Source organism: Dermacentor andersoni, chromosome 6 (assembly GCF_023375885.2).
Source record: "Dermacentor andersoni chromosome 6, qqDerAnde1_hic_scaffold, whole genome shotgun sequence".
In the NCBI taxonomy this organism is placed as follows: domain Eukaryota; kingdom Metazoa; phylum Arthropoda; class Arachnida; order Ixodida; family Ixodidae; genus Dermacentor; species Dermacentor andersoni.
In genome coordinates, this window is record NC_092819.1 from 160,197,265 (window position 1) to 160,341,443 (window position 144,179).

Genomic DNA, 144,179 nt, shown 5'->3' on the forward strand with positions numbered 1-144,179 from the left:
AATATATGCACATGTGAATACGGTATGTGCATGCATTAAAATAACCTTCACCAGTCATATTATGTCAGCAAGACAGCAAGGTGGGCGAATTGGTTAGGATTTATCTTAGTTTTGGTAACAGCTAGCGCAAAGGTACCACGACTAGAAAACGTTATTAAATACACGAGCAGGGCTGTTAATGGTTTGTGAACACTTTTCTGTAACGCTATGTGTTATATCCGCGTCCACAACGACCAGGCCGGCATGGATAAGCGTAGATTATGATCGAGCTCTTCCTTGTCATTTCAGGCGCTGATAACCACGACTTATTACAACATGGCGGTTTCTTAACGTTTGCTAATGCGGCTTGGGCAAAGCTCCCGTCGTTGTGTGCCACCTCACGTCCGCCGTACGCGATACCGGCCGGGCAATAATAGATTGACTTTTGGATGGTACGCTCGTTGCGTGAGGGAACCCCGCAGGTGAAGGGCATGGGAAAATAGCCCATTCTTACGACGCGAGGTTCGATATATGACCTGTGATTAGCCCGGGGGTTCTTGTATTCACTGCGCAGCAGTTGCGCAGCCCAATGCTCCGCGCTGCCCGATTGTAGACGGTGGATATTGTACAACATGTGTAACTTTCCACGAATCGCTGACTTCCTGTCTGTCACCAATGAATGTTCCCCGGCAAGACGCTCCTCAAGCCCGGCCCGGGCCCGATCAAGTCAGCAATTACTTGCCCGCCCCGAGCGTCCTTGGACCGAGTTTAGCATATGCGGCCGACACCGCTTTCTGTCTGGCCAGCGCTAGTAGTAAAATCATGTTTTGTCAACAACTAAGTTAGCGTGTTGACGGTACATGAAACGTCGGTCGCTTCCGTATCGCAGCTCTGTTGGTATTCGCTTTTTTTTCTTCTTATTGTGTTACACAGTAGGTGCGATTGCGATCACTTTATTCCGACGGTTATGCTATGTTATGATAGAGCAGGCAGGCCGGATTGAGGTGCGCGTACACTATCACCGATAGGTCGTTTATATGGACGGTAGGTAATAATAATAACGGTAACCCCGAGAAAGGAATCCATGTGACATACTGGCCCTGAAGATAGGTTCATGTTTGCCGAATCGCACCGTATGTTTGTATGACTCGTTCGAATTGGCACGTACAGTTGAGAGGCTCTCATGAGATATGCTCGCCGACGACATGCCGATGAAGTGCTGTTTAGTATTTTTCTCGAACACAACTATATAAAAGAACTTCCTATTAGCGTGTAGACGAATGATGAGGGTGGCATATAGGTAGAGTACCGTACATATTCGCCTGAAGAGGAACATTACAAATGTGCACATGGCATTCACATATTATTTATTTAATGATGATATATGTGGGCTGTGTGGACCTTTAGGGTGTAGTGTAATATGCAATGTAGGAATGAAGTATTAACAACACAACAACCAAATTTCTTGTCATATGACCAACTGAGTAAAATCTGCTTTTCAACTGAACAAACATACCGCACAGGAATGCCACTTATAGCTTTTTCAACTGAGCTACCACATTTTTAGTCACATATACAGCTAGGGTATGTAATCCAATTTTAGAACATGGCTTAATTAGCAAAGAGCTTGCATAATCTTGAATACAGTTGATGCATTAGAGGTGCAGCCTTAGTTACTGTACACATTGCATAATCTGCACACTGCAGAGCATTTACATAATCTGTTTTGTACTTTCTTCATGCATTTGGCTGCAAGCCTTTGTTTTCAAGAGTGGACCTTAGAAGAAAAGTGTTTGTATTCGGTTTGGATGATGCGCTTCGGTGGCCAAGAGAAGAAACATGCAAATTATAATACTTTTTATTAAGATAGCTGTATTGGACCAGCAGGAACTACCTTTCATACCATAATTAGGGCAAGGCAGATGGCACCTGACAAAATCCAGAAAATGTATCATCCACTCTAAGTAATTGGTGAGCAAGCTTCAATACCATGAGGGGCCAGTGAGCCTTGGCTTTGGTATGACAGGAACAGTCTTGAAAATGCCGAAACATATGTGCGTAAAAAACAGGACTTGACTCTGTCTGAAACCCACTGGTGACTCCATTATAAACGTAAGTAGCAGTGCTTGTGTCATGCCCTGCTGCTTAATTAAAGAGAGACCAAGAGATGAATGAAAGGCATAGATAGAAACATTGAGAGGAGCATTATTTATGTTCTTTTGCAGTATCATGCTGCACTTGCCACAAGTTATAAACACTGCAATAGTTGTCTCTAGCTTGCTCATCTTAATAATGTTTCCATTCACAGTCTCAACTTGACAGCATAACGCAACATATGAACTTATTGTGCTAACGTCTGAGAGTGTGTTGGTTACATATACTACATTTGCTTACATTTACGTATACTGGATGAGTGAGGGGCATATGAACACACTTAGTGCTGCTTTCCAACTGAGATTATTCAGTCCATTGAGCAACCTGACTTTAAGCCTTCACAGGTGACTGTTCAAGTCAATGCACATACATTTGCCCACATCTACTGTTTGTTCTATATTGATTTCTCTTTTACGAGTAATCATGGTGGATTATATGGGGTATTACAATTAAACATTGAAGGCCATAATAATTAAAATAATATGGCATTTGAAAACAAAAAGCATAGAAAGGCCATCAAAATGACAGCAAAAATAAAGAATAAATTAATTCTTTGTTTTAAATGAGAGCCTAATAAACTTATTAAATCACCATGACCTGCCTCTTAATTGGCTCTTGAAAGTTGAGCTCCAAGATTGGTATGCTGTGTATATCACTGACAGTAAGCGCCAGACTAGCAACACCAGAGTAACAGGGGAATCACCCATTGCAATCACCTCTGAAAATTTAGTCAATGGAGTTAGAGAGCCCTTCTGAATCACCTTTCTAATAGCAGAGTAACACTGTACCATTTTGGAACAATACATTTGTGTTTCTCTGACATGACCCAAATACCTCAAATGGATCCCGGCACATATGGGAGAAGTAACCATGAATGGCCCTCCCAACCTCAACGAGAAGGCCCACCGAGCTGCGCGAGAACTAACCCACCGCGACTCGGACAGTGACGGCCCAACACCCTGCAACCCCCGGGGAAAGGGGAAGAACTGCGGGGAGGCTACGACGACAATGAAGTAGCGATACGAGCCAACAGGGACGGACTGGTCACGTACCATGACATACTGACACACTATACGAAACAAAGAGAAACATACCCACAACCCCGCAAACAACTCGACAGGTTTCAAGAAACAGAGTGGAGAAGGTTGCAAACCAGAACGTTCCGAAACCCAGTACATTTAAACAGAGTAAATTCAACACAATACCCAGACGCGAGCTGCAAGCTCTGCAAGCACGAACACGCAGACAGGGCACACATCTTATGGAAGTGCACACAGATCAGATCAGTATGTGTAGGGGACAACATAGAACCGGACCTTATCGAGGAGCGATGGCCAAGCGCTCTGACTAGCTCGGAACTACAGGACCAACTATGGGCTATCCAGTGGGCCCGGGCAGTGGTGGAAAGCTATTCCTCACCGCACATGATGTCCAGGTGGCTTGAGCTCGGGCTGGAAACCTTGCAGATGCTTTTCTCTTGAAAGTTATTTCTGTACGTCCCTACCTGGTTCAAAAAAATTTACTTTCCTAAATGCCATGTGCATCTTTAGAGGCATCACTTATAGAGATACACTGGCAATTTAATCTCTCCACCATCGATGCTAAAAAGTCTCAAAAGGCTAAATGCTACTCGCTGATAGATGCTTCATATCACAGAACATTTGCCCTTTTTACACACAATGCTTTGTTGAAGGTCACATTCAGAGCAAGTGAAAAGCACAATTAGGCCTATAATTGCCTGCCTGCAATGATACTTTGTACAAACTTGCTGTGAAACAGTATAGCATGAAGCTACACTGACTCTCTACAACTGCAGAAGATTACTCTTTTCATTCAGGCAGCAGTGAAATTTTTTTCCATTCATAATAAGTGAGTCAAGATGCCTGTGCTCACATTATTAAAATTACGTATTTCCTGATTATAAACTGCACTTAAGAATACTGCGTCCTTGACAGTGCTTGCAAAATTGACGCAGCAATGGCTGTCGAATTCGAGCGTAAAAGCATGTGTCGCATCAGAGCAAACTTTTCGGGGTAGAAAGACTGTAAGTGATCCTGGCACCAGAGGTGCGGGTAGATACATGTTCTTGATGTTATTGTGTTCTTTGTTATCTGCCATGGCATTGAAAAGGCCAGAGATGTGTCCCTGTACCTAAAGTAAGCAAGCATTAAAAGTGAGTAGTTGCGAAGCTTGTGTATCTTCTGACAAAGCTATGTGGCTTTACTGTATTGCTTCAACTGTTAAATGACACTCAAAGAATTGGTGTGTGTCTGTATTTGGGCCATGTTTGATAAAAAAGAGGCAGCCTCATTGGTGTCATGTGTGAATTTACCATTTACCAGCGCTGTTCTGCAGACTCTTGTCATGTATGGTATGAAGCTCAAGTAGAGTTGCAGACATCCATTGTATATTCCTTATTTTTATAAAGAGGGAAGTACTTAAGGCTGACTCATACTAGGCTTCCATCTCCTGTAATAGCAGCGTCTGTACAAAATACATTGGTCCAAAGGAACATCAGTGTACAGCCGTGCCATGGCCTTAAGTCTGTTCTTGCACCGAAGCAATCAGAAGCGACAGCAACTTGCAACCTCTTTAATTCACATGCTCATTCATGTTGAATTAGCAATGCTGCCATGGTGTTCACCTGGGCGTGTTCTTGAGCAAACAGAGGGAGAGCAGCTATTGCCCTCATCACGTTCTGAATAATGATCTCAATCTGGTCCTTCTGCTTTGGTGAGGGCCAGTAAAACTGAGCCTGCTAAATAATACGTGGCTGGAGTACAGACCAAACAACATTACTGGCTATTTCGGCACAATCTTCTCCACATTTAGAAGTAATCCTCCATATCAGGTGGAAGGTTGACATTGGTGACAGTGACAAGAACTTTATTGAGAGTGTCCTGAGGAACTTGATTGGGGGAACCGAAGGTTCCCCGATCAAGTTGGTGGCTCCGCCCACGACGGGACAGGGAGATGGTGACTCTCCGCGACGTCGCGGGCCCTCTGGACGGCCTGTAGTTGGATTGGGAAATCCGAGCTCTTCAGCAAGGCGTCCCACTTGGACTGGTTATGAAAGTCGGAGCCCGCGTTGTACGGGCACAGCCAGAGCATGTGGTCGAAGGAGCAGCACGCGTGACCGCATTTGGAGCACGATTGCGGAAAGTTCGGGTCTATCCAACTAAGCGCTCTCGGGGTGAGGTACGACCTCGTCTGTAAAAGCCTGAAAGTAACAGCCTGAGCCCTGTTCAGTTTCGGGCTGGGGGGAGGGAATGTTCTCCTGCTGTGTCTATAATGTGACGTAATTTCGTGAAAGGTTGTAAGTTTATCTTTGAAGGGGCAATCCTGCGGGAGAGCCGGACCGCTAGCTCGGGCGCGGTTCGTGAATTCACGCGCCAGGCAGTTGGCCCGCTCGTTAGGGTTGCAACCCGCTCGGTTAGTTACATCGTCCATGTGGGCCGGGAACCATGCTATAGTATGACCTGCGGTTTCTTCTCGCGTATTAATACGAAAGCATCTGTTAACGATATCGGCTGCCTGTTTACAAACTAGAGCGGACGAGAAAGCCCTGACCGCCGTGCGCGAGTCGGAGAAAATGGACGCCGGGCCTTTTGCGGCTTGAAGAGCCAAGGCTATCGCGGTTTCCTCCGCCTCGTTGGCGTGTTTAGCGTAGATTGATGCGGCGCTGATAAGTGTTCCGCGCGCGTCAACGACCGTGATTGCAAACCTGTCTTCGCTGCCATATTTGGCGGCGTCAACGAAGAATGCATCTGCCCCGTAAGGATCGATTCGTCGAAGGATGGCTCTAGCCCGCGCTCTTCTGCGACCTTCGTTATATATTGGGTGGATGTTCCTCGGCACGGGCTCAACCTTTATACCTTCACGAGCTAATTTAGAGAGGGGGTGTCGGTTGAGCGGTGCCTGTATAGGGAGCTGACCAGCTTCATCAAGAATCTTGATTCCCGGCTTAGTTGACGAAAGCCTGGAGATCTGTGCAATAAACTGTGCTTCAATTAATTCGTCTGTGGTATTGTGAATTCCGAGTTCAAGTAGTTTTAATGTGCTAGCGGATTGTGGAATACCGAGTATTCTTTTGACGCCGGACCTGATGAGCGTGTCGAGTTTGTTCTTTTCAATTTTGCTCCATTTGAGGTATGGTGCCGTGTAAGTAATGTGACTGATGAAGAAAGCTTGGAAGACCCTGAGTAGGTTGTCCTCCTTGAGTCCCCCCCTTTTGCTTGCTATTCTAGTTATGAGTCTTAGTATATTTTTCGCCTGCGCGCCCAGCTTGTTTAAAGCTTCTGCATTACAGCCTTTGGCGTTGATTAAAAGTCCTAAAATTTTGATGGAGTTCACCCTCGGAATGGGGTGCCCTTCTCGTGTTGTAATTTCGACTGGCAGCGTTTCCAGAGGCTCGAGGTTCCTAACGCCCTGCCTCGACTGTCTGTAGAGGAGGAGTTCGGATTTGGTCGGTGACAACTTGAGACCCGTGCATGTAAGAAATTCTTCCGTTACATCTATGGCCGCCTGGAGAGATTGCTCTAGATCAGCCAAAGATCCCCCCGGGGACCAGATTGTGATATCGTCTGCATAGATTGCGTGGCCTATTTTTGGGAGTGCGGCCAGCCTTTCCGAGAGTTTATGCATGGCGATATTAAATAGTAGCGGGGATAGGACCGAGCCCTGAGGGGTTCCGCAGTTTCCAAGTTCGTACGGACCGCCCGAGATCGTGCCCAGTCGAAGGAACGCTTTCCTTTCCGATAAGAACGAGAGAGTGAAATTAAAGAATTTCCGCCCTAGGTTGAGATGGGAAATTTCGTTCAAGATGTGTTCGTGAGCCACCTTGTCAAAGGCCTTAGCGAGGTCGAGTGCAACGATACCTCGTACGTCCCGCGTCTCGTTATCGAATATAGATCTTTTCAGGAGGAGCATTGCGTCCTGTGTGGAGAGTCCCTTTCTAAAGCCTATTAGATTATGCCTAAATAGTTCGTGGTTTTCTACGTGTTCGACGATTCTATTGTGTATTGCATGTTCTGCCACTTTGCAAATGCACGATGTTAGAGAGATGGGCCGCAGGTTATTTATGTGCGGAGGTTTCCCCGGTTTGGGGATGAGCACCACCTTGGCGGTGCGCCATTCCGACGGGACCTGCCCCGAGCTCCACACCTCGTTTATCTCTGCCGTTAGGATTTCGATGGCCTTGTCGTCCAGGTTCCGGAGGAGCTTGTTGGTGACCCCGTCTGGCCCCGGGGCCGATCTTCCATTTAGGTTGAAGAGTACGTCTCTGATTTCTGAAATCGTAAAAGGTTCGTCTAATTCTGGCCTGTCCAGCCCCGTGTAAGGCGCTCTCGCGCTTATGCCTTGCGAATGTCCTTCCTTGACGGGTAGGTAAGTTCGCGCCAGGTCGTTGACAATTACATCGTTTGTGAGGCCCGAGGTGACCTGCTTATGTATGAGCCTATCAACGGCGAGATTTAGCGCATTCCGGGACTGTTTATCGTTTAGGACATTGTTGTTTATCGTTGACATTGGTGTCTTCTTTATTTTGCCTAGCCAATTTGATCTTGTTCTGGATTGGCGAACATCGAGACCAAGGGTCCGTACTTCTATTTCTTGTAACAAGGACCAGTGCCGGTAGCCAGAAATATCTTGGTGCGTGTGTTGGGGGGGGGGGGGGGTTAAGGAGGGCTGGGGGCAGGTGAGCATTGTCTGCACATCGTCTTATGCCAGGTAAACAGAAATATTGTGTTCGAGGACAAGGAGTTACGTTCCCGGTGTAGAGCATGCTGCAAGGCAATGCCGGTCTAGCCTGGTGTGGTTGGAAACGCCTCTCTCAAACTAATTGCCAAGAATTGTTCGAAAGCTATATTGTGGCTCTTTTTCCTTGCAGCAAGGTGTGTATTGTCCAAAATGAGTGATGCACGAATGATGGATTTCGCTGCACCTATTGCTGCCTGCAAATGGGAGCCACCATTCAGGAGCACAGCAGTACTGGGCGGTAGTGCTAGTAAATTGACATAATTAGCAAGGCTTCATTATGCGTACACTGGAGTTAAATGTCATTTTTAATTAAAATGGCTGTGACATATGAGCAGGCTTCGTTTTTTGTGGCCATTATCTGGCTTTTGTACACCGCCTGGATGGGCTGTATTATTCTTGCATCCCCTGACAACAAACATTTGCTTGTGAGTACTTCTTGCTACCTTTATCATTGATTTTTTTTCTTGATACTCAGATCCCCGTCTTTGCAATGTGGCCTCTGGCTGTTTATGTTCTTAGGAATGCATACTTGTATGATGTTAACATATCTTAAAAGAAGCAGTATACACAATGAATACTAGAATTATAGAAAGCCACTGCTGTAAAATTAATGGTGAATCTCGGAAAGGGTCAGCTGAATTGGCCACAATGAATAATTTACTGAAGCTATAAAAGCTGCTGTTCTGAATAAATTTTCCAGACAAATAAAGCAATCTGCGTGTCATGTTTGACGAGAATTCACAATTACTTGAAACATATTCGCTTTGAAGATTAGTCCCAGGTGCCACAAGCACACTTAATGCAGAAACTTGAAAGCAATACAGTGACAGCCACACACCTCTACCACGTGGAATAAAAAAAATCCCAGACGGTAGCACAATACTCACCCAGTTAAAAAAACAAACACATGTTGTCATTTATTGAAATTACTCTTTATTTTTAAAAGTTCATTCAGAACACCATACTGTAGAGTGTATTAATGTTTATGTCGGTGTCCATATTACATGCCCCTCTGTGGCAACAAAATGCTGCACATATGCAATCAGTCATGCATGCCTTCCAACAAAGAGTGCATTTTCTGAATGGAAATTGAGTGAGTCAAGTGACATGTGGCTCATTTGTAGTTGCAGATAAACTGGATGGCTGACAGCACTAAGGGCAAGTAATAGTAGTATAAACTTTATTTCTCTTAGTGGTTTGGGCGGTCGGTGTGTCCCTCAGTTCAGGGCTCCACTGATCTCTGTGGTTTGCTGGGCTTGATCGAGCAGAGCTCTCTGGCTCCCGCATCTTCACTAGCAAGCCAAACATCCCAGTGCCTATTACTTGGCACTTGCGCCGTAAGGGGTGAATTGGAATTTGCAGGCTGTAGTTTATACTCTCATGTTACGTGGGCAAGAGTTGGCAGCTCCCCACACGAAGAACATATACTTTCATAGAATTCAGGGTGTATCTTAATCTGAGTATTTGTAGGTGTAGATAAGTGTTAGTCTGTGCAAAGCACCAATCCCTGGCCTGTTCTTCGATAAGGTTGGAGTGCGGGCGGCTGTATTTTTGTCTCTCTTTTTCCTGGTTTTCGAAGGTGTCGTGTGGGTCAATGGGTGTTCCTTGAAAGGACTGACTGGTGCTCGGATGCTTATTGCTCGAGCAGTTCGGTCTGCCCTCTGTTTTTCCTCGAGTCCAGAGTGTACCGGGCACCAAATTACCACCTGGTGCAATTCTGTGACTATTGTGTGGGACGGTACCCGTCATGCACGAACAGCATGCTGCCTTAGAGTCCACCATGGCCAATGCAGATTTTTCTTTTGCTTCTGCATCTCGAAAGGCCAGCGCTATGGCTGCTACCTACACGGTGCAGGTTAAAGGGTTCAGAATGGAGGTTGTTATCCCTGTGGACCGATTGAAGGCCACTATTGTGAATTTGTCTGTTGCCACTCTACACGCATCTGTGTAGTATATGTCTGGATTTCTTTTGTAAAGCCTTTGACTGCACTTTTCCTCTGTTTTGGTGGTGTTCTGTGCTCATATTCTTTGGGATTCGTGAAACTAGAATTTTCTCTCTTCTTTGTCTGGGTAGCAAAACTGTTTTTTCTCAGCCATACAGATATCCATCAGGGGATATCCCACCTCCCACCTTCAGATGTTCTCTCTGAGGCATGACCACATGCCGTGTCATGTTCTTCATATGTGTTGTGTATACCAAGAGCCTCCAGCTTTTTGGCACTTGTGCTTTTGGGAGCCCAAGCTGTCCTGATGATGGAGCTCACTTAAGACATATCAGCCTTACTTAGTTTTTGAAAGGGGAGGCTAGGTCACCCTGCTAATAATTAATGCTTGCACAAGTCTGACTGCCTCCGCTTCTTTGAAGCCTCTTTGTTGTTTTGTGACTCCATGGATCATTTGTGCCACATTACTTGTTCTTTGTTTTAATGTTTTTAGCATGTGTGATGCCCTGCTGTTGTCTTGGTACAAAAACTCAGAATACATTCAGGTATGTAGACACGAAGGGCAAGAAACAAGAAAAAAAATTCAGATTGGCTAGGTGGTTTCTTTTGATGCAGTGAAACGTAACTCAAGTCCAAGTATTCATTCACACGACATCTGCACATGAACACGTTACTAAAATACATTAAAGCCTGACCAAGCAAACAAATTCGCAGGCCTCTTTGAATTTATTCCATTTATCCTTTTCAGCACTGGTCAAACGTGCAATACATGACTATGAAAACGCAGTTAGTGTCTGTATACAGAAAAAAAATTGCAGGCTGTAACTGCCTGAAACTGTGATTTCTAATGCACAAACTTTTGTGCATAGACAATTTGGCACAAGGAAGTGCTGGTACAGATTTCCCAGGGAAAATGCATGCAGTTTGCAGCTTATTTCACAAAGCTGATAAAATGAACATAATTGTGTGCACATACACACTGCGTGCCTCGATTTAACATAGAAACAGGCTGGCTGTTCGCATTGTTAATGCTGCATAGCAGTAATTTGCCGCCTTAAAGATAATGTTGCTGTGACACAAATCACTCCCAGTTGAAAAAGACAACATGAATTCCTGTCGCAACAACAGAAATTTCTGTTGTACGACAGAAGTTCCTGATGTTTCTGTAGTTGCGACAGACATTTCTGACATTACGACAGAAATTCTGATGTCCCAAAAGAATCATCCTGTCGCGAAGACCAAGAGTTCTGAAGTCGCAACAGAAATGTTCTGTCGAGCAACAGCTTTCTATCGCGACAACGATTCTGACGTCGCAACAGGAACTCTATGTGGGGACTACACATTTCGGTCGTGGCGTTAGAAATGTGCCACTTTCTGTCGCAGCGACATAAGTTCTGACGCCGCGACAGAAGCGCTTCCAGTCGCGACGCTTTAAAATTGTATGTCAATTTCGCATCGGTGGTGTACCCTGTACTTTTCTCTTGCGCGGTATTCAATCGTGCTTCTCTGAAGCACGATTGCTGATATGCGGCAATGCTGATAGCACCGACACCGGTATTAAAGCCGATGTGGCCAATTGTTATAATTGTGGCGTGACGACGAAGCACCATAAACGCCCTGCCGGCCTCCTCACAATCGGCCGCTGATGAAAATCATACCATCTGCGGGAATGGCTGCGTATCCGTTTTGTGTTATTTGGTAAGATGTGGCACACAGGCCTGTGGACTTACATGTACCGTTACACTGATACAGTTAGTTTCCCAGAAATATTGCATAAGCTTTTACGAAGCGAAAGAGAAGTTTTGGGTTGTTCCACAAAGTTACGTGAAAAGCTGTCTCACTCGGATCTCATTATTCTGGTACAGCGCTGCCGAGAGAAGCCAGTATGCTGTCAGAATGAACAATCATCCACTAATGTTTATGTAGCTATTTTGCATTGAACACAGAATTATATGCGCGCTCAAAAGTCTAGAGCGAGAGACAACTGGTCGAAATTAGCAGTAACAACCTAACAGTGTCCCCGGTCACCATTGTCTATTTCTATATTTCTTATTTAATATGAATATCCTACAGCAAAATCGACGTTCCAGCACTACACAATGTACCTGTCGATGGTAAGAACACTTTTAGTTTTCTAGAGATGCGGCAGTTGACGCGGTGGAGTGAAAGCGCGTGTTAGCTCTCAAAATGCAAATGCAAACATAAACGCACAGTGTTTATATAGCTGAAATATATCCCCACTCAGCATGTTTGGCCTAGTACAGGGGTAAGATGCTGGGCTGGCGATCCTTACGTGTGAAGTTCAAATCCCCTGAGGGAGGAACTTTTTCCCTTTTCTTTTTTTTCCTACCAATAAACTTACATAGCCTTAAAGAGATCTCTGTCAATTTTTAAATAAATATTGATCAAGAACTACAGGACGTCACACTACAGACAGCAGAACGGCAGAATAAAATTTCCTGTTGTGTTTTTCGAGTGGGCTGTCACAACCTATATTGACACTTAGGGCGAAATGGTTATCAAACACACCTGATGGTGAAACTCCAACACTCTTTGACCCGCCGTGGTGGCTATAAGCGTCCTTGGAGTTGTGCTTAGTATTAAGCACGAGGTCGCAGGATCAGATCATGGTTCTGACACGTAAAACACGACAAATTGAAAAAAAAGAAAGAAAGTCAAACGTCTCCTTTTTGTGCGGCACTAGATTCCTGAGTTTTCTTTAGAGGACCGATGGGTCTCAAAACCGCGACGTAAAAGGTGTGAGCATTATGCGCATAGCGCAATGGGTCCGCGCCGTACTCACCACCGCAGCTTGAAAAGGCCGCGTGAAACATGAGGCAACTGGGCAAGCGGTAATTCGAAACGCGCCGTTTCCAAAGCAGTCGACACTGTACGCGATCCGATGTTGTGAGGACTGTGGGTGAGGTTTCACTAGCCGCTGTCATATCGTGACGCAGTAGGGAATGCCCGAGCACGGCCGCGCGAACCACAAAAGTGTATTGTAGTACACAGATCAAGTCAAAGCGATGGGTAAGCGGTGGTCGATCACCGCCGTGCTGCGCAGTGGGGCAGGTAGCTTTCTTGTGAGGTTCCACACTACAAGAAACACTCTCCGACGGCAGCCAAAGTTACCTCGTAAGCACGCATATAGACACACACGCAGAACTACGATGAGCAAAACAGGTGCCGTCACCGGCGCCGACGACAGTGGCGCTTTGCGGGCTTTGCCTTCAGTTTCACTTTTAGTTGATGGGAAAACGAACAGAAGCGAGGACATTCTGCGGCCGAAGCCGTCGAAGTTTTGCATGGTCTCGCTTGCGAAGACAGCTCGTCAGATGCCGACCGGGGGTTCTGGCAGCGCAACAGGACATTGTGGTCGACGAGACAAACAAATCGTCTATTATATCGCCCAAAATAAGTTGGCTTGCACTGCGGAAATGTATAAATTTGCAGAAAGATAAAAGAGAAAAAGAACCACTTGGACAATCTATCTCTTCTTTCTCGTTTCCTTCTCACAGATGTGTAAAAGAAAAGAAAATAACGCATAAAATAAGAAACAGAACTCCGTTTACGCTAAAGGAAGGCCTCTATCTTCTAAACTCCCTCTTAAAAAGGATGTAGAATTGAGGTTCATTCTCCTTCTTTTTTCATCCCCATATTGCGAGGGAGAGAAATGGAGGACGCTGAACATTTCTGCACCACTCTAAGGGAGCACGGTTTTCAGGCACGTAGTGTCAAGGGAGGTCACATCCCTTAATATGCCTTTTTCGGCTCATTTCGGTTTACAGTGTACCTACAAGACCTGGCGTGCCCGCACAAGGGTTTGGACACAAAGACCGTGCTAGACTGGCTGCACGGAATGGCAGTGCACCTTGAGTACTCGGATGACCGTAAGTGGCCCCTTTTACTGAAATTTTAAAAAGAAAGCGTTTACTTTGGTTAGTAGCTTTTGGGTGCTTGGGAACATGTCCTGCTGCAAATTCCATTTCATTAAGCTTCACAGGAAACAATTCAAAACCACAAAGTACACTCAAAGAAGACGGCATGATATGGGTTATGTGTAGACAGAATTCAAAGCGGCTAGGTTAATTACGACCTGTGCATTAAATTGCCCATTGAAGTGCTCGAGAGCATACATGAATTAATTTCGCGTACTGTTTCAAGTAAACCAGTTATGTGCGGGAAATATTTTAATTCCATATAAATTATGCGCCACTGAAGTTCTTCTTAGAACTGCTCGAACGAAACACCTTCACTGGAAATTTGGTTGTCATTCTGGAAGGTCACATAAGTCTGCTGTTATTTTTTTGTCACGGTTGTAGTTGTCATCCCTGCCATACTGCTGTACACCTTAGGAGTGAAATTGCAGGTCAGCAGTGTTGCGTGGTCAAACAGTTGTCTTTTTCTTCCTACTCCTAGTATCGGCATACATTGACTTCATTCAGGCACAAATGACAGAAAACACTGTTGTTATACCAACTGCTGCATATTATGCTAAACATTATATGATGTGCAGGGTTCGTACATCTCTTTGAAATTCTTGAAAACCCTTGAACTTGTAAAAAAGAAGTATATATACAGTCGAACTCGACTATATCGAACCCGTTTACATCGAATTATTCTGTATAATGAACAATTTCTGGGCGCGGTATAGTTGCAATGAGTATATATAGCAAAAATTACGTTTACATCGAACAAAAATAGCAGCTACTACCGATACATCGAACGTCGAGCGGCGGCAAAGTGCCCCCAGAAGTTTGCTTTCCCTCGCTGTTGCAGGGAAACCCAACGGCGCGGCTCAATCCAACCGCTCTCCCTACCGGGACCGCGCTGCTTCGGACGAGCCGTCAACACCCCCCTGCAAAGAATGATCCTGGCCCGCCCGCAGCGCTTGCTCAGACAGCCAGTCAGGGGCTCTTCTGTCATGCTTGCGCCCTCGTCATGCAAAATGGCGAAAGTGTGAGTTGTCTCGGTGCTTTTCTGGTCCATTGTGTGTTTGCCTTGTGGGCCTTCTCCCGCAGTGTTGCCGTGATGAAGCGGCCGAATTTCCCTTTTGTCGTGAAGCTGGAAATCAAAAATCGGGTCGATAGCGGTGAGAAGTCGGATGTGACCCCGCAGCGTGAATGATTCCGAGGAACACTCTCAGAACGATCTTGAAGAATAAGGGGGAAATTAGTGCTAAAGTGGCCACTCTCTCGCCCCGGTACCCATGGCGCCTGACGCGTACGCACGGCAGTGTACGAGTGGTTCATCCGAAATTGCTTCAGCCGTGCCGGCTACCGCGTGCTCAGTGATGACTGCAAATTCTGATGAATGCGACGCAGCCGTTGCCGGTGTTGCCGAAACTGGGAGCGAGGTGTCAGAATTTCCGGAAGCTATTGACGAATCAACAGTGGACGAGTTTGTGAGTACAAATGATGGTGTCGCGACCACGGGAGAGCCTCAAAACGAAGACTCCATTGCCGACGTCGTACCAAGCGCAAGTGAAAGTGGGCACAACGAGGAAAGCAACGACTGTCCTTTGCCTACATCCTCCGAAGTGATTGGTGCGCTCGCATTAGTCCGGTGCTTCTGCGCGAATTGTGGAAGGTTGCGGCCTCAGCTGCTCCCGACTCCTTAGACAATGTGGAGAAATGCGTGCGTCGCAGGCAGCGAAATTGCCCAAGCAGAAAGAAATGCAGGACTATTTCATGCAAAACTAAGCTAGTTTTATCAATAAAGTGATTTTATAAATGGTATGTGCTTTTAAGACATCCAATTATTCAGCAGGCTTATATCGAATTATGCTCTATATCGAACTGATAGGCGTTTTTCTTGCGAGTTCGATATAACCGGGTTCGACTGTATATATATATATAAGAGCCCTTCTAGCTCCTTGAAAATAAATTTTCTTCTTGAATTCCTTGAAAACTGATTGGAGGCAACCCTTGAACCTTCAAAGTAACAACAAACTCCACGTTGGAGCTACGCCATGGACACTTTCTGTCGGGAATCGATCCCAGATGTCTTCTTTTTAGGATTTCGCTAAGTGATGGAATGGAGTGCTTTAGTTTGGCATTTTTATACTCCACTCAGCAGCCGAGCAGAGCAGAAACGCGAATGCTCAAGCGCCCTCCAATTAGCCACAAGCGAGCTAGCGGAGCGAGAAACACGGTCCGCTTACAAGCTACCCAAGCAGAGCGTCACTGCTGTCTTTCGCTAGCGAGGGTGGTCGCTGCGCGCCCCCTCTCGCGCTTGCATTGGGGCACCTCGCTTGCCTCGTTCTTTCCAATGTGGCTGCCTCCAGTGACATGTTCTCGACCATGCCGTGCGCTTCAACACCACCTTTATGTTCGTATTGCGCAGCGCAAGCCACAATAGCGATTTTGCATAAACGAAGACTTCTATTTGCTAAATGAAGTTTCAAGTGCTGACCCATTTGAAAACCTCACAGTCTGGGGGATGTGGTGTGCGCTTTGCAGTGTGTTAGCGTCAGAAAGGATTGAATTGGATTCGGAATGCAAGCTCTCTGGCTATCTCGTGGCGCTCACTAAGATGGCACTATTCTTTCCATTGGATAGTATGGACCGGTAACGCATTGCATGCACACTTCATGGCCAAATAAGTTATATATATTTGTTTTACTTTATAGAAGCGATCTACAGGTTTTTTCATTTCATTACCCTGAATTTGGCCAGAGGGCGCTGCAACTCCAAAAGGTCCGCTCCACTACGCTTAACGTGTAACTAAAATGTGAAAATCACCCACCGCTCCACTATGGCTTACCCGGGCAACTTAGAGCAGAGCGGACCGTAAACACGCTCAACTAAGACACTCTAATGAGGGATGTCCACAGCCACCAATGACAGGCTTGTTTAAATTACCATTGTTGTCATGGAACCTGACAAAGCCACATCAAGTGACAAAGTTGTACCACTATTGTTCTTTTGCTAGTTCATTCGCACTACAGCCATCATGGCTTGATTTTTGAGCCCTAGGTTCTAGCAATGCCTGGCGGAAAGCAAGTTCCAGCCATCTGGCTTTAAGACGAAGCTTTAGCTCGGGCCCAACTCCGATGCACCCATTCAAATACCTGTAAAATTTAGAAACGTTTTTCTGAGATAACCACTGGGTTGATTTTAATGAAATCTGTTGCATTTGAGAGAGAAAGTGATATTCGAGTCATTGTTGAAAGTGGCATTTTGATTTAGGATCTGAATTTTTAACAGCAATATTCAAAAATCTGTAAGCGCCAAGAAGACAGAAGCACGAAGTCTACAAATACAGTCGAATCTCAGTAATTCGAGCTCAAAAGGACCAGAAAATTTGTTCGAATTAAAAGGAGGACTTGTTCTTCGAATACTCGTACATCCTAGCACAATGCAGGAATGGTGCGAGTCGTGAAATATCATGGCGCACAAGCACACAGCGTGCGAGGACCCTGAAACTGCTTGCGCCGGGCAACGCTCACTTCCCGGTAACGGTGGAAAACAAAACTTCAGGGAGCGGGCTAAGCTGGCGCCAAGCCACATGGAAGCGGGCACGTGTGGAGACCATCGAAAGTGAGGGAGTTACGAGGGAGTTGAGAGGCAGGGTGAGGGGAGTGCAGTTGCGAGGAGGGGCAGGAGGGAAGCGGATTTGCTTTCCCACCAGCTTGACGGATGGCGCTAATTACCTCTGCCACCTAAGCCCCCTTACTGCCACCCAGGTCAGCCACGGCAGAGTTGCCAAGGCGGGACTGGGCCTCTGTCGCTGCTTCCCACTGCGTGTTCGCATGCTTTTTCCTTCATTTGCTGACCGATCTGCGCTGTGTTTACATTATTTGTCCTGTGTTCTGAACACGTCATGTCTTATGAAGATGACGAAGTTGTTGCCACTGGTCATAATCACGTTGGTGTGCTCCCTTCTGTTGTGGCGTCGCCACGTGCACAAGATGAGGAGGATGAGGTACTCGGTGTCGCTTTCATGTCCTTGTATTCAGGGTCCGTTTAGTACAGAATCGGATGTGGCACACTGTCTCCGACAACCTTTCCGTTGGGACGTCTCGGTTTAGACTCGTCATTGTAAAAAAAAGTCGGTTTCGCCCGAAAGGCAAAGCATTGATTGCGATAGCAAATTAGTGGACACGCAAGGATAGTAGTTTTACAGGCCATATAAACTCGTAGATATACCGTATCTACACGATTGTAAGTCGACCTATATTTTAAAATTTGAAGTTCTGAAGTAGGGGGGGGGGGGGTCGATTTACGTTCCAAACCAAAACATTGTACCGAAAAAAAAAATGAGACCAACGGGATATCAGGGGAGCTGCAAGATAGTTCCAATTTTATGTTTGCTTTATGGCCCCACCCGTCTCTTTCTGCTATCCCGGGCATTTGTTCGCTTTTTGGAAGGGTTTTTCAACATTTTTTAGAGTTTTACAGCGCACACAGCACTCATGTGGGGATGTCGATAGTTCATTGAAGAACAGACACCGCTTGCGGCTCGCGTGTTTTTCTTTCCCTGTAGCTCTTTAGTTTCATGCGTTTGATTTGACTGCCGGCCACGTGCTACTTCCGTGCTTCCTCAGTCATTAATGCTCCGAGTCCACTAAACATTCGGCACTCGTTCACAGCGGCGCTGAAAAGGGCTGCCATCCTTTACGCTGAAGAAACGAATAACTGTGCAGCGGGCCGCAAGTTTGATGTTTCTTAATGGGTGGTGCGAGAGTGGCGACGGCAGTGAAGCAAAATTTTCACCTGCGATGGCAAGCAAAGAGGTTTTCGCAGGCCGAAGTCGGGACACTTTTCGGAGCTGAAAACCAAGCTTGCGGCGTACGTCGCCAAAATGCGTGATTGGTCCCTGCCAGTGACGTGCGACATGATCATGAGACAAGCCTGTATCTTTGCCTTTTAAGGACCTGCTCCGCTGTGAGTACGAGTGGCTGACGGCAGAAGACCGCGAACTTACGTCAACCGGACATGTCAAAAGAGCCTCCGTGATGGCTCTGTGTGGTTGGGTGCTTTCGGCATGCACTTATGTATGTATGCAAATGCACTTATGCACTTATGTAATTTCGCTGGACGGCGACGTGCTGTGGGACCGTAGCAGCAACGACAATGGCAGCACTAATGCAGAGAAGTAGTCCAGTGACTACACCAGCTACTAATAAATTTTCGTTATGGAATGCGCCCGAGGGTATGCTCTTTTTTTCTTCCCTGTCACACGCGATATGGGGGGTTGACTTACATTCGAGTTGAATTACAATCGTGCAAATACGGTAGGCGTACTAACTAAATTAACAAGCATGGCGTCACGCGCGCATAACCAAACATGAACACATTTCACTCGATGAGCGCGGAAACTCGCTGTCAAAACGCTGGCATGAGGAAACACGGCAGCAGCAGTGAGCGAAGTGACATTCGTGCTGTCAATCTCTTCGACGAAAAGTGAGTGCCGAGAACACACTGCCTGCACAGGGCTACGAGGCGTTGACACACCTAGACTCTGCCCCTAGTGCAGATCGATCTCAAGACACGGCCGCGCACCCGTGCACTGCCGCCACATGCGCAGTTGCCGCCGGAGTAGAACCCCCCCCCCCCCCCCCCCAGTGCCTTGCGCACAACGGTAGAGGGCGCGCTTCCTCACTGAGTCTCTTTTGCGTTGTCCGCGATTGAGATTGAGCCGCGATCGTAGGCTCCCCTCGTACGCCTTCACTCGCACATACAGCATAGGGTGCGCGGCAATGGTGTTATCGCCCTTGGACTTTATACGGAACTTCACACGCGGCGTTGAGGAGTTTCTCTTAAGTTTTTCCTCTGTGGTGAGGTCAAAGCAATGCTGGTCAGATTGCGGTATGTTCGAATTAACCTCCACAAATGTTTATGCATTCGAATTATCTGGCGTTTTCACCCCTTGGAATACATATAACTTTGACGGGACCACAGCGTCAGTTCGAATGAACCTAAAGTTCGAATTAAGCATGTTTGAATTAACAAGATTTGACTGTATATAGCTCTGCACCATTAAGAGATATCGCAGCTCTGTAAATTGCATCTGTTAGAGCTTCCAAAGTGTGACAAATTTGTTATAATAGATTGTATCTTACATGAATTTGTTATTGTTTACAAGCATTTTGCAAAAGTTGTACTCACATATTAGTGGCGTGTGTAAGAGCCATGTATAATACGAGGGTGAATCAGAAAGTCTTCGTTCCTATTCTTGTTTAACCAAATTATGGTTGTAAATGCGAAGTGAACATATCCATTCCTAGCGGTGGACCTTCCTTGGACTGACCTGGCCTTATCTGCGGGTAGCTCCATGCCACGACGCTGCTGTCAGTTGTTGAAGATGGCAGTTGTGCTTCACACGTCCATGGCGTACAAGCAACGAAGTGTGCTTCATTTCTATAGAATGAGGGACGAACGGCCATTGAAATCCACAGGGAAATGCAGCCTATGTATGGGGAAGGTGTCTCGCTTTCATAAGTGTGAGGTGGTGGTGTTGTGAGTTCGCAAAAGCTCGACAGTATTTCCGCAGTCCAACAGTGGTTCCACACACAGCCGGAAGAATTCTACCACAGGGACATCTCAAATTTTAGTGCTGCGATGAGACAAACGTCTGAACCGGTGTGGGGACTACGTGGAAAAATAGTGTAAGGTACGTAGAATAGTGCGTATACTTGTAATTACTTGTATGGACCTTCATTTGGCTAATAAAAAATCGGGGCAAAAACTTTCTGATTTGCCCTCAGATATCAATTTTGTCCACTTTAAATGTACAGTAAAACCTCGTTAAACCATAGCCACTTAAACGGTAGTCTCGTTTTAAAAGTAGTAAAGTCAAATACCCAACTCAGCAGCCATTGAACACAGTACGTTTTGTATCCACATAAGCTGCACCAGCTTATTGTGCACATATCAGTTAACATGTAGTGCTTCCACTTTTCGTTGTGCAATCACGGCGGTGCATCGTCCCCGTCGGGTGTTCCGGCAGAACAACAAGCCTCAGAGATCGGAACAGCGGCCTCCAAGTGCCGTTGGAGAGGGCGTTGGGGCATGATGCAAGCAAGAACTCGCGCCATGCCGAAGCACAGATAAAAAACACCGGGTGCTCAGCGCAGAAGAAAAATTTGTCATCGTTCGTGCTATTTAATGTGGCACGTAGTCGACGCTGGCACACGGCAGGGATCTACCACTGACTGCGGTGTGTGGCATTTGGAATGCGAAGAGGTTGCTCGGCAATGCTGCTGCGACCGTAAAAAGAGGTCGGCTACGAGGTTCGACTTTTCGTCGCGTTGCCTCTGTTGTTGTCGAAGTGTCGCCTAACCGCACAGAAAGCGACAGCACGGGTGATTCAGGCCCAACAGTGACAGAAAAAAACTGCACGTTACGTCAGGCTCATGAATGCAATCGTCACGACGAGAACAGCACTCTGCAGTGAAAAAGGCACCCCACGACTTCTGCAGCGCTACCACGCCTGTGCATGGAGAATATGCAATGCCAACGAGGAATTTGCCATGCGAGTGTTTGCCGAGAAGAGGGGGCTGGCTGAAAAGCTGGCTAGCAGCCTCAGTAAGTTTGAGGCCGCTGTCGTTGCTGCTGGGCCGCCGCACCATCAAATGAAAATAAGACTTTTGTTGGGGGAAGTGAATAAATACTGCAGGTTTTTTACCCTTTCATGACACTGTCCCTGAGTTTTGTTTTTGACAGATAAGTGGGGGATCTCCTGCTATTTCAGTTAAACAGTACTACGATTTAGTACACACTTTTCTTTGGCTCTGGCCAACTGTGGTTTAATGAGGTTTCACTGTAGTATTAGATACAGTTTACATATTTGTGATATCGTTTTTTATTGTTTGGTTAGAGAAGTTGTAAACTTGGTAGTGTTGTTTTCTGAAAATTTGTCTGAAAAACATTGACAACCTAAATCGAAAATTTCTTTCCAGCAGTCGCTAGATTTTAACATTTTCTTTTAAATGCGACAAGCTTCATCAAATTTGGTGCGGTGGTTTCTCATGCACGTATTTAGATAGGAGTCCCCGAGCTGCAAAAGCTGCCTCTTAACGCACTGAGTATCTTTGACTGAAGTATGACACGACTAATCATGCTGCTAGAAGGCAGTTGACATCATTACAATGGAGTAGTCTACTTTGATAAGCCACCTGAAAAACTCCTAAAAGGCCCCTAAACCACCCAGAGGTCGAAATATAGTTGTGGTGTTGCAATTCAGCATGAGTCTGCACAAACACATAGCCGCGAGAATTTTTCGAGACGGTGCCGTAAAAGCGGAGTTACATGCGTTTGATGATTGAAATGCGGCCTTCACTTGCTTCGCTCTTTCCTTCGCTACGCTCCTTTCGTCGGCTAGTCTCTCCTCTCCGAATGTTCCTCCAAATGTCACGTGACATACGTCACCGCCAACATGCTTGTCAAAATACTGTCCACTTCTGGTTACCGCGACTCCGCTCTTCTCGGCTACCTGCAGCTGCTGCCGTAATGGCCCGTGCTCCTGTGAAGTGTGCCGCTGTGGACCCTGTGTCGCGTGCACGTCTCGAAAAGCTTGCCAATATAATGGATCCGTACGGTGACACGCCCTGCTAAAGTACCTCTGCTGGAGATGAACAGACACTGTCGCCACCTTCCTCAGATCGTGGCGATGATACGGTTTGGTAGGTCCTGCTGTTTTCGCCCACTGGCTGTTGGCTCGTTCCGCGCTAATAGCATCATCACTGCGGGTGCGTGTGCGGTCTATGCGGGGCGAGTACAAATGCCGAGTAGAATGTTTGTTGCAGGGAGGTGACAGAAGTCTTTGCTAAGGGCCGATTTACGCTCAAACCGCCCATGGCCGCACGCCACACCGCAAGCGAGCGGTTAGCCAGTAATGGCCGACGTGACGTCACGACGGGCGGTCGTGAACTTTCGCCTCCATGCGGCGACCACATAAACATGGCGCTGGTTCGAAGCGAAGCGGAGCGCGAGGCCTAGACCGCTAGGCTGCAGCGGCAGTTTGTTTTTTGTGTGGTTTATTGTGATCATTGCAAGACCTATTCAGCACCTGCAAAGCTATTTGTCCAACGCAACAAGCAGCTGTACTCTTCCTGGCCTCTTCAGTCCGTGCGATCGCCAAAGGAAACAGACGGAGGTGTGTTGTGTTTACGTGATGGTCGGAAGGAATGAAGCTGGTGATTTCGTGTGTTCTGCCGTTTTTTGCATGTGCATTACAAACGCGAAGGCCATCGCATACACCTGAATTCTAAGCATGACACTAGTTCGGTACGCGGCAAAATGAAGATTGCGATCGCCCTCCTCAGCACATGGTGTTCGTAGGTGTTGTGTGTGCGCGCTTCATCGATACCAAGATTGCAAGTTTGTGCAGTGTTCAGAAGTGATGGCACGATGTGTAGCGATGAGCTTAATTGTCATGTCATCGCAGTCATTCGTAATGTGCTGTTTGTGTCTTGCTTGGTGTGAGCTGTTTTGTGGGCTGAGATGCGCATTGGTGACCGTGAACAGGTACAGACCGTTCGAGCGCTAGGGTTCTTACTTTTACGAAGCGTAAGTGTACTGTGATGCGTACGTCCAATGTGTCGCAGTGGTGCTAGGCGTATAAGTGTTCGTTCCATGCAATATGCATATGTTCTGAAGTGAACCGTGCATAAGCGTTGCGGGCGAGTTTTGGTTCCGGCCCTTTCTGCCTCGTTCATGTATCTTGTGAGTTTTTCAGAAGTTATTTCTGTGCTATGAAGGTGTTTATAATCGATGAGGGCAATATAAGGAACAGCTTAAAAGTTACAAAAGTACATGCGCGCTGTCGTGAAATATGGGCGCGCTTATGCACTGTTGTCACGAACGCAAATTTCGGGCACTCCTAATTTTTGTCATGTCGACATTGGTGTGAAAAGCAGAAATCCTGAGGCGTATCTCTAGATTAAGCAAATTATACAGTCTTATACTGAGGGATGTGAGCTCCTTGCATGTGCAAGAAATTCAGCTGCTTGTTTCTTGTTAGTATATGAGTACACACTGTTAGTGCCAACACCAGTGGCACAGCATGATAAGCATATAATGTGTTAAAATTACATACTTCCTTTTGATTCTTGACAATTTGCATTTTTTTATTCAAAGCCATATGCATGTAACAAAGCATGAAGTGACAACACAATTGGTATGGTCAATATATGATTCGAGGATTGTAGCAGCAGAACATAAGGAACATGGACACAGAATGCACAACTAGACAAGGATGCAGCTGCACTGTGAACTGATTTCTTAATTGAAATTACCAGTCCCATTTACTTCGTCGCTATATTTCTTATCTGTCTGAGGCGGTCTCAAAAAGGTGACTTCCTTTCTTGTCAAGGCGAGTGCCGGCGTGCTTACGCATTGCGTTCCTGTTTTACTTATCTCAAATGCCTCAAGAATCTCCCGAGTTAGCCTATGTTGTTCTTTGTCAGGACTTGCACTTCATGAAATTTGGAGGTGCACGTGCTTACTTAGCTATCTTGTCCCTTCTTGTTCATTTCGCAACGTTTGCAGTGCAAGGCCAGATTGCTGCCAGGGGCCCCTGAAAGTGATGATGCATGCTCTCTCGTTATCATTAAGGCATCTTCCTGTTTGCCCTATGTATTGTTTTCCACAGGACAGGATGATGGCGTACACTACTGATTTGACACAATCGCAGTATCTGCTTTGGTGCGTGATGTAGCATTGTGGTTCCTTTTTTTCTGGTTCACTCATGAGCACATACTTCTTCCCTTGTTTGGTGCTGAGTACACTACTCGGACGCCATGTCTTTTACCAATCTTGATGAGATTGTGGGTCAGTCCGTGCACATATGTAATTTTTGCAGAATTGTTTTTGGCATCCACAACTTCAGATCCGCTTTTGCTTTCTTGTTTTCTTTTAGTCTTCTCTACGAGACCTTCAACGATGCTGCATAGCATTGACATGGCATGTTTTTCCCTGCATTTTTCAGCCTACTCAACTGCCGCTGAAAACTTTGTTCATTTTGATGCTGGCATGATTTCTTTAGTGCTGAACTAAACGCTGCACTCGCTATTGGCGTTTTTGCAGTCTTGAAATGGCTTCACGTGAAGGTAAGAAATTGTCTCTATGCTCTGGGCTCGTACCCCCAGTGTAGATGTCCTGCTTGGAAGTCTAGTAAAATATGGAGGAACTGCAGGGAATTGTGGTTCGGACGCTCATAAGGGAAGTTCAGCTCTGGGCACGTTGATCGAAAGGACTCCAGTACGGTGTCCTCAAGTTGTTGGTAATCGGTTGCATTCTCTTTCGATAGATGAAGCGCCAATAGTGATGGCGCACTAGGAAGGAACAAAGACAGCACAAGGCACTACTTGCTACTGTTTATTGAAGTCAAAGGTGGCTGATTAATAGCCATGGGGAGAGGGGGGCGAAAAAAGAGGAACACTGATTATGTGAATGCGAACGTGCGAGAACACTGAAGATATATATGAAGGGAATCGCATTTAATCTAAATCTAAAACTTATCTGTGAACATGCTTTCATTTGTGTAAATATTCAGAGACGGGTTGCTGACACAGGCGTCCCCTCTTTTCTTAATCTGGTTGGCCTCGAACAATTCATGCGCCACAGAATCTTTACTTTTAAACATGATTGTTGTATCATGAAGCCTTGCTTCACATACTTGTTTCTTCTCATTCCCGCAGGCCTTGCAATGAAGCGGCAAGTTTGAACCTTATTCATTTTTCAATGAAAGCTTATGTTCCCGCAGGCATTCATTAATACATCGGCCAGTTTGGCCAATAGACTCTTTCCCACACTTCAGTGGTATACGACCCCTCATTCACACTTAACAAAAGGGTTCGTATGTTTCATAGAACACCCGACTTGCTTAGAGTCATCCGAACCAATCGGGCGGCACAAAGTAGCAAGTTTTCGGGGTGCAGAAAAAAACCACAGGAATTTGGTATGTCACGGCGATGTGTTTAAGATTATGCGCCACATTATAATATTATGGTATCACCACTGGTTTAGCTTTCTTTTCGAATCTTTGACCTTCACTTCTTTTTCTTTCTTTTTTCACCTTTTTCAATAAAGCCCCCGAAACTGCGCTTAAAACCAAGGAATCAAAGCCAACCTTCCTCATATTCAAAATCTGTTTGTCAAAGCTTGCTTGTGCCTTATGACAGCACGATTTTTTCAGGGCGGATTCAAGGCACATACTGGCAGTCGCACGCTTAAGAGTCTTGGAGTGTGTAGACTCACACGGCAACAATTCCTTGCGGGCACGGAGTCAGTACATTAGGCAGGAACCTTCGTCAGTAAGGTTTATGTCAAGATCTAAAAACTGCAAGCTGTTATCCTTGGCTAGTTCAGAAGTAAAATCTAAGCCTTTGCCTTGCTGTTTAAAATCAGATAAAATGCCCTGCACAGTATGCGAGTAAGTCACAGGAGATCATTCCGTCAGTAAAATTAAAAATCGTCAACATACCTAAAAACCTTGAGCACTTTGCTTCCGTCAAACACCTTGGACAGCACTCTGTCGATGACCGCAAGGAAAATGTTGCAAAGTACGGGAGCCACGCATGAGCCAATACAAGTTCCTTTCCTTTGCACATAAAACTGGCCTTGAAAACAAACAGCTGTTGAGCACAAATAAAACTCAATTAAACATACGAACCCTTTTGTTAAGTGTGAAGAAGGGATCGTATACCGCTGAAGTGTGGGAAAGAGCATATCGGCCAAACTGGCCGATGTATTAATGAATACCTGCGGGAACATCAGCTTTCATTGAAAAATGGATAAGGTTCAAACTTGCCGCTTCATTGCAAGGCCTGCGGGAATGAGAAGAAACAAGTATGTGAAGCAAGGCTTCATGATACAACAATCATGTTTAAAAGTAAAGATTCTGCGGCACATGAATTGTTGGAGGCCAACCAGATTAAGAAAAGAGGGGACGCCTGTGTTAGCAACCCGTCTCTGAATATTTACACAAATGAAAGCATGTTCACAGATAAGTTTTAGATTTAGATTCTACGCGATTCCCTTCATATATATCTTCAGTGTTCTCGCACGTTCGCATTCACATAATCAGTGTTCCTCTTTTTTTGTCCCCCTCTTCCTGTGGCTATATAATCAGCCACCTTTGACTTCAATAAACAGTTGAAAGTAGCGCCTTGTCCTGTCTTTGTTGCTTCCTAGTGTGCCATCACTATTGGCACTTCATCTATTAAAAGCTATGCACCAACTAGCCCCACAACGTGTTTTATTGCACTCTCTGTTTGGCACTGTATTAAGAAGTCGTCCACATATCGATAGATCCGTGTGACACGCCTTTCCTTGATGGATCCTTGAATTTTCTTGTCGCATGCTGGCAAGTACAAGTCACTCAGGATTGGTGCTATTTTTGATCCAATGCAGACCCCTTTGTTTTGGACAAACAAGGTACCATCATGTACAGTGATTGTGGCAGCGAAATAGGCGCTCAACAGCTCCAAGAAGGTCTCCACAGGCATTACTATTGAGTGACTCCTTGCTCCATGATGGTCTCTCTCAGTACATTCATCAAATCGGCATGCCGTATTGAATAATACATATCTTCGATGTCAATCGAGAACCCGTACCAATCATTCATTTCGTACATTCTTATATCGAAGGTTAGTTCTTCAGAGTTCCTAATCATGAACTGATCTTGTACCTTAACTTGAGAAAGTTGCGTGAAAAGGTGTGCTGAAAGCAGCAATTGCCACGTGTGTGCGTCCGATAACATTGCCTAGAAGGGGGTACCAATTTTATGGCTTTTTCCACTGAAGAACACCGATAGCATTGTGGTTTTTGCTCCTTTAACCTTGTTGCACAGCTGGCTACCATTAGTTGTTTCTCCCAGAAGCATCTTGACCTTTCTTTTCGCTTTTTTTAGGTCTTTATTTTCTACCTTGCAGAAGTTCTTGTTGACGGCTTCTAATGCTTTTGTATTGTAGCTGCTGGCATCAAATACTACAAGTCCCCCTTTGTCTGAAAGGCACAGTATGAAGTTTTCTTTTTTAAGGTCCTTTACAGTTTTAACAAAACTGTGCACATGGCGTTTGCATCCTTTTGAACGAGCCAGTGCATCTACTCCATCAGCCACAACTCTGCTAGCATCCTCTTCATTTGCTTTTGCTGCGACTTGTCTGATGATGGCATGCTTTACTGCTGCATCTAGTCTCGGGGGAAGCGCAAATTTTGGACTGAGTTCCAATACTTCGTTAGAAGGTTGTGAGAGCTGCACCTGTCCTACTGTGACCACTGGGTTCTTGCTTATCTTCTCGTACTCATTTTGACCTTGTATTGTTGACTTCAAAATTGGCAGGAACCACTTATTCCACATGTGTTCAGTGTTAAAACTGCCGCTGGCCAAGTGAAGGCGATAGTATTTTTTGCCAGAGGATCTCACCTTGAGGAAGTCGGTGAGTAGGCGAATCTGTTTCCATATTTCAGCCCGCAGTATCTTCATAATTCTTCTTGCGTGTCCTTGGCAAGGCGACAACATCCCGAGTAGCAACCTAACGTCTTCCACCGAAACATTCTTCTTGATGCAACATGAGGATAAGCAGGCCCAGCAAGTGAAGAAGGCAATGTGAAGACATATTTGTAGTGAGTCAAGCAGATGCAGGAAACAAGTAGGAACGCTCAAGAGTGCTGAAAATTTATATGAAAAGGTTGTTTAACGGGGCCAGTTGTTTCATTCTTCGAGGATAGTAGCAGCAGAACTTGAGGAACACGGACACAGAAAGAACTACTAGATAAGGACGCAGCTGCACTGTCAACTGATTGCTTTATTGAAATTTCTTCTCACTTTTTTCATTGCCACATCTCTTCTCTTATATATCTGAGGCTGTCTCAAAAAGGTGACTTCCTTCCTTGTCAAGGCCACTGACGGTGTGCTTACACATTGCGCTCCTGTTTTACTTACCTCAAATGCCTTAAGAATCTCCCGAGTTAGCCTACATCGTTCCTTTTCAGGACTTGCATTTCATAAAATTAAGGGATGCACATACTTACTTGGCTATCTTGTCCCTTGTTCATTTCGATTCGACTGCGATTGCGTCAAAGGAGTAGTGTACGCCATCTCCCTGTCCTGTGGAGAACAATACATAGAGCAAACAGGAAGATGCCTTAATGATCGAACAAGAAAGCACGCATCATCACTTTCAGGGACCCTTGGCAGCAATCTGGCCTTCCACGGCAAACATTGCGAAATACGCAAGAAGGGACAAGATAGCAAAGTAAGCACGTGCACGCCCAAATTTCATGAAGTCCAAGTCCTGAAAAGGAACAACAATAGGCAAACTCGGGAGATTCTTGAGGCATTTGAGGTAAGTAAAACAGGAGCACAATGTGTAAGCACACCATCAGTGGTCTTGACAAGAAAGAGAGTCACCGTTTTGCGACAGCCTCAGATAGATAAGAGAAGAGATATGGTGACGAAATAAGTAACAGTGGGAAATTCAATAAAGAAATCAGTTGACAGTGCAGCTGCGTACTCGTCTAGTCGCTCCTTCTGTGTTCATGTTCTTTAGGTTCTGCTGCTGCAATCCTCGAAGAATGAACCAACTAGCCCCATTAAACACCCTTTTGTCAATATATGATGTTCTGTTGTCTGCTGGAGCATGTAGTGTTTATGTAAGTGTCGAAACCATTATTTGAAGCTGTTGGTATTGCATAGGGATTTGTGAATATTTGCAACTTTGTAGTTATGCACCGAATAGTGCCCTATTCGATTTGGTGGTCACTTTTTGTAATTGTGAATATTTTTTCCTACCTTTCGGGCATTTCAAAATGCCAACCGCACCCACATAAACATTAAATTAGAGAAAAGTATGGTAAATTTTCACCACGACAGGCATACCATAGCCATAAAACATGAGAACTTGCGTAGTGGAGCAGGCTAGGTCACTCAGGTAGCCACACTTTACAGGCTCTACAGTGGTCATTTGCATCCTCTGAAGAACCCTGTGCATGTGAATAAAGTACTTGTTTGCTTGTAATGCTCAATTTGTGTTTTTCAAATACAATAGTTAATAAGGTACTATATGATAAAAACTTTCCAACTTCAAAAATACTGGGATGTAAACATCAGTTTGTATTAATTATAGTAATGGCTATTCGCTTTTATAAAAGTATTCGATTCAATTTGCTTTGGCACTATTCTATTCGGTCCCAAAAATCTGTTTGCTAACCTCTAATATTGCATATTTTTTGTGCTGTCTTTCACATGTGCATTGCAAACAAGACACATAAATGTGCACTCAGAGCATATAACATATAATTAAAGAAAATTTCCTAGTGGGCTAGTTGGTTCGACATAACACTGTTGAGCAAAGTTACGAAGGGACAGGACTTAAGAAAAACAATGCACTGCACCCGAGTGCAAAGTAACAACTGTTTTATTTTTTTGGAAAATGAGACCTTCGTATAGCCTACTCGCATGTGTAGGGATGCTCTTCCCAGTCGAGCCATGGCATCTATTGTCAGTCATTAAGCTAATCCCTTTGCCGAGTGATATAGATGGCACATGGGGTCATCTTGATGTTGCAGGCTTCCATGACTTCTTTTTCTTTAGTTACTGCATTTCATCAAGATCAGATCCCCATCCTCTGGCAGATATGGCATGAAGCGCAATATATTACAAGGTCTCTGGGTGCTTGTATCAGAATGCAGTTGTGTCGATGTTCGCACAGTCAATCATTTATGCACCTGTCTGTTTGACCCACATAATCAGCCCCATGTGTCAAAGGTATATTGTAGACAACGTCTATCGTGCATTCAATCAATCATTTAAATGGTTTATAGTGCATGCATTCAGGGTATTCCTATCGCTGGTTTCCCTTTAGCTTTTGTCGTGCTGTGAGGACCACTCTTTCGCTCATTTAACCGAGCGAAAGAGTTCAGCAAATGGTGAGAGCGAACACAGCATGCAGTGGGAGATAAAAAAAGTGGCAAGTGAGAAGAGGCACGAGGAGGAAAGTGGAGAGGAAGGTGCAGCAGAACGATGAGGCAGTAAGCAGAGGAGTGTATGTTGAAAGCATGCGAATAAAAGTGAAGTGCAGTGATGGTAGCTACGAGATGGTGCCAGAGTAGCACGAAGTGTCTGGGAGGTTTGTTTGTGGTGGCTTTTGTGAATCACGCCCACGCATCACCCATGCGCTGCAAGATTAGCATCTCCAGATTAGCAAGGCAGTGGCGCCACACTTCGCTCCGTTTGCAACATGCCACACGAGACTGATTGTCCACACCAGCGAAATGACAACACGTGTAGAGCTGCACTCAAATTTCATATTAGGGAGTATCGTAATCGTCTGTCAATTTTTTCTGTCAGTTGCATGTGCTCTGAAGTAATAAACATTGCAGAGGCATCGCTGGTCGCTTATGCTCTTATGGATCTCAATATAGGTATTGTATCAAAGCACATTCCTTGCTTTGTACACATTTGTTTCCAGAGCTGTCTCTGCACATATTACACTTTATGAAGAGGGGAGGCTAGGGAACAGCTTAGAAGTCGTATCACTGCAGACACCGAGCAGACGGCGCAGCGCGATGAACCCATCTTGAGGGGCATTCAGCCTTCCCATTAGCTAAGGAGCCCAGCAGCTTCTCCACTGCTGCAAGGAACTACTGAGATGGAGTACAGCTCACAGAATACATTGTATTGCAATTATTTATTTTGTGCTAGGTGTCATCTGCTGTAATGTAAGCTATGCAAATGCTCCCTATGCAATTTTTTGCACGTGTGACGATACAGCAAAGCACCTTCTCTGCCACTGCCCAACTGTCGCATATCTGTACATGTGTGATAGCGTTTCCCTTTCTGTCACGCGGGTCATACTGCAATCACATCACCCTTGCCCACTATGTGTATATAATCGCTGGCCGCCAAGCTGTGGTGTGCTTATTGTCATTATATTCCTCGGCTGTCATTCTGCCACGTTAAGTTGCTGCGATGCAATAAAACATGTTTCAAGTTCAGTCTGCCTCCTCGTTCACGGAAGCCCTGGAACACGACACCAGCCTTTCGCGCTAACAATGTGTTCTGTGAGCTTTACTCCATCTCAGTAGTTCCTTGGAGCACTGGAGAAGCTGCTGGCATCCTTAACTAATAGGAAGGCTGAATGCCCCTTAAGATGTGTTGGTCGTGCTGCGCTGTCTGCTCGGTGTCTGCTTTCCATCCTGTCAGTACATGCTCCATGGTTGGAGGATTGATGCAAAAAAGTTTCGATGCCATAACCATAACCATTGTTTACGTGCATGCGACAGCGGAGCTTTGCTTCACCTGTACACTTTCCCTCCATTTACCTTGCAGCCACCTTAATAAACAGCAAGGATGAATGCCCTTATAAATGTTCACTTGTGGCACAGTATCTGCTCGGCGTCTACTTGCTGGAATGAAAGCAGTTTAGGAAATAATCTAAAGCTCCATTTTACTGACTGCAGTGTTTATTGTGGGTGCAAAGAGGGTGTTGCGACAGAAAGCCTGTGTGCAAATACAAAGAAATGTACTAGGATGCTGATCAAAAGTTTTATAGGTGTATTGTGTAAAACCACAATTACATACAGGAACGAGATGACACTGGTCATAACTTAAAGCAATAGTTCATGGGATACACATATACGGGCACATAAACATGATGCTCTATGCAACTTTTACTTGAAATGATAGTCACTTTTCAGATAGAGGTGACATGATGACATACTGGTAGTTAATGCCTGTTATTTCTTTATTCCCAGAATGATCAATTGTATAATACTTGTACCCAGATACAATAACGCATCTCCGAATCACAGATGTCACATACCATCTGCCCTATGCAACTTTGCCACATGAAATGGGAAACTCATTGACATAATCAGTTAGGGATTATGCCAGTGTTATGCTGTTTCTTGCAGTTTTGTCTTTCACGAGTATTTGTGTAATGTGAAAAATAGTACCCTGATGTTCTAAATGTTATGTATACTATATGACAATTCTATTCTTTTTCCGGGATCAGAGGAAGCTTTTGTGTCAATATATAATTGGAAGTTTTTTGACAACGAGTATGTGACAAGCCTACCAAAGGCTAGCAGGCTAGCAAGGTGACGAAAGTATCTTTTAGCCATATTGGCACAAAACTTTCCCATAGGCTTTTTTTTTCATAAAAGCCAACCACACATCTCTTGATCTAGTAGATTTATCTTTTATGCGACAAGTCTGTGTTGTTTTCCTTGCCACAAGTCCTTTTACATGTGTCCGCAAAACATTGGCCCTTCATTAAGGTTATTTTTTCTACAACTTTCATGTTTTTTGGTAACAATTTATTGTGCATTTTTGGAAGCTCTTCATACAGCAGCCATTATTTCTTGGAAAGCTTCGTTACAATGAGGCTCTAAAGTTGTTGATAGACTATTGAAGTAGTTTTTTTTAATATGCCAATTAGTAGCCTTGCATTTAAAACTTATCCTTTGTCCCCAATAGTTAGCTATCTTTTGCATTAGTTGGTTAAGAGGTAGTACCTAAATCTATGGAAATAAATATTGCTACTACAAGTACTAACGGCATCGTGTCACTATTCAATATTTGATGCTTACTATTTTTGTTCAATTTGTATTTGAAAAAAATTAACATTCGCCCACCTCTACTTCTTATACAATGCACGAAGATGCGCCCAAGCCATATTTGTGCTTTCTGAAGTCTTACCTTGCTGCATATAATAGTGGCAAAAAGCAGCTTTTCAGAGAGAACTTGATTTTGTTGTTTTGTGTATTCTGTTCTGCTGCCATAAGTGTAGTGAATCGATAACTATATCGCACACAAGTACACAGCCTCTCAATGGAACAGATATTTATTTGATACACATGAATTCGCACCCTGTTCATCTAGATTTAAAAATTATGCTGATTATGGCCAGCCTCTAGTATGCATAGAAGCATGTCTACGATGTAGTGTGAGGGGACATGTGCAGTGCTACTGTGAAGCTAGTTATAGTTCTCACAGCAACGCACCAAGTAAGGTTGTTGCTTAATTGTTATAAGGAAAGACAGCATCAGCTGGGCTGTAAGGGCGACAAGAATGATTTGTGCGATTCACCAAACATACAAACAGAATATAATATGACTACATTCCATGTGCTAGTTAGTATTTCAAGTGATTAAGAGAATGATATAAGGGCTGATGGGTTTATCTGGCCTATTTGTCGTGTTAAAACGTAGGCTGTGAAGTTAACTTCAACATGCCTAGGTTGTCAACATGTCTCAGTATTTACGAAATTGGGGAGGTGGTAGTGAGACTCCCTGGGGAAGCAATATGTCAGTTGTACTAATGGTACGACTTGACTATATAATTTCATCCTTGTTTAGAAATATGATGGTGGGTTAGAACCTATGAAATGCCACAACAGCAAGGCTGAAAATCCCCCCTTACTTCTGAGACGCTTAAAGAATGATAAATAGTTATGCTTTAAAGCATATTTTCGTAACAAATATATGCCACGTTCGTTTCAGTGGAATGGAAAGAGGTGATTGAGCACAGCCATGCTATGGTAGCATGCGTGAAGGTATACAGGAGAGCCTGGGGGCTAATATATATTAATAGAGTGAACAAGTAGCTGTGACTTGCAAGATTATTTTACTCCACAGTGGATGCTGCAGTAAAGTTTGTGCAACTGTAAGCACTACGAGAACGAGTGAAAGATCCTTTGTAATATATGGATTTGTATGACAGATGAGAATGTGCACCCAATTTGCCACTATGCATTTTTTTCTATTTTATGTTCAGCACAGAGTGCGAGTCACTATGGCTTCTTAACTGCAAATTTCTGCATTCCGTTTCACAGTGTTTATGGGGCTATCTGCATTCTTTTGACTACTTATGAAGTGATTGGATAATAGAAAATGCCCACATTGCAGATTTACACAGACCATATTATGAATTCTTCATAAAGCTCCACCCAAGAAACTGTCTGTTGGTTATGAAAATAAAAAATGGCAACCAACATTCCCTTACCTTCTTGTGCCGCCCCGCACATGCTGCTAATTAACTAATGTCTACAATGCAGACATTATGTGCTTTTATTAGAGGTAGGTGCAAGTTGCACTGACACAATGAACATGCATTCATTGCCTACAAGCTACCGCATGTTGGAATTGGTGTTACAGCATGCATGGCAAATGTTCTCCCCTACTTGTGTCTTGTGCACCATATGAGCCAGCATTTCATTTCATTGTCATGTACCTGTTTAAGCAGTGACTGATTAAGAAAGGCACATATAAAGTGACTTAATATGTCAACCATTTCACATGCAAGATCACTGCACTCATTGCAAAGCTTATTAGAGAGTTTCAGATCAGGGGGATGCAATCGTTGAGGCTCCAAGTACTAGGGGGCCTCAATGCTTGCGTCCCCTTAATCTAGATCTCTACAGTCGCTTGATAATCTTGCTTTGCTTTGAGATGAAGTACACGTACTGTGCACCTCTTTGTTAGCCTATGCACTTCTCTTTCTTTTTAATGTGGCTGTGCATTAGCTAGCTAGGTTGTCACTACGTACATGAATGACATGTGTGGCATGCCCAACGCAATCAAATAACATTACTTTGCTATAGCTCACTGACTGTGCAACTTCTTCTTTATCTAGGGAAAAGAATAAGAAGAGAATGCATGCATAAATGATGTTGACGGCAGCAAACAGTCTCAAGGCAATTATCCTTGATTGTCGCCATTGCTGAGAGAGCAAGCATGCCTGTATTCACTTTGACCACAGGCTGTGCATTGTTTAAATGTTGCTAGAGGTATGGATAAATAATGAAGGGGCAGCAGATTGGCCAGCCAGGCCTTTATGCATGGGCATTGCTGCCTTGTGTGCCCCGTAGACCTCTGTCATCTCTTAAGGCATGAATTACATAACACTACTTCTATTGGCAGGGACATTTTTAGCAGCAACAAGAAAGGTAAACATTACGTGAACTCACGCCTATATGGGGTGTCTTTTCAGCCATGTGAATTAATATTTGTTTTCATGCGAACATTCTTCTCTAAAAAACATATCTGACAAGCATCTCTGCCTGAAGAAACAACTGTGATATGTACATATCACTTTTGTGTATGTCATAATTGTAATCAATTGCTCAAGACTTACTGATGGCTAGTTGTTTAGTTATGACTTAACATGACAGTGCACTTTGAAATAATGACGTCACATAGAATGAAAAAATGCTAGCTCTGTGCGCTCCTGCACATTCATTCAGTGTTACATCATTGTTCAGAAGTGCGATCCCATATTACATCATGTAAGCAATTGTAGGCTCACTATTAACTTGAACGCTACTAAAGAGACCTCAGCAGCAAAGTGCAACTAAAGCAACAAGCCACTGTTGATGATTCACATGCGTGCTCGGTGATGAAGTGACTTGTCAATCAACACAGCTGTATTCCGTGATAATAGAACCATCTGTATAGGAGTATGTTAATAGATAATGCTGCGGCGCTTCAGCGTGCTACACTGTTGCTGCGACAGATCCCTTGCTCATTGGCTTAGATACACCCGTGTGTTCGTATATGCGCGTTCTTCCAAGCTGTTACGTATAGGGTCTGGCCTCATTCGTGAAAGGAATGCGCATTGGTTGGTGGCAGAAAACAGAGTTTATTTTCTACAAGAGACGCAGACGAGAGCCGCATGTGTTCGAGGGGGCAAACTCTCGGTCCCTGTCCAGTGGCCGAGACGCTGGGGGGTGATAGAGAATTCTTGGAACTCGTCTTGGGGTGGGTTCGCTTCCTGTTTAGTCTGCACTGGTGCCTTGTCCAGCCGAGAAGTGGTGGCGCGTCGCTTGTACACAACACTTGCCTCCCTTCTCAGATGGAGTCGCCGTAGTGACCCGGAGGGCATCGCTCCCGCTGCGGGCAAGACTCTGCAGTTGTGTTTGGCACGGTCTCAGGGGCAATGCCAATCTCTGGTTTGGTCACCGATGATTGCGAAGGCTCCAGCATTCCCGAGAGAGTGGCCTCTGACGACGTGGAGTTATCTGTTTTATCCCAAGCATAAATGGGAGCGGGACACTGCTTGCGGTTAGCGCACAGCCCTTATCCTGTGTCACCGAATCTTCTGTGGGGTGTCTCAAAATATTAGGCTTGATGTGGTCACATTATCATCACACAACTGGTTAGGGCCTTTAATGAGCCACGATCTGTGGCCTAGCTTTTCCAAAACCGTTCCCTCTGAAGTTTCGAAAGAAAACTGCTTGTCCGACAGCGAGTACTCTCGACTTGTTGTCTCCCTGTTGCAATTGGTATGAATTTTGTTCGCTTTTGCTTGGGGATTACTGCACATGAGAGCCGTATCCAGCTCACGCCCGAACACAAGTGCACCTGGCATTTCACCCATTGATGTGCAGATGGTGATGTGTTGCTTTAGAAAAACTGGGCCTGCCTACACGCGAATGTTCCATCCTTGTTTTTGGCTAATGCTCGTTTTGTTTCAAAAGCCATCCTTTCTGCTTGGCCATTTGTTGTGGGATGGTACGGTGTGCTTGTTACATGGCTCACCCCATTCTTCTTTAGGAAGCTCTCAACTTCCACTGAAACGAAGGATGGCCCGTTATCAGTCACAAGCTTTTTGGGGAGCTCAAAAGCTGCGAAAACGTTCTGGAGTTCCTCAATCAATGTGGCAGACTGTGTATTATGCATGGAGCACACTTCCAACCATTTGCTGTATGTGTCCACAACAATTAGCCAGCATTCTTCCTTCTACGGGACCAACGTGAACTGTGTCCCAAGGCGTTCTTGGGCATTCCCATTTGGGCACTGGTGCCCTGGCTGGTGCCCTTTGGTGTTGACAACAAGTTGCACAGTTTCTAGCGAGCCATTCGATATCTGCGTCAATGCCTGGCCAACAAAAGTACCTTCGTGCACATGCCTTCATGACCACAATTATATGGTGGTTTGCAGGTGCGAGTTTAAGAAGGTAGTTTCTTGCCTTTTTTGGAGTTACCATCCGGGAACCTCTAACAAGGCACCCTTCCTGCGCTGAAAGCTGTCTCCAGCTTCCGGCACGATGAAAACTGTTCTTTTGGCAGTTTATGAACTTCACCGTTTGAAACAGCCTCCAGCACTTGGGACAGAACTGAGTCCTCTCGAGTCATTCGTGCTAGTTGACGCGGTGAAAGCTCGAAGCTGGGTATGGTAGCCAACTTGAGCACGTCTCTTGGGGGATAAGGTTCATCAACTTGTGCTGGCAGTGGAAGTCAGCTTAGAGTGTCCGCATTTTGGTGCAGTAGGCCAGGCCTGTACAACAACTTGTAATCGTACGTTGCTAGTTTAAGGCACCATCGCGTCATCCTTGATGAAAAACCCGGGGTACTTACTTTGTTTCACTCAAGATTTCAGTCAATGCCTGGCGATCTGTTAGGGTCACATGCCGGCCAGCTATGTACTTATGAAAATGGCTGATGCCGTAGATTACTGCTACACTTTCTTTGTTGAGCTGGAAGTAGTTCTTTTCGGCACTTCCCAGTGTTCATGAACTGAATGCAATGGGCGCCTCTCGGCAAATAGCATCTTCCCGAGCGAGGACGGCATCAACGCCGTATGGCGATGCGTGCACGGACAAAAGAAGGGGCTTCGTCTCGTCGTAGTGAGCGAGCACTGTAGATGTATGGATCATCTCCTTAAGCGCCTCAAAATTGGCTTGATGCTTGCTCTTCCACTTCCAGGGCGTGATTTTCTCTAGGAGCCTATACAATTCTGCCACGACCATCGCTGTGTTCTCCGAAATGCAGTCGTCAAATGAAATAAGGCCCAGAAAAGCCCTTAGGGATGTCTTGTCAGATGGTTTGGGTGCTTGAAGTTTAGCCTCAAAATTTTTACCGGTGTTGTGAACACCATTGCCATCCATTCGTTGTCCCAGAAACTCAACTGGTGTATTTCCGAACCTGCACTTTTCGTTCTTGAGGAGTAAGCCTTTCTCAGTTAGCCTCGACAGAACCTGATTTAGACGCTGTGCGTGCTCATTTGCACTATTACCGTTGACAATGATGTCGTCAAGGTGAACACTCACCCCTGGAATTCCAGGTAGCTTTGTCTCCCTCATGCACTGAAAGATAGCTGGTGCAGCAGAAATTCAGAACGTGAGGCATTCCACCCTGAATAGTCGTTTTGTGGTGTTCACTGTGAGCAGTGCTGCTGTTTCTTCATCAACTTTCAGTTGTTCTTATGCTTGATAAAAATCCAACATAGATGGTTCCACCATGTAAGTTTGCGAACACTTCATCTGTAGTTGGTCATCACAGACACTGAGTTACTGTTGGTCTTCCGAACAAGTACCAATGGGGTTGCCCATTTAGTATGCTGCGTTGGTTTTAGGATGCCTTGGTACTGTAGACAATCAAGCTTATGTTCCATAAGCGCCTGCAGCGCCACTGAAATTGGACAAGCCTTGCAAAACTTTGCTGTCATATCGTCTTCGAGTTCCAGGTGAACCAAAGGATCCGTATAGCTTCCAATGTCTTCCTTGAAGACATCTGGGTGTCACCCCAGGAGCTCTGTAATTTCTAGTGCTGGCTCTCCAATGTTGTTTATCCCCTTTACCTGAATGTGAAGTACCAGAAACCAATCTTCCTAGGAGGTTGCACCCGGGGCCCTTCATAACCAACAATGGCAGCAGATAGTCCTTTGATCTCAACCTCACATGAACTTGTGCGGAGCCCAAGACGTGTAATTCTTTACCTGACCATGGGCCCTATAACGTAAAACTATTCCAATATGTTTTTATTCCAATCTCCTGACGTCAAATTTGCATAACTGCCGACGCAAGCATCAGGCGGTCACCCACAGGGCTGTCTCAACAGACCCAACAAACACTCTCCTCGTTCATAGGAGGTCATTTTTCTTTACTTGAAAAATGAATAACATTGCTGACACTGAGCAGCTTGTCTTAGCTAATTGGCTCACAAGAGGTGAGGAGCACACTGAAGTGGAGAGGGATTCCATGGGGCCGTGCCACAGCACTGAAGATCGATAACCGGGTGAAGCGGGTGGTGCCGGCGTCAGCGATTGGTCCGCTTTCCCTTGCTTAGGTTACGGTGGCTCGTTGACAATCGCGGCAGCATGCAACGGAAGCTTAAAAATGACACTAAAACGGATCCTCAGCAAAGAAGAGTTGGCAGAACAAGGTCGGAAACGTGCCGAAAGTGTTCGAAAACGTTACACGGCCACGCAAAAAGTTTTATTAGATGCAAATAAACCCATGCTCTTCGGCAGGTGCGAGCAGTAGCCAATGCCTAAGATCGGCGGCAGCCATCTTTTATTCCTTTCGGAATGGGGCAGCCCGCGGCTATTCAGAAGAAAATTCAGTTTCGTTCGGCATATTAATGCATCTTTAACGCGTGCATGTCACTTTGACGCGGTGATTTTTTGTGGTTTTGTGACTTCACATGACAGGCAGGTGAAGTAGGTGCAGCGCGAAAACGTTTGACCAATAGCTGAGGGCTAATGGCAAAATCAGAAATAACTATTTCTATTGTTCAGTCAAAACATGCATAATCAGTGTGTACACGTCATATCAGATGGGGAGCTAGCGCGGTTTTCATGATGTCGCGTGACAGACAGGTGAAGTGGGGGTGGTCCAAAAATGTTTTTCACCAATCACGGAGGGCGGATTGCAGAATTGGAATAGAAAAGCTTGGAATAGTTTTACGTTATAGTGCCCCGTGTGCGCAAATCGAGCGGCTTGCATGCAAGCCACGGAGTGTTCTTCTTGCACATTCTGTAGTCCGTGTCCTTTCTTATCAAAGAGCATGCCGTACCTGTGTCCATCTCAAACTGGACTGGCTTTCCCTCCACTCTCGAGTCCACGAGGAACTTGGGGCAGTGTGTACATACACTCACTGTGTGCAGCTTGCAGCAGGATTTGCTGACAGGTGGTGGGTTGACACTGTGTGCCCGTAGCTGCTAGTTCTCGGAGCATGGTTCCGTGCTTTTCTTTTTCTTTGAGATGCAGGCACGCTCGACGTGACCTTCCTTGGAGCAGAAACGGCACTCGGCTGTCTTGAATTTGCATGTTTCAGGGTCGCGCAAGCAATGTCGTGCGGACGTATGCTTGCCTTCTGGCTTCATTTGCGATGTCCTGTTAATTTCCCCCGAGTTTGCCCCTCCCTTGATATCTCGCTGATGCCTTGACGCACTTTCCGCTGACAGGGCTCAGTCCACAGCGCATCGAAATGTCAGGCTTGAACTTCTCCCGGAGCATCACATCTTGGGGCGGCATAGTTGGGTTCGCTGCTGAAGCGGTCGTTTGGGGGTCAGGTGACGCCGTCGATATTGTAACCGAAGACAGCGCTCCGAATTATTGCAGTCGGCTGTCAAGGTTTCGAGGGCCGCAGCGTAGATGTATGCTGATCGACTCGTACCGTTGGCCGTGTCTTTGAAATACGTACCGGCTGTAAAGCTCGGATGTCCTGGTGTCGAAGTGCCGCCTGAGAAGTGTCACTAAATCATTGAAGTTGACTTCTCCCGGGAACTTCAGCGCTACCAGCGCGCACAGTGTTCGAAAGCGTCGGCTCCCCAAAGCGTACGGGGAAGTGTCCGCTTCTTTGCTTCGTCGCAGACGTCGTTCGCCACGAAGTAAAAGTCGAGGCGCTGGATCCACGATTCCCATGATTTGCGCGAGAAAGGCTCGACAGCGCCGTGCATTCGTCCTGTAGCCATGACCTTAACTTCGAAAACTTATCCGCTTCGCAACTCCTGCCTCATCGCCAGTGTTACGAACGGGGTCTGGCCCCATCCGTGAAAGGAGTGCGCATCGGTTGGTGGCAGAAAACAGACTGCGTTTATTTTCTACAAAAGACGCAGACGAGAGCTGCATATGGGTTCGAGGGGGCGAACTTCGGTCCCTGTCCGGTAGCCGAGACGTACGCTGAAGGCGATGGAGGATTCTCAGTACTCGACTCCGGATGGGGTCGCTTCCTGTTTCTTCCGCCCTGGTGCTTTGTCCAGCCGAGGAGCGGTGGTGCGTCGCTTGTCCACAACACAAGCCTTCGCTAGCACAGCTGCAGAAAGTGCGCCACCGCGCCGTACACAACCGAGCACACAGTGACGTATGTTGTCGGAACATTGTGTGGTAGAAATAAACAAAACAAAAAAGCGGCACAGGTAAGATGACTGCACAGTGTCCCAAAGGTGGGTCACCACGTCAACGCCACACATTCAGCACAGAATGTGACAGTGCGAGAGTCGCGTTTTAACCATGACGCAGAAGCTTCAACCTACATCGACAAAAATATGTCAGTGTCGTCTGCTGTTGGCGATAGTTACCTTCTTCGAACAGCGCTGCTCTGCGCACTGCCGAATTGTTGCCAGCGTTCAACAGACGTCGCGTCTCCAAACCGAAGTGCGAATGCCGGCGCATGCGAACCGCTCGAGCTAACTAATAAAAAAATAACCAATAAGAGAGCAAACGTAATAACAAAATCCTGGCACGGCGCGAAATTTTGCTGCTCGCTAGCCCACGAGACTGTTAACTCGCTGATGCATGTTGCCAGTAGCTGGTTACCTATTTGTAAAACCAGAGGGCGCATGCACGCTGCACCGCATCATGCGGTTTCATCGTAGATGCAATTTTGTGACCGATCGCGACGACCGCCCGTTTTTCACGAACCGCCTGCATGCGGTGCGGCGTGCGGCGATGGGCGGTTTGAGCGTAAATCGGCCCTAAAGGAAGCAATAACTGCAGGTAGCCGGTGTGACATTGTTTAGTTTTTCCAGTTGCCGCTTTTAGCACCACACGACTTCTAGCCATCACAAAACGCTGTCGGACTGTTTGTTCACACATATAATCAGACCGCCAAGCACATCTGTGTTGAAACGCGAGCAAGTTGGCACTTACTTTGTGGGAGGCCCGGAGAGGAGCACAGGATTGTTTTTTTTATTTTGCGCCACGCCCGCGACGTGTAACGCTGCCGCATTTGGCATCACTGATTGTGACGGCATTCTGAACTGAATGCCCATGTTTACTCGAAATGTTTAAAAAATATCGCAGGTTGTTTAGGGGCCCTCTAAAGCCGGTTACCAACACGTCAGCTGCTTAGCTGCATGATATTACGGCTAAAAAGGAAGTCTCGTGTTTTTCCAGTGTACCTACATGTGCAAATACGGTTTGTTTCCCCCTCCTTGAATTTGGAATCCTCGAATTTTGCATCAATCTTTCTGTATGAACCATGGATATATGATATCAAATAAATTAATGTTACTGTATATTTACTGTATTACCCACTGTGCCATTCTACTGCAGAGCACAAAGTCATGGGTTTGATTTGTGGCCGCCAGAATTACATTCTGGTAATGCCGTAATGCAGGAAGCCTGTGCCGCTAGCAAGAGGGAAGCATATGTTTAGACACATGTTAAAGAACCACTGGTGGTCAAAGTGACATCTACCATAGGTCACAGTGCAGTTCTTGAATGTTGAACCCCTTCAATAACATTGGTGTTGCTACGTTTAAAAAATCCCATGCTGTAAGCAGGCAGCCTTGCAAAAGCTGTGTTAATATTTTTATCATGTTATGTTTACATTTTATAAAATGTATGTGAGTAGCATTCTGAGTGGGGAAAGAAAGGGGGCGCTGGTGTTGCTTGAGAAAGAGCAGTGTAAAAAATATAAATAATGGCAGTCATAATCATCCCTTGAAGATGGTTGGCGACATTAATACAATTGGCAATCTATCTTGCAATGAGTGCACGATTAATTTGTGGCGATATATTTTATATGTTACAATGATTATCATCAAGAGCAGCACATGCCAGAGGTACCGAAGTCGGCATGAAAGGAAAACGGTTAGGTCCGGACATTGATACGGGAACGTGCATGAAGTATCCTAAGAATGCTCACCGTATAAATAGAAAAGTGGACAGGGATAAATGTGGAGTGTTGTTTCATGATGTTTTGATATTGGGTTCATATGTGCATTGTTACACATGTCCCTGCGTGCTTTTCAGCACACAAATTTTCCTGAATGAAAGAAAAAAATGAGCACCTAGAAGTTGAGTCACTTGGTGCGTGCGTCTTGCATCCTTGTTTGCCATTTTGTTGCGTGCTTGTGTGCAGCGGACAAGTACGTGGAGGCCAGCAAAAAGGCAGAGCAGGACACGGGCGCCCCCAAGATGGTGCACGCAAACCCGCTGGACGACCTGGACTGTGAGTGTGGGCAACGCTTGTCATTTGGGGCATTCCCCTGTGCCAACCGTGCTGCTCTGTGTGCGGCTAGTACAGAAGGCAGGACCCCCAGTGCTAGCCACACTCAGTCTCCATGTAATGCAACCACAAGTAGTACTGCAAGCTCTGTAAGCAAGTAGAAGAGGTCAGCTCACCATTCGTTGTGCGTGGTCAAGCAGTGAGCTTGTTTTCACCGCAGGGGACGGTAACCCAAGCATTTTGCAGCAAGAGGGGCTCACAAGAGACTGTGTCCCCCCCGAAGCCTTGCTCTCTGGTGCATTCACTCAGTGAGAAGGGCCATGCTTCGTTCGTACAGAGAAATAGTGTCCCCTAGTTTGGCAGTCCTCGTAATCTCAAGTTTCTGAGACGTGGTACGAAGCATTCGCTCGCATTGTGGCAGCAAGCTCGTGGTCATCAAGTGAGGTCTGCTCATGTTTTCCTGAGGGCATGTAGTCCCAATGAAACTACACACCTTACTTTGTGTAGTTGTCTCCTTGTTATCTCAGGCTTTCGGGTGAAACTGACTTCTTTTTTAGGGGGACCTCAATTTATACCTTTTCAAACCTTTGTTTTTAATTTGTGGGCGCCATCTGATGGTGGCTGCTGGCACTAAGCACGATCAGCCATGGGTCGAAGACTCGCGGTGCTGCACAATGCAACACACTTGAATCCCAGACGCCTTAAGTCACATCAATGGTTGCCATCGGCGCGATCTGCACCACATATGCTGGTGCTCATAACCGTGCTATTATGGCCTGACCTTCTTGCGATTCATTTAAAAGTGCTTTATGATAGGATGCTAGCCACCAGGAATGCTTTGGGAATTTGTGAAGTTGTCTTTACTGCTGAAAATAAACCTCAAGTTAACTAAATTTGCGATTTAACAAAGCTTTTCGCTGCAAGTACAACATTGTTACATTGACCGCAGTCGACTTTTGCTATGCAGTTAAACCTCAATATAACAAAATTGGTAAAATCGACAATTTGCTTCATTATAGCGCAATTCTTTTGTATTGAAATTCAACCTTTTATGCAAATTAGTACAGGCGCCAATCAATTTTTCTTGCATGGAAAGAGGCCGCCTAATTTTCCTAATTATTAGGCAATTGAAAGAAGCAAGCTTGAATGAGAACACAATAAATTTTGATAAATTTAGGAGTCGGCGACGAGCGATACGGTTTCATGTCACATGCCTCGGCGATATATTCTCAGTGGTACGAATTAAGCGAAGCCAGCCGCACTTTCGTGTGCACTTCGCCCCCGCGGCTGATAGCGTCACCCGCATTGGGACAACGCTATCATGAAAAGTGCAGGCAGCGGAGTCTGCCTCTCGCTCCAATGGGTCACCGAAACTCGAGATTACGCAACTGCCAATACTTAACGTGCGATAAGACAGCTTACATGGTGCCACGTCGTCTCTGTATGCCCACTCTTTGCACAGGCAGCAGATAACCTCTAGAGCATGGTGCGCAACTGTGTATGCGCTGAAACGCGCTTACAGCCAAGCGCAGCCACAGCCGAGACACCCGCCAATTACGCCCCACTCCGCCCCCTTGCGCACGCTTGATCTCATTACCGTGAGCTTGTTCCTCTGCCTCCCTCTTTCCCTTTGCTCATGCGGGAAGGCGGCACTCGTGAAACCCCCATTTTCCTTCTCTCACCCTCACACACTTTAACTCGCACCTAAAGCACAGAGTGCATGGGGCAGGATAGGAGCTTGTCGCACTTGGACTTTATACGGAACATGATGCGGCTCCACTTTAGGGGTCGCTCTTGTTGGGCGGTCCATGTGACCATCTGCATCCGCAGAAGTTTCCATTTATTGTCTTCGCATTCCGTTGTGGTGGCAGTGAAATATAATTATATTGAAATGGCATACAAACTCACTTCTTTACATTGAGGTTGTAATGCATAGTGTTCTATGGACAAGAGGTTACGAAAAGTTAAATACTTCATTGCATCGAGAATTTCATTATATTGAAGTTCGTTATATCAATGTTTAACTGGATTGACAGAATCCGTAGGCTGGATCGACTTATTCAGTTAGCCAAATAGAAAGAAGAGATGGAAAATGCCCAGAAACACTGCTGGGGGTTCATTTGGCAGTCTTTACTCAGTCCTAATGCAAACCGATTTGCATTTCTTCTTTTTATTTGCAAACAGAGCAGGCAATAGTGCCGAACGTTAACTGAATGATTCAGACCATAAAATGCAACCTGGTTGCGAAATATAAGCGGGGCCAAGGAAGAGGTTAGTGCAAATTATTTTTAAACACATATTAAGGGAAAAAAATCACCGACGATTAGGATGCTCCCCAATGCAAAATTTGAGCGAAGCTCTATACGTGTTTTCATTTTGCTTGCCAATGTTTTGTATTATGATTATATAGGTTTATATTAGGAAGACAATGCTGTGAGTAGTGCACTTTGTTTTCATACAGATGAGGCGCGGTTCTCTGGCGCCGTATCGTAGCTATCGTAGCCACACAGCCCGTCTTGCACAGCACTACACTTTTCCGCCAATGACGTGAGCCACCCTATGTCGCGCAGAAATAGTGCCACCAGTGTCAGCGGCAACAACACCAAAGAAAGCATCACATCGAGCCTCACTCGTAGCAGCTTGCCATCGCCCCTTGCAGGAGCAGTGATACACGTCGCACACGCTGGTATCGTGGACTGACCTCAGAAGCTGACGCCGTGGACAAGCGTAGCCCTCCCCACCTCACGACACCCTGGTCCCCCCTTGGAAGCGCAGATGAGATCACCCACACCGCGGCGGTAGCCATAGCCGCCGGCATATCTGCGCGTGCGCAGGCCATTTCCCCTCCGATCCTCCTCCACTTTCCGCCTCGTGCACTCTTCTTTAATTTCACACTGTGCTCGCTCAACGCAGGATTCGGCGCTTAAGAGGAAGCTTTAGCTCAGGCACAACTCCGACGTGGCCTATTCAAATACATGTAAAATGCAAAAACACTTTTCTGAGATAACCCCTGGACCAATTTTAATGAAATTTGTTGCATTTGAGAGAGAAAGTTAAATTCTAGTAACTGTTGAAAGTGGTATTTCGATCTAGGGCCTGAATTTTGTACAAGGAATTTTCGAAAATATAAAGTAAAAAAAAAAGATATAAGCACGAAGTTTACAAATTAATAGCTCTCCGTCAAGAACACGTATCACGGATCTGAAAATGTTATTCATTACATCAATCAAAGCGGACAAGTTCGATATGTCAATTTATGTATTACGTGAATTTGATGCGTTGTGTACAAGCGTTCTGCAAAAGCTGTGTTTTCATATTACTAAATTTTTAGATTCATGTGTAACATATCAATTTTGTCCGCTTTAGATGTACTATTAGATGCAATTCACATAATTGTGATACCATGTTTCATTGCTGAGTTATCTTAAACTTGATACTTTCGTTTTCTAAATATTAGCGATTTCTCCCTATTTTTAATAAAAAATTGAGGACCTAAATCAAGAATTCGAAACCAACAGTCACTAGATTTTAAGTTTTGTTTTAAATGCAACAAACCTTGTCAAATTCGTCGCAGTGGTTGCCGAGAAAAAAGCGAATTCTCCTTTTGCATGTATTTAGATAGGAGCACCCGAGCTAAAGCTTTAAATGTGCAGATCATTGAATTCTTGAGCCTAACAGGCAGCTTCCAACAGCTGCAAGCTTTGTTTGGAGTCTGGTGTGATGCCGTGTCATTTGCAGTTGACTGCCAAGAGTTCCGACAGGGCGTGCTGGCCCTGGCGCAGTACCCTGGGGTCACCCAGCATCCGTATCACCTTGTGACACTGCAGGTAGGCCGCTCCTCAAATAACAGTTTGGCCAAGGGCAAGCAACGCTGGTCTGGCTGTGTTGGTCCTCTCGGCAAGTCGCAGTGGGAAAGGATGACCTGTTAGTATTGCGGGTTGCACTTTGAAGGCTAGTTTTTGGACATTCTGGAACAGTGCCATAAGTTGAATACCTGCGAACAGTCCCGATTCCATAGTGTTTACAAATCTGGGCTCTTTCAATGAGTTTATGAATACTGTGTCAAATTTCACAAAAATGTAAATATTGTTTGAGAAAAAGATTGAGATGTTAAAAAATGGTGCGGTGAAAGACTGCAAGTACAGCTAAACCAAAGTTAGTAAAATAAACACTTCACTTTGTTTTATTGAAATTTAGCTATATTAAAATTCGACGTTTTATGTAAATAAGTAGTCACTGATAAAATTTTCTTATGCGGAAGGGGTTGCAAAGTTTTCTTAACTATTGGGCAATGGAAAAGAAATGCAAACAAATTTCACTGAGAAAATAACTATTTTGTTGAATTTCTGAGTCAGTGAGCAGAGATACGGTTTCATGCCATGTCCATGAGATCTTCATATCAGCGGTTCGAAGCGAAGTCTGCCACGCTTTTGCATCTGCTCCGGCGAGCGGCTGATAGCATTGCCCCCAGTGAAATGACGCTATCATAAAACGCACAGGCAGAGACGAGTGAATGCCTCGTCTGTTTCTCACTTCGGCGAAATGCGCAAACACCCGTGGACTTAGATTTAGTGCACATTACAGAACCCCTGATGGTCCAAATTATTCTGGAGTCTCTCACAACGCCGTGCCTCATAATCAAATTGTGGTTTTGGCACGTAAAGCCCCATAATTAAAGTTTTTTTTTATTTGCTTCTCACTTTTATGCACCTCTGAAACTCGAGATTACGCGAGCTCCAGCGCTAAATGCACGGGAAGACAGCGCTAACGAAGCCATGGCCACCTTGGCTCGCACAGCCTTCATGTAGCGGGGGATCCACGCGCTGAACCTGTCTACCCTCCCTTTCCCTTTTCTCATGCACGAAGACAGCGTGTATCAGTGCACCATCCTTCTTGACTTACCCTCATACGCTTTCCAGTGTACCCCATAGCACATGGCGCACAAGGTGTGATAAGATCTTATTGCACTTGGACTTTGTGGGGGGGAACAGAATGGCGAAAGGTCTTGGGGCTACCATTTGACCATGAGTATCTGCAGCAGTTTTCATTGGCAGCAGTGAAATTTCGTTATAGTGAAATCATATATAAACACAGTTCATTATATTGAGATTCAGAATACTACATGGGGTTACATACTATACTTAACGCAATGCAGAAACATATTATCTGGAAAATCAACGCATATTGCTGCAGGTATTAAGTACTCTGATTGACCTTTACGAGCACTGATCTGGTCACTGCTAAGCACCCGCACAGATGCTCCAGAATAGAATTAAAAGCTACAAAAGGGGGCCCTTAAAAATTCCAAGTTTTACCCGAAGACGAAGCATCGAAAGTGATTGGAAGGTGTAGCGTCGCACCGAAGGTGTCTCAGAATGCTGGTGTCACGAGCTTACCAGCAACGTTGCAGGTGTGGCACCTCGATGATGCACAAGACAGGATTAAAGAAAAACCGTCGGGGTCGTTCAACGTCCCAGGAAATGGATTACCTAAACTTGGCTTGACATTCACCACGTTGCATAGCTGCTCGCTAGCGTGTGCGCGCACAGCGTCCATGCCTGCAGTGGAAGCCTGAATGCTGGCCTTGCTGCGGCAGAACCGACTAAGCACAGCATCAAGATGCTTACACCGATTTCATCGCTTTTGGAAAAAAAAGCACTGCACCTCTCTGGTGGCCTTCTAGTTCTCCATGTGCAGGCCGTGCATACATCGTCGATAGCAAAACAGCACGACAATGGCGGCACGAGCGGCAACGGCGCAAATGCAGCTCGAGGCTTAGTATAATCGCCATCGCAATAACAGAGAGCCTCGTTTTATTGAACTCTTTCTGCTCGCTGCAATCGCTCGGCCGCCACTATCACATGTCTCCCTCCACGTCGGCCTGCTGTTTGAAGTTGGTTGCCTGAAAGACACAAATTTGCCATGATACTTTGGAGCTCCTGTGCTAAATTAGCTAATAGTTCACCATTAGAAATCACCTGCGTAACATGAGTCAGAACACTGAGGCGGCTGTCACAATTAGCGAGCAGCGTGAGAAGGTGTATGAGGGAACGCAAAGCCTGCTGTCGCTCTACTGTCTATGTGCTAGCATTAACTCCAGCCATCTTTTAATATTTTCCACCTCACGTTCATTTGCTTTTCTGCCATTCGATCTTTATATAGACACTAAAGAGAAAAAAATTATTTGAGCTGCATTAGTAAGTTACCCTTGCAGAACATCCGACTAAAAACAGCCAAAGACGCATAAACGAAAGATGGGGCGGCATCCCCGCTTTGGGGGTTCCCGCACCAGTTCAGTGTGACATCACGAATTTTGACGGCGTCTGCTCGGACGTATCTCGGCAAAGACAGACTGCATCATGTTCTCAAGCAGCCAGGGACTGAACTCGGCAAGCTTGAAGAACTTTCGCTCATGATACTGGCGTGCTGGCGCTGGGGTTTCCAGGTGATATTAAAAACATGTAACTTCGACCTTCAATTTCTATTCCAAGAATCAATCTATCACCGCTAAGCTGATGGGAAGACCGTTCTGAAATAATATATTTTATCAGTCTAAACTAATTTAGTGTTTATTTTTAGTATCCTTTAAAACTCGAGGCATTTGACATTATAACAGAACATGCTGAATAGTTTCTGCACTATTTCCAGTCGTCGTGGGCACATTTGTTTTTCTCTTACAATGCCATGTACACACAATTGCAGTAGAACCTCATTCAAGCATTTTGGAAAAATTGTGAGAAAAAATGTACAAACCAGGAAAACATACGATCCAAAATTTGGCGGATTAACTCCACCCATCTTTTACTATTTTACACCTCACGTTCATTTGCTTTTCTACCATTACATCTTTAAATATAGACTAGAGAGAAAAAGAAAAGAGAAATCCGTGCGAAGTGTTGCACGGACTGTTGCGACACGAGATGCTGACGCGCGTCGAGCTAGTGGTGCTCTGGCGGCCAGAGATGCGTTTTGTTGTTTTCCTATTGTGTGGTGTTTTAAGAGGGCTGCGGGAAATCGAAATGAAATCAAGCTGGTGAGCGATGTCGGATGCCGTCGAAACAGAACGTGATGTGTTTGGGCTATCGCCTACTAAACGCATACAGTATGCTACCAACGGCACTACACACCATGCGATGTAAAACAGATAGTCAAAGATGCTTATCGCAATAAGATTGGTGGTGATAGCTGTGAATGCGACATACAACAACCCGAAGGAGATTTGCTTGCATCTGAATAATAAACTATGCATGCTGCCCTTTTCACGCGAGATGAGCCTGTGTGTATTGCGGTGAAGCTGTAGCAGCAGGCAGCTATGTACTGTTCTCAGTCGTGCGCGCCTAGTGCATTTTCTTGTTTACGTGAGATCTAGCAGCCAGAGCACGTGTCACGCAGTCGTAGTTTGGCGACATACTGAACGTTGGTGCCGAAAAGTGGTGTTTTGTGGGAACGTACGAGTCGTTAAAAAATTACCGTAACTCTATTGGGTCATTTTTTTTTGTTCACGATTGCAAACGCTGGCGCCAGGAAAACATACGTAACAGGAACGTATCAACAAGATTCTGCTGTATATACCTGCATGTCGGTTCGCAAAGCAGTGCTGCAGCGCTCTGAAGCATCATGAAACTTCTCTTTTTTCGTTTCGTTCTTCAGTCTCGTAGTTAGCTTCCCGTCCATCACCGCAATATCTACTGTGCTGTTTCCCAGTCTTGGACTTTCTGCCACTGTCAACACATCCATTTATGTAATATGTGCTGGTTAGTTTTGTGGCACATTTGCACATTTTGCCGTGAGTGAATGTTCGTCAAAATTTGCATTTTTCCATATTGTTTTCAATGCCCCTTAAAGAGAATGAAAGAAATGAGTCTGTTGCCGGCGATCGCCCGCACCCATATCCAAGCATATTTTCTGGAAGCTTCTACCTGAAAGCTGATTGCTGCTTTTTATAATTGGCCGACTATATTATATTGAACATTATCTGCTGCTACATAATCTTCGGCGGTCATGTACTTCCAGGAATTTTCTGTTGCCACTGCTGCAGCAGCTGCGGATCAGATGGTGCTGCGAAGAGAGAAAACTTCTTCCGTCCTTTGCCGTATCCGGATTTGTAGCCCGGCATAAAACATTCCTTCAGTTACTGTTCCGCTTTTCTGCCTTGTCAAGCACGCATATCATCACACCTTTTTCCGTCGAGCATGATTAAACATACTGCACACATAGTAAACAAAGTGCCGAACACAAAAAAGGTCCAACCACTGGCATGCGTCGACATGCTTTGGTGCGCGTCGACAAGCTCGCACTGTTGCTTGACCATTTAGTCTTCAACCGTCCCAAGTCCGGCCTAAAACAGCCTGCTGTAAACTGAGCTTAAAACGTTAAGTTAGTGATATATATGCTTCTTTAAATATATATAAAAAAGACCTGTTTGATTAATGAATGCATGCCTGCCACAAGTTTCTCTTTAACTTTCTATTTTACTGTGTCTGTCTACAAGATCGCTTTGCTAACACCTGCGCAACCATGCCATGTCACATCAAAAGCTGTCGTACGATTTCATTTTTGGTTGCTCATTCTGCTGCCAACTATGTAAGAATTAGGTGTGCACGTCTAATATCTGTATTAGAAATATATTTCTGCTTGTTGGTGTAGGAAAGAAGCGCGAGAAAGTGGGTTCTGAGAAAATCAGAAGAAAAAAAGAACTGAAATATCTGTAGCACTCATAAAAAAACATCTAAAGCAGCTAAAATTGACAAAGTCCATAGGTTGTCTCCTTCTGATTCTTGTTTCAAACTTGCCCATGGGTCACCGCATTTATTTTTCCAAGTTATTTTGAAGCATCTACACCGCATCGGGAGGCCTTGCCATTGAGCAGCATTTAGTTTATTGCTAGAAAAGTTTTCACTGTGTAAAGGCCATGTTCTAGTGTAACCTGCTTCATTATGTCGCTTGTCTTTCTTGACAATAATGGAATGACATACACTCTTAGGCAAAGTTACACCGTTTGGGGTGTATCTCTGCCACACAACAATAATCGTCATCTGCCTTGTTTAAACAAGCGTTTCCTTTCTTGAAAATGCCGCGCCCGCTACTTTCCTGTCGGGAATGCTGTGTCATGCTGGGATGTCATGCCGTTCGTTACTGGGAAGTACCGGGCTCGCCACATTAAAGAAAGGAAATGCGGACAAGACAGATGACGATTATTGTCGTGTGGCAAAAGGGTGTAATTTTGCTTAAGAGTGTACCGTCAGATACTACAGACTTGAGAATCGGAAGGTTTTAATAAGTGTGTTTCGTTGCTCTTTACCAAGTCATACTATTGAAGCAATTACTCAAATGGGTGGGGGCAGCTCATTTGCGTAACATAAAAAATATATATATATATAAACAAGCTATTTTCACAATTTATACACTTCGTCACCACACAAGAAATAAAATATAACAGTATATTTATTGTTTTCAGCCTACCATGATGTTTTGATTGAGAAAGACATTCAATTTGCTCTGTGAGGTGCACAATAATTGCTGTGCTATATTAATTTAATGCATATCACTGGACATGGTAGCCACCCGTTATTAAACCTCAGAAGAAATTAATAGCAACATACATATGATAAGGCACATAGCATTTTAACGCTATAGCTTTATGGACCCCGTGAAGCAGAAAATCTGGCGTCGGCATCCCGCATTGTTTCGGCAAACATTCCAAACCATGCGAACCAACCACACATACCCAACCACGTAGGCCCTCCATGTAGCGCAAAGTTACTGAACTAATTGAATTTTTCAAAGTAAAATATATCAGAAAAATCGTAAAGTACGACTTACACACAACCTACAGAGATGATAGCGTCGGATTCTTTTGCGAATATAATTGTAATTTATATGCCATATAAAAACATGGAGGTGTGGTGTTGTGCTGTACAAGCGTGGTGGGGCTCGGGCTGTCCTGACCGCTTGTTCATACGGACTGAAGAAGAAAGTTGAGGGCTGTCCAGAGAGCCGTCAAGCACCCTGCAGAATAGACAGACTAGTGCAATGTGGCACTGGTATTGCAGGGTATTCCACTAGAGGGCTTTGAGGCAATCCTCGTAGGCTGGCATGAGCTTGCGACGACTGAAAAGACGGGAGTAGAGGCTGCGTGTTGCCCCACATTGAATGAAATCAAGTTTGTCAGCGACGTGAGTTTGGTACAAAGACTATACTGATGAGCAGTACTCAAGCCAAAGCAGAATGCTAGATGTGTAGAGTGATTGGAAAACCTCAGGTCCACAAGGAAGGGAGGCATGGGACATAAACCCAAGAATGCGACGATCTTTAAATACACTGCTGGTGACATATGCAGGAAAGTAGGTTGGGCACGCAGCAGTTTTGTTGTGGCTTATACGCATCACAGCCCTTTTTTCACTGTTACTAAAAGGTTTGTTGTTGCAGGCCCAGTCATTCACCTTTACAGAACGTATTTATTTGATGCGCATATGCTGCGTATCGGCATAATGCTGTAATGGAAGTGTTAACTAGTTAATTGAACACATTCCACGAAGATGCGTTAGAAATTGGTTTTAAGTTAATGTTTTTCCTAAATATAGTTTATAGTATCACAGTGAGAAACATTTTAGTGGAAGCTGAAGAGGTCTGGGTAGTTTAGGCAAACCGACTGCACAAAGCACTGATGACACCTTTTCCCCATCCCTGCAATGCACTCATACCATCTGGTCTAATTTTCCATAAAAAATAACAGAGAGAGAAAGAAATATCAAAAGCCAATTACAGTTTCATTAAGTCAGTGCATGCTGCTTCTCAAGCAGTCATCGAAGCAATCCTGGTATACGCGGCTGCATGCATAGGTCTTGTATGATGCAGGTCTGCCTATGCGTTGCACACGGTGCACATATTGCAAATAGATCATTTATTTTCGCAGTGCTTAAGTACAAGGACCCACAGACTCAAACATGACAGCACTGTGTGTTATGTTTCCTTCAGTGCGTCGGCGCTCTTAAGTGCTGCACGAGCGATTTATCTCGAACTAGGTCATGAGATGCCTGCAGTTCAATAAAGTAAGTGAAGGAGCATTGTGAACTTGTACTGAACTGGCTTTCAGATGCCGAATCGAAGAGCGCACTGTCAGCGGAAAGGGACGGCATGACTGAAGATGTACTTCCAATTGTTCGGCTACTAGTGTCTTTCGCTTTCGAAAGTTATCGTCGCAGCTGAAAAGAGCGCAGAGCTCGCCAGTTAAACTCGAGTCACTTGAGACCAGATAATTCACACACGAAACATGCCACACTTCACAACCCGAGGTTCTGCATGGTTCATTCACCACACCGCAACGAGCCAGGAGTGCTATATTTTAAATCTCTGCAATGCAAACCTAACTAAATACAGTAAAACTTCGCTAATTCGGATTTTGCGGGACCGAAAAAGATGTCCGAATTAACCGACTGCAAATTATCTAGGGTATCAGGAAAACAATAAAGAAGGGCTTACTACATCAACGCGCTTTGATTTACTGAATGAATCGGCAAATACCGTTTCTATTTTTCACAAGATCAGCGTGGAAGCTGCAGTTGATGTCGCAACTCATTAACGCTCGCAGCGATGTGGGCCTTGCAACTTCCTGCACAGCGCGGCTGCGATGCCTGTCTTCACCGAGATGCTTTTCGCTACCGCAGGCGCATCCTGTTAATTTTTTTGCCAGTGCCGCCAGGTCGCCGCTCTTCGCGACGTCGATGGTGCTGTTCAGCCTCGACAGCGTTGCACCGAGTAAAAACAAAACTACTGTTTGCCGCAACAGCTGCGGATGAGACTGCGGCCACTGTTGACAGGATCATGGCCTTGCGATTCTGAACATGCGCGGCCGATGCACGCACTGAGTCAAAACGAAACTACTATTTGCTTCAAAGGCTGTGGACGATACCGCGGCCGCTATCGACGCATTCGTGGATGGCGATTATGCAGTCATGAAGGCACACGGCCAACGCCGTGCTCTGTATATTGGTAAACGCAAGAAGAAAGGCTGCAAAGGCACAAGTAGACACGAACCATTCTGGCATTGCTATCAATCACGTACGATTTCCACTGATGATGCTATGGCCATGCAAACTCCGCCGCTTTGTTTCGGTGAATGCCGTTTTACAGCGAAGCTGTTTATGGGGACCCTGTGCCATCTTCAGACTTCGCTAAAGCTATCATCATCAGCAATCGCTCGAGCATCGTCATCTTCCACAGCTGGCTCAGTTGCCACTCATCATTTCAGCGTAGAATTCCGCTTCTCTTCTGTAGTCGTAATGGGGAGGCCGCGTTTACGGGGGTATGAACCATTGCTTAAGAGTGTATGAGCCATTCATTGTCTTATGTGATGGACAAACTTAATTTTGAAGCACAAGGCGGTGATTGCGAAACATTAAACTCTGTCATCTGCCATCAACTCAATAGCAAGCAATGCAAGATTCAATGTCTCCAGACAAAGCACTGCAAGTGGAGGAGGCACACCGAGCAGTGCAGACACAAGAGACAACTCTATATCAAGCGGTAGAAGAGACAACACAAGACCAAGCAAATTCAACATTACACACAAAATGAATAAAAAAATAATGGGGTGGTTTTCATTTGACGCCAAGCCATGCTCTCATTACTGGCATGCAAAAAAGGGATGGAGCAACTTGCACGCGAAAAAAAATTTAATTATGTGGTTTTACGTGCCAAAACCACTTTCTGATTATGAGGCACGCCGTAGTGGAGGACTCCGGAAATTTCGACCACCTGGGGTTCTTTAACCTGCACCTAAATCTAAGTACACGGGTATTTTCGCATTTCGCCTCCATCGAAATGCGGCCGCCGTGGCCGGGATTCGATCCCGCAACCTTGTGCTCAGCAGCCTAACACCATAGCCACTGAGCAACCACGGCGGGTGCACGCGAAAAAAGACAGCGTGGCAAAAAGCAGACAGAAACCTCATATGTGCAAAAAAAGAAAAGCACACTGGGAGAACTGCAAAAAATAGAAACCTCCCAAAGCATGCTTGCCACGTAAAGCACACAAAAGCAAAAATGTGGTGCAAGAAAGGTGAAACAAAAGATTTACAATAAAGACTGCTTGCAAAGTATGACTTGCATGGTGTAACACTAGGTGTAACTAGCACAACTTCACTGTTGGACCATTTCCACGGACTGGAAAGGGCAAGGATTTCTTTCTCTCTCTCTTTTGCTTCACACATTTGCCCTGAGAATTAGCCGAATGAACCGACCTGTAGCCAAGTATGTCCGAATTTACGAGAGTTTTATTGTATTAAATAATGCATACACCTGCCGGGACAAAAAGTACAAGTGCGAATTATCCAATTTTATCTGAAATATTTTATTTCCGTCAACAGAATTTCTCGGCTGGCGTTGTTCACTCGCCAGTCACGAGATCGATGGCTGCGCTAGGCCTATGCTGAATGCTAACATCAGCGGTCGCCGAGTACTGATAATCCAGACCTCGGAGTTTGGATCCATGTTTGCATTCGTTTTGAGCACAACAAAATATACATGCACCAAGCACAGGCGCTCGTGAGGCAATCGCGATTTGGTTAGATGTTTTTGCAGACGATCATTGAGACCAGCATAATGACAGTCGGCAGGTTGGATTTGTCGGTGTCGCTCGAACGCGTCACGCATTAACATCGCACTTCCACAACCCACGGTCGACAATGTTGTGGTAATATCACAACATTGTCTCTCAGGAGCACTGTCGTGCGTGCTGTAGGTCGAAAGAATACGGACGATCGTTGGTGTCGGCATCTCCACATCAGTGGACATCATCGGCATAGCTGCCGCAGGCCTTGCAACCTCTGGTTGGTGCACGCTGGTGATGTGTCGCTGTTATTCTAGTATCGGCAGTCGGCCGAAATCTCCGCGCGTCGGGACACGTCAGCCTGTTCGTGACCGACGCTTTTGATGCACCCGAGCTCATAAATTGGTGCAGAGAAATCACCTGTGCCAGGAAGACATACTGAGCTCCGATGGGTGGATCCAACCGATGGGCAGCCTAGAGGACCGTGGCACAGCCCTGGAGTCTCTGCTGGCTTTTGTTACGGCATTTGTGGGCTCCACTTCTCACACAGCACCTTCGAGTGCTTACACATGTTCTCCGCTTTCCCATTTTTTGTATTAGGCTGAGCAGCCATTCCATCATATAAAACATTTATTCAGTGTTTAAGTTTCATACTAAAACTTAAGGCACATTTCATCATAGTAAATTTTTCCAGAAAGAAATGTGTGTCAGAATAGAGCTAATGCTGCAGTATTTCAGGGCTGTGTTCTACTGATGTTCTTCTACAAAGTTTTTCCGCTGACGCCTTGCTGCACTTCGTTCTCTTGTGCAGGGCGTTTGTGCATTGATCCAGGAGCGGCTCTCTGCTACCAGCCAGGAGGCGATGAAGCAGCGCAGTTCGCAGGTGAGACAGACAGACATCTCGTCATTTTTTTTATTCTTAATTTTCGGGGTGTGCAAATGCTCCAATGTTTGATTTCACGAATCAAATATCTAATACAGTCTACGCTCGTTACAACGAATCCAGGTACAACGGACTTTCAGATATAACGGACCATATTTCAGTCTTAGTTTGGCCTACCTATTTTATTAATACAGCGAAGTTTGCTATTAAAAGGTTGCGCTACAACATACTATTGGCTACAGCGGGTGAAATTAGCGACATTTTTTTTTCAAAATCGGGCATACAAAACATACTTTTGCCTTGTTGACCCGAGCTGACTACTGCCTACTGCCTTGCATGAGTCAGCTGACGATCACGGCTCAATATCACGCATACGAGGGAGGAAGGCAGGGTGAAAGGCGCCGTCTTCTTTTGTATGCGAGGCATGGAGAAGATGAGAGAGAGGGTGGTTCTATTCCAGTGTCTTCTGCATACGGTGTAGCCGCCGTATCTTGAAAGCAATCTGCAGTGTGGACCAAGTACGTATAAGTCCCCTGAATAAAACCAAAAGTAGCAACATACTTTTATCTTTCTGCCGCCGCTACTGCGAGGAGCATGCAAGGAGGCAGGAGAGAAGGTTTGCGTCTAAGAATTGGTTGAGCGCCGTTACATGGTATTTTTCACCCTTTTTTTCTCTCTTTTTTTCTTCTTTCCTGCATCTCGGCACATGCGCCGCCATGACAGTTGGCCGTCAAGTTTCCGCATTGAGGCATTCGCAAAGGATTTCGCATGTTTTAGCTAAGTTTCATGGCTAACTACGTCATTGCAGAACTCGTTCTTTTTTTTATGTTAGAGATTGATTTTAAGAGTACTGGAGGTGCAAACATGTACGAACAGAACTGTTCTTTTTTCTTTTTTTGACGGATTACGGAACTCAAGCATGCGTAAGCTTATTAACGGGTGCTATTCTCGGTACTCGTTCAGATTTGTTTTCCTGATCGCACTATCGCCAACAGGTGTATGAAGCTAGGGAGCGCGTAGGCTGTGTTCTGTCATATATTCTGCTAGAAACATAACACGCATTATTGTTGAGGTGCTGAGAGTGCGTAGCTTTGTAAGTCGATGCTTTTGTTAGGCGGTGCAAATATATTTTCCGAGGACATGTTGTTCATTACCAAGTGTAAAGGATTTTGACTATTTTGAGTAGGTTTTCTCCCTTTCGCCGTCTTGGCAGACTAAATTAGTGCACGAGTTTGTTGGCTCATATTGACTTGGAACTGCGCAAATGAAAGGGGGAAAGTGCTCATTGACGGAAACTATTTCTATGTGCAACTTTCGTCCTTGCATACGCTTTGTTCACAAATGAAGTACATGATACACTGTGATGTTTGCACTTGAGAGCCAACGGCACCAGTTTGTCATAAAAGCGTTGGACCAGTTTCACTGCATAAAGAGATGCCAGTGCCATGCTGAAATGACGAGAATAGCAGAGATGTTCCGCATTGGTCGCGCAAGTAATGCCAGCGTCATGCCTACATGACGCTGGCATTATTCAGGCAAAGATGTCGCGCACCTTGCTTTCCGTCATCATGGTACTACGATGATTAAAATTATGAAGTTGCACAAGCTCGGCACATGGCAGTTGATTAGATATGCGCAAGTATACACCTATGTGCTTCAAGCAGCGTAAATACACCCGAGTTGTTGAATTAGCAGCTGTCTAGTGCTGCACACATGCAAATGCATCGCCGTTCGCGTGTACCGGCGAAACGTTGACTTCATCGCAGCCCTTTCATGCCAGGCAGGTGTCGTTAGAAAGCCAAATAACGAAACTGGTCAATGCAGTAGGAATAACTCGCGAAGTGGCTTGATCTGTGCAAGCCGCGACAGTGTTTTTGCCTCCAGGTACACTAGTCGTGGACGACCTAACACTTAGATAAAGCTGCGTCAGGTACATGATCATCGTGTACATCACGTATACATTATTGGCGAGACAAATAGCTCGATTTTTGTGCTAGAACTTTACACTAAAAGGAATTTGTCCACGAAGCTAGCCTGAAAAGGCTTCTAACTGGACTTCTAACTGGCAGGCAGCCAACCCAAAGCGGCAAAACGAGCGCACGGTTACGGTGCCGAAAAAGCAGAAAAATCATCTGCTTTTGCCAGTTTCTTAGCATTCCCGTATTGCTCCGTGCACAGCATACAATAAACAAGCATTAAATACAATAAAAATCCATGCGCAAACACCCAACAACAATTTTTAATGTCTCACCTCGTGTAACTCTATGGATGGCTTTGGAGCGAACGACCACACTGCGAGGGCGAGCAATGAGAGAAAGAGTGAGCAGCGAGGAGGCCAGGCGAGGTGGAATGTCGCTACCTTTAGTCTCATTCAGGGGGCTTAAGTGTGCGCACACGTGGGCACTGCATCTTGGAAGTGATCTGCGATGTGGACAAAGTGCGCCCAGTGCCGGTAGCTTCGTATGCATTGTGCTTTTGAAACGTTGAAACGAGAGACAGCACGGAAGTCAATTCTCCCAGTGCTGCTGCCACGCTTGTCTTGCTTAATTTGCTATCATAATGTATGCTTCAGCTTTCAGGCAAAACTGCGACTTTTATTGTTGTTTTTTACTTTGAACATTTGTCAATCACTCTTTGCAATGGAGTTGTTATACATCGCAACGAAAGTTTCGGAAGTGAGGCATTTTGGATATTACGGACTTCGAATAAAACATGTTTTTGTCGGATTATCAGGTCCTGTTGTAATGAGAGTCGACGGTATTTGATGTTTTGAATATCGGTGGCTTCGGTGAATGACCTGGCCGTGGTCGGTGCCTTGAAGCATGCAGCGTTACAACGGCATGCAGTCGGCACAAGGTTGACTATACCGATCGAAGCGATTAATGTGATGCGGACACATGGAACAACAACAGCAGCGCTTATGGAAGGCATGAAAGCATGTGTGAAGATCGATCTGCTTAGCCACTGCAATGCATGCTCATCGCATTGAATACGCGAGTTTAATGTTCACGCATGCAGATTCGTGCAGTTCGGAGCTTTCTACCCACATGCGAACTACAGACCAACTTAGCATGCTTGTTCGCGGTAGTTGCCAGCTGGTCGACCGTAGACCCGCACGCTTCAATAGCCGTCAAGCTGACCCATACCCACGATTTCATGACCGGTCGCTGATGAGCCATTCAGAGGAGCATATTAGCGACAAGCTTTCCGCAACGATTTGCAGCCCATTATCACATTGACCGGCGGTGAATTTTCGTCATGGTCACACCTCTGGCCATTGTCTAGCCCATTAAGACTAATCGAAGATTCATCGTCAGGTGTCGGCGACTAAAGTTACGGTTACCAAATCAACGCAGATCTATTTATATGCCAGTCACACAACCCTCGGCAAGCCTACAAACCACCCCGCCAACAAAAGCGAGTGCACGGGATGATCGTTGCATGTTCACGGCCGCCACCTTTGCAAAGTACCGTACGACGGCTCCTTGTTCCGAACGCCATTCGTAGGCGCACAATGGTCACTTTTCGTAGCCCCAAGGAAGACCTGTCACAAGAATAGCTTTGGATTTACATGTACATGGCAGGCTCGAAAATATGTGACAGTGCTCTGGTCACTGGCTGCAGATGCATTTAAACAGACCTTAAATGGATGCGGACGAAAAAAAGGGGGAGGGACGTTGCCGTGGGTCTCCCCATTTGAGAACTCTACCGACCGCAGTCAATGCGTACGGTGGCAATGACCGCACAGACTGCTGCCGCGTGACGTGATGCGCATTACCCACTTTTGTCTGTTGCGCAGATTGGCATTTTAACAAGCTGACATTAACCCACAGAAAGCTTCTGCCATAAATATGGAAAAGCCCTCCGCTTTCTAAACAGCAGTAGAAGATTGCCATTACGCACAGTACGGCCCACTATTAAACTAAAAGCCACACTGGTATTTGGGACAACTTCGCTATTCCTTCAGCCTCAGAGGAAAAAAATGCACTTAGTTCAGTTTGACAGATATTCCATCTCTGAAAAATATTTTCAGACCTTCGTATACGAAATAAGTAGTTATCGGTGCTGGCATACTAATTTGATATTTCCTTTATTCATAGTAGAGTGTGCTATGAAATTCGATTCATAGGTGAGCTCAATTACTGATACCTAGCAAGATTTTTGTTAAGTGATTAGCCTCCTGATCATGTGCTAGCATTGCTTTTTGCATTAAGTTTGGAAGCATAAATGTTTGTGTTAAATTTTCCGATACATGTTCAATATTCTGCATTTTCTTTCTTGATTTGATTCGATATTCCATTTGAAATCTACTACTTTTCGGTATTTGCACACCCATACTTAATTTGCTCAGGGGTGGGGATCACACAGGTAGGTTATGGAATCAGAGCAGGAAATGAGTGTTGGTTATCTTAGCGAGAAAGTCGCTAAGCTTGGTATTAGGTCAAGCGCATGCATTATAGATAATGAATTGAACGTCTGTATATTAACATGCATTTGAAATTACGATGTGTGGAAACGATGGGATGTTTGTAGCGCTTGGGAAACGGGGTAGTTAGGTGGTGATTAGATGCTGTCTTATGAAATGAGAAGAACACCACTACCTTTTTGCATCTATCTGAGGCAGCTGGGAAGGGTGCTCCAATGTGAAATGTCAGTTGAAAACCATGCTACATTTTAACACGAGTGTTGAGGGTCCCGTGTAGCTGAATATCCAGTGTCGGTGTCATGGGCAGCGTTGGCGCCCTGTGAGTGAAAATTGCCATATGTATTTAGATATATATGTATATGCCGCACCTTGCTGTATGACGTGCGGTATATGCAGGTTATATTGCAACATCATTCTATCACTAAAGTTGCCGATACCTTGTCTTACATTCTTGACAAAGTTATCCTCGGAATATTGAGAATGACAGCCCGCAAACAAATGTCACGAAACAAAACACCGACAGCGCATGCCTTCTATGTGAAATATTCTCGGACTGAAATATTAAAGGTGCGAAACAGTAACAGAGGCCTGAAAATGATGTAAGTTTTAGTGCATCTGTGCCTATCTCTGGGATCTGCCCACGCAAGAGGCCACGTTTCTACCAGAAAACTCGCCTTTGTGCATAGCGTTTGCCACAATCATTTTTCGGTGAACATTTCGGTTACGTAAGCTGCAGCTGCTGGGGAGCGTAAGAAGCGGTGGGGGGTCTTTGAATGCTATCGCGTTCCGCTCTTAATGGCGAAGCTTAAGTGGCGTCCAAATTTTTTCCTTCTGGACACGCAGTGCTTTTTCTGGCATGTGCTGGAATTTGCAGACTTTTGTCTGTATCTTTCACGCTCTCTGTCTTATATAATGGATGGTTACCTTGAAAAGTTCTGCGAGAATGTTTTGTGGGGGAGTGCCAGTAGAAAAGTGGTTGACTCAGGATGGTTCAGGGTGCACAGATCATATAATTCCTTGTGTGCTCACTTGATCAGCATGTACAATTAAACCTCGATATAGCAAAATTCTTGATAACAAGGTATTCAGCCTTTTGTAGCGTCTTGTCCGTGGAAGATCATTTATATAGTACTTTAGTATAACAAAGTGTGTTTATACACAATTTCAATATAATGAATTTTCACTGCTGCCGCAAAGAAATACCGAGGCAATAAATAGAAACCTCCGTGGACGCAGATGTTCAAGTGGTTGAATTACGTGCGGCTGCTTGTGAACGCAACTCTCAAATCGTGCACCGCGCGATCGAGAGCAACCGCTGAAGCAGAGTAGCATTATGTTTCGTGTGAAGTCCAAGTGTGACAAGATCCTATCACACTATGCGTGCCGTGTGCTTTGGATGAGAATGAAAACGTGTTGAGGATGAGCCAAGGAGAACGATGGCTCAATGAGTGCAGTCTTCTTGCACAACAAGGGGGCAACAAGGTGCGAGGGTTGGTGTGCATCTCCTTCTTTGGTGTGGCAGTGCACGGATGTCATAGCGGCTGAGCACCTGCATACCCCGTTTTGGATATGCGTGTTCGAAGAGTGTGCACCTTGCGCACTGTCTTCCCACGTGTTTGGTGCTGGGGGTTGCGTGATCTCGAGTTTTAGGGACGCAGTGAAGCGAGAGGCAGACAAAGCATTCACTCCCCGCCGCTGGTGCTTTACAGGGTAGCGTCGTCCGACTGTGGACGACACTATTAGCCGCAGGGTCGGGGAGGACGCGGAAGCACAGCTGGCTTCACTTCGTACCGCCGATATGAACGGATCGTCGACACGGGTCACACCGTATCTGTCGTTTCCGGCTTTCAAGTTCAACAAAATTAATTTTTTTCTTATTTGAATTTGCTCCTTCCCTATTGCCCGATAATATGGAAAATATTGTGGCACGTTCCTTGTAAGAAAAATTCGTTGAGGACTGTACTCGTATAAATAAATCTCATTTCATTATAGTGAAATTTTAATATAATGAAGCAAATTGCTGATTTTACTGACTTCGTGATCTCAAGGTTCAACTGTACCTTTATCGTTGTTTACAGGGCAAGCCTTATCCATTGAAAGAGAGCAGCCTAGGCTTCGACACTGGAGGTGAGTACACACTTGTCAGCGTTCGTTTATTTTTTTTTTTAATAAGACTGCCCTGTCTTGTATGCAAAGCCATAAGGTCATTAAATTCAGATTCCATAGGGCCATAATAAAAAAAAATCTGAATCTTCTAACTGGACAGAGAAAACAGTAAAGAAATGTCTTCTGCGTCCATATTTTTGTTTGATTATTATGTCTGCAAATCTCACATGGAATTATATGATTAAACAAAATCAGCATGAAAGGCACAATTTTTGGCAACTTATGCAAAGTGTAATACCATGAAACAGTGTGCACACATATTCGCATACCCTTTACGAATAGCATTTGCTCTCTCGCAAATATCCTCTCCTGCAGTGGGGCAGTAGCAGAGCCCTCTGAACTTCATCTGCATCAACATGATTTTTACAAAAACGAGTGCATCTCCTTACTTTTGGTGTCAGTGTGTTGGCTAGCAAAGCATGCATTGGCGTGTAGGCAAAGAGTTTGACACGCAGGCGGCAAAAATTGATGCACATTTGATTCAATTTGAGAACAGTTTTTCAATAACTCACATCTCACAGGCTGCATGCTAGAATAAGGTAATTCTATTCCATAGCTGTTCCTTTTTGTTAGAGGTCTTCATATATAATTGAAGATTTGAAGTCGGATATCGTATATCAAAAAATTTTTCACAAAATTTAATGCTTCAAAAAAATTTTGGCCGAGAGATGCAGCACATGTTTGGAAGCCTCGTGACATTGCATAACAAGAATCTTCTAGCAGGCTATCAGTGACATAGCTATTTGCACAGCCAGGGCTGTTGCATTGGCAGCCAGACTCGGGCGCAACACTTAGGGGAACGCTGAGAAGGGATTTGATGTTTCCTTCTACACGTTGCCGAGGAGAGGTGTCTATAATCGCTAAATTTTTTTCTTGGCTACAAAGCAAAGACTACGGGGGCAGAGCTTCTTCACATGTATTCCTACAAAGAGTAGTCCGGGCAAGTTTGGCACCAGTTCCGGTTTTGCTTTTTCCAACCTTGCATTGCCTTTTTGCTTTAGGGAAGGCAGATAATTATCTTGGCATGAATTTTCAAAGCTAACCAATATTCACATACATTGCATATGTATTTAGCTCTGAAATTTTAAGGCAAGAGAACTTGTTCACCTCAAATAAGCAGAACATGTTCCATAAAGATTTTGCAGCAGTTGCTTGTGGCACAGCTTCATACTCTATTAAAGCAAACTTGTTAAGGGGAATTCAGTGGTATCTTGTGGGCATTGTGGTCGGTATCAGATGTGAGCCAGAGAACAGTGAACAATGCAGCCTGCGTTGGAGCTGCGAAGCGTCCTTATGACCACGACGTCAGTGAGAATGCGGAACTTGGACTGCCGAGTCTGCTCATTCACTGGCTTGTACACGACGATGGTTGTGATTTCCAGATGGGTTCGCCTTGTTTCCACATTGATGTTGCATAGACTTGTCTTGCACGCTCGACAGCTGTTTGTTGCTGAAGTTGGTTCTTTAGGCTTTCGCAGAATTGATTTGCCATGATGTGTCACCGTGTGCTTTGAATTTTGGTCAATTTGCCATCGCACGTGATCTCCTAGCTGCCTGGTTAGCTCAGATGGTAGAGTGATCACCCCGGAAAGACGTTGGTCCCGAGTTCGATCCCCGGACTAAGACATTTTTCTTAACTGCAAAGCTTCTGAGAAACTAGCAGGGGTTTCTTTTGTAGCGTTGTGGTTGATAGTCAAGTGGATGACAATTTTTCCTTTCGTTAAGCTTCCTCCACCTTGTGGGCTTCCGCAGAACTGATTTGCCCTACTTCAGCCAATATTTGCAAAATAGCATTAACCTGAATCGATTCTCACGCACGAAGACCAGATGACATTGCATCCAACACCCAATTGGCACCCTGCAAGCCCTGACAGTGCTCAAGCATTCGTGCCTAAAAAGCAACAGGGCTTTCTTTGGCAGGGAAGAATGGCTGTTTTCATCAGTAGGGTCGCTTAGACGGTCCAGTTTCAGTGTTAGTGCCAACCATCTGCTGAGCATCATTTTACTCATATTTCAAGCACTGCCATTGAGGCTCTGCTTTTTAGAACAGCAAAGTGAGTTCAAAGTTCACACTTGTGGGCAAGTGCCACTAAAGCTTTCCGTGTAAAAGCCTGCTCGGGACACTATCACCCTAGCCACACGGGCATGCTAACCACAGTCAAGACGCACCTCAGTTACCGGACTGAACTATGGTTATCAGTAACTATAGAGCAAAGTGTACTCGGCAAAGACACTAAATTTCACTAACTGACAAATGTATAACTATTGATGCTGTTTATCTGCTACAACTAAGATGGAAATAGTCTCATTTTGCTTCAGTTCTTTGATTGTACATGGTTAATAATACGAAGTAAAGCCAATCGAAATATATTCAAGCGTGCTTAAATTTATACTTTAACCCTTTCAGGGTCGATTTTTTTTGCCATATGCTTAGCCCAGGGTTGATTTCTTTTATTGCAGATTCCAATTCTTCTGAGGGACCTATTTGAAAAAAATTGAAAAGGGACCGTAAAGTTCGAAAAAAATATTTTGCATTGGTATATATGTACTCTTTATTCATGAATAACTACAATAAAACAAGGCAATAAACTTTTATGAATTAATATTTTGATGCATTCTTATAGTTCAAGTCTTAGAATATGCGCAGACGACAATATTTCGCAAGTCTCAAATGTTCCTGCTCTTACACTAATATTTACAACCATAGCGTAATCAAACTGCTTAGGTGAGCGTACCCAAGAGAACTATCTGGTTGTGTGCCCGTTAAAAAGGTAAAACGTGTGACAAACTTCTGCTAATCTTCATCTTATCACCAACCAGAGGCAATTAGATATCGCGAGTCTTCCCCCCCCCCCCCCCAGAATCAAGAAAGAAAAGAAAAGGAAACGCATGCATGGCGGAATCCACCCTATGCTCACTCATGTGAACACTAAACGAGCGAGAAACAGGTGGCTACCCTTTGAGCGATTAGTAACGAGATAGCCATCAGTTTTGCGAGCGTAAGAAGCCGAAACTGCCCATGGAACAAAACCCAAATCGCCGCCCGCTCGTGCACGCACCAATGCACGAGCGGTATTATATAAATGTGCCAGACCAAACTAGCTCTAAAACAAACCATGCAACGAAAACCGAGAGAGGGAGGTGCGAGAAAAAAATTCCCTGTATTCCTACAGAGTGGCAGCACATGCCAGGAAAGAAAAAAATTGGAAATTGGCACACCTTTTAAACGTAGTGACGGCACCGTAAATATACGGCATCAACCATTTTGGACTTTTTCGCGGCACCGTATATTTACGTCATTGACCCTGAAAGGGCTAGGGGCCCCCCTCCAGGTTTGTTCATTTAGAGCTGACAAACACAGTGCATACAGTGCGTGCTAACAATTGTGTCTGCTAAGTATGACAGTTAAACCTTGATATAACAAAGCCGGTAAAATCTGCACTTTGCTTCGCTATATCGAAATTTCGTTCTATTGAAATTCAACCATTTATGCAAATATACACAGTCGCTGATTGATATTTCTTACACGGAATGGGGTTGCACAATTTTCGGAATTATCAGGCAATCCAAGAGAGCAAATTTGAACGAGAAAACAATTCATTTTGATAAATTTAGGAGTCGGCGATTAATAGTACAGTGTCATGCCGCGTACGTCAAGGATATCTTTTCGGCGGTACGAATTAAGCGAAGCGAGGCATGCCTTCTTCGCATGCACTCCGCCCGCGCGGCTGATAGCATCGCTCGCACTGGGACAACGTTATCAAAAAAAGTGCTGGCAGTGAGCAGCGAATGCTATATCTGCCTCTCGCTCCAACGGGTCTCCGAAACTTGAGATTATGCAACATCCATTACTAAACATGTGGTAAGACAGTTTACATGGTGCCACGCTGTCTCTTTTGCACACGCGGCAGATAACCTCTAGAGCACGGTGCGTGGCTGTGTAAGCGCTCAACTGCTCTTGAGCCATGCGCAGCCTTGGCCGAGGCACGCCAACTCACGCCCCACTCTGACCCCTTGCGCACGCTTGATCGCAGTACCGCGAGCTCGCTCTCCTCCCCCGTTTTCTCTTTGCATGTGCGGAAAGGCGGCACTCGAGAAGTCGCCATACTTTTTGTCTCGCCCTTGCACACTTTCACTCGCACCTAAAGCATACAGTGCATGCGGCTCCACTTTGGCGGTCGCTCTTGTCGCGCGGTTTGAGAAGTGCGTTTGCAAACAGCCGCTTGTAATTAAATCATTTGATGATTTGCACCCATGGTAGTTTGCATTCATTGTCTCGGCATTCCTTTGTGGTGGCAGTGAAATTTCGTTAAAGTGAAATCGCATGCAAACAGACTTGATTATATTTTGGTTCTGAGTACGTGGTGCTCTATGGACGAGAGGCTTTGAAAAGTTAAAACCTTGGTTATATCGAGAATTTCATTCTATTGAAGTTCTGTATATTCATGTTTAACTGTAGATTGCTATGCGCCATGGAAAGAGCTGAAATTTCACACCAAACGCCGTTTGCCCCTGTTTGCACTACAGCAGGGGGGTTACAACCTTGAAAATACATCTTTATTCACACTGCACACTTCCTCACTCGTTAGTCGATTCGACTGAGCGATAGTTTTTACAAAAAAGAATTTGCGTACAGGTTCGTCCTGGCCTGGTATTCCCCAATTTTGTACTTGTGGTCAGTCCGTTCAGATATATAATTTGGCTGTTTTAAGTAACTTTCGCTATCAATTCCAGTTTTGTTATTAAATATTTGGTATAAAAGTTTTAACTGCAATTTTTTTTGGCGCGACGAAAGTGATTCCCAATTCAGCTCTTTTTTCAGTTCCTACCATACTTACCCAAGATGAACCTGGCTGCCATGTTCTGAATTTTTTCAGGTTTATTGATCAGACTTGTTTGAGAGGGGTCTCATAGTGTACAGGCATATTCGAAGATAGGTCTTATACATGTTAGGTACGCCGTGCTTCTCAGTTCTCAGGCAGCATTAGTTATATGTTTAATGTGTTGCTTAATTCAATGAATTAAAGTTTAAACATACAAACCAAATGTCTGCATGTTTTTGTTTTACTTCATACTGTAGCAAGAGGGATGCACTTCCGTTTGGTCTGCTTGTTTTCACGTTGCGCACGCAGAGAACGAAACTACAGTAATCCTTCGTTCTGACGAAGTGAACGAAACAGCAAAAAAAAAAATTTTATAAGCAGTAATTCGATATAAGCGACCACTCGAGAAAAGCTAAAAGCAGTTGAGCTTTAGCTGCACCATAACTGCAAGGAAGTCAAAATACAAAGTGTTCAGTGAAGCAAAACTTCACTGAACACCAAAGTGTTCAGTGAAGATGCAGAAAAGGTGCAGAAAAGGCATTGAGCTTTCGCTGTTTCAGTTCTCACCGGACGTGAGCAACCCCTGCTCTAATTTTACCTAGCATTGCACAAGGCCATGGTCGCCGCCCATGCATTCAACTTTATTTCGCAGCAGGCATAGGTCCTTCCACATCTGCACCATAGCTAGCACTTCACATGACTCTGCGTCTTCGTCAGGGTTACCAACCGTTTCAATTAGTATCTTCACATCCTTCGCTGGAGTGACCACAGGTGCAGCAGCGTCACCCAAAGCAAATGTTTCGAAGTCGCCTTCTACATCTTGGCCAGCAATTTTATGAACAGCCTCGTACAGATCGCTGCAAGTCCGGTCATCGTCAGGTTGGTCATCGTCAGGTTCACTGACGACAGCACAGGAAAAGCCGACATGGGCAAAGCAGTTGGTGACTTTTGAAGGTGAGAGTTCTTTCCATGAAAAGTTCAGCAAATGGATCGCACCAAGCAAATCAATGTTGTACCTCTTGCTGGCGTCATACGCTCTGAGCATGCGCTCCAAAAGAGCCTTGCGATACAGCTTCCGGGTGGTCTCAATGATGCCCTGATCCATCGGTTGCAATACCGCGGTTGTGTTTGCAGGCGAAAATTCCACAGCGATCACATTGAGGTTGTCGATCTTCCCGTGGCTCGGACCAATGTCAATTACGGAAGGCACTTGCCGATTCTTTGCCTTGAACCGTCTACCCAGAAGGCGCAAGTAGTCTTCAAAAAGTGCAGCAGTCGTGCATGCTCGCTTGTTACTTCTGTAGATCCTTTCCTTGGTAATAGTTGCATTTCGGAAGCACACCATGGCTCCTCCGCCTTCCCCAGTATCAACAAGGGAAGCTTGTCCTCGCCTGTTGCATATGCACCAAACAGCGCCGTGATGTGCTCCTTTCTCTGTTTTCCTCCAGGTGAGGTTCCGCCAGCGATAGTGAATGTGCGATTCGGTTGCATCTTGTAGAAAAAAGCAGCCTCGTCTAGGTTGCAGAAGTCTTTGTCTTAATACTTTTCGAGTAGAGCCTGGAGCCTATGTTGGCGCCATATGTCTACAGTGTCACGGTCCATGGCTGCGCTTTCGCCAACAATCGACTTCGAGGTCACGCCATGTCGTTTCTTAAACTACTCAAGCCAGCCATTGCTACACTTGAAATCTTTATGGTCCATTTGGAGGGCGAAAGCTTTGGCTTTTGAAGTAAGTGCAGGTCCATGTACGGGGTGATTTGCACCCCTGGTGTTCTTCAGCCACTCTAGAAGTGCACCTTCCACTTCGGGGTATTTTGAATTTCGATTCCTCTTCCTTTTCACTGAGAAGCTCTTTTCAAAGCCATCCCGCACAGCGTCCTTGTTTTTCAATACAGTTGATAAAGTAGGCGGAGGTATGCCGAATTACTTTGCCCAGTCCATTTTCTGCCGGCGGCCTTTTTCCACTTCTTTTATCAGCAGTACTTTTTGCTTCAAAGGCAGACTCTTTCGCCCGGAGACTGACAAAGCGATTTATCACTGTAGACCACGAAAGCACGCACAAGGCATGCCTAACGAAGCACTCGAAATAATACACAATCACATGGCCTGCAGCACGGATCCAAACGCACGCTCCATCAGCCCCAAAGTGACTGAATGTGGCGAGCGATGCAGAAGGCAGAAGCTTCAAAATGCCGTCAGGGCATCTTACTTTCCTCGTCAGTACGCGCTGGTGATGGCGACGGTTGCAACGGCGGGCTTGGCATCGGCTTCATGTGTAGTGGAAGAAAGGTGATCGGAGTTGTGGAAACCAAGAACCAGAAACTGCAGAATGGCACCTGTTGGTGGAAGATTGTGCTCGGGAGAGAAGGCCAGTGGAGGGCAGCTTTGAAGGAGCAGCGATGTTGAAACTGGCAGCGAGCAGGCGAGGAGTGAGGGGAGTGACTGGGGTCCAAACAGCTTGCAGACTTGAGGGTGAATACGGGGCGAAGGCAGTGGGCTGCATTTATAGGGGGGTTGCGGAGGTGACGGAAGATACACGAGAATATCGCGCTGGAAAGTGCCGTGCATGGCGTAACTCAAGTCTGAGGTTGTGTTTGTTGTGCTCAAAAAACGATAACCCATTCATTGTCGATACGCAACTTGATTATGAAAACTGAACAGTTTTGCAGTAGGGGCTTTGCGTGCTCACTGAGCAATTTTTTCCTGAGGTGTGCAGCCATGAAGTTTGCAAAATGAGAGTTTTTCAGCGCACCGCTCTCAATGACAGTGCACTAATTCTACGGTTCACTAGTGTTCAGCGTTCGCACACCGTGGCGTCCGTGCCATTGACAAATCTCTAAGAACAAAATTCAATGACCCTACCACGCATTCAGACCATTTGTCTAAAGTCGAATGGCTCGAATCGAGCATGATTGGCACAAGAAAATCACAGGGGAAACACCAGCTTGCATTGACCCGCCATGTTGATAGCCTGACTCGTCGCTGGTGACGCTCGGATGTTTCATGTTTTCGGCAAGTTATCAGTCGATTTGCTCTGTCAAAAGTGCAGTGAAGCTAGGGGTGGTGTTTTATTGCAATGCAGGCCGACTGGCGAGTGGCAAGCAAATTTCTAGACCAGCTTCCCCAAAGTCGTCTTCCCTATTTGTGAACGTAGCTCCTCACATTGAACATGGCATTTATAATTGGAGGTGCACTTCTTGTGTGCTTTTCAGCATGTTTCAGCGTCAGAAGTACTCTTTGGAGCAGTAAACATTGCTCATCAAGCGCACCCCATGGAATGCTACGGCACAAGTCTGCCCCCAGTCTTTTCGCCACTTTTCGGCATCCAAGAGATCGTGGTTTTCCGGCGTCACAAAGCGTCAGAAAAAAACTTTATTTTTGTGTGGACTCTATCCCGGGGAAACACAAGCAATGCAATTGCGATTACTGCGACTGCGATCCTGCAGTAAACTGCTGGGAGCACTCCGAACTCGCGTGGTACCCATTACTAGGCGGTCATTGGTCGTTGGTTTGGTACTTTTGTGGCCTGTTCTGTGCCTGCATGAGACTAATTCGTCGGCGATATTAATCTGACACTGCATGCACAAAAGGGTTGCCGCCACTCCGTGGCATCAATGCCTCTGCACACCACTTGGTTTTAAGTGGGTCAAGCTCTTTATGCGCTTCGAGTAATACGGCTTAAAATGCATGTGTTTGGGTTGGGACCAGAATAAATTTCGAACAAAGCAATATTTCAAGTAAAGCAATTTCGTGATGACAAGGGATTACGTGTCTGAGTGCTCGTGATTGTGGCACTGACTTATACAGCAAATCAGTTGTTCTCGAGAAAAATGTGCACAATAGTCCGCTGTGCAAAACAAGACAACCGAAACAGCTGGCGCGTGAGACCATCACCGGAAGTGCGCCACTCAGCAGAAATGAGAGAGAGAGAGAGAGAAACAATAAGAAGGCGGGGCTCGTTACGTATTCAGCGCACGATCCTCTGGCTCCGCTATGTGAGAATGCAGGGAAGGAATTTCGCTTGCGGAGGCTAGATGGGGCAATTGGAGAGAGCGTCTGTGTTGGCGGGGACGGTCGCCTCGCGAAATCATGGGTTGGCGGCACTTGAAATATTTCTGTCTGCTCTTAATGAACTAATTTGAAAAATTCTTGCAGTACAACACTCCTTAGAGGACACGTAACAACTTTCAGCGTATAGCCAAAATTTGCTTTGTGGCCTGGTGAGAGGACCTTTAAATTTAAATGTATTCAGCACTATTCAATTCAAGGATCAAATCTAGCAAAATGGAACAGGATTTATTGCTTGAAAGTTTCAAGTATTAGCGTACCCCTACATTTTTGTTCTCACTGGTTCTCTGGGAGACCATGTTGTTTATTTTCTTATCACAGTGCTTCAAGCGAGTGTTAACTTATTGTGACTGCTGGCATTGCTCAGGGTTGATTCTTCATCCGCACCACATGTTAGAGGTAATATTGGCTTTTCAGAATCAAAGAGCTAAGCATAGACTCCACAGAGGACAGTGTTGTAGTTCAAAAGTCCAAGTGGCAGGAGCGTGCCTCACCAGCAAACGTAGGCGAAGCAGGAGTAGGCACTGAGAATGTGTCTGTGAATAAACAAGCAATGTCTATTGCACCCTGTAAAGAGGTCACAACTCACAATTGAGAACAAAGTTCTAGTTAGTAAATGAGGGAAATTGCACTAGACACAAATATATGACACATGTTGAAGGCCACGCTAGCATAATGAATATATAAAAGAATACGTACAATAGCAAAAGAACTTGAAGGGGCCCTGAAGAACATTCTTTGAAGCCTCAAAAGCGTGTTCAAGGGAGTGTGGTACATTACAGGAATACATTACTGCAATAATTTTTCTAGAAGACTTCGAAGGCATAGATACTTCGAGCACGGTATTTAACTTTACCATTCGCCCTCAATGTCCCATGTTCATAAAGGGAGTGGAGGAGCGCCGGTGGCGATAAGCCGTCATGACAAGAAGGCTCGTCAAGGTGCCCGCAGTATTTACGCTATGCAGCAGCCATGCTCAACTGTAAGCACACGCCATGGTTGGAGCGCATGCTCCAGCCAGACGGCGCCACGTGGTGCGAACTGGCTTTCTTCAGCACAGGTAGCAGGTAAATCCAGATTGTGCACTGTGGAGCACTCAGTACGGAGCAAGTCTAGCCAGAAGCAGCCGGGAGTAAGCTTGCACTGGTACGTGTCGTTTGTAGATGCTAACCGCCATACGTTGCACAGCAGGCGTAGCGTATTTATTTTCTGGTCTTAAGTTCCGTGTAGTTCGAGGCTAGTTGGGTGTTCCAGACTGATAGACATTAGCGAGGCCCGACAGCTACAACTTAGTCAGTTTCATTCCTACACAGGCAGGGGCAGAGAAGCGTGAGCCGACTATCGTCTGCTCGTGCTTCTAGACTGATTTCAGCTATTGGCTAATGGCAGCCGTGAATGGGAATCTGCTATGGGACGAAATATGGCAGCCACCGAAAATGAGGAGAGGGCTTCTGTTAGAAAAGAGAGCGCTCGAGGAAAAGATGACTTCACACTGCTTTTGTGAGCCCCCACACCCACCGTGCGCAAGTGCAAACTTTGGTCGAGATGTTCGCAGCAGCGTATGCTACCCGCGAAATCTTTTTTTTCACTGAGCTCAAGCGGTAGTTCAGGGCTCCTGTAAGCTGCAATGGAAATGAAGAGAAATTAAACGGTATCAGCCAATCGGTGGCAACTTTTGCGATACCTGGGAAGTTCTGGCTGACCGGACTGATTATCCTGCAGACCCTGTGCTGAACCAAGCGGCCAAGGTGCTGCGGCTGCTCTATGCACAGGACCTGCGTGACCTGCAGACTCGCATAAACGAAGCCATCGTGGCCGTGCAGGCCATCACGGCAAACCCAAAGACCGACACCCAGCTGGGAAAAGTGGGCCGCTAGACGCATCCACCACCACCGCCATACTGCAGTGCCTGCTCTCTCTCTCCAATGTACACATCTGTGTGTGTGTGTGCATGTGTACGAACTGTCCGCTGGTCCTGTTCAGTGTTGTGCATAAAGCTGCCTAGCAGATACACTTTTTGAGTTTGTTGTCTTTTACAACACAGCTGTTAATTAAGTGGAGCTTCACAGCCATTCTTATGACGTCATGGCTGACGTCCGGCGATATGCTGTCAGCCAGCAATGCAACCTGCATCAGAGTCCTGAATTCTTGCTTCGAAAGAGGGCTGATGTAATTGTCCTGTATCCTGGCTGGTGCTTCTGTAAGTATCAATTATTATACCTAGTGTACCTTACCGACAACAATGCCTGTGCAGCGTTTTTTCATCCAGTAATCCATAATTTTTGCTGCTCACATCACATTTTGCCACCTCTACATCGGAGTTCAGCTAGTAGTTTGTACAGCTTCAGTGGTAAAAACTGATGCGTGTTCAGCAACGCAGCCTACGTTTTAGCCCCAATACAAGTCTAACCAGGGCATTGGTGATGAACTGCTAAGAACAGCCAGAAAACAGGTCCCTAGTATCCGGAACACACTTATACAGCTTTGCTGTAACTGTATTTAACTGTCATGTGCAATATAGAAATGTGTATAATAGACGAGGAAGCTTCATAATTTGGAACTCTGCTGGGACTTCCTGACAGGCAGTGTAGTGGCAGAAAACATTAAATTATTATAATCAATCAACCTACTGTGAACCCGGCTATAATAGAAAATGCAGCATAGCAATACTGTCGCAGAGAATCTCATAGAACCTCCAACATTCTTTTAGGCAGTCTGCTAGATCCCATCCTCCAGGTTACAGCACTCTAAGATTCAAAGCACAATCTCGCTTACGTGTGTCTGTTCAAAGGTCATGGAACATATAATTTTTCCCATGCCATAAAGTTTCTAGTGCGTGCTAAATTCTTTCACTCGTATCTCAAAATGGTTTTCAGAAAGGACTTTCTTGGTTATTCAGTCATTCATTCAATCATGAACTGCAGATAATTTTCCCAATGCTGTCCTTGGTGTTGTCATTGTTTGTTGTCTTCTCAGGATATATTATTCATAGATGCATGTGCAACATTGTGGCCAGTGGCTTAGATGTCCCATAGCCAGTAAGCCAACGAGCTGATTCTGTGTGACCACATTGATGGCACAGTTGCATATTAACAATAGTCTGAAGTGTATGTATGCAACTTAGCCTTGTAGACATACCAATTGTTGGCATGGTATTACACCTACGAGCTGTCAAAATTGGCAGGGGACCCTTTGCTTGCCCACCGGAAGCACGAATCACAGGTACACTTATTTTGCATGGACCCAATCACATGTTGTTTTGAACTAGGATCAGTATTCGAGCTAGCTGGTATGGCTACATTTTAAGGCAGGCAAAGCGCAAAAAACACGGACAGTGGAAAGAATGGATGAGAACATACAGAGCACTATTTCCAACTGAATTTATTGTGCAAGGAATCCTGTATATATAAGCATTTACCATTCACAGCCATAACGCATGTGTTAGAAAATATTCCATATCTAGATAGCCAACACCATTGCCCATCAAGGCAACGGCCGAGCCGCACACGGATAAACAAATTAATTATGCGGTTTTTCATGCCAAAACCACAATCTCATTATGAGGCATGCTGTATTGGGGGACTCTGAAAATTTGGACCACCTGGGATTCTTTAACGTGCCTAAGTTTAAGTACACAGGTGTTTTCCCATTTCGCCCCCATCGAAATACGGCCGCCGTGGCCAGGATTCTATCCCTCGGCCTCGTGCTTAGTAGCCCAATGCCATAGCCACTAAGCAACCACGGTTGGTTGGTTAACAACACGCCCTCATAGAAAACAATGCCGTGACAATAATATAAAACAACACAAAATAACATTGTAGTTGAAAAAAAAACACCGAAAGGATGAAATGGCAATGCGAAAATTACGTAAAAGGAAAATAGCACCATGAAACACTCAAAGCGCTTCCCCGGCGAATAAAATGTCAAAACAGGTGATAAAAATTGCGTAAAACACCGAGGCACCAAAAACGCATGTGTAAAAACTCCAGGAAGAGGAAAGAAACAGACAGGAGACCAAGAAGAGAATAGCCAGAAAAGCTGGTGCACTGCATCACTTAATCGAGTTGTTTCCTTGAGAGTGACACACTTGCCAACCAGCTTGGCACTAGTTGCGTCAATGCAACTAGTGCCAAGCTGCTCAATACACGATGCTTGAAAGATTTCTTGCGCGGTCTGATCCCTGCAACTCTTGATCCTAGCAGTTTGGTCTAGAAAAGGTGAACTCACATGTAGCACACAGTGCAAAGGCATATTGCTGCCCAACTTTAACTTCAAGCTGTTAGCGTATTCTTGCAGGCGATTATTGATACATCGGCATGTTTGACCGATGCAAACACGTTCACAAGAAAGTGGCACTTTATAGACGCTGCATTGGCAGGACACTATGTGGGTATGTTTTTTGTACCAGTGTGCGTCCTGGCCGTCGCCTCGATGGACAATGGTGTTACTCGGCTGTCTAGATATGGAATGTTTTCTGACGCATGTGCTATGGCTATGAATGGTGAATGTTTACATACAGGCTTTCTTGTACAATAAATTCAGTTGGAAGTAGCACTCTGTATGCCCTCGTTCTTTTTCCACTGTCTGCGTTTCTTGCTTTTTACCTGCCTTAAAACATATTGTTTTGCCTACTGATATCAGTGGTGTACTTATGAATATTGAATTTAACGAAGGTATTTTCAGTCACATTCAATTTCGTCGAGATTCGACTATGTAAATTAAGGAAAAGGGACATCCAGCCTTGATGTAACATAACCATCACCTACACTTATCATCAATGAACATTTCAGATACAATTAAACCTCGATATAACGAATTAGCTAAAATCGGCACATTGCTGCGCTATATTAAAATTTGTTTTTTATGCAAATAAGTACCATCGCCAATTAATTTTTCTTGCAAGGAAAGGGGTTGCAGAATTTTCCTAATTATAAGGCTATGGAAAAAAGCAAATTTGAATGGAAAAACAATTTATTTTGATGAAATTTGGAAGTCAGTGACAAACGATACAATTTTATGCCACGTCGACGATATCTTCGCATCACCGGTACGAATTAAGCGAAGTCAGCCTCGCGCACTCCGCCCCCACGACTGATAGTGTCACCCGCACTAGACTTGCGCTATCGTGAAAAGCGCCGGCATCGGGGGCCAAATGGTTCACCTGCAGGGTGTCTACCAAGTTGACATTTCGAAATTCCCTGAGTGACGCAGAACTTTGTTTTATGTCAAGACGGGCTGACACCGTGTCAACCGCTGCTGTCACTCTCTAGTGAACATGTAAAGAAATAATAAAAATGACTTAATCCATTTTGAATACTAAGGAGTAGTGTTTATCTTATTCAAAAATAACACGGAAAGGAGAGGTGCACAGCGGATAAAACATTTACGAAAACAAAAAGGTAAAACCCATTGCAATTCGAGTCGAACATTCTCAAATACGACTAACACTGGTGTCACACGGGGCACTTTTGATTGCAGTCAAGCTTGATCCGGATCAAATGTCACAGTCGTGATTGGCTCCTTTGCGCAAGCTGCGCGAGGAAGTTACAATCGCAGTAGAGAGTTTCGATCCGAACCGGGCTTGATCTTGATCAAAAGTGCGCCATGTGACACCGGTATAAAAAGAAGATGCATACAGAAATAAATTTTCAAGTATGAGCTAATTCTATCAACTCATTTAAGTAAGCTCATTGTTATGAAGCCCAAACTTTGTCACAAGTGAGATTCCCTCTCTCTACTGCTGGTATGTCAACTGTCCTGACATACAACTCATCAGTGTTGTGTTTCACTGCTTTAAAGAGGTTATTTTGGTTTGGATGAGGGACACCTGCATCTCGGCTTCAGCCAACACTTTGTTTTTTGAGCTTAAGCACCTTCACAATGGCAGCAGCCCCTTACTCTCCCGTTCATTACTTAATGCGTAGGTCCTCCTTCCGCCGCTCGTTCACCCCATGGACCATTTGAAGCATCTTCTTGGTCAGTTGTAAAGTCAACATCCGATTTAACTCCCTAGGTATAGCGAAAACGCCTCAAAAATCGGCCAAATTGGAAAAAAATGAATGCCTGTCTTTTGCTGGCCATTAAATGCTCAAATTGCCACAGGCGCATCCAAAAAAGCTCTGAAGGCCTGCCAGTACACTTATTACGCATATCGATGCTCGCACTCTGACAGGATATGCAGGTACACGCGTGTATAATTAAGAAATGCGCACTGTTTACGTGACAATTTCCCTTTCCCACGCTTGTTATGCTTCACCGCAATACTTTTGCGTATTCCTCACCACCAGGGTTGCCAGGTCCAAAATGTGAAAAGTAGCCAAAAAATCTGGGAAAGTAGCCAAAAAAGTAGCCAACTTTGGCCACATACAGAAATGTAGCCAAAAAAGTAGCCACGTTATGGAAAAACGTTGCATTTTCATTTATTATGCAACTCTGAAGACATTATCACAGCCAACACTTAAAGCTGCTTTTAGTAAATGTAGGAACATACAAAAAATATTATGAAACGTGTATAAATGACTACAGCTAAGAGTGCTTTGATCAGCATGTATAATGACTAGAATATATATCACAAATCAGAATCACAGCTCCAGTACAGGTGTAAATGTCTGAGTTAATCTTGGCACACATTTCTCGAAGAATGTGCGCCATGCATTGTCAGCAAAATTTTGAACAAAGGGACGAAACCGATCGCTCGAGGCATCCTCGAGCGATCGCTTTCGCGATTATTTAGGTGCGATTTTGCTTTTTGGCATCGGGCGCGTCGCAGGCCTTTTGTTACGCTCTGCAAAGTGAGATGCCCAGTCGCGCGAAATCTCGCAAAAGTGATCGTATTCTTGAATACAGCTGTATATTTTCAAGCTGGGAACACATAAATGGACCGACTACGCCGAGAGCGCGCCGGCCAGACCGGCCGCTGACATGCTGGTATAGCATGTTTACGTTTGTCCCGCGGTCAGCTGTCCAAGCGTTCGATTTTGCAAACTTCGGGCGGCTTCGGGTTTTCTTAGGATCCCAACTCACGGTGACTTCCCATCAGGACCGGCACTAGCTGGCTACCGTCTGGCTGCCAGCGGGCTGCCAGAACTCCGAAAATCGAAGAAGCCCAATGTGCGGAAGGCCTCACGCGGAACGTCAATGAGAAGATGGAACACGCTGTGACGTCACCAGTGCGAAATCCTTTGCATGAAATGAAAGCGCGCGAGTCAGATTGACGATGATGATGTACCAGCTTGAAAAGATTTGAAGTGTCGTCGTCGTGCATTGGCCTAAATATTTGCTAATGTTGCTGCATAATATGAGCCACACATGTTCCTACTCAATTTTTACAATAGTCAAGCTATTTCAAAAGTAGCCAAAAAAGTAGCCAAGTAGCCAAGGCATTTTTTCCCCGCCAACAGCCTCGAAAAGTAGCCAATTTGGCGCAAAGTAGCCAAATCTGGCAACCCTGCTCACCACGTAACGTTACTGTACTGAGGCGTAGCTGACTTTCAGGAACCAGCATTATGCAACGCACCGTGCTTTCCGACCTTCGAAGCGATTGATGAGGACTACGAAGGTAGAGTCAACGCCAAAACACGGCACAGAATGGCAAGAAGCTTAATAGCAAACATCGAAGCAGCTAAGCCTAGCGTTGCCTCGGTGGTGGCTACGGCTGCCAGCGGATGGGTGTGCAATAGCGCCGGTTCGAGGCGGTGAGGTAATCAACATAGCGGCGGTGGTGGTTGTGAGTAATGCCGTTTCAGACCGGCGGTCACGGCAAAATGTCCGGAAAATCGGTCTGCGAAGGGTTCCGATACATTGACTCTATGGGTATGTGGTGGTGACGTGAAGCCGTCCTAATTATCAGGCATTCGGAAAATCGGTCGTTGACTGTTCACTGGCAACTCCTCCAGCCGACGAGACGGCGTCAAAGACCATTGGTTACGATTCCTCTCTTGAGTTACTTGCACCAGCATTAGCATTACCGCAGCTTTTGTACTCTCTAAAAAAAATTATAGCTAATCTTCGCTGAAAGAATCACAAATTCCCAAAGTTTTCCCTGAGTATTTCCAGACTATCCAAAACCAATGAGAATTCCCGGTTTTCCCGATTGGTAGACAGCCTGCGTCTCCCTTTTGCTAACAAGTCAAAGAAACTCGAGATTACGGAACTCCCAGTACTAAATGCATGGCAAGGCAGCTAACATGATGCCACGCCGCCTCGCCACACCCGCTCTTTGCACACGCGGCAGATTACCTCTAAAGCATGGTGCGCGGGTGCGTGCGCGGGTGCGTACGCGCTCGGCCTCGCTTACAGCCATGCGCAGCCACGGCCGAGACACGCGCCAGAAATCGCGAAGCGCCAACTTACCTTCCCCTCCGCCCTCGCTTGATCGCTTTACGAGCTCCCCGCCCTCTCTTTCCCTTTGCTCGCGTGGGAAGGCGGCACTCGTCAAGCCACCATCCTTTTTGTCTCACCCTCGCACACCTTCACTCGCACCTAAAGCACATAGCACGCAGGCCGCAATAGGATCTTAATGCACTTGGACTTCATACGGAACATGACGTGACTCCATTTCGGCGGCTGCGCTGCGCACAATTTGAGAGGCGAGTTTGCAAGCAGCCGCTTGTTATTCAATAATTTCATGATATGCGTCCGCCAATGTTTCCATTTATTGTCTCGATATTCCTCTGTGGCAGAAGCGAAATTTCGTTATATTTAAGTCGCATACAAACGCACTTTGTTATTTTGAGGTTCTAAATACATGGTGTTCTATGGACAAGAGGTTATGAAAAGTTAAATACTTCGTTATATCAATATTTTCGTTATGTTGAAATTCGTTATATCGAGGTTTACCTATACCTGCTTGGTGGCACAAATATGCACACAAAACTTCACTGTGCAGTGCACTGTCACGTCTTCCTTTGACTCTCTGCAAAGCACAGGTAGCAAATTCAGATATATGCGAGTTAACTTATGTAAAACTGGGTAAAAGCCCAAAGGCACCACGTACACATGAGCATGATGGCAATAGGTTATAATTTGAACATACCACAAAACATACATATGGAAGAACCGAAGGCCCGATTTTCTGGGTGAGAGCTTTTCAACAGCATTTTGGTTTTGAAGACGTCGGTAACAGCACAGAAAACAGACCGAAATTAGGAAGACACAAGTGCCAACTATCAACTGTCTTTGTTGTCACATTTTACAATGAATAAGTTCTAGAATGACCTGCTCCTGACCCATAATGTCAAAGGATGAAAGCACGATGAAAACACAGACATCAAAAGAAATCTCAGGGCCCTTCCACTCTGTTAAGAAGGATGACCAGCAAAGCCGTATACGTGGGCTCCTTAATAGTGAAATGCACCTCTGCCACGGGTCGGCCTGGTATTGCACTATCTTCGTGACTGGCCCACGTACGAGTATTGCTTAACGCCTGCTTCACCTCCGCCGAGGGTCAGCCCAGCATTGCACTATCTTCGGGATCGGCCCACGCATGGGGAGTTTTGTGTCTACATGGACACGAGCCTGGGGGAACTAGCCCTTAACAGCTTCGCTGTAAGAAGAGAGGAGACGAGAGGATTGGAGAAGTCGAGCTGTGTCTGGATGCCTTCCATTAGTCTAACCGAAAAATGAAACCTCGTAACTTGGCCGTGCCAGTGGTGTTGTGATGCATCACAGTTTACACAAAGACATTACAGGCCGCATACCGCAGTTCCCAATCTACAAGTACCACCATTTCCTGTCTTCAAGTTTCCAGTCTACAAGTGGTGTTACAAGTGTTGCCATTACTTTTTTTTATGGAAGCGCACCAGAAAGGCCTTTTGTTTTTAAAGCTCAGGTGTTGTTTGAGGCATACTGCATGCCAACTGCTGTAAAAAAAAAAGCAATTTGTGATGTTCCAGGGCTTGCTTGGCATGCTTTGCCAAGAAAATTGTTCTTGTTGTATCTTGCAATATCTACCAATGGTACTCTTGTTACCAGATTTCGTGGCAATGCAGTGAGTGGACTCGGCAGCACTTCCAAAGAAATTCACGTTAAAATGACTCGCCTTTACTTCGTGCAGCTGCTCTTCCTGGCCTGTTCATGGTCACCCGGTTCCTACACCTGCTGCGCTGCTGTCACGAATGCTGGAACTTCTCGATCCTGGAGTCCTGCCTACATCGCGGAAGCACCGTGCCAGCCGCACCGCCCTGCACTGGCCCAGGATCTACCGAACTACCGACGTTCCTGCCCCGCAGCGCCACACCGGGAATAACCATACAGCTTGCCTATCGTGCTCCCAGGACTATCAGCATCCCAATCTACACCGCCATCACCACGTATAAAGCCACCCGGAATCAACACCCCCTTCAGTGGACTCGGCAGCACTTCCAAAGAAAGTCACGTTAAAATGACTCGCCTTTACTTCGTGCAGGTAAACAATCCTTACCCTCTTTTTGCGAAGCGTACACGTTACGCTGGTTTGATAGTGCTGCCGAGTCCACTTTGTTGTATTGCCATTGCAAGTGACTGCGCACATGCCATTTCCCGCCTTTTATTGCAATGTGGGGACATTGAACTAAATCCTGGACCTGGATCTAACACCCGCTCAGGCAATACAGACTCGCACAAAAAATTGCTTGAGGCATTGGGCGAGTTAAAAGATGGGCAAACAACCCTTCTAAACGAGATGAAATCAATTCACGCAAGACTGGCTGAACAAGAGAAAGCATTTAAGGAGATAAAATCAAGACTGACAAAAATTGAAGAAGAATGCGCCTCACTAGAGCCCCTTAAAGCCCAAGTTAACGACGTCCAGTGCCTCACCCAAGAAAACGCAAGCAACCTGTCAGACCTTGTACATAGGCTAGACGACAGCGAAGACAGGGCCCGTCGTTCCATTCTTGTATTCTTTGGTGTGAAGGATGCTGACCGCGAAACCTCGGCCGAATCAGAGAATATCGTAATAGACATTTGCAAATCCGAACTAAAACTCACAATCCAATCTATGGACATAGAACGGGCCCACCGGCTTGGTAATTTCAATGCTGAGAAGAAGAGGCCTATCATTGTCAAATTCGCACACTTCAAAACCAAAGAACTGGTTCTTTCAAACGCAAAACTCTTTAAGGGTACAATTCACAGCGTATCCGAAGACTACTCCCGTAACACTCGTATTGCCCGTAAAAACCTCATAGATTACGCTAAAAGTCATAAAAAAAGTTTACCCTTCGACATGACAGGATGCTTATCGGCACCACCACGTACACGTTCGATCACACATCGCAATCAGTGTTACCTCGAACGCCATAGCTATCATCCAAACAGACCCAAAAAAAACATTCCCAACTCGCTATCAGTTCTTTACACTAACATTAGAAGCCTCCTGCCTAAACGCGATGCTCTATCTAGCCTGATCAACACCACACAAAGCAATGTAGTCGTACTAACAGAAACATGGTTAAACGAGAACATAACGGATAGCGAAGTACAGACCGCATTCCACAACTGTGATGTCTTCCGCTGCGACCGCATCGGTAAACGAGGCGGTGGCGTTCTAATTGCAACACACTACAGCCTGAAATTTCATGTTATGCCGATTGACTCTCCCATCGAAATATTATTCATCTGTTCTAAAGCCTCATTTCCACCGACAGTAATCTGCGCTTGCTATCGTGCTCCAGACAGTGATGCTTCCTTTATACCTTCTTTCCACAACGCCCTTCATATGATAACTTCGGTACTCCCACATGCTTGTCTCTTTGTCCTAGGTGACTTCAACTATCCCGAAATTAATTGGCAGAACCCATCTGACACGACTAATTCTTGTGCGCGCGATTTCTTGAATACGTGCCACACTTTTGGTCTGACCCAACTGGTCACCAGCCCAACAAGGCAAAATGCTAGGCAACATATTAGACCTAATACTAACATCACATGCAGAAAACTTGATATCGCTCTTGAATCTGCCGGGAATCAGTGACCACTCATTAATACACGCTACGTTTTTCAACCACTTACCGCACCCCCAAAAAATAACTAAAACTATCACACTTTATGACAAAGGAGGCTATGAAATAAGCATAAACAGTGAACTTGATGCACTCCGAACCTGGTTTCTAACCGATTTTAATGATCGCACTCCTGAAACTAATTGGCTACTGTGCAAAAACAAAATGCATGCTCTAATTGAAAAATTTATACCTACCATCACCGTAACTGAGCGCCATGAATCACCTTGGTTCAATTCCGTGCTAAAACGCATGAATAACAAAAAGAAAAGACTTTTCCGAACCGCCAAAAAAAACCAATAACCCCACCACGTGGTAAAATTATTACGAAGCAGAAAAATCCTATAACCTACAAGTATACAAAACTAGACACTCATTTTTTTCTTCTACTCTACCCGACATGATTTGTTCAAACCCACGTCAATTCTGGAAATGCATCAATCCTAACCCCATCAGAAACATAACACTGTGTGACGATGATAATAATCCAATTGAATATCATGACGTTGTGGAAGTTTTGAATTTATCATTCAGCTCAGTTTTCACCCACGAACCGGATAACGAATTTTCCGATTTCCCTTCCTTTAACTTTCCACCTATGCCGGGCTTCAGCTTCGAACCTGATGGCATTGTCAAAACAATGGACTCTTTGAAATTAACCGCCTCAGCTGGTGTCGACAAAATTAATACTAAAGTGTTAAAAAATACAAAACATGCAACTAGCACCATATTGTCTCATATATTTCAGCAATCGCTTTCATCAGCCATTATACCCCATGACTGGAAAATAGGCAAAGTCATCCCACTCCCCAGAACAGGGCCTTCATCTTCTCGCCATAATTATCGACCGGTATCTACACATGTATCACTTCTAAACTAATGGAACATATAATGTTCTCTCAAATCATAAAATTTCTAGTATCCGTCAACTTCTTCCACCCTAACCAGCATGGCTTTTTAAAAGGTTTGTCTTGCGAAACACAGTTAGCCCTCTTTATTACCGACCTTAGCTCTAGCATTGACCTTAACATTCCTATTGACGCCCTCTTCCTCGATTTTGAAAAAGCTTTTGACAAAGTTCCTCACAAACGACTATTCCTAAAACTTTCTCGTCTCAATCTTAACGAACATGTTTTTAATTGGATATGCAGCTTTCTCACTAATCGGCAGCAGTTTGTCTTTGCTAATAAATGTTCATCTTCTTAATCCTCTGTTATATCTGGGGTACCTCAGGGCACCGTCTTGGGCCCCCTTCTCTTTCTCATATATATTAATGATTTGCCTGCTAACATATGTTCTAACATCCGCATATTCGCTGATGACTGCGTTATCTACCGGCCTATTACTAACACCGATGACATTTTGTTTCTTCAGTCTCACATTCAGCACGTACTAACCTGGTGTAATTCATGGCTAATGTCCTTAAATGTGAAAAAAACATCTCTGCTATCATTCCACCGACGTCAACACAACCATCTTCAACATACCTAATCGGGAATGCAGAAATCGCTTCAGTATCAACTTACAAGTATTTAGGCATCCATTTGACATCTGATCTAAGTTGGTGTTTTCATATTTCACAGGTTACTAACGAGGCAAATCGCGTCCTAGGTTACTTTCGACGAACCCTGCGACTAGCACCCCTATCAGTGAAATCCCTTGCTTACTTAACACTTATCCGCCCCAAATTAGAGTATGCATGCGCGTTCTGGGACCCTCATCAAAATAACCTTTCCATTACTCTAGAATCTGTACAAATCGCTCAGCTCGTTTCATTTTCTCCGCCTATTCCTATCATGAAAGTGTAACTGAACTAAAACGTAATGCTCATCTCACAACTTTAGCGAACCGGCGAAAAATTTCCAGATTGTGTCTGTTTCATAAATTCTCTTATCATCCATCTCTGAACTCCATTATCAGCCCCGCCCATCGCATTGCAAGTCGCACAAACCACGGGAAGGCCGTCTACCCGCCCCCTGCTCGCACTTCTGCGCATCTGTCATCATTTTTCGTCCATACAGCAAGGGACTGGAATGACCTGCCAAACGCCATCGTTGATCAGATCGACTCATCGTCATTCAGATCATCCATAGAAGAAATGTACTGCTGAAATTCCACCCCCTCATGTAATACCCCTTCAATGGGGCCTTTGAGGTACTAATAAATAAAAATAAATAAATAAAACTGTCTATACCATCAGCATTAACAGGATAGTCCATGATTACTTCCCCTACTTGCCTCAACATTTCAGCGCAGCCCTTTGTTAGGAGTATTCCTTTCATTTCCACATGACTCAGTTGGTAATATTGCTCCACTTCTTCAATATTGCTGGTGAAGGCTTCAGTTTTAATTGTCAAGGCTTTCTTTGAGGCAATCAGTGCATATTTTCAAGCTTCAAGTCATTCTAATTAAGAACTGAATGCTCTCATTTATTGAAGCATGCTTATCAAGGCCGGAGTCTGCTTTGTCTTCAGCATGGAAGCCATTTCGCTTATGAAAGATTGAAGCTTCCTTTTGAGCAAGGATTCGAGTGCCTCAAATTTTTTTTTTCTTTTTTGCAAAGTGTGCATTCGTTACCATTGTGCAGACACAAGAAACTAAGCAGCCAGTGTGTAGTTAAAAATGTACAGAGCGAAACATACACAGAATACACCCACCTGCAGATCTGAGCAGAAAACCGGCAAGAGTTCTTTTCACTGAAACTGCAGCTTCAAAACTTTCTAGTCTCTATTACTACTCATGCTACTTACTGTGCCTTATTAAACCAACAAACCAAACGTTGCTTCTTTCTGCAGTTTTTTTGTGGCTTGTAGGGTGCATTTCTGTGAAGTGTGTCGCAGATTCGAATCATGTTGCATTCTCGGTTGACTGATTCACATTCTATGTACTATAGAACCTACGCAACTACTTGTACAATATTTTTTCCTAATTTCAATGATACATTACTTGTATAGGGTGGCGTCTGATCCACAGTGTTTGTAGGAAAGCAACACCAATGCCACAGCTGGCCCAATCTTTCTCATTAAAAAAAAACATAATCTGGCTAACAATGCTGACAGGCAAGAGGTGCCACCATCTTTGTCTGTATACAACATTGCCAACATTCAACCTCACTTTTATGTTTATCATTTTCCATCCCATTAAGTCTTTGGCTTTCTCTTAAAGCCAAGTGTCTTGTAATGACTACAGAAGGCGTTCGAAGGGCATGCTTAAAGGGACACTAAAGTGAAAAATGATTTCTTCTGCATCAGCAAATTACCGTTCTACAACACCAAGAATACTACTCTTATAACGATAAGACGTTTGGTAAGCCAGAAAAAGCGCAAGAACGAAATACGTGTGGCGACGCCTACTTAAGTTCCCGCACCTGGGGCTGTGACGTCTTGAATTGTGATGGCATATTCTAGGGCGTACTAAGTATATATAATGGTACAGATTGAGTACATTGTGTTCTAAAGGAGACAAATATAAAACATGGCAAGTTTCGGGAGTGTGAGTGAGTGAGTGAAAAACTTTATCAGCTCTAGATTCGCTGGTCTTCTGCGGTCTTCAGATGGAATCGTCCATCTTTTAGCACAACGGTCGGTTGCCCTTAGTCCAGGGCTCCGCTGCATGCTGCTGCCAGTTGTGCTCGCCGAATCGGACCTTCTTGGTCGACCTGGCGATCGCTGGAGAGCACTCCCTCCCATTGCTCCGCACTCGGGTTTGGTATAACGGGTACCACGTCTATCTTCTGGCATGCTCACGTTATGTGGTACAGCGTGGATGTTTCGTGGCACCAGGGGCATTTGTCATTGTATAGTGTGGGATAAATTTTGCTGAGTACGTGTAGGTTCGGGTACGAGCCCGTTTGTAGCTGCCTCCACGCGACAGAGTCCTCTCTGCTAAGGGAGTTGTGCGGTGGTGGATACCGCTTTCTGCAGCCCTTGTAGTAATTTATTATTGCCGAATAGTCTTGGGGTATAGGTTCGGTCTCCTCGAGGTCGCCTACGTTGGATGCTCGGTAATAAGTGTACCCTCGAGCTATCCTATCCGCCTCTTGGTTCCCTGCCACTCCCGTGTGTCCCGGCGTCCATACTATCGTATGCCTAATTGGTTCTTCTTTTGTTTGTCGTTCTGTTATGTGGTCTCCGGAGCGGAGTATGCGGAGTGCTCCGTGCCCTATTCTGCCGCGTAGGTAGTTGCGGCACGCTGTTTGCGAGTCTGTAAGGATTGTTAGAGACCGTTTAGACCGATAGCCCTCCGCTGCCGCTAGAGCGACGGCCGCTTCTTCAGCCTCGACTATCGTACAGCCTTGTAGTGATGCGCTGGTGATCTCGCGTAGGTTCGAATCGATCACCGTTGCTACCGCGTTGCTGTTGCTCTGACCCGCTGCTCTGGCGTATGTGGCTGCGTCCACATATACCGTCGTTTCTTGGGGTGCTAGGGTCTTTTGTAGGTATTCAGCCCTCGCTTCTCTGCGGGCTTTGTGTAGGTTGAGATCCATGTTCCGGGGTATGGGTGCTACATTTAGTGTGCTGCGATACTCATCCGGAATTGTTTCGGTCCTCTGTATGTCTTGAAGTTGATCGGCGCAGCCTAGTTTCTTCAGGAGCTCCCTGCCAGATGGGGTCTGCTGTAGTCTGCGTTGTTGGGAGACTAGTTGCGCCTCTTTCAATTCGTCGAAGGTGTTGTGTAGTCCTAAGGCTAGGAGCTTTTCGGTTGAGGTGTTGTGGGGAAGGTGGAGTGCGGTTTTGTAGGCTTTGCGTAGAATCGCGTCCGCCTGTTGTACCTCACTCTTGATGGGATTGTAGTATGGGAGGCTATATGCCACTCGGCTGACGACCAAGCTTGTGACCAGCTTGAGTGTGTCCTCCTCTCGCATGCCGTGGCGTCTGTGTGAAATGCGCGTGATCATGCGGGCCACTTGTAGGGTGGATGCCTTGAGTAGGGCGAGGGTGTGGGTGCAGCGTTGGTTTGACTGTATCCACATCCCCAGGATTCTGATGAGCGTCTTTTCCGGTATCGGCTTCCCCTGGAGGTAGACGTTGAGCTTTAACTCGTCGCTGGTGGGGACTGTGCGTTTTTGCTTTCCTCTCCAAACTCTCAGGAGCTCAGACTTCTCAGTGGAGCAGGCTAGCCCTCTTGCTCTGACGTAGTCCTCTACGCAGGTGGCTGCCTCTTGTAACTTCCCTTCTTTCTGTCTGAACGAGCCTGTGTTAACCCAGATGGTGATGTCGTCGATTTCATTTAATTGTTTTGCCAAGCCAATCATTGCTATGTTGAAAAGCGTGGGGGAAATGACCGACCCTTGAGGCGTCCCTTTGTTTGGAGTAAGGAACTTCTCTGATCGGAGCCCTCCGAGGCCAATCGTTGCCGTTCTGTTTGAAAGGAAGGCTTTGACGTAGCCGTAGACTCTCCTCCCGCAGTTCAGGTCGTTCATGCCCGTGAGGATAGCCTCGTGGCTTACATTGTCAAAAGCTCCCTTGATATCCAATGCCATTATTATATTCTCCCCGCTCCTGGGGACGTTCCCGAGTACTTCTTCTTTGATTTGAAGCAGTACGTCTTGGGTAGATAATTTTGCTCTGAATCCAAACATGTTGTGGGGATACAGTTCGTTGTACTCCATGTACTGTTGTAGTCTCAGCGTCACCACTCGCTCGTACAGTTTACCCAGGCACGATGTGAGCGAGATCGGTCTGAGGTTCTCAATTTGCAGTTTCTTGCCCGGTTTAGGAATCATCACTACCTCTGCATGCTTCCACTCCTCGGGGACGGTCTCAGCTTCCCAGCGTTTGTTGAGAAAGTCAGTTAATTCTGCGACTAACTCTTCACTGAGGTTGCGGATGAGTGCGTTATTTATCTTGTCTGCACCCACGGCCGTGTTTCTGGTTGTGCTTCGAATCGCTGCGTAGACCTCTTCTCGCGTGATGGGTCTGTCCAGGTTATCGTTTTCTCTTCCTCGGTAGCGCTCTGCGTAAGCTGCTGGGTTTGTGTCCCCGAAGCATTTACCGCGTACCTTATCCAGGAGTTCCGAGTCTTGTCCCTCGAACTGGTGGATGAACCGGTAGATGGTTTTGTTGTTTTCTGTATTGGTCTTGGTCGGATCTATGAGAGCCTTGAGGATATGCCACGTCCTCGCTGTGTTCAAAGTTGCGTTGAGGGAGTCGCTGAATTGCTGCCAATTTTGAATTGCCAATTGCGCCGCGTACTCCTCTGCTTTCGCTGTGACTTCTGCGATCTTTATCTTTAGCTTCCTGTTGTATTTTTGTTTCTTCCACCTCTTCGTGAGCCCGCGTCTAGCTTCCCACAGCTTGAGCAGTCTGGCGTCTACCTCGGGCGTCTGCGTCGTTCGCGCGATTTCTTTGGTGTACTTGCGCTGTTTTTCAATAAGCATTTTCCCCCACTCTTCTATCGATTGGATCCCGTTCTCGGCGAGATTCCTATCGCATGCGTCTCGAAAAGCGCTCCAGTCCGTAATTTTTGCCGATCCCAGCTGACGCCTTAACCTGTCCGAAGTTACTTCCGTCTTGAGTATGTAGTGGTCACTACCTAGGTTCTCTAACAGGTTCTCCCACACTGCTTGTTCCGCTCCTCGTATGAACGTGAGGTCGGGGCAGGTGTCGGTATAACGCTGTTTCCGATTCTTGTTGGAGTGTCTGGGTCTGTGAGGAGGTTGCAGTCGGTGTTCTCTGCTGCCTCCGCTAGCGTTTTGCCTTTTGGGTTTGCTGTTTGGTATCCCCAGCTTTTGTCCATGGCGTTAAAGTCTCCTAGGATGATCAGCGTGCTGTCTTTCGCTAGTTTGCGTGCGCCATGGAAAAGCTTGTGGAATTTCGCCTTCCTCTGTTTCGGGGGGCTGTATGCATTTACAATAAATATACTGCCCCTCTTTCTTTTCTTCTTTGGTATAATTTCTACAATCACGTGCTCTACGTCGGTGTCGGCTATCCTGTCGTGGCTTATGGCGATGGGTGCCTTGCTGACTAGGGTCGCCGTTCTTCCTTTCTCTTGAGTCTCGTAACACGTGTATCCGGCGAGTGTTGGTGCCGTGCCCGTCTCTTGAAGCGATATGATGTCGGGCGGTGTTTGTTGTGTATGAATGTATTGTTGGAGGAGGCCCTGCTTCTTACGGTAGCCTCTGCAGTTCCATTGCCATATACCTAAGGTTTCTTGCTTGCTTAAAGTTGTACTGGCCATGTTTAAGCCTCGGTGTTGTTTGCGGATGTGTCGGCGAGGGATGCCAGCGCGGGGCGGTGGTAGGCCTTCTCTCTAATGTTCTCGGTAAACTTCTGCTTGCGGATGCTGCTTCGGAGCTCTGTGACTTGTATTTGCACTTGCTGCATTTGTTGCTGCTGTTGCTGCATCATCTGCTGCATCATTTGCTGAATCTCTGCTTTAAACGTGACGAAATCCTCGTTGCCTGCTTGCCATGGGGCTTGGGTTTGTACGGTCGGCTGCTGCGGAGGGTTGTTCGACCTAAGGTCTCGCACTGCCTTCGTTAGCTCTGCTATTTGGCGTTCCAGATCTTTCTGCCTAGCGCGTGACGGCTCTAATTCGCGTCTAAGCGCTATTTTCTCCGTGTCCTCCTGTCTAGGCTGTTCGCGGTTGCTGTTTGTGTTGTTCTTTTCGTTAGCTACCCCACCGGAGTGCGGAGTAAACCAAGGGTTTTCGGCTCCCCAGCTCACCTTGACGCCGCCGCTCTTTCGGGTAGGCTCCTTCTTCGTCTTCTTCCTCTGCTGCTGCTGCTGCAGCTGGCTCCCTCCCTTAATGGCCAGGGGCGGCAGGGGCGGGAAGGAACGTGACCGGCTCCGTGAACGGCTCCGCGACGCCCAGGATCTCGAACGGCTCCGCGAAGTCTCCCCCTCCGAGCTGAACCATCTCGGCTTCTTGCCGCGGTCGTCCCGGCTGCGACGTCTGCTCTCGCGTCCGCCACCGTTGTTGCCGCCGTTGGCCTTGCCTCGCACGTCCCTGGCTTTCTTTAGTCGGTCTTGGCACTCCCTCGATCCGGTGGCGTGGTTGCCTCCGCAGATCAGGCATCTCGGGGCACACTGATGATCCTTTGGCGGGTTCTGCATCCCGCACTGTTTGCAAGCCTTGGCGTCCGGTGTGGGGCACACGTCGGAGCGGTGACCTTGTTGGCAGCAAACGTAGCAGATTTGTCTTGTGGGCCGGTACGGGTAGCACTTGTACTCGGCTCCGCAATAGATGATGTGTTTTGGTGTGATGGGTCCGTCAAAGGTGATGACGGCCGTCTTGGTCTTGCCTAGTCTTCGGGCGCTGTGGATGGTGACACCCTGTGTGCGCGTCCACAAGTCGGTTTTCAGTTCCTCCGGTGTCGCTCTGGGGTCCCCTCCGTGTATCACGCCACGCCGGGTGTTTTCCGGTGCGGCCACGTAAGCGTTCACGTCATATGAGCGTCCCTCGATCGTGAGGCTAGTGATGCGCCTCGCGAGCTGGGCGGCCTCCTCGTTCGGCGTGCTCACGATTATTATGTTGGACCCTGTGCGCAGGTCTCTTCCCTCGAACTTGTTGCTGCATGCCGCGGCTATGGCCCGGGCCACTTGAAATTGCTGGAGCGACTTGACTACGAGTCCCTTCGGTCGCAAGATAATCTTAAAATCGTCTCTGGGGAGCGGGGGCAGCCTCTGCCTAGGCTGCCGCTGCGCTCCTTTCCCGTCATTTTTCAGCGCGCCGGAAGCTGGCACGGCAGCTGTCGGCGGTTGGGCTGGGGAATTCCCGGCGCTGGCGGCGTTCCATCCGTTCTTCCTCTGTCGATTCTTTTAGCGTTTGGTCATAACCAATGCCCAATTTGCTTCGTCTTCTTTGTGAGTGTCTTGCTGCTCCTGCATGGCGGAGTCCTCGATCTCCCCGTCCGCCGAATTCTCGGAGTCGGAGGCGCCGAGGTGGTCGTCAGAATCAGAATCAGAATTTATTGTCCATCTCTTGCGCTTCTAGTAAACTCTGGTCTAGCCTACTCGTCGATGGCTCAAAATTCGGATATTTCGTGGAGCGAGAGTCGGGTCCCGGCTGCATAGCTATCGCTGAACGGGCCTGGCTGCCCGCAAACGCCCGTAGTCGTCCTAAACCTCGGTAGGCTTAGCGGCGAGCGTTTCCCGTCAAAGTCCGGTAATTTGCCAAAAAATGGTCCTACCGTCTTGAAATCGGTGTCCGGGTGATCCAGCTTGTGAGCTCTCTCAGATCCAACCCAAAAGTTGGCGGCCCGGTGGGTCGAGATGGTCCGTCTTAGGTCTTAGATAGTTTCGGGAACCTTTATCCAGCCAACGCGGCCCAAATGCGAAAACATACTTTGGAATCCCTGACGTCACGCTGACCTGCCGGCACTGGGGTTTAGGCGCGAAATTCATATACTGATACTTGGACCTTCATTTTCTCATTTAATAATCAAACTATTTTTTTTAAATGACTGCCGGCAGGGTTTTCAAACAATGCTTCATTAGTCTAAACTGATTTATTGTTTCGCTTTAGTGTCCCTTTAATAAAGCTTTTGGCAAGAGCTATGCAGGACTGCCACACAATTTCACAGCACATGCAGTCGTGAAGTCTAATGAAAGCAAGACTTTATTGAAGCTTTGGAAGGAGCTGATCACCTACAGGACATGGCATCTGGAAAACAGTTTATTACAAAATGAGCATGTTGCAGTTGACAAAAGGGGAGCACAATGCTCTGTAAGATTATCAATATTTTACAACCGGTCAGCCTTCGGAAGAGGTCATCCACTGATGTCACAGATACACAGTGTGCCTCCTTCTTCAAGGCCAGTGTCCTCAAGACAAAGCTCAATACAGTTCAAATCTCAATGTCACATGCGCACAAGTGAAAACTAGGTAAGTTGGTGGAGATGCATAAAATAATGGTGCAATATATCTGTCTTTCTGCACCATTTATGTGCATATTAATGTGAGCAACTACGTAATGTTACTTTCGTTGTATAGAAAGTTTCTGGAGTACTCACTGAACACCACAGCAAACAATAAAGTTCATCGTAAGCTTCATCTGTCGCCATCGTTTCACAGATTAAAACAAAACAAAAATTTGTGACTTCCCACTCATGCATGAGTTGCATTCACTGCTGTGTGCACTTATTCGCTAAAGCAAGTGTGAGTGCAGACATATTGTACACATCTATTTTAGAACACCTTATTCAAGATGTGCCAAAGTCTCACACCAAGATGTCCACAAAAGCAAACATGCCTTACAATGCACTCAAACATGGTCTTCCAAAATTTATCTAAAATCGCTATAATGATTGCACCTGTATTATTTGGACAGTTGGGCATTATTTGAAGCAGTTCTGAAAGGCTCAGCTTATTAACTTAATTAGCTACAGTGCCATCAAGACATTCCTGCAGGGGCAACAAATGTAGACCCAATCTTCAGTGGTCACAAAAACAGAAAAGCCTAATGTAGAATTTCACCAACCACAAGACTAAGCTGAAGGGGGAAAAAAAGAGGACAGAGCCGAAAACAATTTGGGCAAATATGCAAAATTAGTGTAATTGAACCGTTCGTGTTTAATTAAATCAGTTAACTGATAAATTGTACAAAAATTGTGCAAAGCAAGACTATGTCATCATGCAGCTTAACCTGCTCAGTGTCCAGGTTATGCTTTCGCTTGAGCAAGTAGCATTCAAGCACATCGACCCATACTTTGGCTACAGTGATTTCTAAGCCTTTATAATAACTAGGGGTGTGCAAATGCTCAGTCGAATTGTATCCGATTCAAAAATTCACTACTTGAAGCTGCTGAATTTTAATTTCTTTTGAATAGTATATAAGGGATAGAAACACTTTTTGGAGTCCCAAAGGAAACAAAGTGATATATGACAGAGCCCTTTAAAATGATTCTGCATCTTTGGAATCTGCCACCTCAGGCGTGTAAAATGTCTGGGCATGGTATGAAGACAATATTTCAATAATTTGTCAATTTTTCACTCGCGTGTAATTTAAATACAGAATTTTTAAGCAACGTATGGCCCCTGCAGCTTACTGAATTTCTGACAGACCACTGTCGCATAAAATAAAAAGCTGAATTGAAATTTCAAGAGGTAACGTTTTTTTCTTGTTTAGATGCACAGAATATAAATTCGTTATTTCAACCACTAAATTCTGACCAGAAAGGGTAAAAAAAAAGACGTTAATGCAGTCAACTCTGGGTAATTCAAGCACAATTCAAAACTTCAGCTAATTCAAACAAACCTAACAATCTTGTTTGCCCATTATGTTTTCAAAGAAATCTGTAGATGCTTTACGGTTACTTCAAGCTTTCTGGCTTCTTGGAACAGAGGAGAGCAGTTGAGAGTGCACTATCTGAGCAGATGTTTATGATGCATGCCAAGTCAAAAATTGCCAATGTTTCGTTTTCACACTGCTATGTGTACAGACAGATCCCACTGCCAGATGACACTACTGACCAAGGTTGCTACGAACGTGACTGGATTACATCTATTCACATCTGTGTTCTTGTCATACGTTACTTTAAGTGCAACGAAGCTTGCATGTTAACCGTTACGGAACATATTTACCTACCTATGAGCAGTTTGAACAGATTAAATTTAAACAATATTGTGCTACTGCTTGGGGTCTGATGTATTGGAAATAAAAAAGTAATGTCCTTGTGAAGCTGACACCAGCGAATTGTGCCTGCCTATCAATGATGACATCATCCTTTTTCACATCCACTGCAGGACGAAGCCCTCTACCAGCGATCTCCGTCAGGCGACGCAACTGCCATTTTAGGCAGGCAAATTTCGAAGCACCATCATACCACCTAATCCACAGCTGCCATAAGTTGTGCACTTGAGGCTGGTCAAATAAGCCGCACCAATGTGGTTTGTGTTGTTGCTAAACATTTTTACACAAAATTTTCCAGAGACTAACTTAATAGCGCACTGTGCTTTGACGAGTCATACATTTCCTGCATCACACTCTCTTTTGTTGTAGTGCTTAATCTTTGCAAACTACTTGCGCTGATAAATATTAAGTGAGGTAGATTGATCGATTATTTGTCTAGAAGTCTATCATTGTTTTCCACGTCACAATAGGGCTATTTTATTTACTTACACTGGCTACATGAGTGTAGCTACCGTAGGAAGTCGCCATTTTTCTTCATTGATGTAGAAGTGCAGCTCTGCGCACCTACACGATGCCGTTTCTTAAGGCGCCAATACACTTCGACGTGACTCGGCGCGCGCGTGCGCGGTGGTTGCGCTACTTCACGCCACGTCGGCTACACCGCGCCAGGCATATGTCCGTCCCCCTACAGTACAACGCCGCGCAGCTGCCGCAGCTGGAGTAGCGCATGCGCAGAACAACGCGCCGCTCCGTGCCGCCTGTCGAGGAACATCCAAACAAATCTTTTCGCGCGCTTTCTCTGTCGGTAGCGATCGCCACTGCGGACCGGACTGTTGCTCGGTGATGGCACGGACGCAGACAAACTACGCAAGACGAAACATTATTTTCGCTTTGTTGGTGCGTCGTCTGCGTCGCAAGAAGAACAGGTCTCTCTACATAAGGGATATCTTTGACAAGCGTCCAGAGTGTGGAGAGTACCACCACCTAGTACAGGAGCTGCGGAACAGTGATCCTGAATACCATTTCAAGTATTTCAGGTAAATGACAACGTTGCTCCTTTTGGAATTGTGTAGCTCCAGCTCGGTTAAATATATTATGCGTAACTTTCATGCATTTGTCGCACGCAGGCTGACAAAGGCGTCGTTTGACAAGCTGCTGAGCCTTGTTCACCGCAGGCTTGTTCATCCTCCTACTCACAGGAGAGCCATCTCACCGGCAGAAAGGCTCGCGGTGACATTGAGGTAAAATATATCTTGGTCATATTTCCTAGACTTTAGCCAATGCGACCTCGAGCCGACGTGCATCCATGTGTACTGTAGCTTTAGAAAATTACTTTTTTGGTAACATGTCTCAACAATTCGTTCCCGAAAATATGCTTTTTTGTCGTTCGTGTTCCCAACTTTTCGTAATTTCAGAAATACGGAACCCACGTATTCACCTCCCTGAACTTCCCCATGCATGAGATTAAAGAAAATACTGACTCGTGTTAGGTTTTATTTCTTTTTCGAGTGATCGCTTATATTTCCGAAAATTTTCGCCGCGTATAATAATAGTGCTTGCTAGGTTATGCTTATACTGAGTCACCGACGAGCCATTCTCGCTACTACTACTCGTGGCCCTATGGTGTCTGTAAAACGCGGTGCAGGCATTAACGAATAGAATTACGCTGATAAGAATTTGGTTCAGTGTAAACATAGATGTCGAAATATTGGAACCATAATTTTACAGACTGCTCTTTTAACATCTTTGCAGATTTTTGGCCACAGGAGGGTCCATGGAGGACATTGCATTGAGCTACCGAATGCATGCATCTACTGTAGCTAGCGTACTGAAGGAGACCTTACCAGCGATCTGGGACTGCTTGAAGCCCCTGGTACTCGGACGCCCAAGCACACAGAGGTGGCGCGACATAGCAGAGGAATACTATGACAAATGGGATTTTCCAAACACAATAGGGAGCATTGACGGCAAGCATTTTGCGATCAAATGTCCCAACAAGAGCGGCTCAGACTTCTACAATTACAAGGGTTTCTATTCACTAATTATGCTGGCTATAGCAGACGCCAACTATAGATTTATAATGGTGGACATCGGAGCCCAAGGCCGATATTCAGACGCCTCTTTTTTTAAGAGGAGTCCCCTCCAGGCAGTATTTGAAGAGGGTGCTCTGGGGCTGCCTTCAAATATGTCGAAGTGGCCACCTTGTTTGGTTGGCGATGCAGCCTTCCCTTTGCGGACTTACCTGGTGCCCTACCCTGGGAGGAAGCTGGATGATAGAAAAAAGGTCTTCAATTACCGCTTGTCGAGGGCACGCAGGTGCATTGAAAATGCTTTCGGCATTCTAGTCTCCCGTTGGCGGGTGTTTTTTGGAACGGTGGAAGGCGCACCAGAGCTCCTCAACAACATGATTCAGGCTGCCGTGTGTTTGCACAATTCTCTTATGGGAGACGCTGCCTACTGCCCTGATGAGTACAGCGGCACGCTATGCGGCGAGACGGTGTATGACGGAGAATGGCGCCGCACTGTCACTAAAATTGGCACAAAGACAGTGCCGTCAAACAACCGCCCCACTTCAGCTGCCATGGCAATGAGGGACGAATTAGCAGACTATTTTATGTCTGCAGAATGCTCACTGCCGTGGCAGCTGATGGTTGTCAGGCGATGCTAAAATATCCTGTAAATATGCATGCATAGTTTGTACCCTTAATGTTCTCTTTTAACTACGTACTACGTATTTTAACTACGTGTACATTTCGCTGGTTTTATACGCATGCAATCCACCGCTTCGTATGTTGCCAAGAATTGTATTTTTCATTCTTTTTCTGAGTAATGTTAATTTTTCTTCATTCAGTTGTATTTGTAACACTCTTCAAGCGCGTTATTACTGCAAGCATTTTTGGCTCTTATGTGTTTTTTTCGTGGTGTCCCCCTTATTAAAGTACCTTGAAATAAACAAATAAAGCGTTTACTTTTTTTCGTCGTTGAACTAATCCAATCCCCCTCCCCTACGTTGGGTGACCAGAGTGAAGGTTCGCTGTCAAGGACAGCAGCGAAATGCTGGAGTGACCGTGTGTCGCAGAGGAAGGTGATCTAATCTTTCAAGAAAAAAAAGATTATTTTAGTCGTAGCTCTTTCAGACTACACTCTGCATTATATGCATGGAGAGGTGGTCTTAGTACGCTGAGCATTTGCGATGTATTTAGCTGCAGTTTGTCTACATTTGTTCGTGCAAGGAAACTAGTATGTCGGCTTTTATTGCTCAGGGAAGGGCATATGTATGCAGGGTGTTTCCATGAAGACAAAGTAATATCCCAACACAGCCATTCTGAAATAAAAGACTGGTTCCTTCAGAGAATGCCGTTATCAGTGCCACACACAGAGTGACAGGTGATATGTGATACTTAGTCACTAATTACCAAAACTCCATTATTCTCATCATAATTGGATAATTGAAGCAAGCTTTCCATACAAGCCATATCAATGTTCTGATCTGGAAAAATGCACTTACCCGTGGAACTGTGGCACAATAAATTTTGGCAATCGGAGCACACGAAACCAAAACTGAAAGGCTGCGGCGAGCGCAAAGCCACGCCCTCCGAGGTGACGTAAGCAGAATGTTGCCTCGAAGGGTGTGGCTTTACATTCGCTGCAGCCTCCCACTTTTGGTTTCGCGCACTCTGATGGCCGAAATTCATCGTGCCACAGTTCAACGGGCGAGCGCATTTTTCCAGATCAGAACATTGATATGGCTGGTATGGAAAGTTTGCTTCAATTTACCAATTACGATGAGCCCACTGAAATTAGAAGTTAGAAGGTTTAATAAATTTTGTTAATTACGTACTAATTACCACGCATCACCCATCACCCCGTGGTCGCTACCGCTGACGGCACGTCCCCGAAGCCTTTTAGTTCAATATGGCTATTTTTAAATATTACTTAAGGTCTTCATAGAAACACACTGCACAGGCAGACGGTGGGTGCGAAGCCAGGCGAAGTGGAATGTCAGACAATTTTCGTCTGCCAATACAGAAGACGATGCAGTCTGCTGTGATTGGCTATAGTCCAGTCCGCAAAGTGAAGTGAGCATACGACATCATAGCCTCTGCCCAAAACTACACTCGTCTGTACAAGCCTGTACAAGTGTAGGTAAAAGAAATAGCCCTAATATGATACTGTTTCGTAAAGAATGGATGCCAAAGGTCCTGCTGCTGCTCTTCAATTTCAACTGCCAGTGCCAAAAAGGATGAGTTGACATAATCTCCACGTGAACTCCCTCTATGCCACACTCTCTGAATCGGCCAGTGCTGATGTCGCATGACCACACTCCACAAGAGGTGGCAACACCTTGATTTCACATCACTGTCATATTTCTCACTTACAAAAGACGGATTACAAAGCCTGATCTTTCAATCTAGTCTGACTTCGTATTTTCTATTAGTGCCCTAAGCAGACTTGTCCCGCACCACCATGCTGCAAGATGGGGAACCCAGCTGTGGAACCCAGCTGTGGAACCCAGCGCAATGAATGCTGTTGCAAGCACTTCCAGATAACGTCCCTCTGCACGGCCCTTAAACAGACCGATGATCGCAGCATCACTCAATGAAAAAGCAGTGCAGCACACCAGTAGAATGAAAGGAAATATTCTTGTTGACATCGCTTATCACACACAGGACCGGCGCACATGTTACTGGCTTGTCAGTGGCAGGGTGTTAATGATTATTCACAGGATAGGTTTGAATAGTGCACCAAAAGCATAGTTTTTTATTACGCACTCTTAAGACACATTCAAGCGTGGAAAAAATGCTCAGGACAAGAGCGTCGCTTGCAGCTGTCTTCTTTCCTGTCTTGAACTTCTTTTTCGCCTTCGGTTGCCTCAACATTGCGTAATAAGGTGAACCAACTAGCCCAGCAACGAGCATTCATACGTTACATGTCTTTTTAGTAGCTCTTAAAATAGAGTTCGTGCTGTGTCTTGGCACGAAACTGTACCTGACGACGAAATTTTGATGATGAAAAAAAGTCACAACATTTTTATTCGTTGCACACACAAAAAAATTCAAGGCGCACTTAGTTATCCCTATGTGGATGAATGCGAAAGCATTGCGCACCACGCGGTGTTTAGACATGCCACAACGCAAGGGGGTCGTGGGTTCGACTCCCACCAAAGGTCGATGGATCGAGTGCTTTAATTAAGTCTACCTCAGTTAACTTTGGCTTAACTACCACCAAAGGTGGAGGGTTTGTAGCCATTTTGTACCATCATGTGGTCCCACCACCAATGCCGTGAGCCATTTAATGCTTTCGCATCAAAAGAAACACTTGCAGGAAACAGCACCCAGAAGAACGAACACGTCCCGCAGCGTGGCCAGCCCATCCTGTAAGGACCGTGCCCACACCTAAAGAGTATAGCTTACACTGCGCACACCAGAGACCACTTTCCATAAAAGTGTGAGGGACACTGAATTTGCAAGAAAGCCAAGTTCCTGCAAAGCCTCGGTACACAGAATTGGAATTCAAAAGTGTACACATTTCAGCCCATTGGTACTGTACAGCATTAAATAATTAAACTAAAGCAACACAAGCAAGACCCAAAGAATACAGCGAGAAATACCAGCGCTAACTTTCAGCTCACAACCCTATGAAAACACTCCACCCCCTTGGACTGCGGCACATGCGCCAAGGACAGCTACAACCACTCCTAACACCACGAAAGTGCACGTGATGGAAAGACATTGCATGCAAAGAATGACCTAAAAAAGAAAAGAACTGATAATTCAACGAGACGGTCATTCTTCGGCATGCTAAGGTAAGGAGGTCACTGAAGCAGTGGTGGGTTGGGGCTGGACACTTGTGTCAGCGTGCCATCTTTTTCGCTCAGAGAAAAAGAAAGAATTCCTTACGCTGCGGATACTGCTCTTCAGGCATGCTCGACGTGCCCAGTGTTTTGCATACTATTATTTTTGCATGTTCGAGGTTGCCTTCCACTTTTCCTAGCTCGTTTACGTCATTTTGTGCTTTGTATACAGTGCTCTATCCCCATGTATACCTTCATGGCGATGGGAGTGACTGTGGCTGGCCTTGCACGTGCCACCGCAGTCCACAGAGGGTTTTCATCGGGTTGTCAGCTGCAAGTTGTCTCTCGGATGTCTCATTCTCTCTTTTCTGTCCTGTGTGTATCAGACTATCTTAACTTTCGAATTCCAAGTTTCAGCACGTAGAAGCCTTTCCAGCTTATACATCGAGACACCAAATTGCAGGCGGCTCACCTTAAAGAGCCCCTAAGCAGCTTTGGCCATTTTAAACAGACAAGCGCAGCCTATATATTACGTGCTGGCGACTGTATCTGCAAAGTATTACAGCACTGACTGCCGCAGAAACACCTAAAGTTTTACACCAAATGCTGTGCTGTGTACCCTCTGTCTCAAAGACGCTGGGCTCGTGAAAGGAAGCACCCATTCACTCGCACCATGGCCTGCAATATACAGGGCCCTTTGTGGGCCACCCTGTTTCGGAGTGCATGCTCGTACAATCTGTGTGCTGCAAACCGGCCTGTCTGAATGTGGCAAAAACCAGTGCCAGACAATGGTAGCAGACGAAGAGCACTCCGAGTGCCAACGAGCACTCAGAAGAGACGTTTGACAAGACATACACGGAAAAATGCCCAGTTCGGGTCATCCGCACAATTCAGTCCGCAGAATCTTCACAAGCACGTGAAAGAAGCGCTTGCACCTCATCATCATCATCAGATACCAGTCGGTCATCACAGCAGACTCCCCGGGACCGGCGAGATGCGTGCAGACAATCTCGCGAGATGAAGCCAGGTACTGGAAGATGTAGACTACCCTGTGCAAACCACAACGAAAAAATGCATTCGGATCACATGCAAAGCAATCCATGGGATGAGCCCAGTTCGGGTCATCCGCAGAGTTCAGTCCGCACAGTCTTCACAAGCACGTGAAAGGAGCGCTTGCACATCATCATCATCATCAGATACCAGTCGGTCATCACAGCAGACTCCCCGGGACCGGCGAGATGCGTGCAGACAATCTCGCAAGATGAAGGCAGGTACTAGAAGAGGTAGACTACCCTCTGCAAACCACAACGAAAAAATGCATTCGGATCAAATGCAAAGCAATCCATTTTCAGGCACATCAAAGTTGTGCAGTTCTTAAGCACGACGCTGTGCAGTGGGGCGAGACACTGCAGGGGAGGCGCTTCGGATTAACTTTGACTGCCTAGGGCTCGCACAAAAATAAATCAGCAAACTTCGGTAATTCCTCCCGCACGGAAGTGATTTACTGCGGCAGCAGCAGACTCTCACAGCTGACACCATCACCTTCTAAACAATTTCCTTGCTAGGAAAACTTGACTATGGCAAGGTCAATCTTGGTTCACCTTGAAGGTATATTGAACAAGCACGATGGGATGAGGACAAGACGACGACAATGACAACACGTCTAGTGCTGACTGCCAACTACGCTTTTATAAAAGTAAAAAAAAACACATTTGGAGTGACAGGAATGTGCACAGGTGGCACAGGTTCCTGAAAAATGTGACGACCAAAAAAAAAGAAAGAAATTATAGAAGCATACTGTACAGCAAAGACAATGATAAGGTGTCAGCATGGCCATCACTCGCCCATTAAAACAAGATACGTTATTTCTGGATAAACGCCTGCACCTGTAGGTGTAGCCGCGGTCTAGCTGTAGAGCGCCTGCCTAGGCTGCGGGAGGTTGTGAGCTCGATTCCCAGCGCTGCCGGGCACCCACTGGTAATCAAATGGGCAAGAGTGTACCCCAACCTGGCGTTTGGCTTTCTGCAGGGGCAATTCTCTTGGGAAAGGAGCCTGCGCACTAAGTGCCCATGTAAACCCTCGTGAGCTTAAAAAAAAAAGGAGTTTGGGCTGCTCCTATGGCAAGCATGCAAAACCCTGTGGCGCACCAAATGCACCTATTGGTAGGGATGCCTTCGTGTTGGTGACAAACACGCCTTTCCAAGTGTAGAGGTGTCCGAGCACCGGTAGATACCCAGCAGCAGCACTGGCCTCCCACAGCCGCGGCTGCACTTGTAGGTGCAGTTGTTTGCCCAGATATAACATCTCTGGTTTCGATAGGTTGAGTGACGTAATGCTGACAGTTATTTTTGTCTTTTGCAATACAGTATGCCTCTACAATTTATTTTTTGGTTGTTGCATTTTTTCAGGAACCTGGTGCTATTAGACAGCATAGTGCATGTGCATTTGTTACAGTGAGTGGCTACTGTACATAGTTTTTTTTACATTGTTCTTGCGCTGTCTTGTTCGGTCATTGAAACATTGCGCAGTCTGACATGACTATGGATGGCTGGTGTATCTATCAAGAAAGGTTATTTTGCACTCAGTGTTAGTCCTGTAGTTGTTGTTGTTTTCTTGTCCTCGTGTCATTGCACTGTTTCAGTGTACAGTCGCATGCTAGATGACCTGCAACACCGTTGCCCACAGTCGAACGAGCTCCAAGACTGAACAGCAGCTTGGACACACGAAATATAAGTTAAATAAATATGTACCAGTAATTGAAATTGCGCTTAGGTCTGCAATTTTTCCTATGTCGGCACGGCCGTGCAGGTCATATTGCCCGCAACTGTACCTTCAGCTTTCTTGCAATGCACACAGTGTGGTGCTCATCCCCTACAGTACTAGTACAGTAGAGTCTCATTCATACATATTGGAACAAAAATGTGAGAGAAAATATTCTAACCAGGAAAACGTACAATGTGGAGTCACAGAACGTTGTCAGACTCAGCGCCAGTTGACATCAACGTAATGCGAAGCGTTGCGCAAATCTTGGCAGCACTAGACGGCGACGCGAGTTGAGCTGGTGGGGCCCCGAAAAGTGCGTTCTAGTTTTTACGGCTTCGGCATGCTTACGTTTGTGCTCCCCAAATTTGGCCCAGGTCAGCAGCGTGCTTGAGCGGGGCATTTTGGAGAGAAGGTTTGATGCGCCCATTTGGCGCGAATCGTTCCAACACTAAACGTTGACAAGCTTCGATCTGGTGGGGCCCGAGCAACCCAAAATGCACACACTACGTTGTCGTTTTCCTATTGCATAGTGTTTTATGACAGTGACAGGAAGCCGAAACGAAATCAAGCTGGAGGGTAAACGTGCAAACGGACGGGTGAAGGTGCTTATTGCAGTAGGGTTGGCGGCAAAAACTATGAATGTGGCGCACAAAGACCTGGGAGGAAATTCGCTTGTAGCTTAACAGGAAATTGAGTGAGCACCAGCATCTTCACGTGAGAATATTGAGGGGAAGTTACTCCGGCGGGCGGCTACTGTTTTTGATTGTGTGCGTCTGCCGCTGCTTCTTGTTTACGTAAGATGTGCATCATATGATAATAGTTTGGCGATCTACTCAATGTTGGCACTGAAAGATTGTGTTTTCTGGGAAAGTATAAACTGGTAAAAAAGATGTGTAACTGTACTGGGCAAGTTTTGGTGTTCTCCATCATGAATGTTGGCACTGGGATATTGTACGCAACGGGATCATACCAACGAGACTCTACTGTCCACATATTACTTCGTGCACAAACCCCACCATTCTTAGAGTGTGAGCCGGCCACGACACGTCACACAAGTTACCCAGAGATAATAATTAACGTGCTCCATTCTTGACGAGAGCTCCGCCATCAGTGTCGGTATGTCTTTTCGCGAGCGCTATGGTTCCACTTCCGCGAGCTATCCGATTGGCTGACCAGGGCGCGTGATCGATAATTTTTCCAACTTTATGGTAAACAAATGATCTTCGTAATAGTTGGAATGTTTGTTAATTTGTTTTTATGAAAAGAAAGTAACATAAAGAGAATGCACAAGAACAATTTTTCAGTACACTTAAGCACTTCCGGCGCACAGCAAGTGTCGTCTGCTTGTGTTACAACGTACTCCATTTTGACGAGAGCTCCGCGGTCAGAGTCGGTCTCAGTCTTTTCGCGAGCACTATGATTCGACTTTATTGACTTGTGGACCGCAAATGTAGCGACTGGCAATATGTCGAGCTGCGACATCGTGTCCCTCTGTAAGCCAGTAGACGAGCGGACTGGCTGCAGCGCATCGGACTGCCGCTATCCGATCGGTGCCAGGATTTGCGCGATTGCGGCCGTCACTTTTTACCGGAAGATTACTAACGCACTAGCGTTTCGCGAGTCCGGTATTAGGGCAAACGCAAGCGCAAGGGGACAGGGCCTGGCCGCTTGACTGTGCCATTTAACGGGTGAACAGAATCGCAAATGTGAACGGTCTGCATGGTGCAGCCACCTAGTGGCATAGAGCTCAACCACACACAGTAGCAGTAACAAAACGTATTCTTCTTTGCTGGCGGTACAAATTTTTCGCAGGAGTGTAATCATGAACACGTTGTTTTTGTAGATGTTTAAAATGTTTTCCACTTGGTTAGAGCAATATTAGCTCTTTGTTTAGCCGCTGGTTAAGCTCCGCGCTGGACCGTGCAGACCGATCAGGCCGCTCACGTACGTCTACGCTAAAGTTCCCTCATCAGCTTGAGTTTATGCCTGCAGCCATCTGCCGAAACACCCAGCTTGCCTGTGGCTACCGGAATACCAGACACGGTCGGCGCTACGACAGAATGCTCGCCACGCACGCGGCTTCGATAGCTCTCGCTTGGGGTCGACGGCCAAGCGGCTAGCGGAGAGGTTTCGCGCATGCGGGTGCGAGCTCCAAAACAACCGGAAGTGGACGATATGACGTCGCATCGTGACGCAGAACCAGCGAAGGCGGAGCTTAGCCCCGATCGCTCGGCGAACGAACTGAGGAGGAAAAGCATGGCTAGGGAGGAGGGTAACTTGTAGTAGCTTGTAGCTCCATTAATACCTAGCGCTTCACTTAAAATTGTGGTGCGAATGTTCTACTTAAGCTGTACCCTACGCGTCTACAAAATTTGTCCGAACCGTTTCAGGATTGGAGAGATCGTATCTCCCTACCTGACTCCTCTATTTATTGTGATTTTGTTGCTTTCTTTATGGAGGACTACGGTGGCTGTGGACCCTCTATATATATCTTTCAGTATTTTTACATACGGCTCGTCTACACCCTGATTCCGTAATGCCTCCATATCTGCTGAGGTTTCGACTGATCAAACGCTTTCTCGTAATCAATGAAAGCTATATATAAGGGTTGGTTACGTTTCCGCCCATTTCTCTATCACCTGATTGATAGTGTGAATGTGGTCTATTGTTGAGTAGCCTTTGCGGAATTCTGCCTGGTCCTTTGGTTGACAGAAGTCTAAGGTGTTCCTCATTCTATTTGCGATTACCTTAGTAAATACTTTGTAGGCGACGGACAGTAAGCTGATCGGTCTATAACTATTGAAGTCTTTGGCGTCCCCTTTCTTATGGATTAGGATTATGTTAGCGTTCTTCCAAGATTCCGGTACGCTCGAGGTTATGAGGCAATGCGTCCACAGGGTGGCCAGTTCTTTTGGAACAATCTGCCCACACTCCAACAAATCTGCGGTTACCTGATCCTCCCTAGCTGCCTTCCCCCACTTTGGATAGCTCCCAAGGCTTTCTTCATTTTTTCCGGCGTTACTTGGGGGATGTCAAATCCCTCTAGACTATTCCCTCTTCCATAATCGTCGTGGGCGTCACTGGTACTGTATAAATCTCTATAGAACTCCTCAGCTACTTGAACTATATTATCCATATTAACAATGACACTGCCGGCTTTGTTTCTTAACGCATACATCTGATTATTGCCTATTCCCAGTTTCTTCTTCACTGCTTTTATACTTCCTGCGTTCCTGAGAGCAAAGGAACAACGTTCAACGCTACAACGAACGCTAGAACGTTCCGTTGCGCAACTGTGTTTTGGCCGTTTCCCACCACATCTGAATTGTTCATAGCTCTTACCCTTTCCCTGTATTATCTGCCTTGCACTGTTTTCTTTGGTCTGTTGTTTTGTTTGCAAGTTATATCTTTGAATTGTAATAATTAGCGCATTTAATTGCTTTCTTCTGTTTTGACCAACAGTGTTTTGTTGCTTTAATTGTGACCCATTCCTGTATGAGCCCATAAAAATGCTTACAGTATTGCTAAATAAAATAAAAATAACCCTTTCCACACGTTATATCGCTGCGATAGATAATTGAAGCTGAGTATCCGCCAAAATATGTATGCTGGCATTAATCAAACATTTTAACGTAATTGTTACGCAATTTGCAGCGGTCAATGTAAGAAAGACTTCATTACCCCACTCACTGTTGCACCGGTGGGCTCCGGCAGCTGTTGATTAAAGTCAATAGCCAAGTAGAAAACTGGGCTATCTGGTCGGCTAGTTGGGGTAAATACGTCACCGTCAAAGAAGACGTCGGGCTACCGGTGGTCGGAGCTGCTGGCTGATTCACGGTGACGTTCACATTAACTTGCTCCGCATTTATCACTGAAAAGGCAGGAAATATTTGTTATTTACTTGAGTTGTAAAAACGTTTCTAAGAAAAGAAGGAGAAACAGTTTCAATGGACACAGCTTTACAGTGTGAAAGAAACTCTTTTCACAAGATAAAATCTTTTTTGCGGTAGACAGCTGTATTGTAAACATTAAAAAAGCTATAGAGAAATGAAAGTGGACAAAATTAAATGGTCTCCAATCCACCATGTGAAGCTGTTTGGTCCGAAAAGCTGTAAACGACAACTAGTACAATTAATTGCGACGTAGCTTGAAATGATTCACACTGCGACATTCACGTGCAAGTTCCATAATTATTAGCCTATGCCATTTCAATGGCCTGCAGTTTGACTTGCGCCGTTACTTCCTGAGCCTACAACATGTGGACCAGCGAGACGTGAATTGCACTTAACCACACTCTGGCCGCGCCTCGTGTGCCCGATACTCTTCAAGAGTCCTCATTACACACACCCTTCGCATAGCACTGTCACAACTCAAACCATTTGGTAGGCGGGTCATTCTTTTACATACCAAAGTGCACTTACATGAGTCCCTGCTTTGTATGCTACAGTTGCTACCCAGAAACTGCAGCTTATGAAATCGTACTGTTTTCCGGGAAACGCTTGCGGCGAGCGCTATGCGTGAAGGCTAGCTTTCTGGTCCTTTTACGCAGAAATACAACTGACCAGCTAACACAATGCGCGAATATCTGTTCGAAGCCGTCAAGGAGGTGGAGGTGGAAGGCGCCTGGAGGTGAAGATAATCACGTGCGGCGGAGGTGCGCTGGGTTGCCCGTGACCTCATCTGCCTGTTTCTGCAGGTTTTGTTTGCGATACGGGCGTACCGGGTTCGTCTCCTGATAACATCGTCCTCGCGTGCCGTATGCTGTGTGTGCGAGTGAAAGCGTGCGACGCTGAGCCGACGATCGTGGCTCAATCTCGCGTGCGCAAGGGAGGACAACAGGGGGAAGCACGCCGTGTTTCCACTGAGTGGGAGGGGGGGGGCGGTCTGCTGCGTCGGCTGGTGCGTAAATGGTACGGCTGCGCGCACCCCGTCTTCCATAGGATGTGCGATGTGGTCAGTGTAGGCGTCTAGGCGCACCGAGGGCCAATAGTTTCGTGCGCGCTATAGCACCCACGCGATTTCACATCACATGCGTTCTCGAAGTGAAACGTCACTACTGTTTTTTCATCTACATGGCCGGCGCCGCGGTAGCGCGGAGGCGAGCGTTATCTGTTGGTGCAGAAAGAAACCCAACGGCGCACGCTACGTCTGCCCTTGCAGTGTTTGTCTATGGCAACGACAGACCCATTGGGAAATAGACTTATAGGGTTTCACTGTAGAAATTCACCGACAATTACGGTACTCCCCAAGGCGAAATTTGAGCGCAGCTGTATACATGTTTTCGCTTCGCGGTATACTGGGTGGCGCGGACAATCTTTCTCGTGCAGCACGTTGGAAACGAAGCGAAGTGTGGCGCGACTGCCTCGCTAACCTGGAGATCGCGAAAGTCAGCGCGTGGGTGAGGCGTGGGCGCGATTCACAGCAGCCCCCGGCGGCATATCTACCAGACGACGCGCGCTACTGTGGCGCCACCTCGTAGCCATCGTCGCCGCACTATGCTTCTCTTCTCACGCTTTCGCAATACCTCCTCCGCTTTCCGGCTCATGGTACCACTGAACCCTTCTCTCCGTTTTTCTCCACGCATCTTACATACCCCGTTCCGACCCATGTTCGCTTTTATCTTTCGCCTTGCTCGTTCGCTTGGTTGTTGCTCGTTCGTTTGCTCGTACGCTCGCCGCAGCAACAGTTGACACTGGAGGGAGCTGTTCCCCCAACGTCAGCATTACGCGTGTGTTGCACTAGCAAATGTGCCATGGTGGTGGCTGTGTCTACGTCCACATTCTTGGTACTTATGTATCCATTAGAGAACAACGAAACTGCTAGACAGCACTATTAGAGGCCGTTTCTCGCGGAAGATATCATAGGCTGCGTGCCGTTCTGAAGTCTCGGGCCAAGATGGTTTTCGCTTCGCCCGGAGAGCGCCCGCCACGCGTTCGCCACCGTCGCCATGCCAGTTTGAGCCTGGTGACACTCGGCCCTGCATCCCTCGACGAACTCCGTGCAAGGGAGGACCTGGAACTTCGTGTCACTCGTATGCTGGGCCAGTGGCTCAGTCAACGGGCCACCACCATCGATCTCCCTGTGGATCCCCCCCGCCTACTACCGCTTCGAGGCCTCTCCAGGACGGCCGCAAGTACAGGAGCCCCATGCTTCGGTCCCGCTTCCCCCCTCCGATGACGAGGACATGAGTATGTCCAGCTCCCGGAAACGCGCCCGCGAAACGGAGAGCGAGGACGAGGAGCCAACCGGGCGACGTAAGCAGCCGTCGAGCTCTCCCCCCAGCCCGGAGCAGCACATGGCAGCCAGCTGCCACGTGCAGCAACCGGACCACGGCAGCGCCATTTCCCCACACTCGGGCAAAACAGCCGCCACCTCCTCTCCGCTTGCCGCCCAAGACGGAGGCCCTCCAAAAAGGGCGAGTGCCACTTCTAGACATCCCGCCGAGTCTACAGCCGCCTCCTCCGCGTGCCCTCCGTGCAAGGGCGCGCCCGGCACCATCATCGACGCGCCGTCTGCTCCTGATGGCGGCGCGTCCCCTGCAGCTTCTGCTAGCGAACCAGCTGCAAACGAAAGCGCTACCGACGCGATGGAGCTGACGGACGCAACACCCACTGTTTCGTCACATCAGGGCCCTGATAACCCCGCGGCGCGGTTTCTGAAGGACCCATCATACCAGCCTGCTTCGCGGCCGAAGCCAAAGGGGAAGAAGAAGCAGAAGAAGAGGAAGGAGCCTGCCAATGTTTCCCGTTCGTCTCCCGCGGCAACGGACGACTCACGGCGCCCACCCGCTACCCTGGTCACGCCCAGCGTGCCTACAGCCGCAGTACAGAGAGCGACACCATCAGCCGGCGAGTCCACCACGTACGACTTCACGCTGGTGCAGTCAAAGAGGGACCGGCGGCGTGCACGAGCCCTGGAGACTGCTGCACTCCCGGTTGACCCTGCGGTCGTCGGTAGGCTGCTCTTCCGTCCCTCGGCGCCCGGTGGAACCTTCCGAGGAGCACCGCGCCTCTCACTCGCTGCAACTCTCTCTTCGCGGCCCGGTGTTGCAGTGGTTCGCGTTAACCATAAACGCAACATCGTGGCAGCCGATACTACCACCCGGGAGTCCCTGGAGAAGCTGCTGACAGTCACTGAGCTGCACGGAATCCCAGTGACTGCCCGACTGCCAGCCGAGCGCGGCAATAGCACCGGCTTCCTGCACGGGGTGGTCGGTTTACCCGCGGACACAGACGTGCTGTGAGCCATCGAGTCGAGCGTTGCCGTGCTATCGGCAACGAGGGAGGAGAGAACCATCACCATCCGATTCGCGGGACCGGTACCCCCTGAACACGTGCGCCTTTTCACGCTCGGGTTCAGGGTGAGGCCTGCCAGGCCCTGTCCAGTGCAATGTCGGCAGTGCGGCCGCTTCGGGCACGTGCTGGAGTCCTGCAGATGGCCGACCGACTGCATCTCATGCGTCAGGAGCCACGCGGAGGGCGCCTCCTGCCAGAAAGTCCGCTGCAGGAACTGCGGGGGCCATCATAGGGCGGACACTCCTGCCTGCCCCAAATGGTAGGAAGAACGGGAGGTGGCCACCATCATGGCTTCCTCCACCTCGGCATTGTCGAGGCGTGCTGTCAGGGCAGCAGTCCGGGAGGAGAAGCAGCCGCAGCAGTCCTCCTCATCTCCGGCGCGGTCCTATGCGAGCGTGCTGAAGGGCCCCAGCCCTGCACCCAGGCATCCGGTACCAGCACCTTTTGCCCCTCAACGCCAGCAGACTAGGGATACTGCTGCTCCACCCGCCCCAACTACTATGGATCAGCTGGTAGAAAACCTGATGCTCACCATGCAAGCAGTCAGCACCATGCTGCCAGCTGACCAACTGCTCCGGGCCATCTGCCTGCAGGCAGTGGCATGTCAACAGCGACATAATCACCATGGCTAGTCGCCCAGCCAAACGTCGGCCGCGCATCCTGCAATGGGACGTGCGCTCGCTGCGCCGACGACACGCCGAACTGTCCGAACACCTACTCCTGCACGAGTACGACGTGCTCGCGTTGCAAGAGACATACACGCGCGACGGGGAGTGCAACCTGCCGGGATTCGTGGGATACCACAGTGCGACCACCTGCGAGTTACGGATTTGCGCCAACGTGCAGTGCTGTGATCCGCTCCATCCACCCGGTCGCTCCCGCGCGTCTATTTACGTCCGGGCGCGTCTTGCCCAAGCCGTCGTTCGTGTGGCCGACATCGTTCCCACCTCCGTGGAGTGTGTGGCTATGACTGTGCGCGTTGGGGGGGCCGACACTTGTGTCGCCAGCGTGTACGTGCAACCCGTGCAGCGATGGGATACGTCTTTCGTGGCGAGCCTTACCGCGCGCATAAACGGTGACTGTGTTGTGTGCGGCGACTTTAACTCTCACCACACGGCATGGGGCAGCAGCCGCTGTGAGCCTAATGGCAGGAAACTCCTGAACTCTATCCACTCCTCTGGTCTGCTGATCATCAACACCGGCAGTCCCACTTTCGTGCGTCGGAAGGTGCGCGGGAGTGTGATAGACTCATCGCTGGTTAGCGAACGGTGCCACTATGAGTGGGTAGGCAGCCCTGACACTCAGGGGTCGGATCATTATCCGATCTCACTTGACCCGCTCAGTCTGAGCCGCGACCGGACCTGTACCTATCGCATCACCGACTGGTCTCTGTTCAGGATGATCTGTGCCACGGCCCCTCCAGCGAAAACCGAATTCCTCACGCACATTTCAAGGTGCGTTGTCGCCGCGACCAAGTCGTGTACGGTGCCCGCTGAAACACCGGCGTCCGACATCAAACATCTGAAATTACGCGCGGCACGCCCACGCGCTGAACGCCGCGCCATCAAAAGCGACAAGGTGGAGCACTGGACACTTTACAACCGCCTTGATGCCGCGTGCCGTCGTCATGCCAGGCAGCGTCGCAACCAGAGCTGGCAGATTCTCTGCCTCTCCTTGGAGAACACTCGCGACAAAGCACGCCCCTGGCGCATTCTCGCCGCCCCACTTAGTCCCAAGATCCCCCGCCGCCCTGCACTCTCCATCGCAGAGGCCCGGGGCTTGAGTGCCGAGCAATTAGCCGAACTCTTCGCGGATACGTTCGCTCCGCCGTCTGTGTGCCCTGTCACAGCCGCCGTCGAACTTCCGCCACACAACATGGTTGAACGCTTCGCTCCTATGCGCTGTTTCCCAACGAGCGCAATTCTGGAGCATGCAGAAGTGCTGTGTTCTGCTGAGTTCACTATCAGCGAGTTGCGCATCGTCTTGAACAGACGCAAACGTCACTCCGCTCCCGGTTCCGACGGCGTTACTCATCAAGTCCTGAGGAACATTGACGCAGCTCAGCTTCCGTCACTTCTCGAGGTCTTCAACTCGGTCTGGCGCAGCGGCATCATTCCCGCCGACTGGAAAGAGGCGATCGACGTTCCCATTCTCAAGCGCGACAAACCAGCCTCGAACATCAACTCCTATCGCCCAGTATCGCTAACCTCGGTACCCGGCAAAACAATGGAGTCCATGGCTTTGCACCGCCTTGAATGGATTGCTTCCGCCCTAGACGCCGTTGCCCCTGAACAAAGCGGCTTCCGCCGACTGCGCTCGACAGCTGATTCCATCGCGGACGTTGTCGCTACGCTCGAGGACGCGGCAAGCCGCCACGAAGCCGGATACCTCGTGCAGCTCGATGTGGAACGCGCATTCGTCGGCCTCCGGCACGGCACCATCATTCAAGCGCTTCGCGAGCTGCGTATCACCGGCCGCCTACTGGACAATATCTCGGCCTTTCTTAACGACGGAACGCTCAGAGTGCGCGTGGGTGACGCGCTCAGCAGCCCCCGTAGCGTGACCTCTGGTGTTCCTCAGGACAGTGTCCTCAGCCCTTTCCTCTTCAACTTGGTGCTGGCAAGGCTCCCTGATTTCACCCCGAAGCTGACAGCCTTCGAAGTCCGTGTGGCGATTTACGCCGATGACATTCCTCTTTTTGCTTGCGGGCCCACCGACCATGGCTACCAAGTGCGTCAATCACTTCAGTCAGCGACCAACGCCGTGGAATATCTCGGCTGCATAGGGCTTCAGCTCTCGGTGTCAAAAACCGAGGCGCTACTAATTCACCCCCGTGCGAGCCGTGCACGCTTCGAAGTGCCAACTCTCTCGCTGCGCGGAAGCCCCCTCCCATGGCAGAGAAAAGTCCGATACCCCGGCCTCCACATCGACTGCCGCCTCAACTTTAAAGCGGCCACCACACAACTTTGCAGGGACTCCAGGAGAGTCGCAGGCGCCGCACGCTCCCTGCTCGCCCGAGGCCGCGGCTGCACACCGCATCTTGCGCTCCGAGTTTACAACTCGATCGCAACGTCGCGAGCGCTCTACGCGCTCCCACTCACCAACGCCAGTGCAGCCAACTGGAACGCCGTCGACCTCCAGCACCGCATCGCAGTTCGCCAAATGTACGCGCTTCCCCGCTTCTCGCAAGTGGGGGCAACTCTCGCCGAAGCGGGAAACTGGCCACCCTGACTTCACGCGCGGAAACAAGCGCTTCATCACATCGAGCGTCTGCAATGGTCGCCACAGGGTCAGCGTCTCGTGTGCCGCCTCAACACCCTCGAGGGCTCGGGCATGGGCCAGCGTGCCACCGACAGCACTGGCATCGCCTCGTTGCCTCAACTCCTCCCCCTGCCGCCTTCGCCGCACGCCTCCGCGCTCCTCGACGTAAACATCACCGTCCGGGCGTCAAGAGCAAGCGACAAACAGCACTGTGTGCCATGCAGCAGGAGACGGCTGCATTGATCTTCGAACATCTACGCGACCGACTCCTAGTGTACACTGACGGATCTGTGTCCAGTGACGGTTACGCCGCTGCCGCGTGCACGGCACCGGACATTTCTGCGTCTCGACAGTGCCGCCTTCGTTTTCCTGCCTCTTCGACAGTCGCCGAACTCGCGGCGATTGACCTCGCGGCTGACCTGCTTCAGCAGTGCGGTGTCTCGTCTGCCGCGATACTGTCGGACTCGCGTGCGGCTCTGTGCATGCTGAGGAAGGACTATGCCGGTCTTCCGCTTGTGCAGCGCGTGGGATCAAAACTGCGCCATCTCGCAAATCAGGGCTGCGATTTGGCATTGCAGTGGGTCCCCGCGCACATCGACCTGCCCGAGCACGAAGCGGCCGACGCCCTCGCGGAGCAAGCTCTCTCGACTCGCTTCCCCCTCGCCAGCTCCATCACCCGTTTCGACGTGGCCAAGACGGCGGTACTGCGCATCCTACGCGCGCAGCAACCGGATCCCCGCGTTGCTGCAGGTACGCCCCCTCGCCTCCTCCCGCACGCGGGTCTCTCCCGCTGGGACCGCTCGTTTCTCCTTCGGCTGCGCGTCAGCTGCTACAACACGGCCGCCAGAATGCAGACTGCACGGAAGAGGCAGCACCGCGTGCCTGGATTGCGGCGAGGAGGAGACGCCTGAGCACCTTCTGCTCCGCTGCCCGGCATTCGATGTTGAGCGCACTGCGCTCTTTGCATCATACAGTCGTGTGGGACTGCCCTGTGACTGGGAGGGAGTACTTCTCTTTCCGGCAGCCCACCCTTCCATTGTCAAGAAAGTGCTTCCTGCCCTACATGACTTTTGTTGTGACACGCAGCTGAGAGCGCGGCTGTAAGCCGCGCATTGCTTCTTCAACCTTCTTGTTGTTTTTTCCCGCCTTCTTTTCCTTCTCTCCCTCATCTTTTTCTCCCCACTCCCCCCTTTCCCTGTGCAGTGCTGTTGAGGTGTCCTCCTGTGAGAGACAGTTACCGCACTGCACTTCTCTCTTCCTCTTCTTCAAAAGTCACTACACACACACACTATTAGAGGTCACCTCAGCAAATGTGCACGAACCATTCTTTTTGTATAACCTAACAGCATACTGTCTCTGAAAAGTGAGGGTGAAAGAGCAGGCACAGTGGCTTTTATAAAGAACAATCGTCCACGTACTGTGAGTGTTCGTGGGAAGCACAATCTGCAAATAATACTTTTTTCTCCTTTTCGCGGTCGTAAAATACCGCTCTTACTATATACAAGTTTTCACTTTAACACTGGTGTCATTACATCACAAATTTGCAAAAACCAATAAGGAAAAAAATATATTTTGAGCCTTTAATTTCATTTGTTACTTTGTGTAGCACTTCTGACACTACTTTGTCCACATTCCGTAGCATCACACAACTTGAAGAATGGGTAAATGTCTTACCATTGTCTTGTAGCACTACAGCCACCGGGTTGCCGGTGACTGCGACATGGTTCTTGATTGTTTCCTTCACCTGATCCATTTCGGCAAATGTCACCACCATAGTTCCATCTTTGGCTTCCATGGAGAACTATAAAGGTAAGGATGACTTTTCTTATTTTTGCTGTCCAATGTCCCCATGCCATAAGCAAACGCCAGTTTTAGTGAAACTTAGCATACATGGCTCATTGTTAATACACTTTTTCAAGAAAGATGGTACGTGACAAAAACGGCGTTCACACACTTGGCCTGACAGAAGTAAACACATACATTGGCGTCGCTATTCAATGAGTTCTAATTACCGGAGAGCCATTCCTACGTTATTTACATTTCAAGTATTCCGGTGAACGCAACCAGCATATCAAGTGCCCAAAGTGTTTGATGACAATACTTTCATTGCTATGGAAATTTGCATTCATATTTTACACATGTGCCTAGGTTTAGTTTCATTAGACCAGCTGCTACAAGTTCATGCGGACAGCTTTTAAGGGGCCCTGCAAATCTAGTATTTGAATGCAATAAGTAAGAGTTGGCAGATGATGGTCACATGTGCAACTGAAACCATGCACACATGGCCAGGAAGTGGCTCACTGAATAAAAGCCAAGTAGCACAATACATGATCGTCCATCGACGTGAAATAAATTTTTAAATCTTGAACATTTCTGACTGCTCAAAGAGGCTCTGAAATGCCTTTGAACATGCGTAGTAAGAAAACGCATCGAATCTGTAAAAGAGGCTTCTGTGACAAAAGTATGCACTGTATGTGGCAGGAAATTTACAATCTCGTGGCAAAAATGGTGAAAAACCTCCCTCGGCAACACACAATTGCAATAAAACATTTTCAGCAGTACGCTAATTGTCAAGGTTCCATCAAATAAATGAAACATATGCGTCTGCGATCTGATAAAGACTGTAAAATCACTTCATCTTTGCACGGCCGGTCTATGCACGATATTTATGTAATGTTGCTTCTGCTGCGCGTGGCCTCCGATTTAGAAGCATCATGCTACGTAGCATGCTCGACCTGGCTGCCACGTAGTACCGCATTTACTCGATTCTAATGCGCCCTCCATTGTAACTCCCACCCGTTTTCCGTGACACCCCCCCCCCCCCCCCCAAGAAAAAGAAACACAAAAGAAAGTGCAATAGCGCGATCCTCGTGCTTTAATATCGAAATACTATTTTCCCTCATTTGAAAAAAAAACAGTTTTATTCCAAATGCACTAAAGTTGCGACGAATAAACACACAACGTACCTTGTAACTAACCTTAAGACAACGTACCTTGCAACTAAGATTTTTACTGCGCCGGTACGAGTTGAGTGGGGCAATAGATATCGCTCGTCGTCGCCATCAGACAACTCCTTATCGATAATAACAGACCAAAGCATTTCATCCTCGGTGCCGTCCATGGCAGATGGGATCGTGCACCATGCATCTTTCGCCCATACAGTAAAGTCCTGCAGCGAGGCACGCTTTATTTTATTGGCGGGCGTGAATTCATGGCAACCGCTGACAAGCCATTCGGTGTAGAGCGCCCAAATTCTATCTTTCACTGGCTTGTTCAAACAAACATCGAGCGCCAGGAGCCGCGATGTCATGCCGCCGGGTATCGCGACAAGGTCGGCGTTGTATGCAGCCAGCTTGTCCGCGGTGCGCGGGTCAAGGTAGCATTTGAACGCGTCGAGCACAAGCATCCCAGGCAGACCCAAACTTCCGCCCGGTCTCTTCCGCCAAACGTTATCAATCCAGTCAGCGACAAAGTCCGTGCTCATCCAACCTTTTGTATTTGCACGCTAGGTGCCAGCGCAGCAAACGAGCGCAGCGAACTATTAAAGAGTGAATGCAGAGCGCCGCAGCTGAGGGTGAGAGAAGCGAGGAGGAAAGCCGAGAAGGCGCGTGCAGCGGAACCATGAGGTGGAAAGCGGGGAGGAGGGTGTGGCTATGGCGAAAGAGCGAGAAGTAAGCGTAGTGCGGTGACGGTGGCGACGAGATGGCGCCAAAGTAGCATGCGTCGTCTGAGAGGTCTGTCTGCGGCGGCTGCTATGAATCGCGCCCACGCGTCATCCACCCGCTGCCTCTCGCGATCTCCAGATTAGCGAGGCAGTCGCGCCACACTTCGCTCCGTTTGCGACGTGCCGCGTGAGACGGATTTTCTGCGCCAGTCGATATATCGCGAAATGAAAACACGTATAGAGTTGTGGTCAAATTCCGCATTAGAGACTATCGTAATCCTCGGTGCATTTTTTTTTTTTTTTGGTTGTGGGCGCAATTCATAATATAACCGGTAACAGGCAAATTTCGAAGAAAGCTTCGTTTTTTGGAAAGTTGAAAGTGGTCGTTTTCATTTGTGTTCTTTTTCACGGTAATGAGGCAATGTATAAGGAGACACGGCCCTTCGGGCTCTTGACTGAAGACGCTATTCGCAGTGCAGTAGAATGCGCAAGGACGTTCACGGCCGGCTGCAAAGGTTTACAGGGCACAACGTTTTCCTAAAGAGTGAAAAATCCACGAACCTTGGCTTTACAGCCTCAAAGCATCAGCGTATCAGTCAATAGTTGGGTTTGCGATGAACACGATGGTTCAGTAATTTAGAACCGCGATGGCCCCTAACCCAGTTTTAATTTATATCTGCCCCGGAAAACGTACGGCCGCAAACATTTTCTGTTGACTGTGCGTCTACGTGATTCTACATTTGTTTGGCTAGCGCAAGCTGTAGCTTACCTTGGAACGTCATAATGCGAGAAAACTTGTAACATTTGTCTGCTGCTGCCAGATCCGGTTTTGGAGTGGTTCACGTAAAATGACTATAGCTTAAAATATTGTTACGGATGAGATGGATCCATTTACGAGATGATCGAGTAGGCCTAGAGATGAGATCGCAGGCAGTCAGGTATTTTCCTACACCGAGCGCAGTTCTTCAATCTGCTCATTTTCGGCTCCGCCACTCAGCTTAACAATACAACGTGAAAATTTTAATAGCTTCGTCATTCTTTTAGCAGCGAGGCAAATTATACGCGTGCAAATATTCCAACAACATCGTTCCATTTTGTTCCGTGTTTAATGATCCTTCCAAGCTATACAGCACGAAAATGACCAAATTTGCGGCTTTGGTGGTGCGCTGATTTTCCGCAGGTTGTTAAAATAATATCGGCAACACCTATTTGCACGAAACACGATTCCTTCAGGGAGAGTCTTCCGTCTGGAGATACGGGGGCTGCTCGTGCCCATCCACAGTGCAACAAAGCATTGCGGTGACTAGTTTTTTCGTGGCCGGAAAACAAAATGCGCACTTCCTTCGCAAGCTTTTTTTCAACAGTTGTGACCGTTTCTATGGCGCAACTTCAAAACGTACCACTGGAAACTGTGCAATTTCACTTCATATCCTTCTGGCAATTTTTGGCATATCCTTGTCGTCAGTCTACAAATACCGGGATCTGGCAGCCATCCAGAGAGGCGTGGAACCGGCATGGCAGGAGCGGTTCCGCTCATGTTTTTCTTGCTGCTTTTGCAGGCTAGTAATCCGAACATGCATTGCTTTCGCACGTATTTTGTTTTGCCCGTTCCACCCCAAATGTTATTTGCTTGCCTGAAAACTCACTCGGAAGTGAAAGATTATGCGCGTCATCGCTTTCGATTGTTGCGTCGTATTTCCTTTTATCTGTTGCTGCTACTTTTAAGTGGTGACGTTGAGCTTAACCCTGGCCCGACCACTGCCGGAACTCTGCAGAGGCTCCCAGATGGTCAAGATAGCATTAAAGGGAAGGTGACGAGGTTTTAGATCTGGAAGAGTTACCGTGGTTTCGAAGGCTGCCACAGTATAATTCAACTCCTGAAGTTATTTCCTCTATTGTACACGTAGCAGCGCTGCAAACGCCGTTTAAATTTTCGGTGAAGCCCCACGCAACCTTTACGCGCCAAAAGACGGGATGCGAGGATGACGTCAATACAGGGGTCACGTGAGCGCTCTATTCGAATCACGCACCCCGCCGATACCTAAGATGACGTCACGATCGTCTTCGCCATCAGAGCCCGTCAAGAAACGCACGGCGTCTCCCACAGACGCTGCGGCTTGTTTTTGCTAAATAAAGCGAGTAGCGGTAATTTCTGGCTTGTTAAACAATGATTTTCGTATTCAGGGGGGGAAAAATGGAATAATCCACTGAAAGTTCACTTCTTTTTTTAAAAAGTGTTCAGCTGCCTTTAAGGCCAAGTTACGTGCAATGGAACCCAAGTTGGAAAGTAAACGCGCCATGAATGATCTCAGCACCCGTATAGCGTCTATAGAATCCAGAATACCTAGTATTAACCAAATTAACTGCGCAGTTAAACAATGTAAGAAACAATCTGAACAACATCAGCGGATGCTGGGTTCAGTTACGGTGAAGGTAGGCCATCTGGAGAGCCAGAGGAGGCGTTGGAATTTGCTTTTTTTTTTCGGTGTAGAGGATACAAAACGCAACGAGTCAAGTGAAGACTCTGGAGAATGTGTAATTGACGTGTGTAAATAAAATTAGGTATCCAATCAGTGTTAATCACAAATGCTCACAGGCTGGGCAAATTCAAGTCTGGTAGCAATCGTCCTTTAATAGCGATTTTCGCTTCCTACGTTGAAAAGCAAAACGTTTTAACAAGCGCTTATAAATTAAAAGAAAGCAATGTCAGTATTTCAGAGGACTTTTCCGAGGATGTACGTAGAAAGAGAAAATATCTATGGCAGCTCGCGAAATCGCGTGAACAAAGTGGCGACAAGATCAGTCTTAAGTACTTGTTTGATGATAATAAAAATGAAGTGGTACCGGTAGTAGGAGACAAAACCGATACTACAAAGGGAGTAGAACTGGTCGGGTGACGGTGTCGACATAATGCAACGCTTATTTCCTTTCTTCTAATTAACTGCCGAAGCATTAAGAATAAGGTTGATGAATTTGCATCTCTAGTTCACATGGTGATGCCGTCCATTATTCTCGGTACTGAATCGTGGATAGCAAATTAAGTTGCTGATGGTGAAGTATTCTCAGATCGCTTTAAGTGTTATAGAAAGGACAGAGACTTGCACGGCGGATGTGTATTTATTCTTGTGCATTCTAGAATTTCTTCCCAGATAAATGCTGGCGCCGATGAATGTGAGGCTGTATGATGCAGATTGACGCTTAATAATAGCAAAGTCCTAACTCTTTGTTAATTCTATCGCCTGCCTGATTCACACGCCGCTTTGCTTATGCAGCTGGCGGTGACAGTTGACGCAGCTCAATCAGGCTTCATGGTAGTTGGAGGTGATTTCAATCCGCCTATTATTGAATGGTGTCATCAACCTCACTTCCACTCTTTTTCGGGTCGGTCCAGTCAAGAACTGATTACCTTGTTTTAATTTTTTGCGTTACGTCAAACTGTTTTGGAACCGACACGTGGGAATTGTATCTTAGATTTGTTATTCAGAAATAAACCTGAATTCGTCTGCTCCACTCAAGTGCTACCTGGAATAAGCGATCATAATGCGGTGCTTTGTGAAATTAACGTTGAACATTTAAGAGGCATTGGAACCGCAAACAGACGTGTATGCAACTACGAAAAAACAAATGTAAGCGAGAAAAATAAAGTGTTGAATGAGTACCGGACGGTGTTTGAAACATATGCCGACTACACTGGAGTAGTTGAATTATGGCTTATATTTAAGGACGAGATGTTTGAACTGAGGGAGCGCTTGTTCCGGCATGGACATTAACGAAAAGAAGTAAATGTAAACCTTCGGTTACTTGGGAGTTACGCAGTCTAACACGCAAAAGGCAACTAGCTTACAGCAAATATAATGGAAAGACGACACGTGAGCATTGGTTGAAGCTACATGTAATAACCGAAAAAATGAAAGTTGCAGTGGTAGCTGCAAAGCATTCATTTGGAATTTCAGTGGAGTCGAAATTAAAGGATAATCCAAAGTAATTCTGAAAACATCTAGAGAGAAATGGAAGAGACACTGACTATACCACCTCTTGTGTCTGGTAACTGCTTTTTATTGATGATGACGTAGGAAAAGCCGAGTTCTTTAATACGTATTTTAGCTCTGTTTTCAGCTGTGCATTGTAACAGAGACATGATGATACGAGTACCTTGAATTTCCAACCGGTGATGAGTGTTACGGATGATGATGTTATTAGCATTAATGGTATATAGCCTCTGTTGCAGAATATGAGGATTGCCAAGGTTGGGTGTCCTGATGACTTGCCAAACAGGTTTTATAAATTTTGTGCTCAGTCGGTGGCACCGTACTTGAAGATTAACTTCGAAAAATCGCTTGACGAATCCTGCCTTCCAGATGACTGGAAAATTGCGAGCATAGTGCCCATTCACAAATCTGTTCCTCGTGACACCGTCCCAAATTATAGGCCAGTATCACTAACTCCTCTTGCCTGCAGAACACCTGAACATATTTTGTATACTAGTGTTGTAGCACATATGAACGCACATTCATTGTTTAATCCTCGTCGGCATGGCTTTCGCAGGGGCCTATTTTTTACTACGCAGTTGGCTAAATTTGAGCACGACCTGGCAGCGGCAGGTATTCGGAACAGGTACAGCTATTCGAATAGGACAGGAACAGGTATTCAAATTTAAATATTTAGGTGATTATTTTACTCCTACATTGAACTGGCACCGTCACGTCGATTATGCCGCTACTAAAGCATGCAAAACCTTGAAATGTCTTCGCCGAAATGCAAACATTTTTTCAGTCATGTCGGGACCTTTTGTTCAAGAATTATGTGAGGTCGATTCTGAAATACGCGTGTATGGTTTGGGACCCGCATACTGGTAGAGATAAAGATAAGTTGGAGCGAGTGCAGAACATTGCCTCTCGTTTCGTATCTGGCACACGCGGGGCTCGGTACAGTGCATCGCGTACGCAGGAAGCACTCAACTGGGAATTGCTCGACATGCACCGAAAGAAGTTGCGCCTGAAGTTTTTTCATGTTATTCATTATTCAGCTGTTCGGGTTGATCGTGAAAACTCTGTGCAAGAGCCTTTTTATAGATCCAACCGTGTTGACCATGACTTTAGGGTCTGTAAATTTGCGACAAAAACTCAATTGTGTAGAATGTCTTTCTTTCCTCAAACCATTAGGGAATGGAATAGACTGCAGAGTGATGTTGTGAGGGTTGAATCAAATGATGCTTTCTTTGTGATGTTGTAGATTGTACATGTTTTTTGCTAAGGGCTTTGCCTCTTTTGTCTTTTGTTTCGTTTTTATCTTTTTTTGTTGTCACTGATAACACTGTCTAAGAGCCGAGGTGTCGTATGTAGTTATTATTGTACCTCCCCCCTCACCCACTGTAACGCCTTGGCGCTGTGGGCTCCTTAATGAATAAACTAAATAAGTAAACTAATTAAATTAATTAATAAAAGTGTATGCGTCCATTCCTTTCGTCTACATCTGCAGTCATTCTTCCTTGCTGATTTTCGTTTGTATTCCTGAGAATTGCATTACGACCGCGGCGGCAGCAGAGCCGTCAATTTCTTACAAGCGCGAAATGCTCAAACCATGTCTGACTGATCGAACAACGCACCACTGTAGGTTAAATGAGGCATACAATTCCCAACTCCCTAGCGCTTAAGCCCGCAGCGTTCCCAGAAAAACGACGGGTTCAGTTACTTCCCCCTCCCTCATTTCCTGCTCCTCATTAGCTCTAGTATAACCGCTCTCCAAAGCTGTAGAAAGGATGAAGACACCACTGGGAGCTGTCAAGGTCGCTTGCTTTGTGCGACGCTCAGAGCGGTATTGAGACGGCGGCGCGATTGACCATCCTGAATAGCTACGTGGGAGCGCTAGTTTTAAAGCGAAAAGCTTCACTACGCTAGTCAACACCGCGCTTCGCGCCAGCCGGCGCAAGTCGGAATTGGCTCCGTAAGCGTGTTCGGAGTCGGCCCAGGTGGCCACTGCCACGCGCTATGCGTCATCGTTTGACGTTCGGCGCAAGCGCGTGTTTATCGCGGAGGCCGACTATATAACCGCTTGCCAGAGAAGGCGTGCACATTCAGCATGGAAGGAGAAGAGAGTGGTACTACCGATACAGAGAGCTATCTTTATGGCTGTACAGAAATCGCAAGACAATGTGCCTAAGAATGATGAATAAAGAAGTTTAATAAATCCTGCATAACTAAGCAATTTGCATAACTACACAAGGCACACGTATAGCATAACCATAAGCTAACCAAAGCACAATCATAAGCTAAACCGTAAGCATTTCCATAACTTAAACCATAAGCATATCTACAAGATAAACCGTAAGCATATCCATAACTGAAACCATAAGCATAGCCATAAGTTAAACCGTAAGCATATCCATAGGCTGAATGATAAAGCATAACCATCAGCTAAACCGTAAGCCTAACCATAGGCTAAATCATAAACCATCACCATAAGCTAAACCATAAGCATCACCGAACCTTTTCGCTTCGAGATATCCAGGCTTAACCTTAGGTAAGCCCCAGCCATTCTTTCGGACGCCAAGGGGCAAGCAGACGCGACGAGAGGATCATACGCCTCTCGGTAAGGGCTGAAAACTTTTCCCTTTTTAATTTTTACGCACAAGTGTTAAGCGCTGTTCAAATTCAGCGAAGATATATCGTGCACCTAGGCGCGCGTGCATGCGTGAGATTCGGGAAACAAGAGGTTAGGGCCACTGAGAATTAGCGGAAACATTAGCGGCTTCATTAGGCATGTAGGGCCCTCTCGGCCATACTTATCGGCGACAAGGTAGCCTTGCTGCCTGCGGGATTATCTTACTGAGCTGATTATCTGATTATCTTACTTGCGGTAGTCGGGAAGTTAAACCCCCCCACCCCCGTTTTTTTTTTTACATGCTCCAGTGCATATCTGCAGACTTCGACTGACGCCTGACACCGGCGAGAGATGCTGAGAGCGAGTGGGGCTATACTAATCCAGGTACAATCAAATTAGGAAGGCCCACTAAGGTTGAACAAGACACTCCCTCACCAGAACAGTAATTGGCCTCCCAGGTGCAGTATTCGGCCACCCCCTCCCACATGGCTCACTCAATTACCCAATGGACCTCAGGCCCCAGCAGCTGCGAAACACCTGACCAAGGCGGCGGTCAGACCTCTAACGCAGCAGAGGGTGCTAAGAACCTCTGGATCAGGACGGGGCGCCAATGCAAACTGACCCTTGCAACGTTTAACACCCGAACCCTCTCGAGTGAGGCTAGCTTAGCAGGACTCTTTGAGGAGTTATCAGTCATTGTTTGGGATATTATCTGCCTTAGTGAGATTAGAAGCACAGGTGAGGCTTACACATTACTAAGTAACGGCCACGTCCTCTGCTATAGAGGTCTCCCTGATTAGAAGCAATACGGGGTAGGATTCATTATCCATAAGGACATAGCGGGTAACATTGTCTAATTCTGCAGCATTAACGAGAGGGTAGCAGTAGTCGTAATCAAACTTAGTAAGAGGTATAGATTAAAGGTAGTACAAGCCTACGATCCAACATACAGTCACAACGATGCAGAAGTAGATCAGTTTTATGAAGATGTTGAATCAGCGATGAGAAAGGTGCGAACTCGGTATACAGTAGTACTGGGCGACTTCAATGCAAAAGTGGGGAAAGAGCAGGTGGGTCAAAAGGCAATTGGCAACTACGGTGTCGATTCAAGAAACGCTAGAGGTGAGATGCTGGTAGAAGTCACGGAAAGGAATAAGCTCAGAATAATGAACACCTTTTTCAGGACACGTGACAACAGAAAGTGGACCTGGAAATGCCCTAATGGTGAAACAAGAAATGAAATTGATTTCATACTTTCTGCCGATCCCAGCAGAGTGCTGGATGTAGAAGGGATAGTTAGGGTAAAGTGTAGTGATTATATGTTAGTGAGGGTTAGGGTTCACGTGAATTTGAGCAGAGAAAGAGTAAAATTGCTCAAGAAAAAAAAACAGGTCAGCTTAGAGGCAGTAAGCGTAAGAACAGACAAATTTAGGCTGTAAGGAAGAAGAAGTGCGCCGTGCCGAGCTCCGCAGCCGGATCGCCAGCGCTACTGAAGTGGGGCTCGGGCTAGACGCTGTTCCTGGTTTTGACTGGCTAAGCCTACGTTGTTGCGTCTTCTTGTCCGCGTCCTTCGTGTCGTCCACAACCGTGTCGGACTGCTTTACCATAATTGGTGGAAGTTTGCTGGGTCTCCTGCAATCCTGGAATTGCGCAGCCGGACTCTCCCTGCCATCATGACCACCGAAAGCGCCACGAGCTTCCCACCACCTGCTCCCCAGTCTACCGTCTGCCCCGGCACATTCCGCCAGCGGGACCCTCCTATCTTTAGCGGCACTGACGACCACGATGTTGATGACTGGCTCTCCTCATACGAACGCGTCAGTCGGAACAACAAATGGGATGACATCACGAAATTGACCACCGTCCCTTTCTACCTCACCGGAATCGCCCACTTGTGGTTTCGGAACCACGAAAGCGAAGTCCCAAGCTGGACGGTGTTCAAGACAAAGTTCAGCGAGGTCTTCGGCCGCCCTGCTGTACAAAAGCTTCGTGCCGAGCAGCGTCTGCAGTCGCGCTCTCAGCAGCCTGGTGAGAACTTTACCAGCTACATCGAAGATGTCATCGATCTCTGTAAACGCGTCGATGCATCCATGACTGAGGGCAATAAAATCAAGCATATCATGAAGGGTATCGACGAGGACGCGTTTCAGATGCTCATTTCCAAGAGCCCCTCTACTGTTGCCCAAGTTAGTGAACTGTGCCAAAGCTATGACGAGCTCCGCCGTCAACGCCTCCTCACTCGCCGTCCTGTTCCCCATCAGGAATCGTTGTCCGGCTTGACCTCTCCTTTTCCAGATGCCACCCTCCTCTCGCAAATCAAGGCTTTCGTCCGGGAAGAAGTTGCTCGCCAGCTCTCCCTGATCTCCAACCCACCGGAGTCCAGTTCGCCTCTTAGTCCGACCCTACGACACGTTATAGAAGAACAAGTGTCCGAGGTCCTTCCTCTGGAACGGGCGCCTCAACTCACCGCCCCATTGACTTACGCCGACGCCGTCGCACGACCACGACCACCGACCTTCCGGGCTTCGCCTCCGATGCCTAGCCCTGTTTTTACCCCCACGCCACCACGACCTCCAGCCCATCGAGTAAATAATCCCTGGCGCACACCGGACAATCGGCCCATCTGCTATTCGTGCGGTATTCCCGGACACGTCGCACGCCTGTGCCGCCGCCGTCCACTTCATCCACGTGACGACCCACGCACAGCCGCGTACGACCATCCGTCGTCTTACGCTCCAGACCGCGATTTACCCCTTCCCCGCCCAAGCCATCGCCCAGTTTCCGACCGCCGATCTCCTTCTCCTCGTCGTCGCTCGCTCTCCCCGATGCGTCGACGTCCCTCTACCGCTGACACGGAAAACTAAGTGGCGCAGTTCCAGAGGCAAGAACTGCGTCATCGTCACAACGCTCAAGCCCTCTTCTTTCGCCGCCGAACGTTATTGATGTCGCTTTTGAAGGAGTCTCTGTGCTTGCCCTCATTGACACAGGTGCCGCCATATCTGTAATTGCCGAAAAACTATGCCGCTCATTACGAAAAGTCATGACGCCTTTCTTCGGTCCTTTACTCCGCACGGCCACAGCACAGCACGTCCAGCCAGTGGCTGCGTGCACCGCCAGACTTGAAATTCAAGGAGTGCTCTACACAGTTGAGTTCGTCGTTCTTCCCCACTGTTCCCACGATATTATTTTAGGTTGGGACTTTCTCTCCCGTCACCAAGCTATTATTGATTGCTCCCGTGCAGAAGTCGCCTTCTCTTCGCTTGGCAATGCCATATCTGATGACGTTTCGCTTTCCGGCACCAAGTTGTCCCTCACTGACGATATCCATATACCTCCGCATGCATCCGTTCTGGCACCTGTATCCTGTTCCGTTGCCTACAACTCTACCGTACTCTTCACGCCTTCCACTGCTTTTGTTCACCGCCACCTCTCACCACTCCCAACCGCGTTGCTTAGCCTTCAAGCTGGTGCTACTCACCTTCCTATACACAACCACTTCCCATTCCCGATTGCGTTGCTTCGCGGCGAATCTCTCGGCTCTGTGGAGCCTTACGACACCATTACCACGTCGGAACTTTCTGTTGGATCGTCAGAGGTCAACACCCTCTACTGTAGTCCCGTTCCTGCCACATCGCCTGAAGACGTTTTCAGCCACGTCATCGACAACGCCTTAAGCCCCACGCAACGCCATCACCTTCTCCGTCTCCTCGAGAAATTTCGCCCTGCTTTTGACAGCCATAGCACTTCTCTGGGCCGAACGACTACTGTATGTCACCGTATTGACACCGGTTCTCACCCACCGCTACGGCAGCGACCCTACCACGTCTCGTCGACAGAACGACGCGTCATTGATGAGCAAGTAGGTGACATGCTAAAGCGTGGTGTAATTGAACCGTCCGACAGCCCATGGGCATCGCCAGTTGTTTTAGTTAAAAAGAAGGATGGCTCGATCCGCTTTTGCGTGGATTACCGTCGCCTAAACAAAATAACCAGAAAGGATGTTTATCCATTGCCGCGGATCGACGACGCCCTCGACAGCTTACAAGGTGCAGAGTTCTTTTCCTCCCTCGATCTACGCTCTGGTTATTGGCAGGTGCCTATGGCTGCAGAAGATAAGCCTAAAACTGCTTTCATCACACCAGATGGCTTATACGAATTTCGTGTGATGCCATTCGGACTTTGCAACGCGCCCGCGACTTTTGAGCGGATGATGGACACTATTCTTCGAGGTCTCAAATGGAACACGTGCTTGTGTTATTTGGATGATGTAGTAGTGTTCGCACCAGATTTTCCTACTCACCTTCATCGCTTGGAGCAGGTTTTACGCTGCCTCAGTGACGCTGGCCTCCAACTAAATCTGAAAAAATGTCACTTTGGGGCACGCAAGCTGACAATTCTCGGACATGTCGTGTCGAAGGACGGCGTTCTCCCTGATGCCGCTAAGCTCCGTGCTGTTAAAGAATTCCCGAAGCCAACGTCTCTAAAAGACTTGCGCAGTTTCATTGGCCTCTGCTCGTACTTCCGCCGCTTTATTCGCAATTTCGCTTCGATTATGGCACCTCTGACGGAGCTTCTTCGGGGAGACCCCAATCTTTCCGCGTGGTCCCCGACTTGCGATGATGCCTTCGCGACGCTACGTCGCCTGCTCACAACACCACCGATACTGCGCCATTTCGATCCAACTGCTCCCACGGAAATCCATACGGATGCTAGCGGTGTTGGTCTTGGCGCTGTGCTCGCGCAGCGCAAGCCCGGCTGCCAAGAATATGTTGTTGCTTACGTAAGCCGTACTCTGACGAAAGCTGAAGCGAACTATTCCGTCACGGAAAAAGAATGTCTCGCGATCATCTGGGCCATCGCAAAATTTCGCCCATACCTGTACCGCCGGTCCTTCGATGTCGTTACCGATCACCACGCACTTTGCTGGTTGTCGTCTCTCAAGGATCCCTGCGGCCGCCTAGCCCGGTGGGCACTGAGGCTCCAAGAGTACGATATCCGGGTTGTCTACCGCTCAGGCAAGAAGCACGCCGATGCCGATGCTCTTTCGCGCTCGCCTGTCCACGCCGACATTGTCAGTGTGTCTGTTAGACGACCCACTTCTCCCATTCACTTCTGTCGACATGGCTTTGGAGCAGCGCAAGGACTCCTGGATTTCATCTTTGATAGATTCCATTTCTAATTCACCTGCACGCCCACCATCCCGAGCGTTGCGCCGACAAGCTTCGCACTTCGCCATCCGCGACGGAATTGTCTATCGCCGTAACTACGGTTCCGACGGGCGCAAATGGCTGCTTGTAATACCTCGGCAGCTCCGCACTGATGTATGCGCCGCTTTCCACGCCGACCCTCAGTGCGCACACGCTGGTCTCTTCAAGACCTACACCAGACTACGCCACAGGTTTTATTGGCGTGGTATGTACACATTTGTGCAAAAGTATATTCGCTCTTGCACGGAATGTCAACGCCGCAAGCCTGATCCTTGCCGCCCTTCTGGACCAATGCAACCTCTGCCATGCCCTTCGCGGCCCTTTGACCGGGTTGGGATAGACTTATACGGACCTCTGCCATACACAGCTGCTGGTAATCGCTGGGTCATTGTAGCTGTAGACCACCTCACGAGGTATGCAGAAACGACCGCTCTACCAGCCGCGACGGCTCGTGACGTTGCTTCCTTCCTGCTTCACCGCTTCGTTCTACGTCACGGCGCTCCCCGCGAACTCCTGAGCGACCGAGGTCGCGTCTTTCTCGCCGACGTGATTCAAGAACTTCTCGCTGAATGCCGCGTCATTCATCACTGTACCACCGCATATCACCCGCAAACAAACGGATTGACAGAGCGCTTTAACCGAACTCTTGGCGACATGCTTTCGATGTATGTCGCCTCCAACCACACCAACTGGGACCTCATCCTTCCCTATGTCACGTACGCCTACAACACGGCACCCCAGTCAACGACGGGCTTTTCTCCCTTCTTTCTTCTATATGGCCGCGAACCATCATTTCCCATTGACACTATTCTCCCTTACCGTCCCGACTTATCAGAGGGTACACCTGCTTCCGAAGCCGCCCGGTATGCAGAGGAATGTCGGCAGCTAGCTCGCGCCCTTACAACGCAAGAACAAGCGCTACAGAAATTTCGTCATGACGACGGGCGCCCCCACCACCAGTTTTCGCCTGACGCTCTTGTTTGGTTGTGGGTGCCTCCTACTTCGACACAAGGTGTCTCTTCCAAGTTTGTATCCCGATATCATGGACCTTACCGGGTTCTACGCCAAACTTCTCCGGTGAACTACGTTATCGAACCTCTGACGCCCCCTACGGACCTGCGCCGCCGAGGCCGGGAAATTGTGCACGTAGATCGGCTCAAGCCGTATCACGAGCCCTTCGTCCTCACGACGCCTTAGGCCTCCTGTGCGCCTCCGTCTTCAGCGAGGGGGGAAGTTGTAAGGAAGAAGTGCGCCGTGCCGAGCTCCGCAGCCGGATCGCCAGCGCTACTGAAGTGGGGCTCGGGCTAGACGCTGTTCCTGGTTTTGACTGGCTAAGCCTACGTTGTTGCGTCTTCTTGTCCGCGTCCTTCGTGTCGTCCACAACCGTGTCGGACTGCTTTACCATAAGGCTGGTACTTGCAAACAAATATGCAGCCTTAGAACAAAGAGATGATGATGATGACATAGACGTAATGAATGAAACCGTAACGAGGCTGGCTTCAGAGGCAGCAACTGAAGTGGGAGGCAAGGCACCAAGGCAACAAGTAACCATGCTCTCCCAAGTAACAAAGGACCTAATAAAGAAACGACAAACAATGAAAGTGTCTAAGAGATCAGATAGTATGCGCGGAACTGTCAAAACTGATCAACAAAGCGAAAATAAGTGATATTAGAATTTATAACCTGAGAAAAACTGAAGAAGCTGTAAAAAATGGAGGCAGCCTGAAATCAGTGAGAAGGAAACTTGGCATAGAACAAATAAAGATGTATGCACTGAAAGATAAGCAGGATAATATCAGTAATCTCGATGGTATAATAAATACAGCGTAAGAATTCTATACTGACGTGTACAGCACCGAGAGGACTCAGGAGTACTCTATTCGAAACAATAATGAACAGTATACAGAAACTCCTCCTATAACTAGAGATGAAGTCAGAAAGGCCTTGCAAGGCATGAAACGGGGAAAAGCGGCAGAAGAGGATGGAATAGCAGCCGATTTAATCAAAAATGGAGCAGACATAATGCTAGGAAAACTAGCGGCTCACTATACGAAGTGCCTAACGACAGCTAGGGTCCCAGAAAACTGAAAGAATGCAAACATACTAATCCACAAAAAGGGCGACGTTAAAGAACTGAATAATTATAGGCCCAATAACTTACTCCCAGTATTATATAAAATATTTACCAAAATAATCTCCAATAGAATAAGGGCCACATTGGGCTTTTGGCAACCTAGGGAACAGGCTGGCTTCAGGAAAGGATACTCTACAATGGATCCCATCCATGTCATTAATCAGGTTATCGAGAAATCCGCAGAGTACAATAAGCCTCTCTATATGGCTTTCATAGATTACGAAAAAGCATTGATACAGTAGAGATACCAGCATTCATCCAGGCAATACGTAATCAAGTAGTAAAGACCGCTTACGTAAATACCCTGGAAAATAACTACAGATTCCGCAGCCTCCTTAATTCTATACAAGAAAAGCAGGAAGATACCTATAAAGAAAGGGGTAAGACAAGGAGACACAATCTCTCCAATGCTGTTCACTGCGTGCTTGGAAGAAGTATTCAAGCTATTAAACTGGGAAGGTTTAGGAGTAAGGATCGACGGTGAATACCTCAGCAACCTTCGGTTTGTCGATGACAGTGTTCTATTCAGCAGCACTGCGGACAAGTTACAACAAATGATTGAGGACCTTAACAGGGAGAGTGTAAGAGTGGGGTTGAAGATTAATATGCAGAAGACAAAGATAATGATAAATACCGGGAAAGGGAAAGAGAGTTCAAGATCGCAAGGCAGCCTCTAGAGCCTGTGAAGGAGTATGTTTACCTAGGTCGACTAATTACAGGGAACCCTGACCATGAGAAGGAAATTCATAGATGAATACAAATGAGTTGGATCGCATATGGTAGACATCGTGAGATCCTGATTGGGAGCTTATCGTTATAATTGAAAAGGAAAGTATACAATCAGTCCATTTTACCGGTGCTGACATATGGGGCAGAGACTTGGAGACGGACAAAGAAGCTTGATAAGAAGTTAAGGACCGCTCAGAGAGCAATGGAACGAAGAATTCTAGGCATAACTGTAACAGACAGAAAGAGACCGGTTTGGATCAGGAAGCAAACGGGTATAGACGATATTCTAATAGACATTAAGAGAAAAAAATGGCGCTGGGCAGGTCATGTAATGCGCAGATTAGATAACCGTTGTACCATTAGGGTAACAGAATGGGTACCAAAAAAAGGGAAGCGCAGTAGAGGATGGCAGAAGTTTAGGTGGTGCGACGAAGCGGGTGCTAGTTGGAATCGGTTAGCGAAGCACAGGGGTAATTGGAGATGACCGGGTGAGGCCATCTTCCTGCAGTGGACATAAATAGGCTGCTGCTACTGCTCCTGATGATGATGATGATGATGATGATGATGATGATGATTACATTTGTTTGGTCCTTGGCAGCTATATTACGATGTTAGCGCTTCAAATGAAAGTGAGCGGTTGCGTACAGAGGCCAGTGCAATTCATCTGCAATTTCACGAATATGTGTTGGCGATCTGAAATATGCGCCATGCCAGCTTGCTGATTGGTTAAAAGAATATGCTGTCAGGAGCGTCACAGGAAGGGCCGTTTCGTAAACGTCAATTTCACTTTACGTGACGTTGCGCTGGGCCACCATTGCAGAAATTTTTCGCCATAATTTGTGGTGCGACGAGCCGCGGCAATTATGCTAATGCGCAGCCATATGCAATGGCGGCCGAGAGGAATGCGTATCGCCACATTTCCCCCGTCGTTTGGCGCCATGAAAATCTTTTATTCATAACGCGTGCTCATAGTATTTGCATCGCTCTCAGGTGGTGTTGGCATTTGTGTTTCGGGCTGGCATTTTTTAAAAGAACGCGTTTATACAAAATATTGGTTGAACATAGCAAACTTTCTGCAGCGTTGTCCACTTTTTACTGCTGCGTTTGTACTGTAATCAAGATTAATGCCGTTTCGCAGGATCAAGTTATGACAACGGCGTGTTCTTAATTTATAAAAAGAAATGTACGCAAGGCGGCGCCTTGAAGTTTCCTCCCGCGGTGCGAGGAACCAGCCAAGTGAACAAGAGATGGCAGCGCCGGCGCTTGCGTCACGCTAGTGGATATCTCTGGCGCGCGCAACCCTATCGGTGATATTCGGCCTTTCTCAGCTAGCCGAGTGGGGCTGAGTCACTTACGTTTCACGAGATAGCGATAGCGTGGTCTAGAACGTGCGTGCATCACCACTGGTAGGTCGCGTATGTTGTCTCAAGGAAGAAAACAAGCGCGTTGGCGCCAACATACGATGACTCATTCCATTTAATTCCCAGGGGCACGCATCCTAGCTAATGAAACAGACGATGGAAGCGAGAAGCGTTTTCGACGGAATAATCATACGCTTTGAGCTAGCTGCTTTATTTTTACTGCGAAGGAAAACTGTATTGCTTTACCGAGAACCTTACGTTCAGTACCTTCATTTCAGTTTCTTAGGCAAAACGTCAACTTGACGTCACATTACGAAACCAAAATGGAGCCATCAGCGCCATTTTATTCGCGTCGCGTCAATGGCACGCATCGAGGAAAATGGCGGAATGTCCAGAATACACTATAAGAACAGTTTACACCCTTTGGCGTGCCCCTTGTGCCACATAACAATAATCGTGATCTGCCTTGATGCGTTTTCTTTCTTTAACGCTGCGAGCCCGCAACTTTCCAGTAATGAACGGCACGCGTGTTATCAGAAGAGGCACTCCAAAGGGAGTAAACTGTTCTATGCTGTTCTAGGGCGCTATCATAGAGAAATAAATTTCAACAAGAGCGGACACTTCCATAGCGCCCAGCTGCCGAATTGACTGTAGCGTACCAAGCGGATAGTATTAACACTTTCCGGTTTCGGTTTTGGGCGCGCGTGTTTTGAAGGCCAGTTTGTACACGCCACGCCGGCTCAGCTGATCGGCGCGGCATTTTTTTTTTTTTCCTTAACTGCTTCTGCTGCTGAACCACGCGGGGCGTGGCGCGGAATCGTTTTATTATTTAGTAATGATGATTGCGAACGATCTTTACAAGCCTCCACCGAATCTGTGTCACGTGCAATTTCATAAAGAAAACGCAGGACGTCTTCTGATTTGATGAAATGTTTATTTTGCCCTATATAAACGCTTATTCCGGGCTTCTTGTGCATTCATCCGAAGTTGTGGCACCAGGTAAGCAGCAGCAGTTGCCGTACGAAGCCCCACCGTATGCCATCCGCTGAGAGAGATATATATAAAAAAGAGAGGAAAGGCAGGGAGGTCAACCAGACGAGCGTCCGGTTTGCTACCTGCACTAGGGGAAGGGAAAGGGGTACAGAAAGAGGAAAGCGAGATAGAGGGAACACTGTCTGTGCACACAGCAAAGCGCCTGGAAATCAGTGAAGTCAAAGCAAGTACTCCGTCGATACGTTAGGCTGCCGTCATTCTGCTGTCTGAAGCTAATCTTGGTGCTTCATAGCTGGTGATGCATATTGAAGTCACCAGTGAAGACCAAGGATCCGGTGGGCGTCAGCAGTATGTTGCAGTGCGTGGCAGTATATTTTTAAGCTAAACCCCAGCGGTTCTGACTTCAGTGCGAATAGAATGATGCGGATGAGCCATGATGCTTACCCAAGAGTTGCAAGTACTGAATTGAAAGCATCCAGCACTTGCATTGCACTTCGCGCTGACGGAGTGTGCAGGTTATTTACGAGCATTTGAAAAGTATTCATCAGAGACCAGAGCATCATAACCACTTGCCGGCCTTCTTCGGACAATTTGTCAGGAACCCCACACTGTGCACTCTATAGCCGTGCGCAGCTGTATCACTTGACGTGGCTCCGGCTGTGGCATCAGCTGTAGTATCAGCTGTGGTATCAGCTGTGGTATCAGCTGTGGTATCAGTTGTGGTATCAGCTGCGGTATCAGCTGTGGCTTCAGTTGCGACTTCGGCTGTTGTTCTGGCTTTGGCTGTTGTTCTGGCTTTGGCTGTTGCTTTAGTAGTGAAGACTTAGTTGCATTGTTCTCGGCAATGACCTTATCACATTTACATTGAATTACCCCAGGCCTAAAGGGCAGAGGAGGAGGTGTCGGATGGGGCGCACTCTTCACAGAGGCATCAGCGCTCTTTGAAGTCCGACGGCATAGGGAGCGTCGCTTTCTAACGGCCGCAACAGCTTCCCGACGAGACGAATGGTTTCTCGCCATCTGCTTCAAGATCGCCTTTTCCTTCTTTATTTTGGGGCAGTCCTTCGAGGAAGCATCATGGGACCCATGACAATTGATGCATTTGACAACTGTGGCTGCGCAAGAGTATGCAGCGTGGGGCTAGCCGCAGCGTGAGCAAACTCTCGTGTTCTCGCACATGGCGCTCACGTGTCCCAGCCTCATACAATTGCGGCATTGCAGTCGCCTTGGGATTAATGAATGGTCACACAGGGTGTCTCACGTGGCCCACCTTGACGTGCGAAGGGAGAGTCTCGTCCGTGAATATAATTTTCACACGGCGGGATGTGCCGAGGCGATACACGTGTTAAGGCGACGCCATCAACGGCAGGCTTCACTAGAATCGGCAAGTCAGCCCTAGAGATGGAGACGTCCACGTCGTAGATGCCACCAGTAGTGGAACCATCGTTAACGGTGATGTACGAGCGGATCTTAACGCCACCTAGTTCTGTAACTTTAGTCAAATTTCTCAGCGCAGTCTCATGCGTAACGTCGATAGCCAACACTTTTCGTGAGTTGACTAACGTCTGTTATCTGGTTTGGCTCCTCCACTTCAAGTTTCGCCGATACGGACTGTCTGTTGAGTCGCCTCAGGTTGTCAGTAGCGAGTTCTGGTACAAATAGAATCGTACTTATTGCGCTATTCTGAGTTGGTCCTACCGTTGGCATGCACGGAGACATGGATGCCCTGGTGGTGTGTCTTCGTTTCGCATTGCGGCTCCGCACAAGCTCAAAGGCGTCATCAGAGAAGTTCTCACTGCTGAGCGAGTAGACTCTGGTGTCGTCGGTGTCGCTCTGGAGGCCGCCGCTTCCTAGACGCAGCCGCCGCTGAAGTCGCCATTCCCGGCAGAGGCACGGGGACGTCAACTTGCATCCACGCTACGAACCATGCCGGCTCTCCAAAGATGTACGCAGAAATAAGGACAAAACAGCTGAGCTAGAGAAGTAGCGTCCTGGCTTGCAGACGCTTCGTCTTCGTCCTGCGCCATCAGCTGAAAAAAAAAGTAAATTGCAAGCATGTATCATTTTCGTATATTGACCTAACAGGAATATTGCGTGTAGAGGCGAAACATGCGTAAGTAGTGAATGAGCGGCAATGCAGATAAATTATTTCACTTTTACATACATTTCGTACCAAGTAGACACCTCCCAAACAATGCATAAAATAGGAAGAAAACATCCGATTTTCAAGCATTCCTCCCTTTCCGGGAATTATTTCCTGCACTTTAAGAGCAAATACAAGGGTGACTGCGCGTTTCCAAAACAACTTGGCCTCAGTTGACGCAATAGTATACGCCAAGTACACAGAGGTGGCTACAACACAGGCTCTCAGTAAGACCATGCCACAGGCTTGCAGAATGCCTTCTAGTCGCACTCAAAACATTTGTGGGTGAAAAGCCTGTTTTCAGTCGCTCAGAAGACGTAAATGTCAAGTTCTTGAGCTCCTGGGCGTTATCTTTTACGCGTACTGCTGGCGCAAGGAACAGATTCTCGTGTTATCATTCTCGGCAATCGCTCTTCGCGTTTTCGACAAGCGTGAGTACCGAAATAAGGTGTATGTTGTTGCAGGGCCATAAAAAACGTCAGAAACTTGTCCCACGAAAATTCAGTACACGCAAAACTAACTCACCACGGCCAGCTTGCTTTTTCGCTCAGAGCTTCACAACCCCAGGCGATGGTAGCAAGCCGCAAAAGTATCACAAAAAGTTACCAAATGAATTACAATAATTTTTGGGGTCAGAGAATGCGTCACGAACTTCTCCCAGTAAGATTTAGTACAGTACTCAGGGATTGAAATAGGACATTCGGAGCGCGTGGCCGTGGCTACACGTAGCGCCGCTCGTGGGTGCCCATAGAACCAACGTGCTGTATGGTGGTGTAGGGTTAGGGGGAGAACATCTACGGAATAGAATTGCTCCTTCCGGTCGCCAACGAACCGCTCTGTGGTTTAGCACACTGCCAGTGTGGCGCTGCAAGGCTTGCGTGCCTGCGTGTGCCGACCGAAATGGCTCGACGGTGCGCACATGCGTGAGCAGTCCCCGCCCCCCCCCCCCCCCCCCCCCCCGACGCTCTCTTTACACGCGCTTAAATTTGGCGATGCGGCACGCATGCTGTGCAAGCAAGACACGGGATTCAGCTACGAGATTGCGCCTTACGTGCATTCGTAGATATGATAAACATCTGCACAAAAAAAATGCTTATTTCGTGCAAAGGCCTGTGGAGTAGCCGACGAGAAACTACCTTCTTTATTTCAGCTTCGAAATGATAACTCCCGGCATTGTTGGTCGTACTTATGTCAGCAGAAGCCGAGCCACAGGTAGTTATGGCGAGCACAAGATGCGCCTCCGTTTCAGACACGAGCAGCAATGCCAGGCATACCCATCTCGGAACGAATGCAGATTGTGACTGTCTTCAGCAGGTTTACCGCAGCAACAAATCGCCGATATGACCGGACGCCCCCGCTCGTCGGTGAGCAGGATTGTGCGGGCTTTCAGGACGGATGCTCGCTTGACAAATCTGCTCAGAGGACACCGGCCGAAGGTGACGACCGACTCTGACGACGAGCGTATAGTTGAAGCAGCGAGACAAAACCCGAAGTGACGGCGAAATAAATACGAAACGACCTGGGGCTCGCAGCCAGCACACAAGTAGTACGCGAGCGCCTTCACATGGGTGGCCTGCGTAGTTGTGCGGCGGCGATTGAGCCTTTCATCTCTTCAGAAAACAGGATCAAAAGGCTGCTGTTTGCAGAGGAGCATCGGTCATGGACAGTGGAAGAGTGGCAGAATGTCATTTTTACGGACGAGAGCACGTTTACATCAAAATGGGACCAGCAGCAGCGAGCGTGCCATGGAGGACACGAAGCATGAGGTAGGTGGACCGTTTCACGCAGCTTCTTTAAAGAAAAACTCCGCCAACGTTTATCTTTCTTTACATTCCCGTAGCGCATGATACATAGGATAGATTGTATGTGTCGGCTAGGTATGCGTTTTCATCAAAAACTACGTTTTATATTCCGTGCACTCCGCTACCGCGAGGAGAGAGCGCACGCCGAAAACTTTTCACCAGCGCCTTGTTTCGTCACTAAATGGTCACTAAAGGCAGTGCATTCTGCCAACATTCAAGAGCAGGACCCCTTATCGTTGCGGTTGTTAATCGCAGTGATATAAAACAATGTCTTGTGTTCTTTCCGCTTCCTTCACAGGTTCGACGCCCCCAATCTGCATCATGTTGCAAGCAGCGGTCGATGTAGCGTCAACGTGCAGGGGTGTATTTCCAAAGACGGCTAGTGTCCGCTTGCTCGCCTGGACGGCCGCTTTAATGCCGCAGCATACTTAAACCTCCTCGACAGCGTCCTTATGCCGTATGCCCTGGATGGCCCATTTAAGGACGGCTTGTTTTACTACCAGCAGGACCGGAGCCCAGTTCAGACCGCAGCACCCCTGACTCGTCTGCTGGAAGACAGGTGTGTGATGGTGTTGAAGTTGCCTCCGCAAGGTGCGGACATGCATATTATTGACAATGTATGGGGTGAAATAAAGAAGGCACCGTCTCGTCGGCCGCTCCACAGGTGTTCTTAAGACAACCTGTGGGTGGCTGTTCAAGAATAATGGGAGAAGCTAGCGTGTTCTTCCTTGGCCGGTAGCCTCTACGAAAGCTTGCCACGCAGAAATGGCCGCCGTATTAGCTGCTAGGGGCGAACCAACAAAATACTGAGACTTCGTTTACATGTTTCACGAGGACAAGCCTGTGACTGCTTCTTTTTTTTTTTTTTTGTCCTTACAAAACGGACGAAATAAACTTTATTTTCTTTTGTGCAAGTGTTGATCATGTCTACGAAGGCACGTACGGCGTTATCTCGTAGCTGAATTCTGTGTCTTAATTGCACAGCATGCGTGCCGCGTCGACAAAACGCGTGTAACGAGAGCGTCGTCTGCTCGCGCAGTTGCGCAAGCAGACGACGCCGCAAAACTGGCAGTGCGCACCGCCAAACCATTTCAGTCGGCACACGAAGGCGCGCAACCCTTGCAGCGCCACGCAGGTGGGCTTCTTCGATTTTCCACTTCTGGCTACCCGCGGGCTGCCAGAACCTGCCAGGACGATTTTGATCTGGCTTCTCTCTGGAAGTTCTCTGGCTAGCAGACGACTAAAAGAGGCAATGGGCGCTCGCCGCCATCTTTGCGGGGACTTCACGGATTGCAACGCGGGCGCTTACCTCGCTCAGCTAACTGTCTACGGGAATCTGCGGATTTCCTTACTTCTGGCGTTATCTTTTTAGGTGGTAATGCTCCATTCCGCATTGCGAAGCGGTGTGATGCGAGCAGTGTTGAACAGTTTGAAGGTTTTGTGTGTGCGCGTGTCTGTGTGTACGCGTGTGTATGTCCCCTGAAGGCTTCTTCGCGGCGGTGCACTCTAAAGAAAGTTTGCACCCTTTGGGGTGTATATCTGCCACACAACGATAATCGTCATCTGCCTTGATGCGTTTCCTTTCTTGAAAACGCCGCGCCCGCTAGTTTCCTATCGGGATTGCTATGTCATGCTGATGACGCGCATGCCGTTCGTTACTGGAAAGTAAGGGGCTCGCAGCGTTAAAGAAAGGAAACGCATCAAGGCTGATGACGAATATCGTTGTGTGGTAGATATACCCCCCAAATGGCGCAGACTTCTTTTAGAGCGTGATCAGCACGCCGCGCTCTCATGTGTGCATGTTATCTGCATCGTGTTCCACGCAAGTTGTAGACGCTCACTCACGCACTGCGGCAAATTTTCGGTTCGTCTTTCTCTGGTGGCGTTACTTTTCACATATCACGCGCATGTATATACTGTACATATCTCGTTTCTCTGCAGTTAGCGATAGCCTTGCAGCTAGTCCGTGTTCGCTCCGTCTCTCCGTCGTATACTTAGGTGGCAGCTCGAAACCGATATGTGTTCAAACTGCAGGCCGTTGATCTAAGAATGCACTGATTGCACTCGGTACATTTGACACACGTACATTGACTTATTGCTCTCATGATAGCGACCGATGTTGTTTTTCGTGTGACACGACTCGCTGATCACCGGCCACGTGCATTTTCATGCGCCAGCCGCGTACCCAGCTACTTAGGGTGAAAATGAGAAGCACCATCAGCCACAACGAACTTTCTGAAATCGAAACCCAAGCAGGTGGACACGAAATTTCATGTGTATGAGACCTACCCGATAACCTGCTTTTTCATGTCTTGTGATGCCACAACGCCAAGTCATCAATGTCGTCAGTGGGCGACGTGATCGCAGCGAGCAGGGATCCTTGCTTTCGAGTATACAATCACTTACGCGCGATTTCGAGTCTTGTATCCGCCGCGTCGGAGGCCCTCTCTTGCACAGCGCGCAAGGTACGTGACGTTGGCCCAGTGCGCGTCCTGCGCCGTGTCGCGTGAAATCGCGAGAAAGTGATCGCATCTCGGAATGCAACTATATTTTCAATCTGGCAACGCATAAATGGGCCGACTACACCGAGCGCGCGCCGGTCGCTGCCATGCTGGTAGCTTGTTTACATTTGGCCAGCTGTCCCGGCGTTCGATTTTGCAAACTTCGGGCAGGTTCGGGTTGTCTTGGGATCCCAGCCCACGTGACTTCCTATCCTAACCGGAACTAGCTATCTGCCAGCGGACTGCCAGCGGGCTGCCTGAACTCCGAAGTTCGAAGAGGCCCAGTGTGGTAAACCACAGGCTGGCTCGTTGGCGACCGGAAGGAGCAATTCTGCTTTGTATATGTTCTCCCCCTCGCGCTATACCCCAATGCATCACCTTGGTTTCATGGGCATGCACGGGGGGCGCTGCATGCAGTGACGGTCACTCGCTCCGAATGTTCTATTTCAATCCGTGAGTACTGTACACGCGAAACTAACTGCTGCACACAACCTAGCTGC

At 46.9% G+C, this 144,179-nt stretch overlaps 2 protein-coding genes across 2 annotated transcripts; both read left to right on the forward strand.

Annotated features, from left to right (window-relative positions):
• Window positions 1-12,859: 12,859 nt before the first annotated feature.
• LOC126523735 (RNA transcription, translation and transport factor protein-like) lies at window positions 12,860-75,843 on the forward strand. Its single transcript, XM_072289015.1, has 7 exons — window positions 12,860-12,863; window positions 13,622-13,723; window positions 43,876-43,965; window positions 47,701-47,789; window positions 58,322-58,393; window positions 64,898-64,946; window positions 75,599-75,843. Exons 1-7 carry the CDS (start codon window positions 12,860-12,862, stop codon window positions 75,751-75,753), a joined length of 561 nt encoding a protein of 186 aa, XP_072145116.1. The 3' UTR covers window positions 75,754-75,843.
• A 22,432-nt stretch (window positions 75,844-98,275) lies between these two features.
• Window positions 98,276-100,412, forward strand: LOC126523734 (putative nuclease HARBI1). The gene is made up of 3 exons (XM_050172317.2): window positions 98,276-98,469; window positions 98,560-98,673; window positions 99,185-100,412. The coding sequence occupies exons 1-3, from the start codon at window positions 98,276-98,278 to the stop codon at window positions 100,098-100,100; spliced, it is 1,224 nt and encodes a 407-aa protein (XP_050028274.1). The 3' UTR covers window positions 100,101-100,412.
• The last annotated feature ends 43,767 nt before the right edge of the window (window positions 100,413-144,179 follow it).

What these genes read in the sequence shown, in the direction of transcription:
- LOC126523735 (XM_072289015.1), top strand. An exon ending in ATCACCTTGTGACACTGCAG is followed by an intron (nt 47,790 to 58,321) that starts GTAGGCCGCTCC and finishes TCTCTTGTGCAG; the next exon opens with GGCGTTTGTGCATTGATCCA. An exon ending in TGAAGCAGCGCAGTTCGCAG is followed by an intron (nt 58,394 to 64,897) that starts GTGAGACAGACA and finishes CGTTGTTTACAG; the next exon opens with GGCAAGCCTTATCCATTGAA.
- LOC126523734 (XM_050172317.2), top strand. Translation starts at nt 98,276, where the DNA reads ATGGCACGGACGCAGACAAACTACGCAAGACGAAACATTATTTTCGCT. An exon ending in TACCATTTCAAGTATTTCAG is followed by an intron (nt 98,470 to 98,559) that starts GTAAATGACAAC and finishes TGTCGCACGCAG; the next exon opens with GCTGACAAAGGCGTCGTTTG. An exon ending in AGGCTCGCGGTGACATTGAG is followed by an intron (nt 98,674 to 99,184) that starts GTAAAATATATC and finishes ACATCTTTGCAG; the next exon opens with ATTTTTGGCCACAGGAGGGT.